The sequence below is a fragment of the Pithys albifrons genome, chromosome 4 (assembly GCF_047495875.1).
Source record: "Pithys albifrons albifrons isolate INPA30051 chromosome 4, PitAlb_v1, whole genome shotgun sequence".
Taxonomy (NCBI): Eukaryota; Metazoa; Chordata; class Aves; order Passeriformes; family Thamnophilidae; genus Pithys; species Pithys albifrons.
Genome location: NC_092461.1, coordinates 11444461 through 11588639, shown reverse-complemented (window position 1 = coordinate 11588639; position 144179 = coordinate 11444461). Strand labels below are relative to the sequence as shown.

Here is a 144179-nt window from a genome sequence, read left to right as displayed (position 1 = left end):
TCCCTTTCAGGCAGCCAAGAGCCAAGCACTTGCAATCCAAATGCTTGAAGTAAAGATATTTTAGACTTTAATGACCATAGTAAGTGACTCTGTGAAAGCCAGAAATTACTGATGTGTTTTACAATCAATGAGAGATGCTCTCTCTCTTTCCAATGTTTTTTCTGGATAATATCTCACTTCTTGTCATGATATGAAATATGTTGAATGGGCATGTGTTATGATGTACCTCCTTCACTCATTAAAAATTTTTCTTGCACTATGCAAATACGGGAATATATATGAAAATGCTTTTTAATAATAACAATAGCACTCCTGGAGCTGTGCACATCTCAAGTATTATTTTTTTAAAGGTCTTTTGATCTTATCTTTAGCATGATTGCAGAAGAAATATTACATTCAAGCTTTTGAGTTTAGGTAAGCTGAGTGTTGAGTGGATGTAATACAACAAAGCTAACACCAACTGCTTTTAATTTCATGTATATATTTGGGTTATATATGGAAAATTGGAAAAAAACTGTATTCTATGCTGTTTGTATGCATGATATTGAATCTAAAAATTTGTACATACAAGGCTTATTCTTTAAAATATTAAGCCAAATGAAATATCTATTGAATCTATTATGCAGATTTTTTTTAAAAGATCCACATTTGTCTCTTTTTCTTCAACTGAAGATTGCAGATCTAATAAAGAAAAAATACAATATTCTGTAAAATGTACACTGTGAAGATTTGTAAGAACTGCAAAACTGTCGAAATCGGTATCTTATGTATTCTGTACCTTGCTTGATCTTTTTTTTCTGCTAACATGGTGGACAAAATCCTGATCACAGTGAAGATGATTTAAAGGGAGGCAATATTTGCAGCAGATATCTAGAATGCTTTTTTTCAGTTCTATGTATTGCTAAACTATGAACTGTAAGAAGAAACTGGTCAAAAGAATTTGAAAACATCTAAGAGGGGGAGGAGGAAAAGATGTTGCATTAGGAGTCTCTGATAGGGACAATGGGTCAGGTTATGCTTTGGTCTTCACATTTAGTCTGGCTCATTTTTCTTGTGAACAACCAGATCATGTTTCTTTTTCTCTGTTCAACCTCTGTCTAAGGACAGCAGCAGTAATAAAAATCTGTAGGTTGATCATTATTTAAAGGATTGATATTTGAAAAATGAAATAATGAGTTGTGTAGATCAGTAAGACTGTGAGAAGCGATTGATACTGACATAAAATATCAGTAGGAGGGAGAGAGAGGAGAAAAAAAATAAGTATTTTGGTAAAATAGCAGTGGGCAATTGCCCCCTTCTGCCATGCTGTGCAAAGGCCGAGCCAGAACTATTTTATTGGAATTTGCATTCTGACATTTGGAAGTAAAATGATAATTCCTCAAATATGTTTGAGGTTTTGTGGATTTATATATTTGCTTGGACATGTTTGAACCTCTGCTTTTTGGGTAGCGTGCCTTTTGCTGCATTTTGTGGTTTTTAGCCATCTTAGTGGGCACCACAGATTGTAGAGAAAGCTGGTTCCATTTCTAGGTGTCTTGTTTGTCAGTTGAGTTAATCCGTGAAAATGGCTCTGAAGTTTAATATCCTCACCCTTAACTGGGTACATGTAGCATTGCGTAGACTCTGGACAACAAACACTGCATTCTGCTTATCAGCACAAACAGCTTCTACCTTTTGGAAGTAGTGGCAGATCTTCCAATTAATACTTTTTGATACCATTATACACTAAATGAAGTACTAACAAAGGCTCTTTTGCTTTGAGAACAATCCGTCTGCATCTTGTAATAATTTTGAAGGTTTGAGGTTGTTCTTTTCCATTTGGTTGACCTTTTTCTGCTGCCTCAGAGCCAGAGTTCTGAGGGTTTTGTTCTCTTATCTCCTGGTCATTAAACTACGCTGTGAAACCTTTTGAACTCATACATTACAGGTTAAACTGCTTCTGACATGAGACACACAGAAAACTCATAAGGCCATTCCTGATGAATGAAATTACTGAATAATTTTTGGAGGATTAACATTTCACTGCTTCTTAAAATCCACTGGGTCACAACAATTAATGGATTAAGAGTTTAAGTTGTGTGTGCAGGCTTTCTCAACAACATGTACCTTCTGTTTCAAATCATTTGCACCTTTAGGTCATCTGTTTTAAGGTGCTTCCTTTGTCTTAGGGCTTGGTCAATGTTAATAAAATATAAATATTTATACTGGCCTTTGAATTGTTAACTGACTCAAGCAATAGCTTAGCAACTGAGGTAACACAGGAGGTTATCTCTAGCATTCTGTTCTTACATGTTACTTTGCTGCCAGAAATGCTATGAAAGGCTTCAGAAAAAATCATCTCCTGCCCCATTTTGGTGCACAGGGATTATAATATTGTAGGTAAGGTAGAATTTTGATTAATACAACTCTTGGAGAAAAGTTTCTTTCTTTATTCCTCTCAAGCAATGGGTTGGTACTTCTGTAGTCAGGGTGTAGCACTGATTAAATTGACTGCTCTACCCATTTATAAAGTGGAAGCAAGAATGGGAATAGTAGCAACCCAAGGCTCCTAGTGTTGGACCTTTTTACACGTGGTACCATTTAATTATTGTTGGGTTACTTCAGGTATTTCTAGACACTCAACTACTTTGGACTTTTGCAAATTGCCAAGCAGCCTCATGTTACTATCCTTGGCTGGTACTGCTGGTATTCTGAATATTTGAAAGTCAAACAGGCTAGTGCAGGGTCTGAACTAGATTTCAATTTGTGCTCTGCAACTCCAATTTAGAAACTCTATCAGTGTTCTGGTAAGTATAACAATTATTTTTCTCTTCTTGGCATATCTAAAGTTTTCTGACTCCTACAAGTTTTATCAGTTAGTGTCTCTTGAGAGTATAACCACTGCAGTGCAAATCATGGTGGCTGCAGTAAAGCAAACAAATGTTCAGTCTTCCACCTGCAGAACAGAGCCCCTAAATTATCATTAGAGAATCAAGAAAGGTTGTTGTATCTTTCAAAGGCTTTTACTCACTCGTGGGTTGCTAGATGTCATAAATCGATTGCCTGTGCAAATAGTGTGTTTATTACTGTATTGGGACCATTCCTCACTCAAAAAATACCATAGTGGTATCTATGTAAAAATATTTTCCACCTAGAAATGCAGTCTTGTAGTCTGAAGGAGAAAGCTGTCATTAGTCTGCCATTAGTAGTGTTTTATGGACCGACTGAAATGTGCTGTTTCTTGAAAATTTCTAACACACTGTTTTAATGCTTCCAGGGTTCAAGAATCAAGGCAGTTCCAAATAAAAGATCAAGTGTCAGCTGTACAAAAACATCAGAAATGTCACTGGTTTCATTACCAGTTTCTCTCCAAGTGCTCAGGTAATGCACTCAAGTAAATTTGTATGCAAAATCACTGCATTTTATTAAAAATTAGTTTTGAGATGATACAATTCTTTAGCACTAAGCTTTATTAAGCTAAGAACAAGCCTGCCCAATACTAATTTTTTTGGCTTTCAATCAATATTGTTAATTTTGTGCAGTAATTCAGGATACCTCTACTCACCTTCACTTTAAAATAATATTTGTCTGAACTCAAGTTATCTAATCATGATTAAATGCTAGAATCATAATATTTGCTTTATTTTTCTCTCTCATAGTTTATTTTAATGATTACTGTTGTCACATACAACACAACAATGATAATAAAAAGAGAAAAACAAGTGATACACAATGCAGTTGCTCACCACTCACTGACCAATGCCAGATCCCCCTTCCCAAACACCTGTTGGTCCCCACTTCCAGGTAACTCCTACCAATTTATGTACTGAGCATGACGTTCTATCATGTAGACTATCCCTTTGGTCAGTTCAGGTTGCCTGTCCCAGCTATGGTCTCTTCCAGTTGCTTTGGTGTGTCTCCTCACGGGCAGAGCATGAAACAAGAAAAAAGAGTCCTTAATTTAGGATAAACAAGACTTAGCAAAACCCCAAAATATCCGTGTGTTATCAACACCATTCTGATTCTGAATCCAAAATATAGCACTGCAACAGCCACTGAGAAGAAATTACCTCTACCCTACCTGAAGCTAGAACACTGTGTTGACGTGATTCCTTTATGTGTATAATGTTATTTTCTTTGTAATTTAACTTTCAGTGCAATACTGTCTCAAGAAAAGAAGCTTTCAGAGTTACATTTTTGGACTAGGCAACATGAGGTGGAGTAACAAATACTACAGGAGAGATGCACTGTCGTATACTGTATCCTTGTGTATAATATTTTTTGCTAAGGTTTATCTACAGGAGCTAAACAGCAAAAGAATATAATCCATTTTTATGTTCAAAGGGTATCAGCATTTATTGTGATTACAAGGATTAGTTTTGGATCTGAAAATGAAAATATTGCAAATTATCAGAAAGATGCTACAAGGTTGTTTTCATCACTTATGGTGAGTTAGAAGAACAATGCAACAGAACACAGGCAAATCTGGGAGATTTCTGGCATGCATCGACAACAACCTGACATAAGTGATCAAGAGAAGGACAAGGAAAGGTGCTCTATGGACCTGGTACCTCCCTGTTCCCCACTAGTTCTCCCTTATTTGCAAGGTGGGGCAAGCTTTGGCTGCAGTGAATATCACGTGGATCCTAAGAGGTGGTAGCAGGGCAAAAAGTGGGACCAACAGATATGGATTTCAGGAGAAAGGCCTCTTCAAAGATCGTATTGGAAGAATCCCATGGTATGTGGCCCTAGAGAAAAGGGGATCCCAGAGAGCTGGTTCATGTTCAAGACTCACCTCTTCCACGCTCAAGAATGGCCCGTCTTGACAAGTGACAAGTCAAGTAGTGGGAGCAGAGGGTTCAGAAGGAGGACAGAGATGCTGACAGATTATGTAGGGATGGAGTTAGGAAAGCCAGAGCTCACTTGAGGAATATGAAGAACAAGAAGAAAGGGCTCTACAAGCATATGAAGAGCAACACAAGGCTATAGAAAATGTGGTCCCATTACTGAGAGCAGCAGGGGCCCTGGTGACAAATGACACAGAAAAGGCTGAAGTACTCAGTGCCTTCTTTGCCTCAGCTTGTAGCACCAGTCTTCAGGAATCCCAGGCCCAGGAGGCCAGAAAGAGGTGGCTGGTATCACTGAATGGACACTCAATAATCTGTGAATAATTATGGTTCCTGAAGACTGTAAGACAAATGCTTCAAGAAAGGTAAGAAGAAAGATCCAAGGCAATACAGGCTGGTCAGCATTTCCTCAATCCCTGGAAAGTGTTGAAGAAAATCCTTCTGGAAACCATTTTCAAACTATTTCAGGACAAGAAGATGATCAAAGGCAGTCAACATGGATTTACAAAGGGGAAATCACACTTAACCAACCTGATAGCCTTTTACCATGAAGTGACCAGCTTGGTGGATGTGGGGAGAACATTGGATGTTGTTTACCTTAACTTTAGGAAGTCTTTTGATACTGTCTCCCATAACAACCTTGTAGACAAGCTGACAGGGTCTGGACAAAATAAGTGGACAGCAAGGTGGATTGAAAACTGGCTGAAGCACAGAGGGTTTTGGTCAGTGGCACTAAGTCCAGCTGGAGTCATGTTGGTAGTGGTGTACCCCAGGGATCAGTACTGGGTCCAGTCCTGTTTGACATCTCCATCAAAGATCTGGATGATGGGGCAGTGACAAACTCAGCAGTATTACAGATGAAACAGAACTGAGGAGTGGGTTATGTACCAGATGGATGTGCTGCAATTCAGAGGGACCTCAGTAGGCAGGAGCACTGGGCAGAGAGGAACTTCATGAAGTTCAACAAGGGGAAATGCAAAGTTCTGCAACCTGGGGAGGAATGCACCCATGCACGAGTACAGGCTGGGAGCCCGCTGGCTGGAAAGCAGCCCTGCAGAAAAGGACAGTGACATCCTTGGTGGGCTACAAGTTGTTCACAAACCAGCAATGCACCCTCAGGTCTAAGGCAGCCCCATCTGGACTGCATACAACAGCTTTGTCAGGTGCTCCTCAGTACTGGTGCAACACATCTGGAGTGCTGTGTCCAGTTCCATTCTCCCCAGTGAGATAAGGACTCCCTGGAGCAATTGTAACACAGACTGACAAGGATGATGAGGAAATTGTACCACCTCTCACATAGTGAGAGGTTGAGAGAGCTGGGACACTGACCTGGAGAAGTCTCATCAGTGCATGCAAATATCTGACCAGGAGGGAGTTAAGAAGAGGGAGACAGAGTCTTCTCAGCAATGCCTACTGACAGGGAAAGAGAAAATGGTCACAAACTAAACCAAGTGTTATCAGTTGCTCAGTTTTTATATGCTCTGTTGGGCTGAACCACAAACCCACTTCCCCCATGCTGGTCTGGCTGCCACAGGAAGCTTCTTAGTTACCTCAAGATATACAACCCAGAGACTCACTGGTGCACTCATGTATCTAAACAAAGAATATCCTCCAGACCACTTTGGGTTAAGTTCAGCTTTTTTCTACAATAATTGGTGATCATTATTTATATACTCCTTGGGATAATTCTTCTTTTGTTCATCTTCTGTAGGCCGCCTTCTGTTGTTGGAGGGTTTGTATCACTTAGAATCATAGAATCATAGAATTGATTGGGTTGGAAAAGACCTCTGAGATCATCGAGTCCAACCCTTGGTCCAACTCTAGTCCATTTACTAGATCATGGCACTCAGCGCCACGTCCAATCTGCATTTAAAAATCTCCAGGGATGGTGAATCCACCACCTCTCTGGGCAGCCCATTCCAATGCCTGATTACTCTCTCTGTAAAGAATTTTTTTCTGATTTCCAACTTAAATTTCCCCTGACAGAGCTTGAGCCCGTGCCCCCTTGTCCTATTGCTGAGTGCCTGGGAGAAGAGACCAACCCCCACCTGGCTAGAACTTCCCTTCAGGTAGTTGTAGACAGTGATGAGGTCACCTCTGAGCCTCCTCTTCTCCAGGCTAAACACCCCCATCTCTCTCAGCCTCTCCCCATAGAACTTGTGCTCTAGTCCCTTCACCAGCCTCGTTGCTCTTCTCTGGACCTTGTCCAGCCCCTCAATATCGTTCCTGAACTGAGGGACCCAGAACTGAACACAACACTCAAGGTGTGGCCTCGCCAACACAGAGTACAGGGGAAGGATCACTGCCCTGGTCCTGCTGGCCATGCTATTTTTGATCCAGGCCAGGATCCCATTGGCCTTCTTGGCCACCTGGGCACACTGTTGGCTCATGTTGAGCTTCCTGTCAATTATTCCCCCCAGGTCCCTTTCTGCCTGGCTGCTCTCCAGCCACTCTGTGCCCAGCCTGGAGCACTGCAGGGGGTTGTTGTGGCCAAAGTGCAGGACTTAGAGTGGTTGAAGATCAGAGGAATCAAACAGTAAGGAAGAATAGTCACTCACTGAGTAAAATGTCAGGGCTCGAAGACAAATTAGTTAATTTTCAAGATTCAAGTGAACTAAAATGCTTCAACCTAGAGATACATATCTTGAAAATTGCAGGTGAAGACTATCATGTATTGATCTCCTTTCCTGTGTCATTTTCCTGCTCTACTGCCAGATCTCTTTTGCTATATTCTGAGCAGTTTACTGTTTAAAGTAGTTTATTTTAAATTTTTGTCTTATTTGTATTTACTTTTAAAAATTCTTAATGAACTCCGAATTCCTATGATCTTCTATATTCCAAATTAGAAAAAATATTCTATTTGAAAATATGCAACAAAAATATTTGGGACGTGATATAGGGATGTTTGAAACTGGCTAAGCTTTGCTAGTATTTCCCCCAAATGAAGAGTTTCACTGGCTAGATAATGATAGATGTTGATATAAACTTTTATTTTATAGCAAACAGAATCAAATTAATTGCACTTGCTCAATTCCTGATCTATGAATATGAAGAAAAAACTTCAGTTTATATTATTTTCATTTTTTTAAAGAAGTAGGGTGGTGGTGAAGTATAGGATGTGGAGAGAGAATGAAGAGGAAGATATAAGATAAGTTATTCAACATGAGATTTATGTCCCACACACTTGCATGAAAACTCAGCAGAAAGCAAGATTTTTTTTTTTACATTTCTAAACCAAATCAGAATTAATAAGAACATTTTGAAGTAAAATATTCAGTTGAGGGCATGAAGAAAAGAAACCGTGAACCTGTAAAACCATGATTTTTTTAACTGTAAGAATTTCTTTTCCAAATTTACTTATTAATATAAAAATTATCCTTTTTAACATGCTTGTTATGATCTTCTCTGTGTTGTAAGGATTTCATGTCTGCAGTTCTAGACCTTTTTTTGTCATTAAATAATAGCTTTAAAAATCTAGAAATCAGAGTTTTAGAGCTCTTGAATGCTGATAGAACTGATGGAGATCAGCACATTTTAGTTTTGTTGCTTATGAGGTACGGGAGAGTTGGAGGCTCTTGGAGGTTTCCTTGCTGAACTGCTGGTTATATATATCTGGGACTGGTAAAGACAAATTCTCAGGAAAATACATCTGCAGTATGGCAAAACACTAAAACTCAAACCTGTAAAAAAAGTGAAAATGTAAGCTAAGAATTTCATATAAATATGTGACTAAAATAGCATACAAATGCATATTTTAAAATAGAAATTTTTAATAGAAAGACATATAGCTGGTAATAACGCGGGATTGTTTTTAACTTATTAGTGTTTCACTAATCCATTTAAGGAGAGATTTTGGAATTTGAAACCGAAAGGGAAACTTTTAAAACCTATTAAAACCTTGGGGTTAAGGGAGTTTTTATTTTAATTTTTATTTTAATATGTTAATTTTTATTTTGTATGGAAATTGGAAAAATCAAGATCTTAGATTAAGTGTAAATCAACCTTGCTAGACTACTTGACTTGAACCAAAAATATTTAGTTTTGATTTAGATAACATTAAGGTTTGATGTTGGTATTTAAATAGAAAATTAAATTTAAAGCAAAATTCAGATTCTACAAATTATTCTGGTACTCTCTTTTCCATTAAACAGAGTGACTGACATTGCATTCTTTACAGCAAATATACTCCCTTTCATCCCTTTCAAAGGCTTTACTTTGAGCCAACCTAAAGCCAGAGATGGGGAAAATATTGCAGGAATGGTAGAGTTTTTTTGTAACTTGTGATTTTTATAATTTCTAGAGTCTAGCACTCTTTTTTTGTTTTACAGTAGGTTTGAGGAAGAAAGTAATTATTTTCAACACTTGACAAAAGTTATGAAGCTTAGCTTTTTATTTCTTTCTTGCTTTAAACTATATGATACATGAAAAATTTGCATAGCAGAGACAAACAAGCAGCCTGTATTTCCTTTCCTTAAACTGATGCAGCATTTTGAAATTGCCCTAGTAGGAAACATGTGCATGATCTTATTGTAGCTTTGTGATCATTACACAAAACAATAAAGCAATGAATATTTTTAATAAGACTAGAAACCTTAATTGCTCTAGTATTTTTTTTTCTGTTGCTATAGTGATTCTGAAAAAACTCTAATGCAACAACTGAAGCAACTTCCTGCCATGGAAGCAATCCAAAAATCAGAACAAAAGCCTCCTACAGACTGGACGTGACGTCCTGGATTGTTATCATTCAGCATACATGTCTCAGTAAATTAGCAACCTTTCCTTGTTCTAGTGCCTAGAATGCTTCAGCTTCTTGTCTGAGGGGAAGAGACTGGGCAAGTGTATTTGAGGGGAAAATGTTTCAAATCTTTCACTGAAACTTCCTGTTTTACAACAGAATTAGTGGGCACCTCTTTTTGACTTATATTATAAAGGCATGAGACAATTGCATTCTTCATCAACAGGTTAATTTTAGAGAAAAGTGCAGTGTGCCTCTGAATATCTTCTCCTGATGAAAATTACTGGTCTTATTTTCATTCCTTCTCTCTTCTGGTCTTTGGGGTTATGTCCTTTATTTATTTTTTTACTTTTTATACCTAACTGGGAGTTTACCTGCTTCTGAAACAATGGCTGAGATCAAGGGCGTTAGAATACAACACGGCAGGGACAGGGTGGGGAAAAGCAAGTTGTTGCCACCTCACCTAATTTGCTTGTCTCCTCAACAGCAGTCAGAAAATTAAGCCAAGACTTCCAGGTCTTTGCCACATGTTTGCCTCACATTAGACCATCTCCTTTTGCTGTTGCAGAAGCAATTTAGACCCATTGCACTCATCCTTAGAACAGCTGCCTTCAGTCTTGCCTGTGCCACTGAGAACTCTCCAGGCATCTTGGAGGCAGTTTAATGAGGACACAGTAATAGGAGTTATTGCCTAAAATGGGAGAACTTTCCAGACAATATTAATATAGATAGAGGGCAGGCCTTTAATGAAAACGCTTTCAGGTGCAACAAAATACATGGGTGCACACCCAATATAGGGTTCTTACAAATTTATAGCACCAATTAATTATCATATCTAATGGATACAACCAACCCGAGAATCCACCACCCCCAGGACCCCCCTGGGTGTGCCCCTTTGAACTTCTCCAAGGGTTTTGGACTTTCTATCTTGCTTTGACTGCAACATATCTTCCAAGTGTACATGTCCCAGACAAGATGTCCTTGCTAAAATCTTTTTTCCTGGAAAAGAAGGTTAAAGAGAATTTCAAGAATGTGCCACAAACTGTGAGAAAGGGGTTTAGAGACTGCCAATTGCTACCTTAAGTGTGAGAAACTATACAGCTATATTAAAATCTGCACATATATAAAAGTCTTAAGGCATCAGACTGACATCATGGATGGACAGTTTTTTATGTTACTGGTTCGGTAATAAAGAGGATTATTTTATTTTTATGAGAGACATACCTGTATTTTGGTGAAAAGAACAGATTTGCTTTTCAAAGGGTTAGGTATTGTCTGAGGAATAATTCTAGAAGTCTACAGCTACAAAGGAAACCTGCAGACATAATGTCCAGTCATTTTCTGTGTTAAAAATCAGGCTTGAAACTGTCAAACTATTTACTCATACCTTTAGTTAAATACCCTGTGTAAAGGGTAAGAGAAACATGGAAAATCATCTGGATATTGGCAGAAATGCTAGAAAGGTCTAAATCAGAGAACTTGAAGCTAAACGTATCAGTCACAAAATTGAGTGACACTACTCTGCCTGTTCTTTTGCCCCTGTACCTGCAGTACCAGCATGGTCTGACTCAGGTAGAAATATTCTTGGCTGCCTTGACACAGAAAACTGGACTTGTGGGCAGCAAGACTTAGAAAGGTGCTTGTCTCAGTAACTGCAGGGCAGCAGGAAGAGGACAAAATGTAAAAGCTATACAGAGACATTCTTGCACCCAGGAAAAAGTGAGTGGGAACAAAACTCCTAAACTGTGGTCAAAATTTAGATTGTTTCATGGTAGTAGAAAAAACAGTAGCTGCACTGCAGGCAAGAAACATGGTATATTTTGTGCTTTTGCAGGAAAGATTTAGACAGTCCTTGAGTTCAACAAAGCCTGGGAACGCTTTTTTAGCCTATGGAAGGGATTTCAGTGGGCCTTTCAGCTTAAAGAAATCACTTTGTACCAAAGGAAATTAAAGAGGTGGTGTTGATAAGTTATGGCATGCAATTGAATTAAAGAATTCCAGGACACTGTGCTTAGAACCTGTAGTGACTGTTTCATGACAATGGTATTCAAACAAAACAAAATCTTTCTAATCTCAGAAGCCCCATTTTTTTTGTTAGTTTTTTTATTCTGCTCCTAAGTATTGGCAACTTTCTGAAATTTCCTTTGTTTAATGGAGAGAATGTTTCAGAAATTATCTTTTTTTCAGAAAGAGAAATTGTGTATTTTGCATCAATTTTTTCCTACCTTGACCAGTTCAAGACATACAGAACTGAACTTTTGTTTTAAAATGAGAAGTAAACAACCACAAAAATGTTTCCATACAAACTGTGTCAAAACACTGGAATATGAAATGCTGAGCTATGCACTTTCATGTAAGCATTTAACAATACATTAAATCTGTGGAACTATAACAGGTTCTGTATGTTCTTCCCACAACTGAATGTGAAGCAATAGGTGAACTTTCTTCTCTCCAGATCTTTGATTCAAGATTAAAATCTCAGTGTGGAAAAAATTCTTCATTTTGGAAACGCCAAACATAAGGATTTGTAAATGCCCTTTCACCCAGAACATGTTATTTTAACTTTGAAGCCACAATGAGTGCTTGTATAGGTATTTTCTGTAGTGAAAACAAAATTCTGAGAAAAAAACTTCCTCTTGTAGCCTGCATTCTGTTTCAGCATTGTTTTGTTCACCTATAGATTTCACATGGCTTGTGGGGAGTGAGCATTGTTCCCCCAGGAGATTACAAATATCTATGTAAAGAAGTGACCAAACTTGTTTCTTGCAACCTGGGTTGCTGTAAAAGATAAGAACTGTCTTGGCGCCTTCTCCATTTTTGGCTGGAGGGTGTTGAGGTACACTGTGGGTGTGTATTTTAGCCCATACTGAAATGAAATCATTGATATACCTAATAAGTAAGAGCTTTGAGCAGGTAAAACTGTGCTTTTAAATTAATGCATTTAATCAATTAACAATTGGAATAGTAGGAAGGCCTGGCTGGCAAGGGAGCAACTCGCCCACTTCCCTGAGCCGTTATTCTGGCTGCGGCTTTGTGTTCTGCTGATGAACAAGAACCATATGATTTGTGGAGATTTAGATCACAGTCTTGAGCATAAATTAAGAGTTTAATCAGAGTAAGTGTAAACTGGTTTAGAAGTGTGTTTGTTCAAGTACTGAAAACTTGCAATTATAAAATTCCTGTGGAGGCATCAGGCACCTTTGAGAACATCAATCTGCCTTTCTCCTGCTGCTTTTTATACCCCACATATGTATGATGATGGAACTAAGGAGATCAATTTTCTGTGTAATGAGGATACATACTGGCTTTCTCTGCTTGACTTTAGGTACCAGAAGAGTCGTTCCAGTGTCTCATGAGCTTCATTAAAGCCTCATGTAAAACAGAGAGTGATCATGTAGCCAGCCACGTAAGCTTTGTTGCCTTAATAAGAATAAGCAGCGAGACGTTCTTTCAATGCGGATGAAAACTTGGTGAGAATTAGAAGCAGATATTTTTGTTTGATTGTTTTTTAATAGGGACCATTCCAATGTCTTTGACTTTGGAAGTAACTGCTCTGGGAATGAAGGAACGGATTTGCATCTTTCTCCCATATGGAAGGCTGTTGTCTGCAGCCAGACCATCACCAAATGAATAGCTAAGTTTGCTGTGTGAAATGTCTCTAAAATATCAGGAGTGGTTATTGATCACTGTGTGTTGAGCAGTACATTCAGTGCAGGTGGCTCAGTGAGCAGCTGCGGTTTGAGCTGCAGGATGGGCTCTGGGTGGGGGGAGCCCAAGCCCTGCCCAAGGCGCTGTGACCTGCTGACCCTTTGCATAACCAAAACCCATGGACCTGTAGCCCAGCCAGGGGACTGGACACTCAGGGACACAGCAGGAGCCAATGACCCCGGCCTGTCCCACACTTAGACTGTGAGGGTATAAAAGCCCAGGGGTTCCTTTGTTTGGGGTCCCTTCTTGGAGGCACCAGCTCAAGCTGTTATTTTGTTATTGCACCAAGATTAAATTATTTAAGGATCAAGTTGTCTGAGACTGCTATGGGAAACCTTGGGTTGAGCCAGTAAGGAAACCTGGTCTGACTGAGTGTGGGGTGTGCAGCTGTGAAGGGGCCTCAATCCCAGCTCACCTGGTATGAGAGTGACTGCCAGAGGGCTCCTGGGTGGTGGGACGGGGAAGTTTCCTTAATAACTGTCCTCCCTTGACTGTTGATGCCTTGAGAGACCACAAAAAAGCAGGACTCCAAGCCAAGTTAGTGTGGGATAAGATAAATAGGTAGATTCTTTAATGTCTAGGCTTAGGGCTTTCAGGAATACATGATAATGCACCCCCTTTGAACACTGATTTCCATGGTTTTTATAATATTGTCCACCCAATTCCGAGTTCGCACATCTTTTGGTCCAGCCTCATCCTGCCCCTGGGCACACTCTGTCAGGATTTGAGTCTGGGGGACAGTGGGACTCTTTCTTCATTATTTTGTCTTCAGCACACATAAGGCCCTTGGAGCTTTTCCAGTGTTCTTTAGACCCCAAGGTTGTTGGCTTATGTTTATGTCTCATGCTGCAGGCCTTCTGATATTCTTCAGCCTTCTACTTGGAAAAGAGTCTAACTGGTGGAATTTTAGACATTGATAAGGAATGGAGGTTACAATACATAAACGTTGAACTTAAGCTGCCAGAAATATTAACACACTAAATCTGCATTTTACTACAGTCACAAGTACTTCTAAAATCTATAAAAATGAAAAAAAATCAAAAACACCTGAGGCATCACTGTCCAGCTGTTTGCATGAAATTGTACTGCAGCACTAAAATTTTTAATGGGTTCTGCAACATTTTACCTATCATTAGTCACTTCTGCACATACATGGACAAAAACTGCTGGCTGAGTGGAATGAGGTGGAGCAAGTGGTTATTTCAGTGAGAAAGATCTGGAGATACCAAGCTAATAATAAGGTAGTGACAGGTTTGTTTGCAGGGTCTTTACATTTCATTCCTTGATGTTTAGCCTTTCTAAAGCTGGTAAGATCTGCAAGGGGCTGCAAGTCCCAATTAACCCCAGTTAAATCCTGTTTTGAGGAGCAAATGGTGCAAAAGCCACTTGCACACTTTGTGCACTAGTGAAGTGCACAGAATTTGTCAGCAGCTTATGGACAGTAAAGGACTGCTTTGAATAGTCTCAGTTTGAGCTGCTTTGATTGGATTAGAGTCAGGAGCTTGATTTTGTCACTGTTTAGATGTCTATTTAGATATTTACACCATTACTACAGGACTAATGTCATATAGCAGCCCTAAGTGTGTAAGCATGAAATGTACTTTCTCTGTTGCCCTGCTTTTTGTAGCCTTTATATCCGTTTTGACAGGGCTTTCTGCCAAGGCCTAAGTGGCTGGAGTATTCACTGAACTGAAAAGTGCTCTCAGTGTTTGTTTAAATATGCAAGTATTTGTTGTAAACACCTGTGATAATTGGCTAAGTGTAGTGCTTCATGTAGTGTCTGCTGAGATTAAGGACACGTTTACACAGGAAAGACCTTTTTAAAAAAAAAGCCCCAACAACAGAAGAATAAATCAGTGCAACTTCCTGTGTTTTCTAATGTTTTTCCTCTTTGATTACTTTTATAGAAATTTCCAATGTCTTTGTTTTCAATATTGTATCTAGGATGATATTTTGTTTGGTAATTTTTTTTTCATTTCTTTTTTTTTGTTTGTTTGATTTTTTCCTCCCAAGTATTGTATGAGTCAGTCTGTTAATGCAAGGTGTGGAATTCTGAAAATATCTCAAGTAAACACATCATGGAGTCATCTGTTTGTTGTTCAACTGATAGCACCCATGTTTTCCACAAACCAAGAAGAAAATAAGCACCTTTTAAAGAATTTTGGTGAAAAATCCTGACATGGAATAGATATTGGTTTTAAAGGCTGATTTTTGGTTTTAACTGTTTCTCAGAATTCTTGCCATAGCATACTTACTTATACTTAGAAATATTGCCTGAAAACTGGGTAAAAGGAGAATGGTTTGTCAAAAAATGTGGAGGCACTGAAATGTAGATTTATCATTCCGGAAGGAGTTAGGGGAGAAGTTTAAACTACAGCCACCCATCAAACAGCTGAATTAAGGTGTGTTCAGCACTTTGAGGGTATGTATCACATGGGTGTCAAAACATCTTTAAGTGGCAACTTTTAGAGGATATTTTATTTTTCACAGGGAAAGGCATCTGGAAGGTGCAGTGCTATACAGTATAAGTGACAAAGCCCTTAAAGAAGGCAAATCTGAAAATGAAGATGTGTTATTTTGAGTTGTGACATTTATTGATACTTGTTTAAGTAGAGACTTCTCCAGTTGTTTGTTATGAATAGTTCTCATAACCTTCAGATGCAGTCTGTAATGCAGAACAGTAATGATGAGCATTTACTTTGACATTTTTCTTAGCATTGTTCCTAAAATTAGCCTTTGCCCTGTGCCCTCTGGGACTATAGGCACTTGAAAGGTGCATGGAAGGAAGAATTATTTATCAAGAGCATGAAGTAAAATTAGTGAGCCAGCAATTTTTTTCATGAATTGTTCGAGGAAGATCAGAGTACAAATAGCTGCTTGCTGTTTTGGTGGATTTTTTTTAATTAACTGTTTATTGGTGTGTTGTGTTATGACCTAGTGAGATCATGATGTGTTTCTACATAGCTACCCTTCTCTACTGGTTCAGTAGAAATGGTAATTTTCTTTTGTGTACACACTTACTGTCACAAAATGCTACTGGGAATATTGATTCCAAGAGACCAGTCTGACCATCTTTCCTGCTGAGTGGTTGGAGTTTTCTACTGAGCAGTGTCTGGATGTGGATTGCTGGGGAACAGGTGTAAAAATAATGATGAGTTATCTATAATGATTAATGAATAGACCTGCTAACTGTCTGTTCCCAATGCAAAGAAATGATGAATTTTTAAAGGCCTTGTAAAAGCACTAGCCTCTCCTCTACACCAGCCCCTGTGGCTTGCCCTTCATTTACTCAATTGTTTGGCTTGTGTTTACTAGTCATTATTGACTTCTTTGTTAACATAGCTACTGTTTACATCATTCCTTATCCAACAGAGATAAGGCCTTGTGTTCTGTTGCATCGTTACGAGGCAGCTTTCCAAGTCCAAATTGTTCGTCTATATTTGTAATATTTGTCTTTAGAGCTTTGTAATGAGACTTGTTTACATGGGGGAGGGGAGGAGAAAAATCCCTCTAAATGGATGCAGTAATCTCAGTAAACCACCAATAATTCAGTGAAAAAAATAAGGAGAATGTGTTTTCCAGCTGCTGTTTGTAGATCCCTGTTGCTAGGGTGCTTGATAACCACAGAGTATAACCCTGTCCCTTGGTTACGGTTTGCCTGTCTTTGCTTTTCTTGACAACGGGGTTAAAGACCATACCCTCATCACTTATCTGATTAGAACCAGCTCAGAAAATTAGTGCTAAGAGAAAAAAAATCTTATGCAGCCCATGTAATCATCAGGATGTTGGATTTCATTAATGAACTCTTAAACCTGTGAATGACTCATCAGAGGGGTGGACATGAAAACCTGCCTTGCTTGCACTCATTTTATTGACTTTAATTAGGGGAAACATGTCCTTCAGTGTGATAACTTGCTGCTGTAAGAACAATGTCTTTGCAGAAAAGGGAAGTTTTTGCTCTTTAGAACAAGGCTGGCTGCTTCTTGCATTAAAAGAATCAGCCATTTAACCATGTACTCACTGGACAATAAGATCATACATCTTATTCCCCTCATCTGTGCTAGTGGGTGTAGAAGACTGCTTCTTCTCAGTGCATTCAAATGTCTCTTTGGTACTAATTATCCAGTGTCAAAATGTCCTAGGAGCTGCAGAAAGCAAGCAAGCAAGAGTTTTTTTATTGAAAAATCCCTCTGCTCTGTGCTTGAAACAAATAAAACATCAACAGAAATGAAGAAGGCAACACACTAACACCTGTATCTGGAGGAAAAGAAAGCAGAGGTTGGAGAAAATGTCACAAGTTTATCTACAAGTCACCAAAAGGCTCCTGTGGCTTCTGTTTTTCTCTGCTTGGTAATTATGCTCCATGTTTTCAGTGATAAACCTTGTTTGCTCATGAGCTGAATCAATCCTTCCCTGACCTCACTAGTCCAGCTGCTGGCTGTATTCTAAGCTATGTGGCTGCTTAGTTGCATTTGACATGTTGTTCTCCCTTTTTTCTACCAGCAGTCAGGACCAGAACAGCTCACAGGGCTTTAAACTCCCAAAGAAATGCAACTCTCTTAGTCTGGGCTGTAAATCCCCTGGCTTGTAATAACTTAGTGTAGTGACATGCACAGTGCTTGAAACCTTGAAGTGCCAAGCCTGTGGCTTTTACAAAGCTGAGGAATACACATGCAATCAGCCTTTTAAAGACAGGATATTTTGATTAAAAATGCTTTAGTGAGTTTCTCAATTTTTCATTGCATTGATGCATTCCATTAAGATACAGAATTTTCATCAATAAATTAGTTTTCTTTGAAAGATACTATCTTAAGAGGAGACTCTGAACATCTTTCAGTTCCCATGCCATGGTTCCTCTGCTCTTGGAGATATATTGGTCACAAATTCATGGTTTGGGATTAGGCAGTCTCAGGGTTATTCTTGTTTTTTACAGGAGTAGTAAGTGCTCTAGAAATGGCTGTTAAGAATGATTTGGTTGTTATGCCTCTTTAGCAGGGCTTTCTTTTTTTTACCTTCTTATGTCCAAGCATGGGGGCAGGATTGAAAACCTAAGATGCAGCTGGTCACCTGCTGGTCACCTTTCAAGGACTGACTTTCTTCACTTGCATTAAGGTAGTTAATCTGCTCCAAATGATTGGTATAAAGGGCAGCTGGTACAAAACTGTTAATCAAGTTTGTAGTTGTGAATCTGTCATAATGAGCACATTTTGGGTAGAGAGCACAATTGATCCTTTTGATTCCATTTACTTGGGCAGCTAAGCAATTTGAAGGGATGAATTACAGGCTACAGTCATAATGTGACCTACATGTGAATGACCAAACAATATGGTCTCCATTTCAGTGGGGAATTGAAAGAAAAACGCTTTAATGGACAAGTACAGGGTCCAACTTCCACTACTATCAGTAATTCATCAGTCACCTGTTTTAGATAAAATTGAAATGCCTGTAAATGGGCTTCAAACATTCATTTAGTTGTGTGCGAATTACAACCATGTTGCAATATGAAGGTAAATGTAAAATTTAAATGACAGTGCTGGGAAGGCAGAATATAAGCCCAGGAGGATCATTCTCTGGTTTGACAGGAATAAATTTAATAGTATCAAGGAAGACCAAACTGAAACATGCTCTAACCACTCCTAATGTTCCAGTACTCATGCCTCTTTTAAAAATACTCTTCTGAAAAAGCAGATATTGAAAAACTTGATTGTAATAATGCCAAGGTCATGGGTTCAATCCCCTATGTGGGCCGTTAACTTAAGAGTTGGACTCGATGATCCTTGTGGGTCCCTTCCAACTCAGTCTGTGATTCTGTGATAAAATTAAAAAGTTCTACAAGAAGGCTACTGAAGTTTTAAGTTCCTATAATTTCCTTACTATCCTTAGCCTTGAATCCCTTATAATCAGTCCTGTGTCAAATCATAGGGTAACAGCAGCATTAAGTTACCTGGTTCAATTCAAAAAGAGCTTTTGTCTGTACAGATGTAGCTAAAAATAGTCAACATTACCTGTTCTTAGTCTTATCAGGAATTTGTTTCTCAAACTAAACCCTAGATGCAAGAAAATCCATATCTGTTCCTGTAGGCTTGTGGTGCCAACATGACATTTCTGTGAAATTCCCTGGTTTGTCAGTTGGATTTTCTCTTCCCATGCTTGTACCATAATTTTCTTCCTTGTTTAATTGTTATTTGGAACACTTTTCTGTTTACAAAAGGTTGTAAATATACTAGATTTCTGGATGATCCAGTGTATTTACCACCTTGGTCAGCTGCAATGTTGCCAAGCTGAGTCTTGAAAACTTCCAGGGCCAGAGATATCAAACATCTCTGTCAGTCTGGCTCTACAACCTCTCCTAGGCCAAGCTTGTCCTGATGTTCTTCCTAACTTCTAGCATGAAAATTAAAGCAGGACTTCATCTTGGAACAAGTTTACGGCTCTAAACTAGAACAGAAAAAAGCAAGACATCTTTCTTCAAAGGAGGTCCAAGGCTTTACCTATCTGTATTTCAAAGGGGAAGCTGTGGGACTTACTTCACATCAACATTTATCCAGCTAAACAAGGTGAGGATTTCTACCAGATTGAAAAGTGAGCCCAGCACATTATTTTTGCTAATTTCCTGCAGTGAACATCCAGCTATCTTGAAAATGGAAATTTACTTTCTTTTCTCCTACCCCCACCCACCTGCTTCTTTTGTTTTTCTCTTTTTAAGATTTTCCAGACACATCGATGGCCATCCCTCTAGGACTGGTTGGAAAGAGCATGCAGACTTCCATAAGATCATTATTAATATCCACTGATAAAAGGATGGTCTATAAGGAACTGTATAATTGATGTACAAGAGTTTGAAACCCTTGAGTTTAACTAAAGCAATATTGTTGTGAAAAAGCACCCATGAGATACTTCTTCACTTGCACATCTTCCCTTGTTACTTAAAATCCTTGCTCGCACTCCTTTGAGAGGAGTACCGTGAATTTGTGCCATGCTGCACTTCTTTGTTCTCATAAATGACAAAAAAATTTTGTCGAGCTCTGTCAACCCCCTTCAAGTCACTATGGGAGAGAAAAATGTTGCCTTCTATTTGCAGTCAGTGGGTTTAGTGGGGTTTTTTAGTGAGTTCTGTGGGTATGTATTAAACATGGGTTTGTATGTTTATTTTATTACTGAACATTAGTATGCTGAGGGCATGATGAAGCAGATGATAACCTCTGCTTTGTTGCCTTTGGGGAGGACTCAGACTGTCACAGACTGGCAGCCAAACAGTTTGTTGGAACAGCAGCTTTAGAGTATGACATAATGTGCTTTCAAATCACTTCTGAGTTGAGTAAAAAGAAAAAACAAAAAACCCAGAGGATTCACCACAGCCCTGGAGAGGGGATTTGCCTGCCTGTCAGGCTGCTGAGGGGTCTGGCCTAGATATAAGTGGACTGTGGCTTTTCTTTCCAGTTGGTACAAAAACATTGAAAAAGAGGATTCCACGTCCAGTCTGAAGTGCGCTTTGGCCCTGCTTCAGGGACAGGCTCCATAACCCTGTCTGTTCTCACCTAAAACTTCATTTTGTAAGCTTAGTCTTGTGAATAATTTTTGTGTTCCTGAGCAACTGTGAAACTGTGCTAGAAATTACTTAATTCTTTTGCAAATAATGCAGCAACTACTCACACAATATCTGTAAGTGGATTCCTTGTGACTTTAGAAGTGAAAAAGTTGTGGAAATCAAGCTTCTATGAGAAATGTCCAGATGATGCTTTGCATTTTTTTGATTCTTCTGTAAAACAGCTTTCAACTTTATTGCTAAGCTTTGTATATTGTAACCTTTTGTTTGATTAGCTAAGTATAGCTTCCTAGGAGAAAGTAGCATAAATTTTTCTAATATTGCACTGAGAGGCAGTGCTTTGAAGAACAAAGCTTTTAGCCATTCTGTGTTCTCCCATGAAGCTAAAAAGCTCTTGCAGAAGTGTTAATGGGATGTCCATGGGATTTTTTTATTCTCATTTCAGGTCAGGATTTCTGGAGCTCCATGACCTTGCTGTGCTGATTGTAGCTTTGCTTTTCCTCTGAAGCTCAGCTCAAAGCTCTGACATGTTTTGTACTCTCCTGTATTCCCATTTGATCCAAAGGAGAGTACTGGAGGGAAGTGATGGGGCAGCTGACCAATATACTAGGAATGAAATTCAGTTGTAAATAAAACGAGAGGCTGGATATGGTCATACACACCAGGCAGGCTCTGGCCTCACATAAATGCAGGTCTTCCTTGGCTGTTATCAGGGGGGTTTATATGTATTTAAAAGAGAATTAAATCTGAAATGCCTCAGGTTATTTATATTCCTTGTTCAAGCAGACCTGTGAAAGCAGTGTAGGTGGTGCCATGCAAGAATTGCCTGGGATCTCCCATGTATTCCTGTTCACTGGAGTTGCCAGACATACTCCTGGCCAGCTGGGAAGGGTGTAGGCATCACTGCTGTGTTTCAGTCACTGTATAGGGTTCTCCATAAGTGAAATTTCATCCTGACCTTCCTTTTAAGTTTTTCCTTGTTTGACAAAATACTAGTTGTACTTACATTTAATGAAATAAAAAAATTACATTTATATAGTTAATCTTTCTTGTGGACTCCCAGTCTGGATACAAAGTTTTAAGAATGTTTTATCTTCCAGTGTTTGTGGTTAGGTTTGTATAAGTTCTGGAGATGTGCACTTCTGTGTTCCAGGTCCTGAATATAAAGCTGTATAGACAAAGTTCCAAACTGAATGGCTTCCCAGAAAAATTAGTTGGAGGGAGAGTAGCTAAGCCCTGCAACAGATTCCACAGTGAGGTCTGTCTTCAGCAGAGAAGTTGACAGAATAAAACACTGAGCACTGAGCTTGGCTCTGCTTTTGCCATGAATGTGGAGTGAGATGATCTCAGGAAGTCCCTTCCAGCCTAAGTTATTTTATGATTGATCTAAATTCACCCTACAATGTTTCTGAAGGGAAATTGTATTATTAGTAACATAACATTGTTTTGGGGTTTTTAGCAGATCTCAAATTCTCAACCTTCTGAGAAGTTACTGTTTAAAAATGCAAAGAATTTAAATGAATGGTGCAAAGTGAAACTGAATTTCTTTTACCACTGTTCAGAAGTCTTTTTGCATTTTAAAAATATTTGTTAGTATGTAGAGATAGAGGATCTTATAAAATTTATTTTAAATCTTTTTGATTTTCCAGTTCTAATGACCTTGAGTATATGAAATGTAATACTGGAATTTTATATTCCTAAGAAATCCATTTAGCAGTTATTAGCAATTCTTGTCACTCTTGTACCAGTTGATTTATCTGCTCCATTTGATCTTGTGCAATATTTCAATGTCTTATTTTTTATATTTTTAAAATTCTGATTCTGGTGTATGTTTTACAAAGCCTTCATCCAAAGAGGAGTACTTAAAGGGGGCTTAAATGGAGTCTGGAGAGGGACTTTTCACAAGGGCATTTAGTGATAAGACAACAGGGAATAACCTTAGGCTCAAGGAAGATATGTTTAGATTAGATTTTAGGAAGAAATCCTTACTGAGAGGGTGGTAAGATACTGGAACAGGTTGCACAGAAAGGTTTTGGACTCCTCATCCCTAGAGGTGTTCAAGATAAGGCTAGATGGGGCTCTGAGCCATCTGGTCTAGTAAAACAATGGTACTGTGCATCACGTGTCGCTCTTGTATTTTATTGCTGTCTTATTTCCCTTTTTGTTGTTATTATTATTATTGTTGTTGTTGTTATTGTTATTATTAAATTTATTTTAATTATTAAACTGTTCTCACCTCAGCCCATGGGCTTTACCTTTTTCTGGTTCCCCTGCTCATCCTAGCAGGGTAGAGGTGGAAGGGGACTGAGTGGCTTCATGGTGCTCAGTTGCCAGCTGGGGTTAAGCCACAACATAGCAGAACGAGTAGCACTGATTAGTAAGTCCTCAGCACACCTCCTAGGTTATTCTTGATCAGTAATGTGGTTGTCTAGATATACCTCCTGTACTTTTCTAAGTTCACAGTGATTGTTATATTTTGGTTTTTCATCATGTCCTACCTCTGAGAGTTGTAAGACAACATCAGTATTTTATTAATTATCCTTTTTTTTCCCTTTCCTGCAAACAGTCTGTCCTTTGTTTGCCTAAGCTAGGTACCTCAGTAGGCTGCAGATTCCTGTGCTGAGACTGTGACGACCTGCTCTTCTGCACCAAGGTTTAGGGTGTGGGTGAGGGGAGACAGACGGTGCAGGGCTCTTTCTGCAGCACAATAAGAAAGACCTGACAACAAATGGCTTAATAAAATAGCTGTTCTAAGAAGACAGAATAAAAAAAGGAATATAAGTAGTAAGTAAACATTTTGTCCCTTCAGATGCTGAGAAACATACGTGCATGCACCATGGATGGATTTCATCACAATATGCACTGCAGAAACCATTTGTGGAGAGAGGTTCCTCCTCTTTGGTTCTTCAAAATACTAAACAATTTTTGTATAAGAAGCAGCTCTACTCCTGAGGGCTGTTGAGGTGAGAACTTCTGGATGCATGGGCAAAAATGTTCAGGTGGTTCACTGGCAGAGCTGCCTATGGACTCCTCTAGTGCAACCAGCTGCTGAGGTGGTCCTGTGGCCAAGGGACAGGACAGCACAGCACAGAACAGCCTGAAGGCCATGCTGGAGCTGGATGTGCATCATAGCACAGTGCAAGCTGAGATGTGGATCACCAGCATCTCTACCTACAGCAAGTGCTTTTTCAGTCAGGATCAGCACTCCCACTGATCTAGGTGTTACCAGCACTTATGGTGTGGTTTTGTCCCTCTGCTTTCACTCTCACATATTTCCACTGATTTTTGATTCATACCAGTTCCAGTGTTTCTGTTTCTCTGCAATACTATATTTGTATGCTGCTCCAGCAAGTACAGTGCAAAATTCTGGCTCTTTTCACTCAGTGTTTTCGTTCCCTTTGACTCAAAAAAGATATGAGATCATGAGTTTAGCCTTTGAAAGGTTTTACTTGAAAAAATACCTACTTGTGAGATTAGGTCTTTAAATTAAAACCCACTAAAATCCAAAATATGGAGCTGGATCAGTCAGCACAGCCATCTTTCCCTCTTGCCATCTGAGGAAGCATAGGACTGGTTTATCAGTCTGGTGGCCATGAAACACAGTGCTCCAAATTATTACACAAAATACTGTTCTGGACATGAACTGACAGAAGTGTTCAGAGACAGTCATTATGTAACTTGATTTTTTTTTTGTTTCTTCTGGGTGTAGTTCAATACATGAACTACCAGGGCAAAATTCAGTGGCTTTATATATGATACTTTTTTTTAAAAACCCATATATTTAATTTTTGGTTTTTTTTGCTTAGCACTTTTCTGCTTTACCCATTGGTAGACCAATAGTGCTTTTAAAATTATTTTCCATTTGTATTTTAAAAAAACCAAAAAAATAGTATTATTTTAAGCCCATTGCTTATAAATCATTGACTTACAGAGGAATGTAAGAATTCACAGAGCCAGAGCTTTTGAAACTGAGCTATAGAGCTTGGTTGAGATGGTAACTGCTAAATCACAGCTTTGAGTACATTGCAGTCAACTGCCTTAAGGACTTTGAAATCCTTGAAACCTGAAGAAGTTGCCTCTCTGATTCCAGTTATTTTCACATCTCTCTCCCATATGAGACAATTAATTTTTCTGGCTCACATTAGAGGTTCTTCTGCTGTAACAAAAGAGTGTAGGAGCATATTAAGCAAATTTCCAATGTTGAAACTTATTATGTATGATATTTTAGTACTACTGGCTGGATTTTTTGTTGATGTTTGTGGGGTTTCCCTTCTAGCACATTCGGTATTTTCCCTCTGCATCTCTGTGATGCAATCAGAGCACTAGTTGTATTTAGGTTATATATCCAACATAAAAGTACATAGCTGACAAAATATGTCATGTTTGCTCTGGGTAACTCTACTGACATGATTTTAGTGATCATTTAACCATGAGCATTTAAATGTGATCTGAGGCTATTCTAGGAGAAGCCTTATTCCATGCTGAGGTCTGGTAATGCAAACAGTGTAGCTTTGTTGTTTGTCAGACATGACTTGTATGGCCGCTCCATGAGCACACACACTAGAAAGGGGGAAAATAAAAAAAAAAAAGAAAGCAAGGGCATAGTAAACCTCAAGATTTGAGGCTTTGAATGTCCTCTAGCAATTCATGCCTGATTAATCCCATTTTAATGCCCGAGTTCTTTTTCTCCTTGTTTGCTCTTGTTCACTGCAGAAACACTTCTACACTCCTAGAGTAGAAGTAGCAGGGCATGCTTCCCTATCCCAGGTATTCCCATTCGTAGTCTGACACAAAATAACCTACCTGTAGGAGTACTTTGACACAGGAGAGTATGAAATTCCCTGTTTGAGATGTGGACAAATACTCCATTCTGACATCCTGTTGCAATGGTGATAAAAGTGAAAGAAGTCTAATCTAAACAATTGAATACAAGGATATCTTGATTAACATCAGCAAAATTTGACAGAGAATATTCCTGTGCCTTTTAGTGTGGAAAGAACAGTCTCCACATCTGTTGAGTAATAGGAAGAATTCTTGCATTAACTCTAATTATTGACCAGAAAATACTCTGGTTTTACTCTACATGACTGATTTGTGTTTTGTAGTTGCTTGGCTCTTGTTTGCAATACATAAAGACCTAAATTAAGAGTGGGACTCGGCTATTCAAGTACTTCTAAGCACTAACATGGCCAAATATGGCATTAGACCTTAATCAAATATGAGAACCTTTATTACATTTGACTCTTTGCTTCATGTTGGATCACATGCTTCCTAAGCAGTACAGAACAGTATATTTTCATGTGGTTTGGTTCAGTTTGGTTTGGTTTTAATCTGACTTTTCTATGGTTTTATTTAATAGCAGTAAATGTGAAAGTAAGGAATTGCAAATGCAGTGCTAACTCCTTTTATGACAATGGTAAAGCTCTTAAATTTAGTGGGGTTAGAACTTCACATGTTAATTTTTGGCTGAATTACAGTAAATCCATGTGTGGTGCCAGCACATATCCTGATGGGATGAACTCTAGGAAAGATCCATTTGTCTTAACACCATTAGAAAAAAGAAAGTATCACAATTAAATCTGTTGAATATGCTCATTTTATTGTCTGTAGTCAAGAAAAAAGATAGCTCCTTGAGTGACACTTAGTTCTAACACAAATCTACATTTCTTATCACACCATTTCCTAAACAATGAACACTTGTTAATAGTATTGTGTTACAAAATGTTACAGTAAAGGAATTCTTATTTTTACACAAAGAAAACTGGAATGTAGTGCTGGGGCAGCCAACAATATTTGAGATGAACAAACAGGTGACTTTAGGAAATGCATTTCATACTTGCTGACACAAAGTAATTTAAGCTAAACTGAGTGTAAGAGTACTCAGATTCTTAGATTCCAGCAGCTAATTGCTGTGAGTACCTATTCAGGTAGCTTCTTCTATTCTGTGACCAGTCTTGGTGAAGTTTTCATCTTTCATTTTGACTTTCCCTCCTCTCCCTGAAGCATTTGAGAAAGTAGGTCACCAAAGGGAAAGCAGTGGTGAAAAAGCCTTGCACTAAGGAAACAGCATGCCATGGCCATTTCCATATAAATGCCATCAAGTTTTGTTTACTGTCTTAACTGCAGTGCTGAATCTTAGGTATTGGACTTCACTGGTGCCTCCCCTCTCTGCAGTTTCAAGGTTCACTTCCTGGCCATTTACCTTCCTGTCAACAAGAGAAGTGTGATTTATATCTCCTCCTGAGAGGATTCTAAGGCTCCAAATAAATGCTGAGATAACAAATATAGAGTAAAATTGGGACTATAGTTAAAAAATTGAATAAACTACCAAGAAAGAGGGATAACAAAATGTTTTTCCATGGTTTAATTGAGGGAGAAAGAAATAAGGCTGCAGCAACTACTTTATTCTTTGTCCATTGTATGGAATTATGTCAAACATAGATATTTAGAAATGGCTAAGTGCTACAGGCTTTTGCTTGTCCCCTTTTTAACTAAAAAGTCAGTGGCTTCAACTACAAAGTCACTTCACATACAGCTAAGATATTCAGTGAATGAAGGATGTGCCTCTTGTCAAAACCTTCACATCATTGAATGCTTCCCTAATAAAGACTTTTTCCCTTTTAACTAATGACTGTGTGCTACAACATTTCTGTTGCTTGGATTTCTTAGTGCAAAATGGATTATCCCCAGTTTATGTCTGCAGAACATACGCAGAGGGGAACTGAGCATGTTGATAGCTTCTCCATGGAAAACCTGTACAAAATCCATCACTGGAATCCATATCTCTGAAATCCTGGTCCAAAGTATTTTATATACTACAAAGTTTGTCCTTTTCTAGAGCTGTTCTGCATTGTCCTAATTTTTGTTCATTTTAACTTTTTTGTAGGGCGTTGAGGAAGAGAATATAATAGAGGTTAGAACAGAGTTTCATCTGAAAGAAAGAGCATGTGATGAGTTATTCCCAAAAAGGATTTGTGTGGAACAGAGAAGAGTGAGTGAGAAAGGGTGTTTTTAACTTTATAGCCTCTGAAGTTCTATGTGCTGTGATTGAAGCTTAACTTTTCATTATAATTTTTGATGGAAGGTTTAACAAATAAAAATACCATCATGGGCAGTCATTTGCAGGACTATGCTCTGTACTGAGTGATCAAGGGTATTACAGTAATACATGTGCATATCTCCTGAGGTCTAGCTTCTATATCTGTGTGATTTTAGTATTAGTTTATGTTTTAGTAAAATTGATGAGCAGTCCTGATTCCATAAACATACTTGGATTATTTTCTATATGAAGTTGCATAACTGCATATTGCAAAATACAGAATATCCTCAGTCAAACTTTCTATGCATGGAAATGGCCCTTTATGCTTGGCTACCTACTTGAAATTCTGCCATATTGTTTATGCAATTAAATATTCCTTGCAATTTCATATGTTAAAAAATGTGTTTGTACTGTGAGTGGGTATCTGACAGGTACCTGGTTTTGCCTTCCTGTGAGAGACTAAGGCTACACGTGTAGCTGTACATAAGTTGATAACAAACATAATGACATTGACAATATGTATATTGCACATAAATATATGTACAAATTACAATGTTTATGACTATTGGTATAACTTGAAAAATTGTACTTAATTTTCAAAAGATAGAAGACTGAGGTAGGCTTGATTGATTTTTAATTTCTGTAACTATTCCAAGAAGTGGTTAAAACAAGGGGAAAACCGAACAACCCTTGTTTTTCTAAATGAAGTGACTACCCGGTCTGACATTTAAAAATTATTCCACAATTTTGATGGTAGTTTCAACCAAATTCTTTGATTCACACAAATTTTCTGATTAAAACTTACCATGTTTCAAAATTACAAATGAACTAAATCAACCTTTTATAATAATAATGTGATCTTGGTGATACATTTCCCTACACAGGCCTGATGGCTTGAGAAATCCTTTTATTTACAGTTTAATAGTTCTGGCTCAAGACAGGATGTATCTGCTGATTCACTGAGCACCCAGTGTTTATGTATTTGTCAGTGTTGCATCTCATCTCTCTCAGTATGGGAAATAATGTTGGCCATGAAGTTTTCCAGCTCTGGTGGAACTGGCTTAATGTATTAGCAAAGGAGCTGCCTAAACTGGAAAGAATTTTCTGTCATGTAGAGAACCAGGGAAGGAGGGAAGAAAAAGCAAAAAAAGATTTTAAATAACAAAATTTTGAACAGAATTCATATGAAGATAAACATTGTAGAAATAACAGGGATGGGCTGTAAGTACAGAAGATTGAAAAGAAGCTATGTCCTCTGCAGGGCACAGACCTGCCTCTCTCACAGAAGACTTTGGCTTGAAGCGAAAGAAGAACTGGCATGTTAGGTGATAGAGACAATGAAATGGGGAAATATGTACAGTTTTATTTTGAATAGATCTGTGTTCTTCTCATAGGGTTGATTAATATCAGTAATATCCTGGAATTCAGCATGAAATCTGGTTGTGCTTTTATTATGTAGCTCTATAAAGGCAAACTCTAGAGCCAGTTTTTTGCTCTGGGTGGCCATTAGCCCAGAGGCAAGAAAGCTTATCCTTAACCTGCAGCTTGTAGGAATTTTGCATTCTGAGAGTCCCACTGGGACCCAGGGTATGGGCAGTGCCTGCCTCCACTCTGCTCCCTCCCTGGGTTCTCAGGGTAAGTACTCCAGCTGCAGTGGCTTGGGAGTGTTTAACAAGGGTGTGTCAGAAATAATTACATTTGATCAACCATATTTTCAAATGTCTATTTAGAAGAGCAAAAGAGAATTTCAAATGCTAGGTCACACTTACAAATCATCAGGTCAGGTCTCGTGGGAACTCACACAATGGCCTGTGCCAAGAAGAAAAGATGGTATCCTTCAGCCACAGGGACAGCCTACAAACACAGCTGTACTAACCTCCTGGGGGAATGCAGCTGATCTTAGGATAAGACAGGGAGATCTTGAGGTCATGGTCAAGGATGTCCTTTTCTTGAGAGAGAATAGACTTCCAGAGAAGACCAAGATAATCAGAGGTTGGACTACTCTCTGGGTTTTCTGTGAGGCCCTGTTCTGTAGCAGAGTGCTACTGTCTCATCAGTATAAAACTGAATAGATTCTTTTCTAGACTGAGAAAAATCATTCTTTGTGTAGGGACGAGAGAGAGCTTCTGGAAACTCTAGGGAATTAATTGTAACAGTGTACTTGTATTGTGTAAAATAAATGTACTGAGTGCTGCAGAAAACCACAACATAGATGCATGTTGGCATTCACATTACTTTGTTTTTTGAAAAAATGTCCAAGGCACACATAGAACCAAGTGATTGCATTCTTGAGCTAAAAACTAAAATAAATGCAAAGAAGAGCTGCCAAATTTGCTATACAATATAGATGAAGATAATTTTCACACAGCATTAAGATGAATCCAAAGTTTATTAAGGTAGTGTGATAATATGGTGTGTTCACGTTGGCTAGTCTTCCATGTGCCCACCAAACCACACTATAACCTCCCAATAGGAGATGTGACAAAAGGCTCATGGGTCAAGACAAGGACAGGGATATGATTCAGTAATAACCAACACAGGCAAAACAGACTCTATGTGGGGAAATTAATTTAATTTATTGCCAATCAAAAGGACGGAGTAGGATAGCAAGACATAAAACCAAATCTTAAAACACATTCCCCTCAGTGGTCCTTTCTTCCCAGGCTCAGCTTCACTCTTGACTTCTTTATCTCCTCCTCCTGAGCTGTGCAGAGGGTTGGGGAAGAGGGGTTTAGGTCAGTTCATAATGTTTTGTCCGCCATTCCTTACTCCTTATGCCCTTCTGCTAGCACAGGATCCCTCTCATGGGAGACAGTCTTTCACAAACTTACATGACACAGGTCCTTCCCATGGGCTGCAGTTCTTCTTGAACTGTTCCAGTGTGGGTCTTTACCACAGGGTGCAGTCCTTCAGGAACAGACTGCTCCAGTGTGGATCCACAGATGGGATCACAAGTCCTGCCAGAAAACCTACTTATCATGGGCTCCTCTCCATAGGGTCACAGGTCCTGTCACGAGCTGGCTCCAGCATAGGCTTTTTCTTTGTAGGTTCACAATTTCCTTCAGGGAACATCCATCTGCACCTCCACAAGCTACAGGGTGGTTATCTGCTCCATGGGCTGCAGGAGAACAGCCTCTCTCACCACAGCCTTCACCTCTGGCAGCAGAGGAATCTCTGTTCTGGTGCCTGGAGCACCTCCTCCCCACTCCTTCTTCAATGACCTTGGGATCTGAATAGTTTTGTGTACTGTCCTCTCTCCCATTTGCTGCTGCTGTGCAGCATTTCCCCCCTTCTTAAATACAGTATCACAGTGTGTTATCACCAGGCTCAGCTTTGGCCAGCTCAGCTTTGGTCTGTCTTGGAGCCAACTGGAGCTGGCTCTTTCTGACCCAGGGGCAGCTTCTGGCATCTTCTCACAGAAGCCACCCCTCTATCCTCCTGCGACCAAAACCTTGCCATGTAAACCAAACACCAATAATCCTAAAATGGGCTTTTGTGGTTTTATACTAGACTTCTAAAAAAATTAGTTTTGGGGGGGGCTTAAGCATCTTGAACAACAAACCCCAGCTGAAGAATGAAATTAAGGAACTAACCTTTTATCTCCTCCCTATCACAGCCTCTGGAGAGTGAGGTACCTGACAGAGTGAACTGAAGGATGGAAAGGAGGCCAGTGAGGAATAGGTTGGCAGCACATACTTGCCCTAAGGTATCAGTGACTTATTTTTGTGACTCATTTGTCTTTACCAAAACTTCACGATGGCACATTTTGAATAGTATGAATTCAGAAGTAGGAATTAAATTAATAAATTGTTAGATTAAATCGCAAAATGAAACCTCTGAAGCCTCTCTGTCTGAGAACAGGGGTTCTTCAAAGTGTGATCAGAAATTAAGAGTTATTAGTCTATTTGATAAAAATCTCATCTTCACACTCCAAATGTAGCACAGAGCAACAATATGAAGCAAGGGAACCTCCAGCTTTATGGGGAACTCAGAAAAGAAGATTCTTGGTGTCTCTCAGGACTGGGAGAAAGGAGAACTGACACTCATCATCCAGGTCTGAAACACACCAGATGAGTCTGGAAAGGCTCTCCAGGACAAACTTACGAGCTGAAGTGGGGGCTATTGCCTAGAGAGTATATGACACACTATGGGATGTGGGGGATAAATTTTGGGCAGGGGAGGGAAGGGGGAGGGGAGGGGAAGGGGGGGGAGAGAAAGGAGGAGGGAAAGGGGGAGGGAAGGGGAAAAGGGAAAGGGAAGGGGAAAGGAGAAAGGAAAGGAGAAAGGAAAGGGAAGGGGAAAGGAAAGGAAAGGAAAGGAAAGGAAAGGAAAGGAAAGGAAAGGAAAGGAAAGGGGAAAGGAAAAAGGAAAGGAAAAAGGATAGGCAAGAGCTACAATGTTCATCAAGCCCAACTGTCTGATCACTACAGGGCTGATCATGTTATTAAGGGCATTGTTCGAATGCCTCACACACTGAAAGGCACAAGGCATCAACAAATTCTACAGGAGGCCTCTTCCAGGGTTGACCATCCTCTTGGTAAATAAATGTTTTCAGATATCAAGTGTGAACCTCCCCTGACATTCAGGAAATCTTGAGATTGCATAAGACTTCTTATGGCATGTTTAGGGGACAAACAAAAGGCAGAGAATGGGAGGACTTGGCTTGGAGAGGAACAAGTGTGAGTCATAGGGGGCTAAGAGGCTAGTTTTTACTTGCTCCAGTCTCTCTAGTTAGACACTGCTGATATACAGGCCCTATAATCCCTGGTTATCACCTGCTGTGCTGCCTTCTTCTTAAATTACATTTCTAACTAGTCTCTTAATTGAGGGGATTCTGTTCTGTGTGGATGTGATTGTATGGATGTCTAAGTGTCAACAACTAAAGTCAGATCAGGGATTATAGGGCCTGTATATCAGCAGTGTCTGGAGCAAGTGTCTGGAGAGACTGGAGCAAGTAAAAACTAGTGCCATCAACTCCACTTCAGATCAGGGGGTCATGTGTGTTTATGGTGTGAGTAATTGGATCAAGTTAGAGTGCAAAATATCAAGTCAGACTAAGTGGAAAGGAGATTGAGAGGTTTGGGAAGGAACTATATCTCTGGTAATAAGGCATTTGGAGAAGTTGGCTTTCAAAGGGACCAGTCTATGCCAAGTGATGGAGAAGATGTAAGGTCAACTGAGAGACTGCATGTGTGTGTGTATCTGTGTGGGAGGCAGCTGGGAAGAACAATGATCCTGGCTGGAGGGATGGCCTGTCTCAGATATTGGGTGGTGTGTGCCCAGGAGAGATCCACAGTGTGCATGTTTATGTGCTGCTGTGTACAAGGAAATCTGAACCAGCAGCTGGAGTGGGACTGTGGGGTTTGAAGAGTACTGTCCAGATGTCAGCAACTGGGGAGACCTGGGATCCATGGCCATTACTGGATGGACGGTGTGTCTAAGCTAAACTACTGAGAGGACTGTAGTGGATGTGAGAAGGAGGTCTGTACCAGGCACTGGAGTGGGGTTTTTATGTCTAGGGTACAGCTGCAGAGAAGGTCACGAATCCAGGTACAATGTGTGTCTGTGAGTGAGGTCTGTAAGAACCACAGTGGGATTGCAAGTCTTGGCAGCTTTATGTCCAGGGTACAGCAGTGGGGGACACGGTGGATCCAGGGATAGACTGAGTATCTAAGTTCAGCTACTGGAGAAATCCACATTATATGTATAAATACATTTATTACTAATAGACTTACATCCTGATTAGCCAAAGGGCAACAAGATGAGGCCATTGGTGCTGTTCGTGTTTGTGAGTGCTGAGTGTTTCTGTCTGTACTGATCTGTGTAGCTGTCCATGTGAGTAATGCATGTGTATGTTCCAGAAATGTGTTTGAATGTGTGTGCCTGCCAAGAATACATGTTTAGTCTCACTGCTGAGTACCAATACAGGCCAGAGCACGAAGGCATTGAGAGCAAACCTGCAGAGGAGGACTTGGGGGTGTATGTAGATGATTTTATTTTGTGTTCTTACAAGAGATCACAAGTGCATTTGCCCATCTCTACCACAACACCTCCATTGGTAGTACAGCCAAACTCAACGTGAAGGTGCCTTTAAGGCCCCTTTATGACATTCTATGTCATCTCAATAATTGCCTTAAGTTACTGAAATCCGACTTCATAAGCTAGTTTTACTATAGTTTGCAAACTGTTGTTGTGCATCTTAAGGCAAGCACAGGTATATGAACAATTAAAAAAGTTAGCTATATATCTCTCCTGCATTTGAAAAATCGAGACTCCATTGCACATCAACATTTTGGCTTTCCTCCCCTCCCTCATCTCTGCAGATAGATTAACTTCATTCCAGCACAGCATCCATCAAGTTACAGTCCACCAGGTTCAGTGGGGTCGTTGGACTTTGGTTATAAATTTACAAATGAGGATGCACAAGCGTTCACTGGATTTCTGCTGACTCCCAAACTGTCTCTGTGCTCTCGGATTTTGGAATGGATTGCTCCAGACCAGGTTGGTGGCTGCGCCTCTCTGCTGTGCCAGCCCAGGCAAGCTGAGGGAAGGCGAGGCTTTTATGGAATGCCCGCAGCACCACACAGCCCACCCTCCTATGCGGTTTGTAGCTACGGCGACAACCCCAGTCTGGAGCACGGCCGAGCGGCAGGACAAGGAGGGCACTGCCATCCCTTGGGTGTCGCGGGAAGGGGGCAGGGGATTCTCGGGGCGGCCGCGGCTCCACCTGCCGCTGCGCACCTGCCTCCCCGCGCTGGGTCCAGCGGCGGGAGCAGGAGCGGTTACGGCAGGAGCGGACAGCGCGGGAGCGGCGGCGGGCGCGGGAGCGGCGGCGGGTACAAGAGCAGCGGCGGGTGCGGGAGCAGCGGCGGGCGCGGCGCGTCGGGAGCGGTGGGAGCGGTGGGTGCGAGCGCGGCGGGAGCGGTGGGTGCGGGCGCGGACGCGGACAGAGCGGAATCAGCGGGCGCGGGTGCTGACAGCGCGCGGGAGAGGCCGGTGGGGGCGCGGCGGGATCAGCGGGCGCGGACAGCGCGGGACCAGCGGGTGCGGTGCGGACAGCGCGGGATCAGCGGGCGCGGCCCATGTAAGGCAGGAGCGCGGAGCGGCGCGGGGCGGGCGCGGCCCCTCCCGGCGCTCTCGCGGCCTATGGGCGCTCGCGGCCTGTGGGCGCCGCCAATGCCCGCGCGGGGGGGGAGGTGTTGCCGCAACCGCCGCTGCGGCCCCAAGAGCAGCGGCCGCTGCCGACAGCGCCGGACGCAGCCGGGGAGCGCCCCGAGACCTGCCGCCCCTCCGCAGCTGGCGGTGAGTGCGGGACGGCTCTGCCCGGGGCGAGGCGAGCCCTGCGTCGCTGGGGCTGAGTGGGGTGCGTGGGGTGCTTGTCGTGTGCGATGCCCGCATTGCCCACTCCCTCCTTTGCATCGCGCCGCTGATGGGTCGCCGCTCGGCTGTCGAGGGCGCGAGGGGAGAGGGCGCTGCCGGGGGGCTGCAGGCGCCGGTACCCCCAACCCGTTGCCGTCCTCACCGCAGGGGCACCCAGTCCAGCCCGGCCCGGCGGCACCGCCGTTATGCAACGCGGGGGGCTGCGGGCGCGGCGCCGCTCCCTCCCTGCCACTCCCCCCGGTCTGCGCCGTGTTCGCCGATCCGCTCCGGGGCCCGCGGGAAGGGCCGGGCGGGAGAGGGGCTGGGCGTGGAGGGGCGCGCCTTCGCCTGCCATCGGCGTGGGCTCCTGCGGCCGCAGCCCCCGGTCGCCATCGCGGAGGGACCGCAGCAGCCCCGGGCGGCTCCGAAGATGGACGATGCTGGAGCTGCCGAGCCCGGCGCTGCCGCCGCGGTCGTCTCCCGAAGGAGCCGGGGAAGGAGCCGGGAAGGAGCCACCTTGCGCGCTCACACCGAACGCTGCGCTGCGCTCCGGAGCCGACAACAAAGCCCCGGCCGCTGCAGCTGCTGCGTGCGCTTGTGTAGAGGCAGCGGTCCCCTTTTATGGAGACCGATGGGTAGACGCGACTTGCCTTCTTTTTTTTTTTTTTTCGCTTTTACTGCTAAAGGGGCTCCATCTCCGAGAGACGCTCCTGTATTGCGTCCTCCGCAAAAACCAGCATCGGGTGTGGAAGGCTTTTTACGGGCTGCAGGTATACAGCCGAGTGCAGTGCTCCAGGGTGGAAGACAAGGACGAGGCAAAATCCTGTGAATTAATCTATGACCCCGGATAGCTCCTTAGAAAATAAATACATCCCTTGCTCGCCCGTCCCTCCACCCCCTCCTTCGCCAGCCATTGCAAATAGTTCTGCAATCCAGGGTAAAAGCTCTTGTTCCTTGGTGAAATTATTCCAAGGGGAGGCTAGATGTGTGCTACAAGGTGGTGAACACGCATGTGAAAAGCATCTTAAACGCTGACGGCTTCGAATCTTGCAGGAGGTGCTGCTGACAACCAGTTTCCCTATTCGCGTTTTCCAGGCTCTACATGGGCAGTTTTGGGAGGGGGCATTTTCTTCGGGTTTTACAGAGGATTGCATAACTGCTCATGTTTATTTGAAAAGAAAAGGAGGAGCAAACCCAACCCAGAGCCTGAAATGAAACACATGATGTATGTCTTTTACTGAGCCTTAACACTGTCTTCTTAACTACCGTCATTAAATATCATGCTTTAGCCGGTTAGAAGGGGTTAGCATGATAATGAACCATTAAGGTTTGGGTTTTTTTCCCTCTGGTTCTGTGAAAACTTTGGGGAAAACCACAGAGACACCTATACGCTTTCATAGTCTCAGGCTTAAAATAGCATGGCTGTTTTTATCAAATGTATACAACTTATTTTTAAAATGGCAATGGCTATTTTTTAAGCCTTTAGGGATGAGCAACTTCTTTATGTTTTTACAGGCCCTACCGCAATTCAACCATGCTTCTTGCCAACCCAAAATAAAATGCTGTTTTGAAGCTTTTGTACATCTCTGGGTCACAGTCATATGCATTTAAATAGTCCATAATTTGTAACTGCTGAAGTGTATGCCTAGTATTAAATTATAGTACAGTGTAATGCTTAGACAGCATGCTATGCAAGGATCAAATTGCAGATAAAGTTCACAGAGGAATCTCCTACAGTGCTTGCATTTGACCCTTGTAAATCTAAGAAAAGATATTTATAAATGGAAATAGACATCCAGCAAGTAGTTGTTTCTTTGTCCAGTTTAATCTCTGGATTGACTGTGGTCAAATATGTCTTTTTATTTAATTTTTAGTGGATTCCAGTTACTTTCTGTAGTCATCTGTATAATAGAAGTTATTTTTGCTCCTTGTATCTTGAGCTTAATTTGAAAAAGAAAAAAGGTTCTTTTAATGAGGGAAAGAGGCAGTTATGTCAAATTTTGTTAACATTACTGCATTCTCATAGGTAGAAGCAATTAATTGTACTTAGTATATCTTGTAGTGCTTCAGAGAATAAGCCATACAATGTTTAAACTTGATAACTTTCAGATATAAAATTACAAACCAGAATAATATATAAAATAATATCAGATATTTTTCTTGCTTTTAACACTTTGATTAGGTAAGTCTCCAGTGTGAGGATGTTACTGTATTCACAAGACTCTATCTCTGTATATACTTATATATCTTATTGTATATATTCCATATATTATAACAAGAACAGTCATTCTGTGGTGTAGTCAGTCACTCAATGATGTGAAGTCCTTTCTGTTTGTCCATGCCTACTGCTTGCAGGCCTTGCATAAATGAAATGGACTCTTCACCAAGCAACAAAGTTTAGTTTTTTCTCCCCCAGAAACCCATTTTTATGCTGTGCAGAACTGAAGTTAAATGCAGGTATATAATTTTCACCTCTACTGTTTCTCTGCCATACTGTCATGACTAGTATGGGCATAAGTGCTTTTAGGTGCCTCTGCCAGTTAGAAAGAAATATTTTGCGTACTGTTTGTATTGGGTAGTGTCTGGGAGCTGTGCTCAGGCACCTTAACTAGTGTGTTATGTCCTGTGTAACCATGGAGTAAAAACTGGGGCCCAGCCCCCAAAATAATATGATCCAAAATACAGAACAAGACACTTTGATGCAAAAAAAGGAACCAAGTTAAGAAGGATGCAGTGGTACATGTGTGCATTGTCCATTGTGTACTTTCTCATTCTCATATGTTAGAGCAAAGGGAATTGTAGAACTAAATGTAAGGATTGCACCGTTCTCTATGGGGGATTCTTGGAATATGTGAATGTATTTAACTTGACTAAATGCTGAAAGTTAAAAGCCTACATCAACCCAATATGAAAAATTTTCGCTTCAGACTATTTAACAGTTTTTTAAATTTAAGGTAATATTTTAAAATTTTGAAATGGAGTTTTCATTTCAAATTCAAAGTGTTGTATGGGAAAAATCACATTATTTTGCCTTTCCCCCAGTGTTTTCAATCTTCTAGCTCTTTCTTCTTCTCATCGCTGTCATGTGCCAAAACCCCCACAAAATACATAATAACAAATATACCCTCACCACCTGTAAGAAATTTGTGATTGAATGCATTACTCTGCCCATCCCAAATTGCCTATACCTAGAAGTACTGCAAGAATTTCCCATTTCAATGGTTATTGGAATGCAATAGTAGTGACGTTAACTGTACATTTAGAGGATATTACTGGTAAAATACAATACAAATATGGTTTTAAAGTACCCAGGACCTGTGCATGTGTTACAGGGCAAGTATGTGTATCCTGCTCGGGTTTCAGGACACTCTCTGAGTGGGTGTTTATCTCAAGTGCTGACAGCAGAACAGACTGATTTTGTGCTACTCATTTTTTTTGGCTCACAGTGGTATGTCCATCGAAACAGATGGGAAGTTTTTCTTTATTGTTAGTTGTTACATGTAGTGTGTGGGCAATTCACTGGGCTGCTGCTGAGAGGGGTTCTTAGTTGTGTCAGGGCTCTGAGGCAGCTGTGAAGCTCTTAATCTTGCTAGTTGTCTTCAGATTCCCTCCTCTTTTTCTTTTCCTGATCTTTCTCCTGCCTCGTAGTGTCCTGAGTGTGTGATATGAGTTTACCTTGTCCTTGGATGGAAACTCAAGAGCTACCAACAAGGAGTGTGCAGACCAAAGTCTCAATGCATTATGTTGCAGATGAAAAAACCAAAAAATCAGTCTGCAGTATAACTGTTTTAAATAATCTTATGAAGTCAATTCTTGCCCATCTTGGCTAATCTCAAGAACATGCTTATGTGTCAGTGTTCATATATCAGAGCATTTGGCAAAATGAGCACAGAGAAACTTGGGAAAAAAAAATTATGTAACAGTTTTTGCTTGAATCTCTGAGGGTTGCAGTCCTAGCTCAAGTTCCAAAATGTTGTTTTATTGGATCAGTGCTAAGGAAATTCTTGCAATGGAACTGAAAATACTGAGATCTTGCTCACAATATTGTTCTTTAGTTGTTGTTGACTCTGTTTATTTTTAATTTAAAACCAAATCTGTTCTGCCTATCTCTTCTTATTTCGCTGTTGGAAGAACTAATACCCAAACATTTCATCTTAGAGGAGCTTATAGATGTGAAAGAACTTATTGATGATTTAGCAAAGAAAGTATTTCCCTTCTTGTTTTGTACCAAACTGTTGGTAGTTTAGAAAATTCTGTACTTAAAGGTTGGTTTATTTTCTTGGATTCAGACAAAACTAAAGTAGCTGACTTTAGGAACATGAGGGATCTTTGGGCAATCTAATCTGATTCAGCCATTGGTTATTTTCAGTTAGTGATCTGAGAGCAATAACCTACATTGATAAAAGTCAGAGATGCTTGACTAAGTGTATCTTCTGTATTAAACAAAGTCTAATGTGGAGACATGAGGATGTGAAGTATTTGCAGCTATTCTTGGAAGTTACCTTTAGTATCTGGCATGGTTGATTGTCTCTTCCTAAGGAAGTCATACTTCTAATTTGCACTGACATAGCCTGAATTTTCAGCTGTTGAGTTTTTTTGATATCTTGGCAGTAAAGAGCCATTCAGTGTGTGATTCAGTTTCTCTACAAAGGTATTTGAATCTCTCATTCATGTGACTTCAGTCACTTAAAGAATCCCAGTGATGTAATTTTTAAAGTGTCTTATGGTGAAACATCTTGTCTCGTGGTTTTTAAACTCTTTACAGCATCTCCAGTTCTTTGATCAGAGGTGATACTTTGTGACTACTAAATCTTACAGCGCTTTCAAGGCCTGTAAGTCTGTTAGCTCATTTTTTTTAGATCTAACTCTGTCCCTGTCAATAGCACCAGTTTGGCTCTCTAGATACTTTTTACCTATAGAGTACTCAAGTCCCCCATCTTGCTGGAGTTTGAAGTGACCTTGCTGTACCATCTCTGATCTCCTTTCATGGCGTGGATCTTCATTACTCATGGCTTTTCCAGAAGTATTTTGAAAGGGTTCTGTGGAAGTTCAGGTTAGTAGTCTGGTGTGGGTGGGGGTGGTATGAGGGTACAATGTGCAGTGTATGAAGAAATGAGGCTAAGCAAGCTCTGCAATTGTAGTGGAACCTGTACTCAACTAATCCTGAAGTGATGACAGGCCCAGCATGTTATTTGGAGCTGTAAATTAATTGTATGACTAACTACTGTGAGGAGCAGCTGTTGTCTTCCACTCCTTTTGGATCTGTGATTCCCAAGTCCTTTTTTTTTGATGCACCATGAAAAAATATCTACACAGTTGAGTCTCCTCTTTTACTGTGTTTTAATTGGTGTCGTATTCACTTTCTTCTGTGGAGGCATTTCTAGATTCTGCCTTGCTTCCTTGCCTGTGTGTGAAACTGAAGAATGTTTGTGTCCAGATTTTTCAGCTACTAATGACAGCAGAGTTTAGGAAGAATACTTAGTAAGTGGAACCCTCCAGTGGAATAGTGGCATAGTAGAAAAAAGGAAAAAGCATCATAGGAGTTCACTAGTATAGATATATGTTGTGTATACTTGTATTAATGCTTTTACCTTCCTAGTTGAAACCTGGTGTAATTGATATGGTGGCATTAACAGTATATTGTAGAGCTAGTAAAGAGTTAGTTAGATAAAGAATTTTGGGGTAGCTTTAAGTGTTGTCATGTGAAAACATGTCTTTTAAAAGAAAAAAGTTGTAATAGAACTATTACTGATAAAGGTTTGTGCTTCATTTATATAAAGAAGTGATATTATGAAGTGGTTCTTTGAAATGGAAGAATGTAATTTACTGAACTAAACCTAGCTATGTATGTAAGTGATGACATAGAAGTAACTAGGTGAATAGCAATACTTAGAACAGTAACTAACAATAGTTTGTCAGCAGTCAGAATAATCTCAGTGCTTGTAAGTTTAATGGCATATGTTCACTGTCTGAAATACTGTTTTGCTAAGGAGAAACATTGGACAGCTTGTGTAGCCACCTTTTTTGTTACTCTGTGTCCTCTGAAGGTCTTAATGTAGCTGCATGAACTGGTCAGCCTTGCCCTTGTCCATAGTGCTGGATTCACAGTGGTTATGAGAGCTTGAGGTTCAGCCTTGCAGTTCCTCAATAAGCCTGGGAAAGGATTTAATTTTGTTTAAGTAAAGGTGGGTTTAAATGCAGGTAGAGTTGTGTTAGCCTTGCTTGTTCTGCAGTGTTCTCTGCTCATTTGCCTTCTGTGTTATATGCTAGAGAAAATGGAGGGCTCTCCTTCACTTCAGCATCACATGTGGGGAAATATACCCAGAGCAGGTTTCTGGAGAACTGCCTTAACTCTGGTTCCTACAGATATATGTGGAGAAAGCTTTAAGAGCATTGTCCAGAGCATTGCATTTTATTGGGAGAACGTTGCATTTCTCCATCTGTTTATCCCTTCCCTCAGCTTGAATGTTTATGCAAAAATGTGGGAAAAAATATTCCAACTGTTGTACTTTGTCTCTGCTGTTTGTGTTTGCCATAAATAATTACAGACAGAAAATAAATGAGAAGTCCCTTTCACTGCAATTTTGTAACATTTTTAAAACAAGGAGAAGTAGATCAGGTACTAAAATAAACCAGATGCAGTCAGACAAATTCAAATGCCTTGCACTGTTTCATGATGTTATGAATCCAGTTCACTCATAAAAATAGCACCATCGCAAAGTAGCTCATTGCAAAGTTGCTCATTGCAGAGTTGCTTTCTTTGTTTGTTTGGGTTGACTGCAAGGTCTTCAGAGATTTTGGATGGCAACTATTTGTAGTGCAGTGGATAGATGTTACCAATAGTGCAGAAACGGATTCTGATAAAAATTACATCCTATGCACTTACATGTTTGCCAACACCTGATGTGCAGGAAAGATTAGCAGATGAATGGAAGGTAAAACCAGGTAACATTTGACATAAAACTGCTGGGTTGTGTGCTTGTGGGCAGAATGCTTTTTGTGCGCCAATTTCTGAAAGCCGATGACTTTTCAGGTTTAAGACTATCTAAGAACTAACTTTAGGAAGGCTGGTAGTTTGGCTAGGCTAAGGATCTGAAAATGTAAGAGTGATGTGTCTCGTGCATTTATAAGGGAATGGCACAGAAATAGGACGTTTGTGGAAGCTTATTGTGGTTAAAACGGAAATAAAATTGTTAATGTTCAAAAACATATGGTTTTTCAGGTTTTTACATAATACCAGACTTGCTGGCTGTGTTAAATGCCTTGCAAGGGGTTCATTCAATCTCTCTTTTCTCCCTAGTCTTTTTCTAATTCTCAATTAAAATCTGTAGATTCCTGCCTGTTATTTTCTTGAGCATTCATTCAAATGTAATTACATACATGAGGGATTCTATCTGACTAAATATAGGATCCCATTTTTCTTGGCCAACGACATAGATGCATAGATGCTATTGCTGATTAATAGGTGGTATTCCCTCTCTTTTGGAAGGTGAGGATGCAGGGAAGACGAGTTGGATGAGATTTTTTGTTCCAAATAGCAGTTACAAAGAACAAGAGTGTTGTAAAGCCTCCATGCTCATACTCGACCTGAAGATCAGCAAAAATGGAACAAGAGTGCTTGAAACACACCTTTTTTAACCTGGTGGTGACATTCTGCAGATGGTAGAGCAGTAGCTTTGCTGTTAAGTCTAGTCTTTGTGCTGTGACTTACCTGCTTGCCCTTCTCACTTAGCAGATCATGGAGACAAAATACACAACAGTATTGCTGAGTGGCAAGAATGTTGCAGAAAGGACTGGGGGACCTCTGTTTCGGATTGTATCTTGGTGGATATTTAGGGTACAGCTACTGTAGCATCTCAATTATCTTGTGGCCAAAGTTCTGTAGTCTGACGTAACAAAGTGGAACCTTGGACTTGGTGTAAAAACAACAGCAAAAGAAACTGAAGAACAGAAGGAAGTCAGGGACACAATTTGTAAGTTTTTACTTTTCAGTTTTCTGAGGCACATGGTAGAAGGGATTAAGAAATCAGGGAGGGATCAGGGCTATGATTGAGAACCTGAGCAGATAAGTGCATTTTAAAATGGGTGTAGAAGCCTGAGGAGTTTACACTGCAGACTTTGGATGTTCACTGGAGGGTGACCCTGGGGACCTTGAAGCTCAGTGTAAATGTAACTGGGGTCTTGTGTAGTCGCACTGCAAGTTGCAGTGGAGCTGGGGGTTAGGCCTGAGAACTAAGGCTGGCATATGCAAAGGTGAGCATGACAGGAAAGAGCAGATGATGGTAGTGCCATTATTGCATTGCAGCTGTGCCATCATGCTGTCTAATCTTTTCTGCCAATTCATCAATCTCAGCAGTCTTCCGAACAGAGGTCTGCTTGATGCTTGAATGACTCTCCTGTTAATAAATTTGAACTGGAAGTTTCCCTTAGTTCACAGTACTTTTCACCTTGTTTTAACCAATTCTTGGTTCATAAATATTCTGAAGAACAAACAAGTTTTAAAATAAGCTGCCTTTTTCATTAACGTGAATGTATCTGAGACTCTAATAAGTATCTGCTCTAGAGTTCTAGTCTGTTGTGCTGCCTTAGACAATTATTAATTTCTGAGGCAGTAATGATGACTTCCATTAAAAGCTGCATTTTAATACTTTTAATACTTGCTGCAAATGAAAGCTATTCAACTTATATTGGGACAATATATTCTTAGTGTGGTAGAGGCAAACTAGATAAAACATATGAGAAAGCACATGGTATAGCCCAAAAAGGTGGGCAATCAGATTATTCTATCCTGTTGATTTTTTCTTATTAAAAAAAAAAAAAAAGTCTTTTGGTGCAGAGATCCTGAGCTGGTTTAATGGATTTGCAGCTAGAGATTGTATTTACATTTCCTTTATAGAGTCAGGGAATATTGGTTCTTCAGAGCACCCCTTACGCTCCTGTACATGCTTTATGTGGCTTAAATAATTAAAGCAGTGCAGAGTATGGGTCCCAGGGTCCTCATTGTGTTCTGAATTCTGGCAACAGAACAGTCATGTTTCTTCATCCCTCTGTTTCGGTTTCTCTGTCTTGTTGTATGGCAACGATGCCAACTTCTGTGACAAGTACTAAGCTGTCTGCAGCTGAGCAGATATGCCATGAAGTAGTTCTCAGGGCCAGGGTGGGAAAGGTGCTGTGGGGAATTCTGACCAGGTAGGATGTGTGCATATTCATAGAGTTGCATAAACTTCTGAAATTGTTGGAAAAAATACTCTGGGTTCTAGTAAGTTGTCAGATCATCCTTGTTGGTGCTGAGAGATGGATTCTTCTAAGAGCAATTCCCACAAATCTAAACCAAAACTATACCCAAATTCCTGAAATAAGTTGACACCTGGAGAGAATATCGATAAGAAAAGAATGTAAATTAATCTTTCAGTAGAGTTGACAGTTAAGCCAATTGGGCCTATTTATATGTACCTGGTATTCACACAGCTATAGAAAACTGACAACTGAAATTCGCAGAAACAATAACTTCTTGTCCTCTCCTTTTAAGAAGAATTCAGGTTAATACATGACTTTATCTAGTGGAGGTCTCACAGCCATCTCTCTGCAGATGAGTATATATTGTAATCCCTGGCTGAAAGGAAGTTTGATATTAGAAAACTTTTTCTGATGGGTTAGGCATGTGCTGAGATCCACACTTCCAGTCTATTTTAGCATGAGTGAGTCAGGATGTCAGTGATTAACATCAGTTAACATCAGTTAGTTTGATCTCAAGCTTAATCTCTGTCTGTATAATGTGCTGTGTTATTTACCTACTGCAGAGTTTGGGAAGGGACAAGAACTCTTTTTTCATGTTACTAGAGGAGTACAGCATGACACAGATTGTAGCAATTAATAATATACATCACCTAATTGTCTTAAGTTTTCTGTGGGTTTCTGAAACTCCTGGATTTTTTGGGACAGTTGTTCTTTCACAAACCTGAACTCTTAGAAGCATTTACTTATACCTCTTTCTTACATGAGTGCTTCTGGTGATGTGGACCTGCTAGGCTGGAGCCAGCAGTATTTGGAAGGCATGGGATAGGTGGCTAAGTCCCACTTTCCTTCCTTCTGCTGACTCTGGAAGTGAGTATTAGCTTGTACATACTAGACTTTTTGGGTGGTGATAAAAGGCATTTCTTTGGTTATCTGTAACTGTTGTAGTCAGCACGTACACAGCTCATGCTTTTGAACAGCGACTTAGTTTTGTTTTACTGAATTTTAGAATTGATATTTTAGAGTAGTCATTTCCACCTGTCATCTTGCTGACCCTGCACCAAATTACTGCTAATCTTGACTTGTATTTTTGTAAAACAGGTTATTCTGTATTTCTGTTGGAGACATCATTTCTTCAACATGGCATGATCTCCTTCCTCATCTCTAATCACTTAATAAAGGAGCTGACTCCATTAAAAGTCTGGTTTCTTATCCTGTATTGTGCAATTTTTTACCTTCTAATTATAGTACATTAATGAATATATTTCTCTTCACAGTGTGTTCTTTGTAGTGTTAAGAAAGAAGAGTTTAAGTTGTGACCAAGACAGTATTTTCATAAATCCAGGTAGCTTCATTTTAGCAAACTTCATGCTATTACATGGGATTTTAAGAAGTAAACTTGTCATTATGATTCAACAAGAAAAGGTGTACCCATGGTAATTTTTCACAACCTCAGCAGAGCCCTAGTTTTATTCTATCCTTGACCTTCTGTTTGAGATGGGGAGGATTTCTTTGACATGAGTCTGCTTTGCATAGCAGATTTCAACATTCAAAACTGAAGCCTTGTCTGTAGAGTGTGTCTGTTCCCTCTGATCCTGAACTACTCAAAACACCCCAATACAAAGTTCATTTATGGATGCCTGAAAGATCTAAGTCTGGAAGTGAACTATCTCTCTGAGGGCCAATTACATTCCTTTAAGCATTTTCTTATAACAAATTTATAAACTTTTAACTAGCTACTGAAAGCAAGTAAAAAATATTTTCAATTGACACAGCTATCATATTGAAAACTATGTAAGACAGTAGTATGGACACAAAAGTAGTGTAATTTTAAGTCGCACAATTCAAAGACCAGAATTTTTACACTTGTGATTTGAAATCACCACTTGCTTTTTAAAACATGATTCTGCTGTGGTGCACAAAGTTGAGTTATGGTTATAGAGAACACAGCATTAAGTAAGGCACTGATGCTGGCTAAAGAAAGAATTTGTTCAGGAGATACTTAAAAAGTAGGCACGTAGTTATTTTTTCTAAGATGAGACAGAGTGGCACATACATTTTCTTTTTTATGGCCTGTAAACTGTACAGTTGTTGCACCTTTCAAAGATACTCACACTGAGTGTAACTTCTTGAGAGAGCTGCGAAGAGCGAAGGTGAAAATCTCTTTGAAGGTTTATTTGGCACAAGATAAAATTACCAAATGATACGAGCTGTACATACCTTACCATGGCAATCTCCACCTTCTTCTGTCCTCTTACTTGCATATTGTTTTTAATATCTTACACAGACTTTACTTTCTGCTGGTGTGTACTATTTCTTTCTCTAGCCAGTTAGTGTTAGCTTGGAAAATTTCTGGCTCTATTTTCCAGCTCCAGTTGATTTGAAATGGTACAAACTTGGTAGAGACTTCTGCTTTTGGAAGTCAAGCTTCCTTGAAGACAGAGGTACATCATAGATCTTCATGATCTGGTTTTTAATGAAATACTCTTTTGTCAGCAGTAGTTTTGATTTCTTCTTTTATTCTCTCATTACTATTTTTGTAGCAAAAGAATGTGAGTAGCCTGATCAAACAGGTCAATCTAGATCCTACTTTGGTAAAAATGTGTCCATCTGTAACATTTGTAGTAGCTTACAATTACTTTGCATGCTTGTAGTTTTGGAGTTTCTCTGTTGGGATGCTTTCAGGTAAGTTTTCTGAGGTAAAATTGATGTTCTTTGGAGGGCAGGCAGGGTGCAAAGGAAATAGAAATGGAAATTGGTCACTTTTTAAAACTTTTTAATGAACTTGACATTTTCAAACTCTTTCCATCTGTGCTTTTTTATTTCATAGGTGCACATATAATTCTCAGGCTATAGTTAGTAAATTTCTGTAACAATAGTTTTAATTTAGCATTTTGATTTGTTGGCCAAAATTTGTTCTGACAGTGTAAAAAAACCAGAAGAATCACCAGACTTAAGATAAAACAAGATTTTTGAGCATTTACTTGGATGTTTTCCAAATAGGCAATAGTGCTTTGGCCATGTTCCATTTACTCAAGTGTAAAGGACAAAGGTCTGTTAGTGTATGTTTTATTAAGAGGTTCTTTCTAATCACAAAGCTTAACAATAACTGCTGCATAGCAAGTAGCTGTGGTTAGTTCTGTTGCAGAGTGCAGGAAAGGGTATGCTGTGGTTGTTCAAGTGACAGAGGTTAAACAATATTGGAAGAGGTAGAATTTTAAAACTTTCCCTTGATGAGGTGTTTGTGTCAATGTGCAGTTTGTAAACCAAAGAAATTTTCTATCAGATGTAGAAATGAAACATCAACTAGAAATACATGCCAATCTTAAATCACACCCCATGTACAGCTGGGACTTCAGAAGGAAGGCTGAGGGAAGGCAGTATGGTGGACTTTCCATCCCTTATTCAGTATTTGCTGAATTTCTGACACCTGAATCACCTCTTTATGGATTAAAATTTGTAGCAGCACCACAGATGTGAGTCTGGCCATGGCCTGCCTGCAGCTGCTGGGACAGGCAGGCAGTGTCCCTCTGCCTGACTTCGCAGTGCCTCTTACTTCTTCTGCCAAGCAATGCATGGGCAGAAGGCAGAGGTTTCTCTGAGAAGCTTCTGGCATGTTAGGGATTGGTTTTGTGTGTTTATGAAGACACCTGAAAATAACTTTGGTGTTCTGTTGCTCAGTTTAAGGTTTCATTTAAAAGACAAACCTGTCCTACATGTTACAGAGTAGTGTGAAATGACATCCCTTCTCAGAGCTCCTGCATCATGGATGTATTCATTCCAAATGAATTCCACAGCTGTGGTTCTTTGTGCCTAAACTTGAGAAATGAATGCTTTTGTTAACAAGAGAGCCTTATCTAAGCATCTCTGAGGCCTCCTTACTTGTTAGCCCTTATATAATACAACACTAATATTTTTGCTACACTTTCAAATAATATTTAATTTTTCAGTTAAAAAAAAACAACAAAAACCCCCACAGTTCAGAAAATAAAGGGATATTTATTTTTCCTTCAGAAATAATAGTAGATAGTAATGTCCACAATGTGAAGGGCATATTGTTATTCAAATCAGCAGAGTGACCGTGGTGATTGCCATAAAAAAAAAAAAAGAAAAGAAGCAGACATTAAGTATTCTCTTGTTGGCTGATGTAATGGTGGTGAAACTAGGTTTGTGTCTGATTTCAGAATGTTCTTTCCCTATCATGTTTTTTAAATATGCTAGAATTTTTTCTGCATGGGCAGAGAGTTACATAGTTTTATGTTTAAACCAGTGTTTGATCATGGAGAGCAGTGAGTTCTTGCTACCTTTAGAGACCATTTATTTTGCATATATTGTGACATGGACTGTAGCATGCAGAGTGACAGAAAGTAAACCAGTGCAAATTAATGTAATGAGTTTACCCTCTTCTTTGCAGCACAATGGCTGACAAATCAACCAAGCCAGCAAAACGATTATCCACCGATTCAACCAACTCCCATGAGGGAGCTACGGCAGGAGAAATAAGTGCTCTGGAAGAGGCCTTCAGGAAATTTGCCGTTCATGGTGACACAAGAGCCACAGGAAAAGAAATGCACGGGAAGAACTGGTCAAAGCTGTGTAAGGACTGTCATGTGATAGATGGGAAGAACGTAACCACCACAGATGTTGACATTGTCTTCAGTAAAATCAAGTAAGTTCTTTTACGCCATAATTTCTTTGTCTCCCCCACAATGTTTTGTGGATATCTTTTAAATTTACCTTCTGTTGCTGTTTGTTGTTGTCAAAATTGACCTCTTTCTTGTTCCTTTACAAGATTTTGTTGCTTTATCTAAAAATAGGCTTTCAGCTTCTGATCTGTTACCTTAAATTGACTTCAGTTTTAGAGATAATATACGGTACAAAGAGGCATAATGTGATCTGGGCAAATGCAGGCTATTCCAAGAAACTGCAGTAAGTGCTGTTGGTGTTTCCTGAAGGATATCTGAATGAAGTCAGAATGTTAGGATGATCTTGCAAAGCTTTGCCTCAGAGGACTCAGGCTAAGGTGGGATATGTCCTAAAAGTCAATACTCTACCAACAGTCCTGATGTCCAGCACAACACCAGCTCAAGTTTGAAGTGTAGGGTCATGCCAAGATGATGGTGAGTTTGTGATGGAGACCCATGGCTGCGATGAATTGGTTAGGATTGTCTTGGTGTTCTGCACTTTTCCTTCTGTCCAGACTGGAGCTTTAATGAAACTTCCTCTGCATACTGAAGACCTGGGCAAGTTTGGTCAGAAAATCATCAAATCTAGGAGAAGATATTATCTTTTCTGACATATTCTGTATGAAACCCAAACAATTTTTTTTGTTTTACTTTTTATGTAGAATTGGTTTATGTTCACCTTCCCCTGGTATCTGTTATGGTAATCTTGTCTTTCCGGCTTTTTATTGCCACAGTAACTGTTTAAATTGTCTCACACCTCATTGTGTTGAGGGACATGCTTTTTAAGGGAGTCCCTTAATTGTACTTAGAGCTTGTAGGAACACTTACATGGCTTGTGCTCTCAACTGCTGCAGTGTTATACGGGGGAGGACAAGCAATATGAGCTGCTTAAAGGGTAGTTGGAAAATCTTCCTACAAGCAGTGACCCTTTTGAGTGTATCAAAGCACAGAAAGACAGACAAGGAAAAGACAGACCTTTACTGTTAAAAGTTGTCCAGTGTAACATACACAGTTAGAATGACTTTATTTGTTTGATGGATTTCTTTCTTTGTTTCTTTTCTCCTTGGGGATTTTATGTAGGCAATTGAAGACACTGTGTATGCACACTCCCACCCTCTTGTTCTTGTATCAGTCCGCTTTCTCTGTGAGTCCCTGCTCACACTTTCTTGGAAGTTATGTTGCTGGAATTAGATACACTATCAGTGAATTGGCTTATTTGAAATGGATGTTTGGGTTTTAGGGCTTTGTTTCTTTCTTGATCTGTGGTAGGCAATGCTGGCATTTATTTTCAAATTTTCCTTGACTTTCCTCAGCTTAAAGATTTGTCTTTTTGATTCCTTTAATGATAGATACAAACTTAGTGGTACTTTCTCATATTAATTTATGGACAACCCAGTGATAGGACAACCCTATGATATGGCATAAACAAATGTGCAGCATTAGCAGATGTAAAGAAGTGTCAGTTTTGGTGACTGTTGGGGTAGGAGGAGTTTCACAGCCCTGTTTCACAGGAGTGAGTTGTGAGGTGGTGGCTGCCTCAGGCTCCAGGGCAGTGTCAGCATATGCCTTTGCTGCTATTCAGCAGTCTCAGCTCGGTGGGGTCTTGTCTCTGTCTCTAGGGGGAGGAGTGGTACTTCAGCAGTTCCTCAGACCTTTCTCCTGTGACCACTGTTAAGTGTTGTTATTTCTCTTGGAAAAAGCATTTAACCTTTTCTTCTACCTAGCACTGAATAGTTTAAAAGATAACTGCATCAAATGCAAAAATATTTTGGTCCCAATTGTTTATCAGTCATTTTCTCATTCCTCAGCCTGTACATGGACATATAACATGTATTTTATATATTCTTCTCTTTTTCAGTTATTTTTAGATTACATTGCTTATGTGACAAATGGGAAAATCTACAACAGCTGAGATTTGCTGTCATAATTAGGATGGTCTGTTTTTTCAAGTGTATGTTTTCAATAGGTCTACTTCCACATTTTCTTAAATGTTGGTGTTTTCTGAGTTTTTTATGTTTTTATTCCTGCATGCATGTGTCAGCAATTCTTTTTAGTCTAGATCACATTTATTCCACATACAGTATTTTAGGTTTTACAAGAAAAGATTTAATGGCTGTAGTAACTACAGTGTTAGCAATATGCTTTAACTTAGGAGGGTTAGGCATAGGCTGAGTATACAGGATTTCCCAAGCATGTTTAGACAGGTCCTTCTCCTTTCTCTCTCTTTGGCTTCACATTTAACCCTAAGCTCCAGGATAGTGATGGATTTGGTAATGCATCAAAGCAGTCATGCTCATAAAATAAACCTACACTCTTTTCTACTTTGCAAGCAGCTTTTCCAAGCACAGCACTGAGGTTTTTTGATAACCCGTTTTTCCCCACCCATGTTAAATGTAAAACCTTAAACACTATAAAGAATCTCCATCTCCCCCAAAAGTGAAAAGTGTTGCTTCCATGCCTCAATAAGAATTCTGCTTATGGGTATCAGAAGGATCTGTGCTTCACTTGTTGGGTTTTGTGTTCTTGAGCTAAACTGTGTCTCATAAGATGAACTTCAGCCTGGAATTCTTATGGTGAGCCAAAAGTGGGGGTTCAGCAAGATGGGGCTGGTGGATTTTGGCAGCTGTAGTCTGGCCAGGGAACATAACAAAGATAAGAAGATGTGTTTGTCATCCCCGACTGCAATTGCCATCTGGCATTGTGTTAGAACTTCCAAACATGCTTGCTGTTGGTTCTTACTGGGAAGCCACCATATTTATTTAAAAGGGTCTCTTTTCTGGCCAGGTGTACTTCAAGTTTATAACAATGGCACACATTGTTCAGACACTAGAAAATAATTAATCTAGTAGAAATGTTCTTTGGGTTTATTAGTTACTGTGTATAAAGCCCATGTTTGTCATCTTGCTAACTTTTCCAGGCTTCATTTGTTATTCTGCTACAGATACTGGCAAAATAGGTAGTTACTGATAGTCAGGCTAAAGAGAATTACTAAGAGTTATGTTTACTTAGGAGCTACTGAAAGATCATGTTTTATTCTCCAATTGGTAACTTTCTCTGCTCCAGGAGAGGTTTTATCTCTGAAGTAATGAACATTTTTGTAGGCTTAACACTCTGTTCTCCACCTCTGCCAAACTGGGTGAACAAAACTTCTGAAAGTTTGGAGTAGTCTTTGATACTTGTTCAAGGCTGGGACTATGTCTGTCTTTCAGAGATTAGTTCATTTAAAGTTAAGTTTAATGTTGTCATAAAGAGTGAAGAAATTCCAGTGAGCCTTTGGTACAAATAAGAAAATAAGTGTAAAATGCTGTTTTCTTTCCCTGTGAGGATGTCAGATCAGACTGAAATATAATTTATCTATTTATCTTGCATAAAAGGTCCACCAAAGACCATGTGTGCACAACACTTACATGTGCTTTAGGATAAGAAGTAGGAATGGTCTAATGCAAAGAATCCACAGTAGCAGATTGAAAGAATTATGGCTAGAATTGCATTATTTGGTAAGAAAATATGCAAACTGAGTGATCTCTTCCCTCCCTGTAAGTATTTTTAACAGTAATTTGTATGTTCTTAAGGGTCTCATAAATCCTTCCAGTTTGGTGGATTGTAATAAAAGTTGGTGGTTTGTTAAAAACTGATTTAATAGGTTCTTTTTCTGCCTTTTTTTTTTGCTTTTCTATTTTAGAAACTTTCTATTGTCAATGCAGAAAATACAAGTAATGAAGCAACAATGAATTTTGCAATAGAATTACTTAAAATGAAAAGCTGCTTGTGAGAGTAGCCATGTGTATGAATATTTATAACTTGCATCCCTAGAGAGCAGAGAAAAAACACCTACATTTATGCCAAATATTTGGATTGCATTAATACTGTTGGGATAGACTGCAGTTTCTATAGTAAGTAGAAGAGTAAAGCGTTTTTTTAGGTTATAAAGCCTACAATAAAGCAATCTCTCACAATATTGTTAACTTTTCATACATGTTGCAGCTGGTAAAACAAAAGAAAAAGTGAAGAGTGAATTACAAAGTTCTGCCATATTTTACAGGATGAATTCTGCTAAAAATGCAGCAGAAATAACAATAGTGTACATAACTGTAAATAGTACAACCATACAATAACTGCAGTAAACTTTTTTTGTAGTTTCATAGTTGTCACTTGAGATGTACTCCTTTCTCTGTATGTGCACTGGACTGCATACAACAGTTGCAGATTAGATTTTAATTTCAAAGCTTAAAGTTATGTAAAACTCTCTTTTGCTGATTGGTACCAGGATAACTTTTTTCTTTAAATGGCAAAAATGAAGCAACCTCTTCTCTGGAAAACCTGCTCATAAGTTTGTTAAAATAAAGCCTGAATAGACTTTGTAGGAATTTTTTAACTGATTCATATATTCACTGCCACACTTGAAGACAGGGATAAGTCACAGTCATATTCTGTGAGAATGGAAGTTTTCATAAATTACTGTATCTGAAGGTTTTGTGACAGGACCAAAACTAATACTCACACTTTCTTTTTGGTAATGATAATATCTTCAGTTTCCCCATAGCTCATGTTTCTGCTAAAACATAGGGGTTTAGTATAAATATCTTAGTAATATTAGATAATTCTAAATATTAATTTTTCACATGCAATCTGAACCTTATATAGACATCTTTCTTTTATATTTTGCAAATGAAGTGTGATAATGCAGTCTGGGCCTACTGAATTTAGAGGCATACAATTTGCAGACATGCAATGGCATTTGAGGACAGATGGTTGTCACAAAAATGGGAATTCCATGGGTATGTTTTTAGTAGCTGAAACAATTGCCTGCCTTCTTGGACAATTTCTTCATTAACTGACTGGTTTTTTTCTGGTATTCTTCCAGAGTTGCAAAAGTTTGTAGGCTGTGTGTCTTATGTTATGCTGTCAGAGTGCAGATATGCATTCAGTGAATCTTGTTGCCTTGGAGAAAGCAGGTTCTTTGGTGACACAAGAGAAGGGCACTGAAGGATTCTGTATTTGGTATGAAAAGCAACATGTGGCTGCATTCTTCTTATTCCAGCAAGACAGTGAGACACAACAGTCTAAGAACTTTGGGATTTTTGTATTAAGGAAAGCAGAATACCAAAGAATAAAAGATGCTACTGATCTCTGACCAGCATTCCAGCATGTTGCCTTAGGAACTTAAATTTATTTATTTATTGGGGTCAACAACTGCTCTGGGAAATTTGATATGTTAGCTATGCCACACACATACTCCACTTGTTGTATGTAGTTAACATGGTAATAGTAATAGCCCTGATATAAATACCTCTGCTCTTATTTTAGAAGTGTTACCACTCAGCACTGCAAGAATATGTTTTAAGCACTGCCATAAAACTGCTAATTCTATGATATTATTAGATAGAAAAATAAAAATATTTCTGTTTACACTGGCATGTTACTATGGTTGCAGGCAGGACTGGGTGATGTCAGGCCTTGGATCCATTGTGAGCATTTATTTAGGTAGTTGTCTCCATGGAAACATTTGTTTGTTTTGATGTTACTATGTGTTAAATTTTAAACAAATTTTTGTGGTTCTATACTGGATTGTTATTGAAGACTAGTTAAGCTAGAGAAGCTTTGTAATATACCTTACTCCAGCACTCTAAAATATTCTTGGTAAAAGAGCAAGTGAAACTGTAATTGTCCTCTGAAATTCCATTAATAGTTCCTGATGTTGCTTTGACATGTTTTCTTGTTGCTGAGGAAGCCATATATTCTAAAGGCCAGAAAACTGTCCTCCATTTTTTTGAGAAAGGAAGAGTTTGTTCCCATGGAAAATCCTCACACAACACACTTCCTTGTGCCCTGACTTTTGAGCAGTCCCACCCGTCTCTTCTGGCTGTGTCTTGCACCCTGAGGTGTTTAGCCTGGTTCCCACAGCCTGGATCACTGAGGTCTCTACAGGAGAGCTTCACCTGAGACCAGCTGGGCCTTAATTCAGCAGCAGTTCTCCGTTGCTGCAAGGCTGTGGAAGAATTGAAATGGATGCTCTGGGAAGCTGTCAAGAAAGCTCTTGGCAGGAATGAGTACATACTTTCCCTGTTTGTCAGCTGTAATGTAATTGTTGTCTTTTCTTTGTATCAAACAATTATGATACTTCCTGCTTTCTTATTGTATTTAAAAAGACTGGTACTTTGACACCTGGGCTCATTCAAAAGAAATATCTATCCGTGAGGTTTCTCTGAAGTAAATTGTTTTAGCAGAGATTTTACTGTAGCCTCTCTTAATTTTTTTAAATATGTAAATAGGTATGAAGAGGTCTTTATATATAAATGAAGCACATAGTAGTTGCAAGATGTGTTTTTTGTCCCTACAGGAGAGATTATTTTGATAGTGACATAGAAAAGGATTTGTGTAATTTAACTTTCTGCATGAAGCAGGCATAACAGTTAACTTGTGTACTTTAGTATGTCTGCATCAGGAAATAAGCTTTAAAAGGACGTAGACCAATATGCAGAACATAATCTGTGCTAATAAAGCTCAGACAAATTGTGAAGTTGGGCATTTATAGGTAGAAATGTAGGCAAGTTACAACACAGAGTGTGCTTTACCACATCTTCTATATTTTAATTGAAATTAGGATCCAAATTGCCTTTCTTGTCCAAAAAGCCAAATGTAATATTGCCATTTGCATTTTATCCTTCAAAAGCTTTTCATTTAAAAAAAGCAAGCAGCTCTTCTCCACCTTCTGCCAAGAGGCATAAATTCCAAACAAAAGCAGTAATTGCATATGAGAAGAAAGATTGTTTTAAATTCACTTGCCATTGCACAGGCTTCTTTTGTGCATGTGTAATGGGTAAATTCTGTACCCCTAATGATGTATGTTGATTAGGATTTAAAAAACATCATTTTATGTGAGCAGACATCACATGAAATCCTATAGATGCAGTGGTGGGTGATTCATTTCCCAGCTGATATGGAATGCTGCATGATGTCATACACAGTGCTATATATAGCACCTTGCTTGGTATTTGCCACACTTTGTGGCATATTCCACTTGTGTGCTACAAGAACTTGTAGAGGCTTAGAGTAGGAGTAGGTATTTTTGAGTTTTTTTGCAGGTCAGTCTATTTTCATCATATTGCACCATGAAAGATGCTGGTTTTCATTTATAGAAGCAGCTACGTGAAATCTGTGTTAGTTTTAGTGATTAGCAAGCAAGTATTTTCTTGACTGTTAAAAATCAACATAGACTTTGATCTCATGGATTGAAGTAGAAGATGATAAGGATGTAGAGGATGAGGCAGCCTCACCTGCAGCAACCAGGTGACTGTAGAGTTTAAGGTCCTGAGAGGAGTGATCAAGACAAACAGCAGAATTACCAGCCTAAAGTTCAGAAAGGAAAATCTTGGCCTGTTCAGTTTCTCGTTGGAAACTGCCCTAGAGAGCAGAGGCACCCAGGAGAGCTGGTTGAGGTTCAAGGCATCTTCATTGGAGCACAAGAACAGTCCATTCCCGTGTGCAGGAAGTCGTGTAAGCGTGGCAGCAGACTAGCAAAGACATACATGGAGCATACATGAGCTCAGTCACAAGGAGGAGGGAGGTACACATGAAGTGGAAGCAGGGAGATCTTATGTGAGAGGAATACAGTCCATGCATAAGGAAACAGACTGAGGAAAGCCAAGGTTCAGGCCAATTGGCAACTTTAGTCCCTGTGGGGTTTGTGAAGCAAATACTTCTGAAAGTCCTTTCTCAACACACAAAAGACAAGAAGGTGATTTGGAGCGGTCAGTGTGGTAAGTCATGCCTGATTGATGTAATTATTTTCTCTGGAGAAATGACTGGCACTGTGGGTAAAGAGGTGTTGATTATGGCAAGGACTTGACTCCAGTCACATCGTCACCATTTGGTGAGCTTTGGGCTGGAGAGCAGGCCAATAGTCTGGGAGGCAGCTCTGGAGGTGGTTATGGTGTCAGTGTCATGGTTTAACCCCAGCTGGAAAATGAACACCCTGCAGCTCCTCTCTTACTCTTCTCCAGTGGGATGGGAAAGAGAATCAGAAGCGTAAAAGTAAGAAAACTCATGAGTTGAGATAAAGACAGTTCAATAGGAGAAGCAAAAATGGCTCACATAAGCAAAGCAAAACAAGGAATTCATTCACCACTTCCCATCTGCAGGCAGGTATTCAACTATCCCCAGGACAGCAGGGCTCTATCACATGCAGTGGTGACTTGGGAAGACAAACACTATCACTCTGAATGTCCCCCCCTTCCTTCTTATCCAGGCTTATATGCTGAGCTTGACATCATATGATATGGAACACACCGTGGATCAGTTGGGGTCAGTTCTCCTGGCAGTCTCCCTTCCCAACTCCTTGCGCACCCCCAGCCTCCTTGCTGGAGGAGCATTAGGAGAGGCAGAAAAGGCCTTGGCTCTGTATAAGGGCTGCTCAGCAATAACAAAAACATCTCTCTGTTATCAACACTGTTTTCAGTACAAATCCAGAACACCTCTTCCTACTAGTAACTGTGGAGAAAACTAACTCTGCTCCAGCCAAAACCAGAATAGATGAACAAACATTTGAATGTGAGGTGACAGCAGTCCTTGAATTGAATGAGTTGTGGCAGCAAGGAAGGAGAGCTACATCCTGGGCTGCACAAAACAATCCTTGCCTTCATCTTGGGCTTGTGAGACTGTGTCTGGAGTGCTGTGCCCAGTTTGGGGCTGCCAAGTGAAACAAAGAGACTGATACACTGGAACAATCCCAGTGTGGGGCCACCAAGATGGTCGGGGCCTGGTTGTGTGTGGTATATGGTGACCTATGAAAGAAAAACAATGAACTTTCCTCATGTTTCTGTATAGGCAATAGAAATTAACTTCTTGTTCTGAAGTTACAGAATTTTGTAGGAAAAAAGTGTGTGTGTATGTATGTATGTTGTTTGACTCCTAAATTACAGACATGAGCTAGAAATCCTCCATCTGGAAAAGTGGATGAATATGCTACAACTGGTGTAATTAACATTTATTTAATCTGCCCATCTGTATCAAGCTACTAGAAGACTTATGATGTTGTCTGCTTAGGATGTGATGCTGGTGAATGGAAACATGCTTCATCTCATGCAGTTTTTATATTCAAGTTTCTTGTTTGTTTATTTGTTTTTCATTAAAAAACAATAATGAGTTGACTTGAGAGAGACTAATTAACGTGTTCTTTCGTTATCTAAAAGTTCAGTAAGTCTGTATTATGACTGAATTGGAACAAGTCTCATTATAAACCAGTTGTAACATTAAGTTTAAGAAGGATTCAACAGTATCCCTGCTTAAAAAAGAGAATGTGAATTTGTGCTATTTTCTTCTGTTTGTTTTGTCTTCACCACCGATAAAAATGTCACACTCGTCCTCAGAGAAGTTTTAACACCTTGTATTCAACTTTGTGTAAGGCTGTGGTAGTCAGGCTGTTAGAACTGGGGGCTAATCTTAGAGAGGAGGAAAGAGGCCCTTGCAAATTCCAAGTGGGCAACACCTTATCTGCCCTTAAGCCCAGGCACTACATGGTCTAACTGTGATGGAGTAAGATCTGGGCCAGACAGGTTTGATGGATTAATTTGAATCTGTTGCTGGGAGTGACGTCACATTCAAGGCACCTTCTTAATATGTTTGCTCTGGCTCTGGCTGGACTCATGACTGGTGAGAAGGTTGAGGTGCTTTCTATAGAGTTTGGACTTGCTGTGTTAAATGACCTGAGTGGAGCCCCTCCTTGGAAAGTCATCACAAGGATTAATTAAAGTGATGTTATTGCTTTTCTGGCTTTATTGAAGTGGAGTTGCTTATGACTTTTTTCTGTGTCTGTGCATGTGCTGAGGTGAAGGAACATGAATGAAGGAACATGAATGAAATGGCAGTTTTCCTTTGAAGCTTGATCTCTGTTTCTGGCTCTCTGCAGTTTTTTAATGCATGTGCATGTATTCCCATGAATTTAAGACCAAAATAAATACAAGTTTTGTATGGAGTTCTGGTATAATCCCCCCTGCAAAGGAAAAGCTTTCCCTTTGAGATTTTTGTTCCCTTTTTATAATGAGCTTTAGGTTCTCATTTTTCCAAAGGTTGTGCATGTTAGCAGCAGTAATTTTCAAGAGTTTGCTAAGATTGTGAATGTTGGTGCTGATTCTGAAGGATCCCAGAACATTTTAATTACTGCAGATTTTATGGTTGGAGGAGCAAATACAGAAAACCATTCAGCTTCAGTGAGGAAGGATGACTACAGCTGTTGAGTGTAGCCAGGAATACCTTGGCTAAGATGTGTTGCTTTCTGATGAGGGGTAACAATAAGCACCTCACCTCCTGCCTCTCACCAGCATTTTCAGCAGTGCAGGCACTTCCAGCACTGGTTACTAAAGAGACACAGGACCTGAGGCAGAAAGTGAAGGTTTCTGTACTGCCTGAACATTTGTAATTCAGGCACAAACCCCTCAGAAGGCCTTACTGTGTGGGGGTTTGCATCAAGCCAGTGAGCTTCTGCCCAAGCTGTGAACAGCTTTAAATCAAACCTGATTCTTTGTCAGTGGTAGCAAGCAGTGGAAAATCTCCTCAGGCAAAATTGTTTGAGTGAAGCCAAGAGAAAAGCACTAGTGCAAACCAATGCAGTCCATGTCTGTTTGGAATGTGGGGTATTCCTGAAGTTCAGTAGCTTTTCTTGCTGCTTTTCCTTCCCATTACCTGGTTCCAGAGATCCTTTTGGGAATGGTGGCATGTTGTGCTCAGAGCCACATGGCCCACAGCTCTGGAGAGCTTGGCAGAGGCTGTGCTGGCTGCAGAAAAGAGATCTGTGCAGCTGCAGGTTTGTGGTGCTGCAGTGACCTGCTTGTGCAGCCTTTGCATTGTGCCAGGTGGATGCTCCAACTGCCTTGACATTCACTTGCTGCTTTAAGCTGTGTGCTGTGTAAAAGGGATGGTAATGCACGCTGACAGAAGTTGGAGAACACTGCCTTAGCAACACTGAATCATCTTCCTTATCTTTGCCTCAGCTTTTTTCTGGAATGGAAAGTCTTGGAAGTGTGGGAAATCTTGTAGTCTTATACTGTTAGCTTATTTTCATGGCTGTGGTGCTCACCTCTTAGGATGCTCGGAAAAGCAAAAAGCTTTCTAGAGTTCTGCAGGCTGAAATGTAGAAGAATGTAAAGAAAAGGGTAAGTCACCACCATCATCTGTTGAGGAGGAGTTGGTCCTGCAAACCTGTTATCTTTGTCTCTGCTGATAACAGCAGGGCATTGTACCACTTAGTGCCATTTGTGATCATGGGCACCAGCAGCTGCAGAACTGTGGTAATCTTTGGCACCAGGCTGTGACTCTCATGACACATGACAGCACTTGCTTCATTGCCCAGATGTCTTGGGTCTTTATTCTATGCCCTCCAGTTGCAAATATTGTTTAAAATGAAAGTAAGCTAACAAGTAGTTATTGTGCTGTCAATGGCTCTAGGTTTTTTTTATTTTTTATGCTCTGTAAAAGATGCAGCTGATAGCTTTTATATCATTATAATATTGTGTACAAGAGAAGTTGTTTTTCTTTCAGTTGGCAACAGATAATACTGCGATACTGTAACATGATAGTAAGTTCATTACATCACAATTGAAAAATCAGTATGTGAAAACAAGATGGGTCTTGTGCTTACTGTTTGGAATCAAACTCAGTTATACAAGATCTCCAGATATACTCATTGCAATTTCCAGTGCAGTACCAATTAACCCTGAATTTATGTGCTTTATGATATTTGAGGTGTTTGTTTCGCAGTGTGGGTTAGTGTTTGTTAAGCTTCTGAATGGAGCCAACAATGGAGGATTTAACTGATCCAAACCAGTGTGACAGTAGTACAAGAGGAACACAGAGGAGAGTGTGGGCAGCTCTTACTCATTATATGTGCAGTCCGTATTTCACAAAAAGGTGGTGTGTGTTTGCTTCTGCAAGAAGAAGCCTCTGTGGCATGGGCTAGCTTGGAAGTGATGGGATGAGTGCAGTGTTTACCATTCCTCTCCAATCACTTCCCTGTGCACAGCAGCTAATCCTGCTGCACCCTCAGCTAGTTGTGTCACTAGGAGAACCTGAGGAACCCTATTTTAAAACTCCTTGTGCACAGTTTTCCTGTAACTTAATTTGAAACAGGTAGTAACCTTTCTTCCAAATTTAAGCTGTTTACATTTTCTCCCTGTGATGGAAATAGATGCCTGGGGCATTTGTAACCCAGTGGAGATCAGCATGTGTCATGCTCTTCTCATTTGGCATGGTGCCACTGAAAGGTTTGGTAGGTTTGTAAGCATTGATCAATGTTTACAGCTCTACAAGAGGGTGTCTAGGAGAGGACATTTTATGTGATTTCTTTTTTTTTGGGTGCCTTTCTTTTTTATCAGAAGAAATTAATAGGTGAGCTGTTATTCTTAAAAGAGCTGACAGATAGGAAAAGTGAGGAAAAGAGAGTAATTTGATATTTATGAGTTCTGACTTTTTTTTAGTCTAAAGTGCTTTATAAGTTGAGAAATAGGTTTCAAGCCTAAGAGTACAGTAGGAGAAAGGTAGCTGTGGTGAAAGAAAATATATACCCCATATAGCAGCTGATAGCCACTCTATTAGGTGGGAATTTTTTGTATCTCCGGAAATACAGAATTTTGATTCTAGGTCAGATGACAATGGTAGTGAACTGTCTGGGATTTGAGCTTAGGACATTTTTAATGCTAATAATTAAAGATTATGAGTGCTGTGAATGCAAATCTGAGATTAATGACTATAATCTGATTAGTTTTTTGCTTCCTGTGGTACTAGTTTAAAAACAACAATGAAGAGTATTCAGTTTAGTAATCCTTTGAAAGGACCAGTGCATTCGCCACTTGTTTCAGCAGTTTATCCTTTATTAATAAATGACATCATGTAACATAATGTGTTATATATGTTAATATTAAATATGTTATATATGTTAGTATAAAACATGTTATATATGTTAATATAAACCATAAATAATGGGTTTTGTTTTCTTAGATTTTATACTAAAAACAAATAGAAATTATTTCCTTACTTTTACAGAAAAGCTAGAACTGTGCTTTACACTTTCAGACAGGTTTTCTTCCATCACTTCACCTCAGCGGAGAGTACTGGGAGGCTTTACATTATGCTGAAGTAGAAAACTATTGAACTAAAAAGCACAGGACTAGCTTGATCTTTTTTTTTCCAAGACATTAGAATGTGACCTGTTGGGTCTCCTCTAACCAGATGAAGTAAGGTACAGAAAGGATAATGGGCAGTTAAATAAACTGCTTTGTTTTCCTCCTCACCTGTTGATAAGATGAATTCTATGCTGATGTTGCATCTGATTTTGAGTTTGATCTGCAAATCAACTGACTGCAACTTCACTCAACATTGGCCATTTTGAGCAGTTTGTCTGGTTTTGTTGATTCCATTTCTGATGTAGTTCTGTGTTCTGGGCTCAACAATACAGTATCTCATGCATGCTTGGGAGAGTGTTCCTTTTATTCCTGTTTTAGATGCTACATTGTGTCACCCAGTCTTTGGCTTTTCTGTGTGATAGTTCTACATCTTTTAAGTACTAAGCTGTGAAAGGCACAGTGCAGAGGGACAGTGAAGTGACAGTCACCTGAGGTAGAGATTTCTTTAATGTTAGGGACACTGACTTGATGTTATCTAACATGACATTTGCACTCTTTGAAGTTTTTCAACTCCATTTGTCAAAGCCTTGAGATAAAAGAAGATGACAGAATGTACTTTCTAGAGACAGTTATCCTAATAGCTTAAGCCAAGTGTTTATTAGATTCCTATTTGTGCTTGCTCCAAGTGTAATCTCTTAATCTTGAAAGAAGTCATTTGCTTAACAGCACAGCTGCTGCAATGTATGTGGTGATTTTAGAGGAGTTACTGTATTGAACAACCTCTCAACACTATTGTTTGTTGTCATAAGCTGTTTTAGAAAAGGAAGCATATAGAGTGTGCCTGATTTGCATGTCAGAAGAATTGTAGCCAGCATTTCTGCTTGCCATCTTTCTGAGCTCTATTTGAAAATCTGGGTGGCTTTTTGGAGCTTTGAAGAGTGAGAGGATTTGAGTTCTGATGCCTCTAAAAGTATGGACACCATACCTGTGCTGCAGGTTAGAAAGGCACAAGGACATACTCGTTTTTATAGCTGTGGTCTCACAGAGCTTTGTAGATCTGCATAGGTGTAGGGAACTCTGTAGGTAAGGATAAGATGTTCAGGAGTGCATAAAGCTTGCTTTGATTGTGTTCTGCCCTATCAAGCTCTGTTTAATAATTGAAGTAGAGCATTAGCCTGAAACATTTGCTGTTGAATTCCTCCTGGATTTGCCATCCTTACTGTGAGACATTAACTATAAATACATGCATGAAGTACCTAAGCTAGTTTTAAATTAACTACTTGTATAAGCATTCCTAATATAGGGGCTTTGTGATAAAAATGCCTGGCACGTAACCCTGCAAAAGTGTTTGTCGGATGCTTGTTTTGGGAGATTTGAGAACAGACTTGCACAGGCTGATATGTGCAGCACAGCACATAGAGCTAAACAGTGTCTGTGCACATGGCATTGTCTCAATCTTTTGGTTTTATATCGTCCTGTTTTCCTGCAAGAGTGAGTTTGCAGTTGTGGTTTATAGGTTATGAGAAGAATATGCTTGTCGTGCTTATGAACAGCGATCTACCCTCTCGGCAGCTCTAGTAGAGTGTGAGAGACCATATGTTGGAATGAGATCCCATGGGAATATCAGTGGTCCTCATTCAGAAGATAACACAAATGAATTAGTATATACCTGGAAGGTAAGATAGTTTTCTGACATAGGCACTAGAATAAGAACACAGAAGTCTAAGATTAATTGCACCATTAACTGTCCACTATTTAGAAAACTTACCCTCCTATACCAAACATTGTGGGAATGGATACACTGAATATTCTTGCACCAAAATACTGTTGTCAGCAAATGACATGATGCCGTGAGAGACCTCAAAAACAGGACTCTGAGCCAAGTTAATGTGGGATAAGATAAAAAAGTAGATTCTTTAATGTCCAGGCTTAGGGCTTTTAGAAATACATGATAACATCTCTGTGTGCCCCCCTCCCCCTCCCGAACACTGATTTCTGTGGGTTTTATAATATAGTCCACCCAATCATTACTTTACACATCTCTAGGTCCAGCCCTGGTTCCACCCCTGTTTCAACCCCTCAGGATTTGGGTCTGGGGCCGTTGAGACCCCCTCTTCATCATTCCTCCTCTTTGGGCTTTTGGAGTTCTTCCAGTGTTCTTAGACTCAGGGTTATTGGTTTATGTTTATGTTTCATTCTGTAGGCCTTCTGATAGTTTTCAGTAGTGTACCTTGAAAATAAGACTAAATAACTAAAAGAATTTGAGCTACTGATCTATGGTAGGGGTTAGGATATATAAACAATAAACTTGAGCTACCAGAAATATTAACTGAATTTGCTTTTTTACTACAGTTACAAGTACTTCTAAAATCTATAAAAATAAAAAAATCAAAAACCCCTTGGTATCAGCGTTTTGGAGCAATACTTGACTTATTGCTTCGCCTGGTAAAATCAGAGGCTTTGAAAAAAAACATTATCTTCTCAATTGAGGTAGTAATTCAGAGGAAAAAGGATGTGAAGTCTTATTTTTTGAACATAAGTAGCTAAATGCTTCTAGAGATGGCTGATTAAGAAAGCACTAATTCCTGTTTGGAAATGAAACAAAGCAGAAATCAAGAGGGCAGCATATCTTACCCACTACTGGCTTGATGCTTTCTTTCACAGTGTTGACCTAAATAAGTTTTAGATTTCCAACAGAATGTGCACTTGTTCTTTCGTAGTCTCCTTGCTGCTTTCACAAGTCATATCAGCATCTTGGAGTCCTCCCAGTTCTTCCGTGGCATTTTGTTTTGTGATGTTGATGTCTGCAACATGGAGAGCTATGTGGGAACCTCCATTTATAGTAAACTTTTGCATCTTTTGAATAGAGAAGTGTGATGTAAATGAAAGGATATCTGTATTGGTGTTAACTGTCATAATTTTCTGCCTTTCTTTGGATTGGTTTCAGATGCACATGAGTCAGCAGTGTAAAGACTGATACACGGATCTTTAATCCAGGGAAGGTGATAGATTCCCATTGAGAGTTTGGTCACTGTCTGTTTATAGCTTTCACAAAGTGCCAAGACATTGTTGGCATGGACTGTTCTGCAGATTCTGTGGTACAACTGAGAATTCTTTTAGGAAAATATGTTCCCCTCTTTGGACACAGAGGGAGGATCGATCTATCACCGAAAGAGGACTTCATCAGAATTAAAATGGCTTCTTTCTGAGGCTGGATGTAGCTTTGCTGTAATGACTTGTTTGGCAGACTTTCTCTAGAGTTAGGATTTAACTTCAGCTTCTTATCAGGAAATGGATAAAAGTCTGTGTTTTGCAAACCATCTGTTTTTTCTCTTCAATCTTTGCGTTGCCTGTGTTGACTTCTTTAGGTCTCAGAGCTCAAGGGCATGCCCTTATTACATGAGAGGTATACTGAGCTTCCTGCAGATCTCCTTGGTTATGATTAGTAGGGGAATTTTCATTCAGATTGTTGATTGCCTTGTCAGTTGCTGCAACATTGTGTTGAGATGGAATGTCCATGGAGCTGGCTTTGAGATATACAAAATAAATAAGTAGGCAGATACATTAACTATTTTTTCCCTAAGCTGTGCAAAGGAAGATATATATTTTCACAAGATATGTCTTGTGAAATGATAGAGGCATGATAGAGAAATGATATAGACATAGTTGGGGAACTTACTAAAGAATCTTCTCTGCATTGGCCACAACATACATATGGAATTTTCTTCAGACTTGTGATCTGTAGAAGAAACAAAGCGCCACCTTTTTCATATGCAAATGTTACATGGCTTTTGCTGCTGTATAATTTAACCTGAACATTTTCCATCTGCATTTTTAAAATGGTTTGGTTCTCTTCAGGTAAATACACTCTCCCACTCTCACTGTAAATTGTTTGAGAGACTGTTTTGTCCACAGTCAACCAATTTTTCTGTCTTGCTTTTTGTTTTGTAAAATGGAAATAGCAGTGCAGACAATTGCATCTCTAAGTGCTTTTTCAGAAGAAATGAAGGTAAGAGGGATGTGGGGAGCAGAACATTGTTGTGAATGTTGGAGCTTTAACATAGATTGAAATCTGTACAAGGAACACACATAGAATGGAAGACTGTCCAAGGCTGGAGACTATTTGCGTATTTAGAACTTTACTGTGGCCATCCAATTCTCCCTTTCATATGGAAAGGAAGTCTCCCAGCAGGGGAGGAAAATGCAGTTTCCTCATTCTTTGGTTGTACTTCTTGTTTAATTTGAAAGAGAAAATGTACTATTTCTGCTATGTGCAGTCTGGATTCCTCTTTCTTGAAGGTTTAGATTTGGTCCTTGGCTTTTCATTATGACAAACAGATGTTTTTGTGGCTTTCTCTGCATGTGACCTCTGGATGTGTACTGACATTGTAGTTGATTTTTCTCCTTTCACTTGGTGTGTCATTTCTGATTTCACACCTTTCTGTCTTCAGCCATGGTCAGTGATTCCCATAGAGTGAGGTTGTGCTGGCATCAGTTAACACCAGCTGTCTATTTTTAATGCTGCCACTTCTCATATTGCCAGCAAAAAATGTTAGCAGATATACATATATCTGTGGTTTTTCCCTGTCATCAGTCTCACTGAAACAACCTTTCCCACTTACACACAATTTTTTACTAACCTTAATATATCTGACCATGCAGAAGAGTACACTATTATTGAGCTGTCACTGGGTTCAGAAATTGCTTTCATGGTATGACATGGAAAAAAAAATCCAACTTTGTGAAATCCTTTCAAAAAATGGAATTGGCTGTTGTAAAGCCATCTGACAATGTTATCTTCATATTGAGACAATCTGAAAACTCTGTTGGCTTTAAATTCTGTGTCATTAATCTCTAAAGGAAAGTTTCACCTTGGTTTAGGTGAGACTGATGCTCTGGCTTCCACAGTAACAGTTTTGCAAGGAAGGAGTTGCTTACTGCTGAGATGCAGTCCCCAAATACATCCAGGAGTGTTGATTAATGTTTAAATTATGTTTCAGAAATAGCTATGCAAAGCTATTTTGAAACATATGTGTAGTATTTCTTATGTATAGTATTAAATGCTGTTACACTTCTCTTTCAAAAAAAACCCCAAACCAGCCTGTAACTGGAAATACTTGGAGGGTAGGGAGGAATGTCCTGGAACTGGGTGCCTTAGCTATCAGCCAGTGCTTTCTACATTTCTTGGCCAAGAAGTATGAGTAAACTTCTTGTGTCTTGCAGTATAGTCATTAGCAAACAGCTGCTGTGCCTGAATAGAATGAATATGTTCTATGTGAATTCAATGTTGCTTTATTAATTCCTTTCCCTTAATTTTTCTCATGTTTAGCCAGGGACTTTTTTCTTTATATTGACCAGTGTAATTGCTGAATGAGATGGGAGCTTTGTCAGAGGCCTCACTGAAACAGTGTTGCAGACATCTTTCCCAGAGGAACAAGTTTCAAATTGCATTTGAGGTTTTACTTGAGCATCATCATGATTAAAAACTATATCCTGGATTAGGAGCTGGCTGGAGGGTCGGACCCAGAGAGTGCTGGTGAATGGAGCTGCATCCAGCTGGCGGCCGGTCACTAGTGGTGTTCCCCAGGCTCTGTGTTGGGTCCAGTCCTGTTTAACATCTTTATTGATGATTTAGATGAGGGGATTGAGTCCATCATCAGCAAATTTGCTGATGACACCAAGTTGGGAGGGAATGTCGACCTGCTGGAAGGCAGGATGGCTCTGCAGAGGGATCTGGGTAGACTTGAGAGATGGGCTGATTCCAATGGGATGAAGTTCAACAAGGCCAAGTGCTGGGTCCTGCACTTTGGCCACAACAACTCCAGGCAGCACTACAGGCTGGGCACAGAGTGGCTGGAGAGCAGCCAGGCAGAAAGGGACGTGGGGGGTACTAATTGACAGGAAGCTCAACATGAGCCAACAGTGTGCCCAGGTGCCCAGAAGGCCAATGGGATCCTGTCCTGTATCAAAAATAGCATGGCCAGCAGGACCAGGGCAGTGACCCTTCCCCTGTACTCTGTGTTGGTGAGGCCACACCTTGAGTACTGTGTTCAGTTCTGGGCCCCTCAGTTCAGAAAGGATATTGAGGTGCTGGAGCGAGTCCAGAGAAGAGCTGGTGAAGGGACTGGAGCACAAATCCTATGGGGAGAGGCTGAGGGAGCTGGGGTTGTTTAGCCTGGAGAAGAGGAGGCTCAGAGGTGACCTCATCACTGTCTAGAACTACCTGAAGGGAAGTTCTAGCCATGTGGGGGCTGGTCTCTTCTCCCAGGCACTCAGCAATAGGACAAGGGGGCACGGGCTTAAGCTCTGCCAGGGGAAATTTAAGTTGGATATCAGAAAAAAATTCTTTACAGAGAGAGTAGTCAGGCATTGGAATGGGCTGTCCAGAGAGGTGGTGGATTCACCATCCCTGGAGATTTTTAAACGCAAATTGGACGTGGCACTGAGTGCCATGATCTTGTAAATGGACTAGAGTTGGACCAAGGGTTGGACTTGATGATCTTGGAGGTCTTTTTCAACCCAATCGATTCTATGATTCTCTGTTTCTATGATATCCCCACAATACTCACCCTTTGCCTTGCCAGTATTTGGCAGTGTTCTTTTAATGCTGCTCTGATGTGGATTGACCCACTGCAAGCAAAATGGCCATTTTGGTAGCTATAAGAGTCCTGCCTGGGAATTAAAAATCCCTCATAATATTAGACATTGTATGGATACAGAGCTGGTGTTTTGTGCTGAACTATCACAAAATCTCAGGAGTAAAACAAGAAAGAAATGATAGGAAAGTTAGCAGCACATAAAAATAGATTTTTTAAATGTAATTTTAAAGAAAAACAGAGAGGAGAAAAACTTTGGGATGATGCTTTGCAAGAAAAAAGCTTGGATCCTCACTGTTGTTCCATAATAAAGAGTTGGATTCAGTTATTCAGTTCCTTGTGCAGTGATTTACTTTCAAGGTCCAATTCAGTTGTTAATGAAAGTATAATTGAAGCTCTATATATCTTGAGACTTATTGAGTTAAGGTCTTACTATGTCTAGTCCTATTTGATAATGCCATTGTTCTTTGACCCCTTGTGTTTGCATTTTCTCTAAATCAAATAGAGTGTCATACCATATAATCATTCAGTGTCCAGTTCTTAGTGAGATACTGAGGTTTTCTGTTCTGAGTCTCATTAATAAAATCAGCACTGTCTTATGTAACTCTTTGTTTTGTGCTGGGAAGATTTCATTTTTCTTTCCTCTGTCAAATGCCATTTCCTGTTCTTGGTTAACTGGTCTCATCAAAAGAGGTGACGTCTTCCCTGAATGTCAACACAGTCAAAACATTAATACTGTACGTAGAGAGAAAGCAATAAGGCATAAGCCTTAGGGGGACTGGGTGGTAACGTGAAAGTTCGTTAGGTTATGTCTCTTTCCCTATTTCTAAGTGTCATGTATTTATATAAATTCAGGTTAATAATGTAAGAGAAGTCCTGAAAAATAGCTAGTAATCTGAAAGCTGTCCCTGAGAATCTTGTTCTAGTCATACTTATGAGCAGTTTTATGTAGTTCTTGTGAATTGACTGTTTGGGATCAAATGCATTCACTTTTGCTTAAAGGATGTTGGGCCATGCAGCACTGGCCTTGCCCACAGTCACAGCTTGTTGACTGTGTTCTAGTTCTTCAACAGTGTTTGTGTTGGATGTTGTTTAATTATGTGTTGATTGGTCTCATTTTTAACCGAATGTTTTCAAACTAAGTATGAAATCAAGAGAGTGAATCAAAATCAATCTAGCTGCTGAGGGTTCTTTTAGTTCTGGGACATGAATAAAACATGTCAGCTCACATGGGATTCCTGGTGAGCTCTAGAAGGATGCCTTATCTATGTATCCTACTTTTCTTTCCCTGAGTTATGAGACAGTGAATTCATGTGCACTGCTTTAAATGGCAGAGAAAGTCCAGGTGATGTTGCTTCTTTTCCCTGTCCTCTCATCTGTAATGCCTTTGCCATAAACCCCTGCTCAACAGCAGAAAGAGCTTTTGAAACTGTAATGGCTGTATCAGCTCCTTCAGCTCTCTGAAGATAAATTAGTGAGTATTATTATATGAAAACAGGTTCTTACCACTAACTTGTGTAGTAAGATCAGCCTGGGGAAGACTGACAGAAAAATGATTAGCTATTGAGAACTCTTAGTAAATCTTCAGCTGTCCTTTGCTGCTTTCATATATTTGTATGAAACTGAGTTAATGAGCACTGTGACATCATCATCTTGGGTTTTTGTATTTTGGGTGTGCTCAGCACTGTCTCTGACAGCTGTACAAGATCTGTGTTGGGTTGTTACACTGTGGTTGATTTCTTCTCCCTTCCTCTATAGTCTGTACATGTGCCTTAGCCCAGTGCGTATCCTTAAGGTGACAAGAACCAAAGAGGACAGCAAATAAACGGAGCCCTCTGAAGAATAAACGAGCATAGAACCCTGATTCTGAGTCATTGTCTGTCTGCTTCAGCACTGGTTTGTCCCCTGGCATTTGGGTCTAAGAACTGTCTGCAGCCTCTTTTTTTAATTGCTCTGAATTTCCTACATCTTTCTGTACTTTGGCTCACATTCCTACTTCTATCACTTACCACTGCCATGTCCTTTAATGACTTCTATCCTAGTTGTGCTGACAAATAGTGCCAGTCCATGCACCTAAAGGATGGATTTCTGTTACTGAACAACATTATCTGTAAAGCTGCATGTCACTTAATGGATGCTTTCCCAGGAGTACCCAGCATTCTAAGGAGTGATAAAATTACTGGCTTTTATTGGTTGTGTGTGTACAGTTTTAACATTCCTTTTGTTAAATCCTATCTCTCTTCAAGCTCAGGTATGATGTCTATCATGTGAAATACACTTGCAGACTTCTTCAATGTAAGTTGGGGAATGTGCTTTTTTCAGGCTTCACAGTTTCCTTAATACTTCTTTCACAGCTTTTTATCAATAGTTAACCATCACATGGATCTTCATTATTAAATTCTTCATTATTAAATATTTAAATGTAACAGTATTTTTGGTCTCTTAACTGAAAAAAAACCCAAACAAATTGAATAAGTGGATTCTGCTAGTCTTTTAGGCCAATTTTATCTCTCCTCTAAGCCATATGTAGCCATAATCAGTCCTGCTTTCTGCTTGGACTTTTCTATTTTCTCATCCTCTCTAAGTCCCATTAATCTTTTTACCCCTTTAACTCATTCTGGGATTTGCTTTTCTTTGAAAGCATTTACTTACTAATGTCTTTCCCAAGTCATTCTCTTATTCCAGTCCTCCCTTCATTTCCTTCCCAGTACTATTTTATTTTATCTGATAGGCTTATAGCTGTTGGATTTGCCTTTTTTTGAACTTAAATTTTACTGTAATGGAAATGAATTTTCACTGTAGGTGAAACACATGAAGGAGAAGCAAATGCTACAAAAATAAAGTCGAAAGGAGAGAAGGGTCAACTTCAGGTATTGAAGAAGAGAGTTTTCATTAGAGAAGCCTAAAATATTTAAGTTGCAATAATGCCTGACAAAGGTACTGACTGTGGTTTAGTGAGCTGCTTAAGTCTTGCTTCAGATTTTCACAGCATGGCACTTGTCCCAGTTTCAGACACTTAGAACAAACTGGACACACTCTGCTTTACCCTTGCTCAGCAATGGGACAAAAAGAACCTTGAGGGAAACTGTCCCTTCCAGGTTCAGTACCTGAGTGAATGATGTGAGGTGTTCTTTGCTTGCTACCCACTCCCAGAGAGGCTTCTGCAAGTCAGGACTATTGCTGTGATACAGTGAGAGAATTTTGTGCTGCATTTCATATTGTGCTTGTCTTGTTTTCCTTTCCTGGACACCTGATAATGGCATTGCCATGGGATCATGGGGTATATGAAGCCATCTAGTCCAGCTCCTAAAGTCTGGTTTGGCCAAGCTCCTAGAGTTACAGAGTTAATAATGAAGGTCATCTGGGTGTCTTTGTTGTCAGTCCTACTGGTTCCCTCCAGAGAATCCACTTATGGTAAATAGCCATGCACTCTCAGGTGCCTACATCCCACAAACGACCACTACTTTAGCTGAAGATCTCTGTTGTAGCCCTTTCTAGGATAATTTTGCTGAAGATATCTTCTGGAAGGATATCTTCTTTCCTAACAACCTGCTTGCATCAACATACAAGTGTCTAATTTCAATGTCCCAGTTTTTACCTGTTGATTGCACAGAAGTCTCTGACACACAGTGGTATCTCAAGTTTTGTTATCTTAATTGTGTTTTTTAAAACCACCTCTCTTTGGAGCTGTTAGTGCAGTGCAAAGAACCTGATAGCATTACAGTCGCTTTCTTCCCTTGCCCTTCTGTCTTCAGCTGTATTTATCAAATTTATACACAGGCCTGTGCTTTGGGTTAATCATACATTGTTCAGGTTTATCCAAGAAACTGTGTTCTCTCTTGCATTTTTAAGGGGTTTTTTTTGCATTGTACATTTAATTTTTTTAATTTCATTCTTCACTGGTACATAGCAAAAACCAGACCTTCACAGGATATGTTAAATACTCCATTAGATTGCAAGGTTCTACCAGCCTGGTTAGCTGCCTACGGACCTAGCTTTAGTTTGGGATTTTTGGCTTTGAATTATTGGGCTGATGGCCCCATCAGTAGAAATGCTGAGCTGTGTAGCCCAAAGAGAGCAGAAAGTGAAAATTGTAAACCACAAAAGGAAAAACATAAACCACCAACCCTGTGGCACAATCTGTTTCCTGGTTAAACGGCTTTGGACTTTGTGGTGGTAGTTACAGCAGCCATTCTTGGGGAAAAAAGAATACAGAGACCTGTGCAAACCTCTTTTGCTTCAAGGAATTTGTCTGTGGTACCTTGTAACTGCCAATGTGTACAGCACAAATACCTCTAAAATTGTTATTGATAAACATCATGTTCATAAACAAATCAGGAAGACTTGGTGTGTTATTGCAAGAAGGAAGAAAGAGTGTCTGTGTACTAAACAAACAGGAGTGGATGCTTTGAGAAATACCACAGTAATAAACATAAAGTTGCTTCTGCAAAGTGGTAAATAAGAAGAATTTATGTGAAAATCAGGAAGTTTCAGCTGTAGTGAGTTTTTAGGATGGCTTGTTAAGATAAAAGAGAAACAGCTAAATTTTGAAGTCTGGCTAATTGTCAGGAAATATGCTTTTGGTTAGCCCTTAGGGTAAAAGATCTGACTAATGATCTTGTTCTGTGTTATGACACCTTTATATGATTAATTAGACTAATTTCAGTGATTAATTATTATAATTTAGGAATGTTTCTTAGTCTTTGTAATTAGTTTCCTACCTGGATGTGGGAGCAGTAGTGGCAAATCAGGAATGGCCTGATAAAGCTTATTGTGCCAGTAAGAACTAACAAATAGGCTAATTCTGCATTCTCATGCAAGTGCAATCTTTGTGGTGTCATCTGAATGAATGAGCCTACCTTGGGAAGGGAATAGGTATAGAGAGTACCTGAATTCCTGTTTGTTCTAGTCTACAAGAAAAGCCACTGTTGAGTTTTACTTAACTGCACACTTACCTGAGGACTTCACTGTCACTGTCCAAGCTTGCTCGGCCATGGCAGATGAACCTCAGGACTTAAACGGTGGGGCCAGTTCTGTGCACACTGTGCCTCACCTAAAAACATCCACTGTGCAGGTTGGAAGGGCACACCCACGTGGGGAGAGCCCTTCCCAAATTTTCGTTCGCAAAGCCGAGACACACACACACACACACACACACACACACACACACACACACACACACTTGCCTGAGGCACCCAAATCCCTGGTCAATTTAGGAAAAATAAACCTCACATACAAAACTCTTTATGTAAGTGTTGATGCAAAAACAATTATTGCGCTCCCATCTGTATTTATGCTGTTTTCAGACCCTCATCAAACTTTCTGCAGTCCCTAAATGGAGTGGGGGTAGATGGCTATTTCCACAGCAAAACAGTCCTGGTTAGTGCATTCTGCTGTAATCCTCTCTGTCTGGCTTACAAAAACAGAAGCTTCTCCAAGTGTTTCTACATCTTCTTTTCCCTCTTCAATCGAAGAAAACTGAAAAGTGTCCTTTTGGGATGGGAGTATGAGATGATTTTTGGGGGGGTAGCTCAGAGGTTATGACTAGAACTATCAGGTTGGAGACTTTGTTGTATTAACAATGAACTGTTTTAGTGGTGTGGAGATAAAGATCTCTAATACTGGTCAAGGATTTTGTGTGTTGTGTATGTGGAGTGTATTTGTGTAGCTTTTCTTTTCAGCTGAAATGGTAGATCAGTTAATCCAAATATTATTCAAGTCCAAATAACACAGAAGTTTTCATTTGCAACAATTTGCTTTCACACTTACGGACTCAGGACACTGTTGGTAGTAATATTTGCAAATGAAAACTGCACAATTTGCTACGCCAATCTACTTTGGACCAATATTTAATAATTTGCACTTTGTTCACTGTACTGATGTCCAGATTCAGAACTAATGCTTTTATATATGTGAACTTGGGCTCCCAAGAACAAACTGAGGATTTCAAAGTTTAGAACCTCCCCATTTGTAGTGGTCACTTGTGGAGAGACACATCAAGGAAGGGGAAGTAATGGAAAGCTTCCTAAAATTCTCCTATGTTCATTCTGTTCCCAAAAGTAGGCATAGATACAGGAGGTTGTCATTAGTGTGCCTCAAACACTGTTTCCGCCATGAACGATGATGCATTAGAGTAATTCTGGTTTTTGTAAGAAGCAGAGCTTAAAATAGAATGGCATGTAAGAATGTATCCTTTCTAAACATAAAGGTTTCTTTGTGTCATGATAAAGTACAGGGCTTTTAAAAGTTTTTATTATTAATATCTCTCATATATATTTTGTTCTTTTCATTGAGGTGGCCAAATTCATTGTGCCTGGTTTTGTAAAAGACTTTTTTTTTCTCCCCCACCTTCCCTCTTCTTTTATACTGTTTTGGTTTTTTTTAATTTGTCTCATTTTTTGGTCAGTTTTAATTTTCATTTCCAGTGTCTGGGGGTTTTTTTCTATTTTTTAATGTACAGTGTTTTATCTTCTTTCTAGGTCTATATTAAACCTAAGGGAGGAGTGTTAAGAGTTGAGCGATCACCTTTGACACACTTAATTGCAGACAAGTTGTTTGAACTGGTAACACTTGGAAAATGAAAGTGATATATTTGTTTTGTTATTCCCATGGAAACAAGATATTTATAATGAGCTTCTAAAACCAAGTTACAAATATACACAAAGGAGCTGATTCTTTGAAGCAATTGCTCAATAGAAATTTGCTGGTTGGGGGGGTTGATGTTTTTGGTTTGGTTTGGTTTTTTGTTTGGTTGGTTTTTAAGTTTAACTTAATGACCTCTGAAAAACTGGTAATAGGAAGGGGTTTTCTGAATGCAATTAAAAATGGGGCATTAAAAATGGTGGAAATAAACTGAGGGTGTGACTGGCTTGTGTATTACGCAGTGTTCATGGTATTATAATTTTTCATACAGTAGTTTATTTTGGAAAATAACCTTTTACAGGTCATGTATGTGAACATCACCACCCCTGCCACCTCCCTCCCCAGTGAGCAGGGACATATTTCATGAGACCAGGTTGCTCAGAGCACCATCCAACCTGACCTTGAATGTTCCCAGGGATGGGCCATCTACCACCTCTCTGGACAAGCTGTTCCAGTGTTTCACCACCTTTCTAAAAAAAATTCTTCCTTGTATCCAGTTTGAATCTACCCTGGTTTTGTTTACAACATTACCTTGTCCTATCACTACAGTCCCTGCTAAAAAGCCTGTCCCTATCTTATAAGACTTCTTTAGGAACTGAGAAGCTGCAGTGAAGTCTCCTGGAGCTTTGTCTTTTCCAGGCTGAACAACCCCAGCTCTCTCAGCTTTTCCTCAATGCAGAGGTGTTGCTTCCCACTGAATCATGTCCACAGCCCTCCTCTGGACTCGTTCCACCAGATCCCTGTGGTTCTTGTGCTGGGGACCCCAGGGCTGGATGCAGCATTCCGGGTGGGGTCTCACAAGGGCAGAGCAGACGGGCAGAATCCCCTCCCTTGACCTTCTGGCCATGCTGGTTTTGGGGCAGCCCAGGATGCCTTGTGGGCTGTGAGTGCTCATTGCTGGCTCATGTCCCATTTTCCATCCAATAGTTCTCCCAAGTCATTATCCATAGGGAGGGTATTTTTATGAACCTGAAAGAGGCTGATCCTGTGGCTTAAGAGTGTGTAAATCAAGGTTTGTTAGAGACTTTTTCTCTGTTATTTCTACTCATTGTGTTTTCTCCTATGCATTCAATCCATGACTGTACAGATAGGAGAGGATAGGAGCATGCTGTCCTAATTAGTAATCATGATGACAGCAACTGCTCAGAGGTCTCTGAGACCTGTCTCTGGAGACAGGAGGGATGTGGGATTGCTGCTTGGTAATTCAGATTGTGGCACATGGCATACATGTTGCATACCTGACATAAAAAAAATGCCAGAACATGTGAGTTAATCAAGAGTTGTGTTCCTAGGGTTTTCCACAGGACTCAAAGTATGTCACAGCTGTAGAGTTTTTTAGTTAATTGTGATTTATGTGTGGTTTGATAATATTGTAACAGATGGAGGGGAGAGTGGGGATGTTTTTGGAGAGTAAAAAAAGATAATGCATTTCAAAACTTGGAAACTTGCATATAGCTGCAAAAATTCCTTTACTCACAGTTTAATTTCTATTGTCACTCCAGTTAATGTTGTTGTCTGGTAAAGAATACCAGCCACATTGCACATTTCTTTTTATTTTGGGGTCCAGCTGCAATACCACGTTGGTCCCATATATGTCCAATTTGTGCTTGTACTGTAACTTGGAGGGAAAAAGCCCCTCATTTCCTTGTCCCATGTAAGTGACATGGAAAAGACCAAATGTGAGTGGTAGATATACCTGTATCTTAGACCAAGATGCTCTTTGTTGTTCTCGGCAGCCTTATTTATGTATTTTTCCTTTTAATTAAAAAAAAATCATGCTTATCTCCTAATAAGTGTGCAACCAAAAATTCTTCATGTGTTAATAAAATCCTGAAATTGGTTCAGTTGGTTAGAGCATGCTGATAATAATGCCAAGGTTGTGAGGTTGTGGGCCACTCACTTAAGAGCTGGACTTGATGAACCTTGTGGGTCCCTTCCAACTCAGAATATTCTGTGAAAAATAAAGAAGTCAACATGAATTTCATCAGGTTTTACTGAAAGTGATCATTCTTTTTCCCGTTGTGATGATCCTGACTGATGATCCAAACTAAACCTACAGAAAATTACCTTTGAAAGGTCTGTATGGAAGACTTGGCCATAAATCTGTAGTGAACAAGGGCCTTAGGGTGTTGTTTTGCTGAAGCTTCACAGTGATTGCCAGTGCTGTCTTTCTCCTAATAAGAGGCAAACCAAAATGAAGTTTTGACCTCTTGAGCTAGTTAAAAGTTCTTGGACATGTTTCATCAGGAGAGGGTTGTTAATCCTATTAATGAGAATCCTGGAGAAATTCCAAGTAGTTAATTGCAGTTTATTCCATGTGTCTTTCTGATTAATGAAATACTGGATTATATTTTTCATTTTTGCTGTCATGATGTCCTTTTACTAGCTAATTCCATGAGATACTCAAGCACATGCTTCACTTAAAGCAGACAAGTAGTTGCAAACAGCAATATTTTGTCAAAAACAGATAAAATTGATTTCGTGAGGCATTGTTGGGGTTCACCACAAAACTTGGGCTGCACTGGAAGTAAAGAATGCCAGTAATTAATGGTTATATAAAGCATTCTGTTAGTGTTGAATTTTATTGGGAATAACCAATTTCTCCTTGTTTAAAAGCCTGGGATAAAATTTCATTTCATGTTCAACTAATTGAAGTAGAAGTCACTTCCTAACTGTTGGTTTCTAAACCAGAAATCTCACTCTCCCTTTCATTAGTGGGGGCACCCTTCAGCTGGGAGAGATTTGACCACTGAAGGTGTCCAAGAGAAGATCAAAGATAAACTGATGACACATAGTTGAATTGCTCTTCACAGTGGTCTTTTGGACACTTGAATTAAAATTATATTTCTATGCATAGTTTTTATAGCCTGTGATTTCTGTTGCCAGTACACTCTTTCCCTATCCTAGCATCTATTGTTTATTCCTATATAAACAGCTGTCGCTGTTGAAAGAATGGTCTGGGTTGTGTGGTGGTGACTGGTTGTTTTTTTTTCTCCTGATTTGCTTGAAATGCTCTCTAAATTGTCATAAAAAGACATTCTCAAGCAGCAAACAAAACTTGTGTAGTAGAATGTTTCCCAGCAACATGGACTCTCAAATATTACTTTGACTTTGAGGGTTTTGTAATATTGTAAACATCTTCTGCTTTTAAAGATGGTCCTGTGTAAGATTATTATCAGTGTAAGTATCAAAACATCTTTTTGAAGATGTTTCGAGTTGATCTGTTAAATTCTAGCTTAGCACATATGACTAAATTTTGGGGTGTAAATTCCTATCCAAAAAATCAAGGAATCTGTAATTTACTTCAGGAAAAGGTGTAGTTTGTGTCTGCTGTAATTCACAGAAGAGAAAAAAAATAGCGGTTTTAATGGTGAGTAAACTCACTAATGCTGTGAACTCATGCTTGAATTTTAATAAAATAATGAATACTAAAAATAGCTTCGTATTAGGGAATAGAATATGTGTGCTGCTCAACATTATCTCCTGCCCAAAGTGAATATTTTTAAATGGTAGAAAACAGACATGCATTAACCTCCTTTTGGTTAAATGCATCTCCGTAGTGAATGCTGAATTTCTTTGAAGAGTTCTATCAATTGAACCCTTTGATGTGATGGGCCAAAAAAGATCTGCAGGAATGACAGTATAAATTGGTGTTTGTAGTGTGAATTTACTACTGTTCAGATTTAGCACCACACAACTGCTATAGCAAAATCCTCTCCACTAAAAGTAAATGTAAGCAAGTAATTTACTAATGTGGAAATACAGCAAGTATTCAGTTCTGAATTTCTGGGAGGGTTCATGAGTTTATCAGACTACTGTTTTTTCCATGCACTTGTGAATGTTTTTTGAAGGTGATAGGATGGTGAGGATTAAAAGTTTGTCAGTCTTAAATAGAGGAGGAATTTCAAGTTTTTAAATGCTTTCCAATAGTTTGCTTTACACAATAGCATTATTCTTAACTTACTTGTGAATACATGAATAGTGACCTATGAATAATATGATACAGTTATTCAAAGAGGAATGAAAAAATAGTAAATAACAAGACTCACCTAAGATGGGGGCTTTACAAATGATCAACCAAATGAGGTTATATTTGATTTGATGAGCTAGAGGCATTTTGACAGCAGGTACAATCCCTTTATTTCCTTTTTATTTCTTAACATTCATCAAGGGAAGTTTCTAAAGTGCTATCCTACTGAGGTACATAAAAACCCGAAAATTATGTTCCTGGGATGTGTCTTATTTGACACCATAAATGGACTGCATGAGTCTTGCTGTTCTGTTGCAGTTTTCTGCTGTTCACTGCAGTAAACCAAAACCATTTGCTATTCTTGGAATGCTTTTTGAGCTCTCTTGTAATTTCTTTCAATGGCTATGTGTTTCAACAGGGGAAAGTCCTGCAGAACTATTACTTTTGACCAGTTTAAGGAAGCTCTTCAAGAACTCGCCAAGAAGCGATTTAAAGGCAAGAGTGAGGAGGAAGCGCTTCAAGAAATGTATAAACTAATTGAAGGAAAAGGCCCAGTTATATCTGGAGTAACGGTATGTTACTGATCTCATGGACAGATTGTTTCTACCTCTGCTTTGTTCCACTGCATAGTTGTGTGCACCTGCTTCCCTTTACAATCCACAAATCCAGTTCCTCTGTGAGCCAAAGCAACAATTGCTGAGCAGAAGGGGGTCAAAGATGAAGCAACAGCTGAGTATCACCCTACTGTGTGTTCTTGTGTGGCAGTGTCATTGCTGCTGGAATTGTAGTACCACCAAGCAGCACCATCAGGAAAATCCTGAGCTCTTCTGTGTGTGGTTAGAACAAAGAAACATTCATGAAAGGTGGTGTATCCGAATCAAAAAGAGTAGAAGGGAATTCAGTGTAGAACCTCATTAAACAGTTCTAATAGGTTGTGTGAAATGCCAAAAAGACTAAAGAAAAGGCATCATAAAATACATTTAATGACACCATGTGAATCCCAGAACACTGGAAATCTGGCAATAATTACCATATTTTATATATATATATATATATATATATATATATATATATATGGTCTTTGTTTCTTGTTTGTTCCATGTCTGTCTGAACTATAATATTCTTTCTTTTTCATTTTATGTTATTGAGCTTTGTGTATAAAAAGGAAGTTTTAAAGCCTACTGTACATAAGTTTGCTTGTCCTTTTAAATGTCCAGGTTAGGCAAGCTGTAGCTTAGGAGTGTTTACCATCAGCTCGAATAGTTCTGTCAATTTAGTTCATCTGCTTAAAATTTGTGATCCTTCTGAATTTTGTCTGTAGAACTGTGAATGAAATATAATCTTTCCAAAAATTCTTTTTGTACAAATGATCAGTGTAAATGTTGAGTGGAAAGATCTCTTTTGAGTTGTAATTTGTCAGATTTTTTCCAGATTTTATTTTATTACTCTTTTACTCATTTAAAACAAGTAGTAGTTTTGATATAGACTTAAAATAATTAAACCTTCCTTTTTGATCTTCACTTATCTTAGTAAATTTGAATAGCTTATTCATCTGTTCAGGGATTTTCCCTTTCAATTGTGTTCATTCTTCTGGTCTTCACTCCTGATTCCATTTTTGGTATTTCAGCAACCAGACATTGAAATGATCAGTGTCTGTTACTAAGGGAACAGTGGCTTTCTGTGTTGAGAACAGGGTGATGAGAGAGCTTTGCAGATGCAGGGTGGTGTCATGTGGGTTCTGCAGGGGTACAGGAGTGTGCCAGCAGCAGTGGGAGAACAAAGGAGGGGCAATATGAGCCAGGAGTGTGAGGCTTGTCTCTACTTCTGGATGTCTCTCCTTCTGGGGAGGAGTTGGAGAAGTGCATAAAGGGTGATCAGAATATTCTCTCCTGCTTCCTGGAAAAGTAAGGGTCAGGAGGCAGAGCTAAAAGGGAGGGAGATTGCAGGCTGGGAGTGTTTGTGTGTGCCTGTATAAAACCAAATTTCATGCTTGTTTTGTCATGCTAATTTAATTCCTGGATAGTAATAATGACCCATGAACTTGGCTACCTAAAGGCATTAAAATAAATAAATTAATACATGGCCACTCTTCTCCTGCACCTCGGGGATTCAGATATGAAATCTCTATATCCTGGGAATTTTAAGGTGGACTGCTTTCTATATTTCAGTACATGAAGCTTTTCTGTTCTAGGATAACTCAGTCATGCCACAGAGTGTGTGCCCTGCTGTGTATAGCTCTGTGGTAGGGCATGTAGATTTGGTTGGGTTTCAGACAGAAAACTTGTGTGACTACTGACACATTAAGGAGCTGAAAGCATGATTAAGTGAAGCTTGTGGATGAGATACTTCAGCAGCACCTGGGGATTTTTCTATCTTAGCTTCTTATGTTTTGTACTGGGTATTTTGGGGAAGCAGGCAGGGAAGGGGATATATTTGTACTGAATGGCAGCCTGGGGAAACCACTGGTTCAACAGGACAGTCGGAAAGTTTACCTTCATATCAGACAAGGAGGATTTTTTGTGATAGAATGTGTTTTTTTCTTTTTCTGTTTATTATTTTTTCTTTTCCTCTGGAATGTTTTGGAATTACAAAAATCCCTGCCGATGGTTGATGTTGTTGAGAAGACTCAGCAGCCAGACATTGAAATCGAGTGAATTTTGGGCTGCTTTCTAATGTGCAACAAAAGTGTATGGTTGGCCTGGTCACACAGGAAGAAAAACAAGAGGAAAGCGATAGGGGTTAATTAAGCCAGTAGCTTTATTAGCTCATTTGGTAGTGATCAGTCAGTAAAATGCACAATGCAGGTCGTGTAATTTTGACAGCTCATAGTCAGACATGTAACTGAAGTCCTTTTAGTTAGAATTGAAGGGCCTTTTAGTTATCCTCACTCCTACACAAAGGTTACAAGGGCAAGACTGAGGTCATTCTTTCTTTTCCTGTACCAAAAGCTGTGTGTGCTAACACTGTTGAATGCATTTCCATACCTCCTGTGGAACAAATACTTGCTTTGGTCATTGCTCACTCATAAAATGAAACCAGTCTCTCCTGAGCCTCCCTCTTCTCCAGACTGAACATCCCCAGCTCCCTCAGCCTTTCCTCATAGGACTTGTGATCCAGTCACTTCACCAGCCTTGTTTCTCTTCTCTGGACCTGCTCCAGCCCCTCAATATCTTTCCTAATCTGAGGGGCCCAGAACTGGACACAGCAGTTGCAGTGTGGCCTCACCAATGCTGAGTGCAGGGGAAGAATCACTGTCCTGGTCCTGCTGGCCACACTATTCCTGATGCAGCCCAGGATCCCATTGGCCTTCTTGGCACCTGGGCATACGTTGGCTCATGTTCAGCCTCCTGTCAATCAGCACCCCCAGGTCCCTTTCTGCCCTGGCTGTGGTAATCAGACTGTTAGAGTTGGGGGCTAATCTTAGAGAGGAGGAAATTGCCCTTGTAAATGGGCAATACATGATTTGCCCTTAAGGCTGGTCATTACATACTCTAACTGTGATGGAGTAAGATCTGGGCCAGGCAGGTTTGATGGATTAATTTGAATCTGTTGCTGGGAGTGACGTCACATTCAAGGCACCTTCCTAATATGTTTGCTCTGGCTCTGGCTGGACTCATGACTGGTGAGAAGGTTGAGGTGCTTTCTATAGAGTTTGGACTTGCTGTGTTAAATGACCTGAGTGGAGCCCCTCCTTGGAAAGTCATCACAAGGATTAATTAAAGTGATGTTATTGCTTTTCTGGCTTTATTGAAGTGGAGTTGCTTATGACTTTTTTCTGTGTCTGTGCATGTGCTGAGGTGAAGGAACATGAATGAAGGAACATGAATGAAATGGCAGTTTTCCTTTGAAGCTTGATCTCTGTTTCTGGCTCTCTGCAGTTTTTTAATGCATGTGCATGTATTCCCATGAATTTAAGACCAAAATAAATACAAGTTTTGTATGGAGTTCTGGTATAATCCCCCCTGCAAAGGAAAAGCTTTCCCTTTGAGATTTTTGTTCCCTTTTTATAATAAGCTTTAGGTTCTCATTTTTCCAAAGGTTGTGCATGTTAGCAGCAGTAATTTTCAAGAGTTTGCTAAGATTGTGAATGTTGGTGCTGATAATAAAATCTTCATGGCAACTTTTTCTCAGAAAATACACTGTTAGATATTGAAATTCTACGACTGAAAGAGAAAATGCAGGAAGCCATTCAGCTTCAGTGAAGAACTGAGGTAGGGTACCCATACAGTTGTTGAGTGTAGCCAGAAATACCTTGACTAAGATGTGTAGCCTTCTGGTGAGGGGTAACAATAAGCACCTCACCTCCTGCTTGTCACCAGCATTTTCAACAGTGCAGGCACTCCCAACACGGGTTACTAAAGACACACAATACCCCAGACAGAAAGGGAAGGTTTCTGTACTGCCTGGACATTTGTAATTCAGGCACAAACCCCTCAGCCTTATTTTGTGGGGTTTTGCATCAAGCCAGTGAGCTTCTGCCCAAGCTGTGAACAGCTTTAAATCAAACCTGATTCTTTGTCAGTGGTAGCAAGCAGTGGAAAATCTCCTCAGGCAAAATTGTTTGAGTGGAGCCAAGAGAAAAGCACTAGTGCAAACCAATGCAGTCCATGTCTGTTTGGAATGTGGGGTATTCCTGAAGTCCAGTAGCTTTTCTTGCTGCTTTTACTTCCCAGTAGCGGGTTCTGGAGTTCCCTTTGGAAATGGTGCCATGTTGTGCTCAAAGCCACGTGGCCCACAGCTCTGGAGAGCTTGGCAGAGGCTGTGCTGGCTGCAGAAATGAGATTTGTGGTGCTGCAGTGACCTGCTTGTGCAGCCTTTGCATTGTGCCAGGTGGATGCTCCAACTTCCTTGGCATTCATTGATGCTTTAAGTTGTGTGCTTTGTAAAAGGGATGGTAATGCACGCTGACAGAAGTTGGAGAACACTGCCTTAGCAACACTGAATTGTTTCTTTTCATCTTTGCCACAACTTTATTCTGGAAGAAAAAATCCTGAAAGTGTGGGAAATCCTGAAGTGTTGCACTGTTAGCTTATTTTCATGGCTGTGGCGCTGACCTCCTAGGATGCTTCCAGCCTTTTAACACAAAAGTTGAATTAGAGATTCTGTTGAATCCTTTCAGTTTCCTAAGGATTGGTAGTACATTTCTGAAACTAATTCACTTTCTCAAAACTGATGAATTGGACATTGTGGCTTGCTCTCTAAACTGCTTCTTGATTCATCAGTTATGTTGAGGTAGAAGGCAAAATCTGCCCAAGTTTTCAGAGTTGTCTTTCACAAGAGAGGACAGAGGAGGACTGTGACTCTGTTACTAAGGTTTTCAGGTTTAAGGACTCTGCAGCTTTGACTTCCTGTCTTTGGTCTGAGGACAGGTAATACACAATTTGCATGAGATGTTGCATTTTTTTGCTTTATTTGTTTACATGCAATGTGGTCGAACACTGAAAAGAATTGCTGAGAGAGGCTGGGGAACCTCTGTCCTTGCAGGTGTTCAGGTCTTGACTGGAGAAGTGTAAGCTTATTTGAGTTAATCTTTGCAATAAGCAGTGCTTTATGCTAGCTAAAGACTCATATTCAACGGTTCTTTTCAACCTAATTTGACTTTGTGAATTTATGGTTTTGAGTTTTGATCCTTAGGGACAGTGTTTCCCACTCTTTCTGTTCTTGACTAATCACTGTAGTGAAGAATTTTTTCTCATGTGTTGTGTGAAATCTGTGATGCCAGTTGGAACTTTGCACCTTCCAAATCATGCCTGTTGTTGTTTACTTCTGAACTATCTCTGTATGGAATCTAACCACTCTGCTGAGGAGAGGAATGAGATTTGCCTCCTTTTTTTTTATTTTGAGTCTGAGTAAACACCCTTGTGTCATCTTTTCCATGTATGCCACATGCTTCAAGCCCCTTGCTGTCTTAGCAGTACTTCTCTGTAGACAATAAGACAAGGCAAGGAAAAATACTGACTTGCTAACAAAAAATGGATGATTGCTTTAAATTGGCAAATCTACTGTTTCAAGTGAAATGTCTTATTTTCCCCATAGCTGCTTCTGAGACTGTGGCCTATTATGATCTTCTCAATGAGGTTTTGGTTTGAGAGGAGTTTAAGTGAAATGAGCCTGGAGACATACATGCCTTTCCTGACTCAACTGAGATGTCTTCATGAACTTGGAGGTCATGTGACCACATCTTTGGTTGGAAACTTGACCTTGAAGGAACAAAAGCCATTTTGAAAATGTTTTCTTAAGATTAGGGGGAGCACAATGGCCCAGGAAAATACTAGTTAAAAACAAGTTTGGTGAATGAACAGGTCTTTTGTCAGTGATCTCTTCTTTTGATAGAGTCAAATACACTGAAACTGCTGGCTTGTGTTAATGAAAATAACTGAGTGAAGAGAAGAATGGTCAGCCTTGGAGAGCATCAGTCTTGATATTTTTGGAAAATACCTTTGGTTGATTCACAGTTTTGGAACATCAAATTATTAAATTTCATTCTGTTTTGCTAAGTAAAACTTTTCTCTTAAGCGAAAATTTTAAAAAAAATAATAAAAACTTAAAGTTCATGTGCATCTTCTGTGATACAAAAACTTTGTGGTTAACTGTGTGTGTAGATAAGAGAATGGAAATGGTGGCTTCTGTGGTCTCACAGAAGGGAGGGGAGGAGGTTGGCTGGAAGGAATATATTGCCTTTAGAATAATATAACTAGAGAGATCATGTAACTTACTCTAGATAATAAAGAGTTCAGACAGTGCATGTGACAAGACAGACTCGTTTGTGTATGATCCAGTGTGAAAAAGAAGGGAGAGTAATGACTTGCTAACATGGAAACTCTTCATCCAGCCCTTTGTGCTCCTCACTATATTTCTTCCTACATTTTTCCTCAGTTATGAGGAATGGTCTGCTTTCCTACTCTCCTTTTTTATTTGTCTCCCAATACCCTTCTACAGTTAATAATGAGCAGGTGGATTGCACAGAAGGATTAGTTACATATCTACTCCTTGAATTTTTTTGCCTTTTGCTCAACTTCCAGTTTATTCTCGATAGTTGGTTTTGTTGTTCAGAAACAGAAACGGGGTTTTGATAAAAACAGTTGTTGCACATTCAGTTCATAAAGGCAGTTCACTAAAAATAAGTCATCAACTCATAGAGGAATCTTTATGAATAAACTTGCCTCCTTAGGACACTGAAAGTAATGGAACAGCTAATCCTAGAAATCATTTCCAGGCACAAGAAGGATGAGAAAGTCATCACGAGTAATCAGCGTGGCTTCATCAAGGGAAAGTCATGCTTGACCAATCTGTTAAACTTCTACAATTAAATGACTGGCCCAGTGGATAAGGGAAGAGAAGTGGATAGTGTGTCTACCTGGACTTCAGTCAGGCCTTTGACATGGTCTCTCATGAGTCTCACAGCTCCTCAAGCTGGTGCTGTAGGGGTTGGATGGGCAGACAGTGAGGTGGATTGAAAACTGAATGGCTGGATCCTGAGGGTGGTGATGAACTGTACAAAGTCTAGTTGGAGGCTGGAAATTAGTGATGTACCCCAGGGAACCATGAGTCCAGTCTTATTTAACATCTCATTAATAATCTGCATGTTAGGGCAGAGAGTACTCTCAGCAAGTTTGCTGATGACACAAAGCTGGGAGGAGTGGCTGAAAGACCATCCAGATGTTGCCATACAGAGGGACCCAACAGGCTGCAGAAATGGGCTGGCAGGAGCCTCAGCAAGCTCAGCCAGGAGAAGTGCAAAGTCCTGCACCTGGTAAGGAACAGCCCCCCCCACCAGTACATACTGGGGGCCACCCAGCTGGAAAGCAGATTGCTATAGAAGGACCTGGGGGTCCTGGTGAACACCAAGTTGAACATGAACCAGAGAAGTGTTCCTGCTACATGGAAGGCTACTGTTATCCCAGGCTGCACTGAAAGTATTGCCAAGTGAGCAGAGTGAGGTGTTCCTTCCCCTCTGCACAGCACTGATGAGGTCTCATCTGGAGTGCTGCGTTCAGCCCTGGGCTCCCCAGGAGAAGACTGATGTGGAGCTACTGGGGAGAGTCCAGCAAGAGACCATAAAGGTGATGAAGTGACTGGAGCATCTCTCCTATGAGGAAAGGCTGAGAGAGCTGGGACTGTTTAACCTGGAGAAAAGAAGGCTCAAGGGTGACTCTCAGCCATAGCTGAAGGGAGAGTGCAAAAGGGTCTTTTCAGTAGTGCCCAGTGTGGGAACCTTCTGGGTAGAAACAGCAATAGATGAGTTATTAATTAAATAAGTGAGCAGTTGGCAAGGACACAGTTGCTCACATGAGACTATAACTGTAACTTAGTATGTGACTAAAACAATGGCCTGTGTTTAAGAGAACAATGATCAATGCTTAGGTACGTGACTAAATTATAGAGAAACAATGTAGTTAAATGAAGACATAAAGATATATACGCAAATGTAATGCAAATAGTGAAAACCAATACGAATATGGATTGAGACTGGTGAGAATCGTATGTACAATATGTATAGGCAATCATTAAGTTGTTAGGTGCATGTTCAGCAGAAAAAATAGCATAAAAGCAAAGCTTGTACACATAATAAACTAGACTTCTAGATCATCATATTGATGTGTGAAGTGCCCATTATTCTTGCAACCAGAGGAAAACTCTAACAGCCCAGTCACAGGACAAGAGGTCATGGGCACAAACTGAAGCACGGATGGTTCTGTTGAAACATCCAGAAACACTTTTTCACTGTGAAGGTGAATCAAGCACTGTTACAGGTTACCCAGGGAACTTCTTGTGTCTCCATCCTTGGATATACGCAAAAGCTGTCTGGACGTGATCTGGACAGCTGTCTCTAGGGGTGAGGAGTTGGGGGCCAGATGGCTTCTGGAGATCTCTTCCAGCTTAAATGTTTGTATGATTCTGTGATATGTAGTATCAGTAGTGCTTCTGGTTGAGATGGATATAAAGTTGTATATTCTACTCTGTATTTACAAAGGCTTTTTTGAATGCAAACATCTTAGCAGAAATGCTTAATTTGCTTGGCCCTTCTGTGTAAAGTTCACATAACCTTAAAAGAGAAAATAGTATTTTCTTTTTAATGGATACACATTCATCATAAGAATGATGAAAACAAAGAAGAAGAAGGAGAAGTGGGGTATTCTGAATAGCCTTGTAGTGGCATCTGATGATCTCTGATCTTTTATAGATGATAGAAATATTTCATGGAGTGAGAGCATAATGTACAAGGAATTAAACTTGCTTGAATTTTGTATTGTTGGAAACAAAGTGAGCCTCCCATTTCACAGAAATTTTATCAACAGCAAACCAACAGGGATTGCCATCTTCCAACTGTAATATTCTGACACGTGTGGGAAGGGGCACAGCAGTAACTTTACATGCAACTTAGGAAAGGGCTGCAGTTCTTAATCAGTAAAAAATAATTTGGAGATAGAATATTTGTCTTGCAGCTACTGCCTTAATGTTCATTTCATATACTGTGACTCCTGTGATGCAGGAAGCTGTCTGATCCATCCTGTGCTGGAAGACTTCAGGATGTGGGATGACTTTTTGCACTTTTTGCTCTGGATTTGTATTGTTCCTTGTGCTGGGGTTTTAGGTTTTGTATAACTGTTTTTTGGGACAAAAAGATAATACTTTTTAGTCTGCCAAACTGTTGGCCACCCTCAGTTTTCTTTGTTGATTTGAAATGTGTTGCTGTTTTCCCAGGAAAGTAAAGGCATGTGTGGCACACTGTAAGCTTGTTGCTGGTAACTTGTTGATAGGATGCAGCTTGATTTTCTAATAAGGCATTTGTGTTGTGGTCTTATCAGAATGCCGGTGTATTGATATAAACAGCATATTTCTCAAGTTTACCACTGGGAATGATATCCAAGGAATAGTTTCCTGGGAATGTCCTTCCTTATTGACACAGGCCATTCTAGTAATCTTTGTTTTACTGTTTCTTCTTGCATGTTAATATGTGTGCATTTTCTTTCATATTGCACTCAAGTTTCAGTATGTATGTTACCAAATATGTTATGGTGTAAAAATTCTATGAATTATAATCTGTGTATTGAGGGCAATTGACTACATTTCATGCCACACATTTGAAACAGAAGAGCAGAAGGTGTAGTCTTTCTTTTTCAAATAGTAATTAAACTTAACGTATATTTACTTTCCTTGTATTTAAATACTACTACTGTACAGAAAATCCATTTTATGTAGATGTAAACATGCTGTATTGTCACATTCAGAGAGAAGTCTCAGAAACTCCAGTTGACTGCCTTTTCCTTTACCAGGACAGGCAGTTCTGAGAATTTATAATGGTGAGTTTAATTACTCTTTGAAAACTTGCCTGCAAGTGTAGGAGACCTTTTTTGGAAGAATTATTTGAGGAAAGGGGAATTTATGTTGCTCACAGAAGCTTTGCTGTCTGGGAAAGAACATCCTCCCATGGATACTTTGGTATTTTTTCTTCTCTTGCCCTACAGAGGAGTTAACTCCTTGAAAAGATAAGCTTCTTACAGACAACCTTGGAGGCCCTGCAAGGAGGGGTCAGGCAAGCCTTTAAAAAGTCCTGGAGAGAAAAAATTGGTGTGTCTTTTCATGCCTGATGTAGGTGGTTCCATCATGTCAGTGCTCTCAGCTTTCAGAAATAAATTTTCCTAACTCCTTCTGCACCTGTGTCTGGGGTACCTGCGTGCTATTTTCTCTCATGTTGCCCTTGGATATAATTTGAATATTTGAATATTGTCCTTTTCTTGCATTTAGAGCTTTCCTGGTTATAATGTGCTACCAGGTCAACGTGAACAAGAAAACTGTACATATTAAGAGCAATACTTCTTCCTAAGCATTGTCTTGATTTCTATTTATCAATATAGAGAAATAACCACTTCTGCAAATAGTACTCTGAGGCTGCAAGGCAGAAGTCCCTAAAGGCCATTCAGCAGTGCTATTTTGAGAAATGAATGCTCCAGTCGTCATTTTCTTTCAGACAGTGACAGAAGTCACCTCCAGAACACCTTTCCCTTTGGTGCTGTATGTGAAAGTAACGCTGCAGAGCAGCACAGTATTGTACATGTCCCTGTTGGGTGTGTTTGGAGGGAGAAAAGCAGAAGTTTACAACCTGAGATGCTCAGTAAGTAGTTATGTATGAGGACAAATTCCCTCAAAACAGATATTTTTTTCAGTGGTGTGGGGAATATGTGGCTTCCATGATGTACAAGTTACAACATCCATTTCCAGTCTAACTGGATCCAGGTATCCTGTTCCTCTTGGTTTGGATTCAGGCATCTTTCCCAAGTTTCTGATAATAAGCATTAATTTGCGCTGAAGATGGGTAGGAGAGGGAATGAGGCTTTTGATGAAAGGTAAGTTTCCCAGAGCATTTGCTTCACTGCAAGGAAGACACATTACTGCTGTCTCTAAAATGCATCCTAACAGGGTGGTTCACATAAAGAAGATGCCCAGGTTTTAACAGTCTTTGTTAATTTTAGCTCCATTTCTGCTACCTTGCAAAAGTCTCATGTATTTTCCTTCTCATTTAGTGACCTTTCTCTTCTGATTTTAAAATACAAACTTAAGGATCAAAGAAGCTGCACCCAGTCCAATCACGCGGGTTAACATGCTCCTATATTGTTATGTGAGATACATTTTTTGTCTGTTTGTGTAGTCAAATTTTCTTAGTCTTGATGGTGATGAAACTGATTTTTAAGGAGCCTGTTAGCAGTCAGTGAAAGGAAAGTCTGTTCAATGCCATTTCATAGAATGCTGATTTGCTAACATAGCACAGAACTTTCAGTCCTTCTCACATGAATCCTAGAGTTTAGAATGAATTTGTCTTTTGAATCAATTAATTCTGGCTATATTGATTTGCTTTTTCCACACTGGTGGAGCCAGGCTTTTATGCTTCAATGTTGGCATAATAGATTTTGAACATGGCTGTTCCCTATGGCTTCTTCATATCTTCGATGCTTAGAGCTTTATTATTAATCAAAAGTATCTCATACTGCAAGTCTCTTCCAAAAGGCTTTGACATAATTTGCGTTGTTTTCTTCTTTGTTATATTATTGTCATTTTATGCAACGGCAAGAAACAAACATTTTTTTGAATCCTGATGCTGAAAATGAGTAAGTATTTAAGTAGTGTGAGTCATTAGTAAAGATTTAAGTGTTAGTTACACATACAAATACCTGTATTAAGAATAATTTATTTCTGATGCATATCTTTGTTTTGTTTCTCTTCTTTCTTCCAACAGAAAACTGTTTCATCTCCAACTGTATCACGCCTTACAGATACTTCAAAATTCACGGGTTCTCACAAAGAGAGGTTTGATGCCAGCGGGAAAGGAAAAGGCAGAGCTGGCCGAGAAGATCTGGTGGATAACTCAGGATATGTATCTGGTTATAAGCATGCAGGCACATACGATCATAAAGTACAAGGAAACAAGTAAGACTGAGGGTTTACAGCACAGAGGGGGATAGAGTATATATTCGTAAGAATGATGTTATGAATCCCACATATTTTGGTTATTGTGAATGTTAAGACTATGTTGTCAAGAAGTTGTCTTCAGGAACTGGAACTGATTTCAACATCTGCTGAGCTATTAGCAGCACAATGCCACTTCATTACATTCCTCATGCATATATTGGCAAAAGTTTAATAAATATATAGGTACAAAAATACATACTTTTTTGAGATTTAGAAGAAAAACCCCAACAAACAACAAAGCCAAAGTCAAAAGCAGTTATAACACACTTTGTCAGTTCAAGCAAAATATCTCAAACATTCCTAGATGTCCAGTTGCCCTGAGGATGTCAAAGAGAACCTCTTGAAAAGAGGGTCTTTCATAGCAGTCTTTCTGAAGAATATCCTATTCATTATACAGTTTAATTTGACTACTGTTTTGGGGTGTTTTTTTTAAATGTCTTATATGGGATATGGCACTTTCCTTAAAACATTCAACAATACACTATTGGGGAGTAAGTGGTTGTAATATAGTAGGTGCTAGCCTGTAATTGTCATACACCACTTATGGAAAAACTGAAAAAAGTTCTTTCTAGGACAGTATGGTTCTAAAGTATTTTATGTCAACAGAAAGAGGTGGAAAATACCAGCCCTTACTTTCCTCCTGTCTATACTTTGTCCTTGTTACTGTGTGTACTGTTGTAGCATGGTTCTGACTGGCTGGATTTGAATGGAGCTAATGGTACTAACCTGAGAGGTGAGGAACAAGACATTACTAAGAAAGTCTGTTAAAACTTTTTGCAGCCTGTTTTCAAGTTTGTACTGCCTCACATTGGAAATGAAAGGGGCATTAAGCTAATAATGCTTTAAAATACTGGTTTTGACTAAACACTGCCCTTCAGATTGCTAATAAATTAATGTTATTATGCACATACATTGGCACATAGTCCTTTTAAGCTCTAATATATGTAGGAAAAGCTTATGGCCCCTTGGAATAAGAACATTTACAACTAATATATATGTAATTAGGTGCAATTCGCCCAACAAAATATGCCATTATAACTGGGCTACTTTTTGTTAGATTTGTTTGAAGCCAAGGGCTCTTATTCCCTTTTCACTTTGCTGTCAAACTTGAGAGTAATAGTATTACTGGGCATAGCTTTCCACTGTTACCAGGAGAGCCAGTGCCACAGGCTTAAGGTCCAGTCAACTGAGTGTGACCTGCCTGAGGCCCAGAATACCAAAAGAAATTAATTGGAATAAAAATAAACTTCTTTTTTATTGGCTGAAAAGTAGAGAAAAGGCCACTCCAGTTTTCTTCTGCAAGAGCTAAACAAGTACCCTGATGTATTACTGTGATTCTCTAAAGTTAGGAATGATAAGATACTCAGTATTCAAAACCAGCTGCTTGCAGTTCTGCTTTGCTTTCTTTCAAAAAGAGCTCAGGCACTGGTTTTCATGTTCAACTCTGAATAAAGGTTAGTAGATGTATTGCTCTCCCTCCCCCCACTTGTATCAGCATCCCACTCAGAGTACATACATTTAGGTGTGCAGTGTGTGCTGTGATGTGCAGTGCAGGCCAACAGTTTGTATTTGGCCAGTGTATGGAGAGGGAGCACCAGTTTTAGCCCTCACTCTGTTCATACTTTGTTCTGCTGACATTGCGTGGTGGCCTTTCTTGTAACTTTGCCTTCAGTAACCCTTTGAGCCCATAGGTCAGCCTGAAACCAAAACAACAATAGCAAACAAAAGGCAGGGGCTTCCTTGGGGACTTTGAGATCTTTTTGTTTGTTTCTAATTTATTTTGGCATTTGTTTTTAAGAGGGAGGGAAGTTTGCCAAAACTCAGGATAAGTTCTTATAAAGATTTAAATGGCTTTCCCCATGGACAGCTCTGGTTACCTGGGAAGATTTTTGATGTATGTAAGGATGCTCAGGAGGAGAAGCATCCAGCTTTGTGAATCCTTTCCAAAAGATACCCAATGTTCTTGAAGAAAAATTTCCAGGCTTTTCCACTCCTGTCTTGCACTGGTGACCTGTCACAGCCCAAAGCAGAAACAGCATACTTGATACCAACAATAGCAAAATGCTTCCAGCATGGTAGTGAACTCTCTAAATGTAGAGAACCTTCTTCTATGCCAGTGGTGCCTGTGCACCTGAAGAAGGCTCTGGGATAGTCCTGTTTATTTATGAATAAAAAGGCTGAGCCTCTAACCCTTGATAAACCCTTCAGATAAGTTACAGGCAAAACCAGTGTTCCTGTTTTTCCCATTGACTTTAGGACCTCACTCATAACAGTGGTAACTGAAAAGATCTGGACCCAGCCTGAATAAAGGGTGAAGTCCAGCCTTCTGCAGAGCCCTGTCAGCACACTTGATTCTGGCTGTTTGTTGCTAGCTAGCTGCCTTTTCTAGCACATCAGGTGACACTGAACCTGAGGTGCACAAGGGACAGGCTTTCTCAGGTACCCAAATATAGAGTGTCAGTAATGCCAGAATATTGCCACGTAGGAGGAGTGATTGGTTAGGAAGGTTTTAAGGTATAATTAGGTTTTAAGTTGTTAGTTCAAAGTGTGAGAGACCAGGACATTCATAAGATAGAAGGCATGCAAAGGAATTGAGAGTGCAGACAGATCCAAACTGACACTGCCTAGAAATTGAGCTGCTCTATTCGCTTTAAAAAAGGATGGAACGTGCTAGGGTTCTGCCAGAGTTTACTTAGCATTGCTTGTACATTATAAAATCCCTGCCATGAACCAAAGCACTTTGTATGGACCTGATGCAAACTTCGAAATTCTTTCAATGGCATAGTAAGTTTGGGATCAGGACCTGAGAAGATGGTTCAGATAGCAGTATTTTATTTTGAAGAACACAGTTCTTTGTTTCTTCTTCGTTTCTACAGTCTGTTATTTTTAAACCTCAAGCTGGTGCATGAAAAGAAGACATTCTGATGTGATAGTTACAAAGAAACGTTGTGGCTGGAAAGGTAGTACTTTGTAAAGGTGTTTCTCTTTTACTGTGCTTGGTGTGAAAGTTAATGGCTATGAATAAAAGCACCATATGCAGCTGCATGTTAGGGGTTCAGCCAACTACTTAAGCTCTTACTTTTCCACTAAGATCAGCAGGAAATTAAATGCCTAAATACTAGGTTGATTATTAGCTCTTAAGTTCCAGGTCTGCTTGGGAATGAGGCAAAATACATTTTCTTACTTGTCTGCTGTTCCCTCAACTCTCAGAACAGTAAGTACAGCTGGTACCTCAAAGATGATGAGGAGGAACACTTGAGGAGGTGCAGGAGGTGCCTCATTTTCAGCCTTTGAAATGTTCTGGAGCATATTCTCTTCCTGTGCACCATGCTGCAGATTGTAACTAATATCTGAGGGAAGGTCATGGGTATCTAATAAGGTTTACTGTCATCTCTTTTTTGAGGCATCTCAACTCATTCCATCTAAATTTCCAGCTTGATTTTTAGCATATATGCAGCACAGTCCTGTGTGACATCTTCTGTAAAGCCCTGTTGTTCCTAATTGTCTTTGCTTTTGTTAGTACAGAACATTCTACCAAAAGAAATGTGACCCAATAGTTCAGGTAGCTTTTAGAAATTACCTTACAGAACAAACTCAAACACTATTTAAATATTGTGGCAGCACACAATCTTACCTGTATGTCCACTGAGGCTTAATCTGACCACCAAAACCTTTGCAAGATTGAGGGCAAGAAATAAAAACCCTTACTGAGGCAAATGAATAGTCCTTACATGTAATTTTCTAAAAATAACCAAGTTTTAAAATTAAATATGTAGAAGTCAGAAGGGATTTTCTTGTTAGTGCTTGCTTACTAATTCCCTCCAGGAGCTGGAGTTACTTGTTGAGAGTTTTGCCACCATCAATGGGGAAATAACAAAAGTAAAAATTATTGTCTTGATCTTTGTGATTTTCAAAGCTATCACAACAGTGTTACAGAGAAGCAGACTTTAAAAACATAAATCATTTCAATAGTCATATGTAAACATTGTCATTAATTGTAATCAAATATTTGGAATCCCAAGAGAAATGTTGAATATTGGACAGAGGCAAAAATCTAGCCCCCTTTTTTATCTTAAACCTACTGTATCTCTGCATCCTTTTCATTTAAGGAAGGGAAAGGGAGATTTCAAAACAACTCACATGTCACAGCTTGTGTTTTTCGTCAGCATAGAGATTGTCCTTCAAAGATACTTTGGCTTGAAGTGTGCATTTTACTGTCCTTACCTACATTAAAAATTCTTCTGACAATTTTTGGCATTGTACAAAGCCTTGTTCACAAATTAGCATTTCAGTCATCCATAGTTTCCCTCTATTGGCTCAATTAATATTTTTTATGGTAGCTGGAACTAGGCAGAAACAGAAAGGGAAATGACTACTGTGGATTTGATTTACAAGTGGTAGGTAAGTATCCCAGCCATCTGTAACCATCTGTAGAGAAAATCCTCATGTTTCTTCCCCCAAAACCAAAACATTAAAGTTGTAATTGATAGGGTTTTTCCTTAAGGCTTTTCATACTTATAAAATTAATTTTAATTCTTTGTGCCTGCCTGCATGTATGATACTCAAAACATAACATAACCCTGCCTTCAGTGATGCATGTATTCTGGGGGCACATGCCTGTCATCCATGAATAAGAATTCTCTGTTTGCACTGGCCAAAAGCAAACCTTTAACCTTCATGATAGAGCAAATGTGATGTGTTGCACTAGTGTGTGTCCTCTTAACCGACTGTTAGCCTTGCGTGTGTGCCAAAATGACTACACCTTTGTGTACCTTGTTTGTAGTGTGAATAATATGTTCTTGGCTCGTCAGTTAATTGGTAATAAGTAATGTAATGCACAAGACTTGTGTAGGTTTATGTGTGTGTGTGTGTACACATACTCTTTGGATCCAGCTAAGTAGTTAAACCTTTTAAATATTGATGCAAACCTTAAATCTTATTAGGTCCAAGCTCTAGTCCTGCAGCCAGAGCTGTTGGGCTTGGCCAGTTGGGGACATTGCCATTCTCCCTTCATAACATGAAGGTAAAGGTCTAAGGTGGCTTTTATGGGTTTACCTGTCTACGCTGTTCTTATTCTGAGGGTGATCACTCTTCAACAATTCTAACATAGACTTTGTGTGACCAGAGGACTTTCTCCATACTGAGGAAGTAGGAGAGAAAAAGTTAGGGTGAAAGCAAACTTTCCTCTGAGTGCTCTCAAGAAACCATTTAAAATTATGCTTGGCATGGAGCCTATATTTTAATTTGCCCAAACTTTGTGAAGCAAGTTGACACTACATATACACATAGTTATTCATCATCCATTAGTAAGTATAAAGTCATGGTATAATGAGAAGGGAACAGGAAACAATAGTGTCATACAATGCCAGTGAACTCAAGTCTTGCTTGGACCTTTATAAAATTAAATACCTGAAGCATAATGACAGCTCTCACACTTGTGTGAAGTTCTTGGTCTGGGTACCTGAGCTTGCTACATGTGTACCTCCTGTATTTGGAGTGTTTGCCGTAAAATGGCATTTAGACATTCAGTCGCTCATTTTGTGTACCCCCAAGTGCCCATTTGGCTTACCAAATATAAGGTAGAAACGGTGATGAGGATTGTTCTTTTTAAATCTCCAGGATCCCAAAACTAGTGAGAGACCTGTAGTTGCATTCATGCTTGGTCATTAAAGTCCAAACCGGTGCTTTGAGTGATGTCCCAGCTAAGAACGGTGCTTGTGGAAGCAAAAGATCTATGCGGGTAGAACCTCCATGTCTTAATTGTCCAAGCAATTTGTTTTTGCAGGGAGACAAAAACTGTAATAAATTTGATTTTTTTTCATGTTTTTCAGTATATTAACCTTGGCTATATTGTTTCAAATTCCCTATGGAAAAGGTGGCTTTCAAAACAAGTTTAAGATACAACTCTTTGCTTTATTGTCAGAAAACATCTGAATTGGCTTATTTCGTTCTAGCTAATCAAGTCCACTCAAGGTGGCCTTTGGCAAGAGAAGCCTGATAAAAAATAGAAGGGCAAAAATCCAGCCTCTTTTCTGGGTGTTCTTGACAGACATTTGCAATGTTTGTAGTGTGAAATGATTTTTTAAGAAATAAGCTGTGTTTCATATTCGGGCACATGCACATGTGTGTACACACTGACACTACTTTGGGGCATGTCTATACATGAGGGCAAAAGTACAGAAGAGGCTTTTTATTTTAAATACCTTCCATTTGGAAATTGAGATTGAAATGCTCAACTGACTAACCCGATCTGGAAAAATGTGAAGCTACTACCGTATTCCATTGCAGCTAAACAGCCAATGAATTGATTTTCAAATGTAGTTATACTGCATCTCTTTTGTGAGTTACAGTAAAGTTTATGGCACTGTACAAAGTGAATTTTTATGTAAACATTGGTAAAGGTCTTAAAGATGGCTTTTATAACTTGCCCTTCTGTTATCTTTATGCGAGATTCTTCTATTTGCACATTCTTCAGAAAAGATTAGAAACATGAATAAAGTTACATTCAAATCAACTAAAAATTTAGCCCTAAGAATACATTCAGTTAGTCCATCTTTGCATTTTGATCAAGAGATATATTATGGATGAACAACAAAATTAGAAAAAAAGATGGCAGTCCATAGCCCCACAGTGGTGAATTATTTGAAGTTCCAGTTTACATCAGATGCATTTCTGTATGCTTGCATTTGCTTAAATGCTATTTTTAAAAAAGTAATTAAATAATGTGAAATAATTCAGCCTGGGCTCTGTTAAATAGGGTTATATTAATGCAACTGAAATGCTGTTTATGTCTGTAATATTCATGCTAAATATGTACAAGCTTTTTACAGAGGCTTTGTGTAAAGTCAGTTAACCTACAAACTGATGTCCTGTATAGAATCTTGTTGGCAAACTACTTTTGTTAGCACTGTAGTGTATGAAAAGGCAAGATCATAGCCAAAAATAAGTTCTGGAGTGCAAAAAACATGTTTGTTTTTATCTGTGTGCAGAATATATCAACTCTGGCAAACTATTGCAGCAGGGAAAATTTTTTGTATAATGCTTATAATACAAAGTAATTTGTCTTTACATTCTGTAAAGAAGAGAAATGGTCAATGTTGGATAAGTATATTGAAGTTTCTTCGTAACAAGGTTTTATGTTTCACAGATCTAAATATTAGAGGAGAAATATATATTTATACAGAAGTATAATTTTTGAATGTTTGAGGTTGGTTTTCTTCAGTCATGAAGCATTTATTTATCCACACTATGCTTTATTTCTTTGCTGGCTTTTTTATCTGTCCATGCTGTTCCAACATCCATTTCTAATCCGGTTTAGCTGTTTTGATTCTCGATTTGCACAAATCTCATGTGCATGCTGTCAGGACCTGATCGTGAAATGTAGAGGCAAAACTGCTTTGTCTTTGATTACCTAAGGCCACTAATTAAAATCTAGTCATTAAGCAGTAGGGGTATGGAGGCAGGTCTTGACATAGTCTTCCTTGAAGCACTGTACAGTATGATACAAACCTTCAGTGATGCTTACTAGTTTTTGTTCTTATTTTCATTTGTCTTTCATCAACCAGGAAGCTGCTGTATGCTAATAATTGCCTGCAATTTCTGTAGTTGCAGGATTGCAAACATTAACATTCAGATGTACTTGCCTACTGTGTTCACTGTGAAATTTTCAACACGGTAAAAATTTTACATGGTCATTTAACCTTACAAGTTTACTTTTTTTCTCACTAATTTAACACTGAACCTTCTTTTCATTATTTCAAGTGAACAACTTGAGCATAGCATTTCTTAATCTTAACTATAGTAGATAAGCATGTCCTAAGCAAAGATTTTTAACCACTTGATGAAGGGGGCCAGGCACCATCCAGTGCAAAGTGCACTGGGCAAAATCTTATCCCCACTGCAGTCAGTGCCAAATTTCTAACTGGTGTTAGTGAAAATGGAACCACCATTACCAAGGGGTTAATATGCTTAGTAACCATGACAAGAGGTTATGGGGGAGCACAGCAGTGATTCCCTATTCCCAGGTCATTGTTTCTGTTAATTTAAAACTACTACTCTTCAATCTTTAAAATAAGTAAAAGAAACTTGAAGGGGGGGGATCATATGATACTAGTTTGTACTAGGTTTTTTCAGGAAAAGGAAACAAATTTATATATATATATATATGCAATATATTTTTACACTGTTTATTAATGCTAGAAAGTATTAAATGTATCACTTTATCTGTGTGAATGTTAAAGTAATGACAATGTTATGGATGTTTTAAACCTTTTGAAGTTGTGTTGGTAAATTTAAACCCACATTAATAATGGAAAAGCTACTTTGTCTGCAACATTATTGTTGATGTTTTAGGGAAAATGTTCAAGTACAGCAGTTGTTTTGATTAGCACTGTAAAAGCTTGGCTTGAAAAGTTGTGAAATCCTTATTTGAAATACCATTTTTTAAAGTGTAGCTTCTCATAAAGTAAGTTACTGCTGTTGACTGACTGTATCAAATTGTATCTTTAGTTGGTAAAGTGATCAATAAATGTGTTACTATGTCAGTTCTGAGATTTATTGAAGTAAATGGTATTTGCTGATAAACTTGGTTCTTATTTTACGGTTCAGATGTTAATTTAATTGCTACTGAATTGCTACCACCATTGCTACCAGATGTCTGATTCTGAGCAGAATCTCCTCTTTACTATTTATTTTCCTGGTTTTAATAATGACTAAAGGTGAGCATTGATATTTTGAGAACTCTAACGCGATGCTTGAATAGCCATGATGATGGTGATCCGCCAAGTGAGGTCTGTCAGGGATGGAACAATTTGTACCCAACTAGCTACTTAGATAGGTCGGTCCTCTGTCCAACAGCCTGAGCTACTTCTCTCACCTTCTCTAAATGGTGTTGAAAATATTTTACTTGTAAGGAAACTAATTTGCTGCACAGAATGTTGTTTTAATGAGTTTACATCCAAGTGTAAATATGGACCTTTTATTCATAAATAACAATATTATTCAGCTTTCCATTAGCAAGAATACCATGATTTTTTCAAGAAACAGAAGACTGAAGTATTTAACTCAGAATACCCTAATAAAGTAATTAATAATGTGATAATAGAAAAAAACAGGCACAGTGCTGCTCTAGAAATAGAGCAGTCAATTGTTAATTGACAAAGTGAGCTGTCAATTGCTAATCCAGTGATTAGCAACTACAAGTAAACACTTCTAAATAGCTTACAGCTACACTTTCCCAGTTTTTCTCGAACTGGAAATGGTGTTCTCTGTGCTCACACACTAGACAACCTTCTTTAGAAATGCATTTTAAGTGAAATCTAATACTGTGTCCCGAGATAGCTTTTCTTCCTGCACAGAGACCATGTACTGTCCTCTCCTGTACTCCTTTTAACTCGGAGCATGTATGGTCACACAAACTAAAAAACAGAGTGAAGGAGAACCTTTAGGGGTTATTAAAGGAAAAATCAATATTTTTCTTACAATTCAAAAAGCCTTTAAAAAGGGGGGAGATTGTACTCGTCTGTCCTATGAAAATATGAGACACCAAGATCTATATTTTCAAAAGAGTTAAGAAATGCCCACTCACTCCTACACACCACTTAGGCATTGCAACTTTAAAATGAAAAATATACATGTGCTAGGATGTGCACATGTGTTCATGTGGAGGTTTAATTGCCTCCAACTGGAGTCAGACCCTGGGTCACAATAAGCCAACGTTACCTGAGGTGCCAGCAACAAAGACCTTACGTGCCAGCAACTGGAGCAGAGACTGTGGGTGATAGGAACCCACGTGCCTGTGGTGCCAGCTGCTGGCACAAGTGAGGGGCTGGATTACCACCACTTAAATACCAGCAAATATCAAGCAGAACCTGGACAGAAAGCAGCTGAAGGAGCTTTAGCATCAGTTCCCAAACCAGTCATAAGACCAGGCCAGATATGTGTGTGTCTCTGGACAATTAGAAGAACATACTGAAGGGACCAGGCAGTCCAGAACAACTGCTGGGGAGGCCACAAGGTCTGAAGGTGTGTGTGTCTCTGCAGGGTGCAGTTGGAGATGATGGAATGCATGGGCTGGTTACTCAGCTGGCTGCACACCTCATCCCAGTTATTCAAGGGATGAAGTGTGTGCTGGTCTGCGTAAGGTGGGAGGGCAACGGTGACATGGGACTCTACCAGCCCATGACATAGAGTTGTGATCCTCATAGACTTGCATGTCCAGGTGCCGGAGCAGGGGAAAATAGGGATACAGGCACTAGCTGTTGGATAGACTTGTCTGGAGGGAATCACATTGAATATATGCACGTTTCCTACTAGTAGCGCTTTGTCCTGGTCAGCCACAGACAGGCTGTTGGAATCAATTTTGGTTTTGTTAGTGGTATTGGCTTTGCATTTTAACCATGGAGGGTTTCTGGCTGTCCTTCAACAGTACCATCATGAAACAACTTTGCCTTCTTTGCAACATTACTAGTATCTGTGGTTGCTTGTATTGTTATGAAAAACTTGATTTGTTGTGTTTCTCAACTGATAATTACTCCAGTTAAATTGCTCAAATTGAGTCTTGAGAAATGTGCATATGTGCTAATTCTTGCTAGGAATTAAAGTTCTGTGCATTAAAACAATTCAGGCAACCAAATTTGTTCATTTCCTCAGCTAAACTAAATGATTTTTAAACATTTCAGTAGTATTTCGGTTGGTTTAGTCTACTTTAGTACTACTAATTTGAACTTTGCTGCAAAGCAGACTCTTTAAATCACCATCTGTTATAAACTTATTAGTGGAAAAATTCTTGTAGTCACACACTGACATTTATTCAATAAGAGTAGGTTTCATATGTTGAAGTCACTGGACCAGATGGACTATAAAATGTGAAAAATATAAAAAAAATTTATATAATATTTAAATTTCTTAGTATGTATCACATATCCATAGTTATGTATATACATATTAAAATTGATACGAAATGTTTTCCATTATTCGAAGATCTGTCTCTGTTCTTAGGCACTGTCACCAGTGACATGTTAATTTTGGGATCCTCTTTTAGGTAATTGCCATGAAAGACAATCCTAAAGGATGTAATCCTCTCTTACTAAAGTAAATCTTGTCTGCCTTAAAGCATTAACTAACCACTTTGTCCTATGTGAAATCTCATTACTGCCTTCTCATTCTCATCATCCTCATGAACAATGACTTTCATGCTGAGCTGTGTCTCATTCTGCTCTTCTTGGTTTCTTCTCTATCTCCTCTGTGTCATCTCACCCTTAAAGGGGATAAAAGCACCCAAGATTTTTAAATGCTCACAGTTGAAAGACAAAAGTCAGAGAGTCCACAAAAAAAATCAAAGTTTTACTAATAAGTTACACACTTGGCATAGAAAATTGTGTGTTAGTCCCTGACCTACTACATAAACACACAGCAGTGTGTTTTAAATAAAGGATTAGGGTGAAAAGGAAGAAAGAAGAGATGAATTAAAGAGAGGGAGAGAAAGAGAAAGGAAGAAGGAGGAAAAGACATCATCGGTCCAGGTGATGGGATGTCCAGCATCCTGGGGATGCACACCCAGGCTTGGTGGGAGTACATTTTTATATGGAAGATTTCCCCGCCCTAGAGACAGGTTTCTCACTTTCTATGCAAATTAGTTACATGCTGTCTGCTCTTTCAGACCTTTCTGGAAATGGGTCTTGAGGGGCTTTCGGGATATTTGGTGGTCTTGTGTCCCCCCCCAGTTGGATTGGCCTTTGGTTGACAGTTCATGCTTCCTTCTGTGCTGATGCTGCCTTTTGTTTGTTGTTTCTCCAGGGACTAGAGCAAGCATGTTTGTCCCTGCCCTACCTCTGCATAGTCCTCTTCTCCAGTCACATCTTGTTCCTTCAGCAATCCTGGGTTGGCTCCATGTCTGTCTGGTCATTGGTGTTTGAGATAGACACATTAGCACCTTTTCTTCTGGTTCCCTACATGCTCTTGGTCTCATTTAAACATCCACTAGAAGACAGACCTTATTACACAACTCTTATTTTAATTAGTGAATAAGCAGCTGTTTTCCTCAGATATTTTACACAAACCAGAATGTCATAAATTATGATTATTGATGTCATATGTTAAAGTAAGAACACTTTATGATGTTACTGAACACAAGTGGAATATGAACAGAAAGGCATCAATTACCCATATTTGTGATCAATTAAGACATACTTTGTCACCAGACAAAGTTTGGTTTTTAGAAACAAGCAAATCCTGCATTTCATGAACCTGTGAAAGGATAAGTCTTTGGCAGGATATTAAAAAGAATCCAGTAGGTGGTGCACAAGGCACAGGGAAGAGCTAAATCCCACCTAGAAACTGCTTTCAATTAAAAAAAGAAGTTATCACAAAGAATTAAAAGTAATCCCAAAATCTAAGTTTGAAATTATTGATGCTAAATCTCAGTCAAAAGTCAAGGGTACTAGCAGATTTCACCTCACTTTGCCAGTGCAAGTCTTCTTGCACTTCTGTGCATATTCAATTGCTACATCTGGAAGAAACCCAAATCTTTCTGCTAAAGAGACAAAGATTTTTCCCCCTGAATACTACACTGTGTGATCTTGCTAGAGGAGGACAGGGCAAGTGTGAACTCCCCGAGACCTGATGCGTGACACTGAACTGAACCCCAAAGGCCACATCCATTTCTCCTGTCACGCAGGAGGAAGGAAGCACAGGGGCTGGTGCAGCAGTTCCATGTCATTTCCACCAGGGGATGTGTGTTATTCAGCAATCTCAACAGAACTGTGAGTCAGTGTCTAGCAGTATGGATGGCACCTTATCCTTATGGGTCTGTCATCTGTTCCTTTTATTTATGCATCCAACACCCAGTATTAGCTCAAGATACTCTTTTGTGCAGCCCACGTACATCTCTTCCTCTGCAATGCTACCTCCAGTTATTAGCCAAATTCCCTTCTTTTTACCTAAGCCATTATTTCCCTGTGCCCCTGCAGTGCTTTCACACACACTACTTGCTAAGCAAAAGGCAAATTTTGGCCATCCTGCACAAAACTCAGAGCCAGCCACCACAGGCATACGTAAGGACTAAAGACTGAAGTGTTTTCTTTAGTAAAGACACAAAATAGAAAGCTCAAAAATTCCTTCTACTTGAAACCTGAATTTGATTTTCATTTCATTACAGAGATTGAGGATCTCTCAGAGATGCTGATGGACACAAAATAATAAACAGTAGAAAACAAACGCATACTTCTTACATAGAAGATAAAGTAATAATTTGCACCATGGTAAACCAGAAGCTTGAACATAGCAGGGAAAATAATTGAAGTACTAAAATCAATACATGGATGGGTTGTAAAGTTAGCCTAGACAGTAATTTTGTTACATGCTTCACCTTTATCTTGAAGTTTTAGATTTGGGTCTTTTTTAGACAAATCCTTAGTCTTACTTTCTGAAACTTGGCTACTTCTTTTTCAAGTCCTTGTTTACTATTCAGATGTTTAGCTAGTGAAACAGATAAATATTTATACTGTAGCAAAGGAAAGAAATCAGGTTTGCCATCAAATAACTACAGATAATTTAACATACGGATATACACTAGAATATGCAAGAGAAAAGGGTGCTAATGGATCACCTAGGCAATCTTAATTTTTCATGTCAGACAAAATAAAATGTGATATTTTTTGAACAGAACTGAAATGCAGCTTTTTTTAATTGAGCCACTGACCAGGTACTCCTCACTTACTGATTGTTTAGGATTGTAAGAAAACTAGGTGAGGACAGACTGATAATTTTCTAATTGTATGGTATGGTGTATTTTTGCTTTTTTCCATAGACTGCTGACAAAGTATGCTGCATTATTTTCTTACACCATGTGGTGTTAACACTGCCATGGTTAAAATTGCTTTTGTTGATTCAGAGCATAAGTACACTGAACTCGTGGTTGCATGCAAAACACTAGTATGATCTTCAGCACTTTCCACTACACTGAAATTTCAGACTCTAAGCATAGAGACTTAGTGTGAAATTCCAAACAACTCCCAAGTATAGGTGATTTAATACAATGTAAATGTCTCATGTCATATGGTTGATTTTTTGTTTTTGTAAAGCACCAAGAACTGTTCCATAGACCACAGAAGAATCCTGCTGTAATCAAAGGGTAGGGCGAAGGAAGGGTGGAAAGGCAGTTGTAGAAGGAATGAGAAAGAGATGGTTTCCTTGGAACCTGAAATGCCACCAAATTCCTGTATTTCCTAGTACTTCTTCCCATTTGGATCAAAAGAAAAATTGAAAGAGAAATCAGTAAGAGCTGTTTCCTGTCTGATATGTAAGGCTAGGCCTAAGGTTGCATTATGACAAACAATCCTTCGTATTCTAATAAAAATTTAGAGTAAGATATTAAGATACCAGTCCTTTTCTGCAGATGCTTTCTGGTTTTGATTAATTCATGGGATTTTTCAAAGCTTCTGAAAAAGGACATGCTACATGTTCACAGGATTGTAGTAGGATATTCTTGCAGTTATGGCAGAAACAGTTCAGTTTTAATTAGAGGTCTGCCAGAAATTTCTATGAGTGTTCTTGTTCTGTTTATCTCCTTTCTGTTCCAACATGTGTTTTGTAAAATTATTTTTTCCAACTTACCGTGTGTCATTTTAACTGTAGTTCTGCATATGAGTCCACTAATCTAAATTACAGCTTCAGAATAGGGTTTAAATAAAAGACAGTAATATACCAGAAGATTTTCCAACACCATCTTGAGAGTAAAAATCAAATTTAACATACAGAGTTGTATGTAACTAGCTTGTATCTTAGTTAGAATCATAAAATAACTTAGGCTTGTAAGGGACCTCTGTGTGTTCTCATTTGTCCAACCTTCTGCTCAAATGACCTCTAACTTCAGTGTCAGACAAAGCTGCTACCAAGTGATCTGTTCAGTCGTATGTCAAGAGTTGTCCCTAGGTGCTTGACCAGTGGAAAAAATTCTTCTCTTGCATCCAGCTGGAATTGTCTTTGTTGCCATGGAAACACTAGCTGCCTCTTGTCATTTTACTGTGCATATTTGTAAAAATCTGGTTTTACCTCCATGTGCCCCCATGTGGAAGACAGCAAGTAGACTCTCCTCCTGCTCCCTTTCACCCAACTCGCCTCCAGGGTACACAAAACCACATCTCTTGGCCTATTCCTTGTATGTTATATGTTCCAGCTCATACCATCTTAGAGGATCTTCTCTGGACTCTTCAGTTTTGTGGCCTCTCTTTTACTGGGGAATGCAAAGTGGAACACAGTGCTGCTTCTTAGGTGCTGAGTAGAGGGATATAATTTCTTCTCTCAATCTGCTCTTGTTAATGAAGCCTAACATGCATTGCAGTGATGTTCAGATCATTATCCAGGAAAAGCCCAAATTTTCTGCAGAGCTGGTACCTAACCAGTCAGGTCCTGTATCTGCTGTAGGGGTTTATTGTACCCAAGGTACTGGACTTTGCATTTGTCTTTGCTGAAGGCAGTGATATCTGCCAACTCCTCAGGTTTGGAAAGGTTTCTGTTCTAGCATGAAACCAAGTGCAGATTGTTCTTTGCTACACCTTTGTAAATACCAGACTCCTTGTAATCTAAAAATTATCTTATTGCTTTGGGATGGGAATAGGAAGAGTAATGTAAGTTTACCCAGAACATGTTTATTCAGAATAACTTGCCCCATTGACTCACCTCTTTGAAGATATCTGTAGAATCACATGAAAAAACAGTTACAAGTGAAGGTGAAAACCCTGAACATAAGTTGATGAATCTGCTTTAGATGCCTAAGTTTGAAAATGCTGAGGAATTTATGTAAGTTCAGTAAATGACAGTGGTTTTTCCCTGTTCAACAATTTTCTGGTTGCGTGTCCAGAAAAGCAAGTTCTTTAGAGAAGCAAGAATAGAGATATTACAGTCCATGGATTCTGCTCATGAGCAAGTTCTACATAGAGCACATGCTGAGAAGTCATTTCAGCTGAACAGAAACAAGACAACACAACTTCTTGTTGGAAGGCTTACACTGCTCTATTTTCTATCTGCTCCCCCAGCCTTACAGAATGGAGACTGGGAAAAGCATTTCAAGCAGTGACAGGTCTGGTAGAAAGATGCAGATCTTTTATTTACCAGTAAATTATTGTGAGAGAGCTTTTAAAATAGGAGACTTAAAGCCAGATAAGTTACCCATCTCCATAATTAAAATCAGATGGGTAAAATAAGTCTACTAATTTAGGCCAATAAATGGCAGGACAGTCCTCCTGAGAACATCTCAGAAAGCAGCAATAATCTGCTAGGGAAGAAGGAAGCAACAAAGGACTGCTAAACTGGAAAACACCAAGAAAGCTAACAAATATGTCTGTGTTTATGTGAGCCATACATGAACAGAAAGATACAGTTATTAAAAAAAATTCACAGTAATATGTAAAAAACCAAAGTATTAAAATTACTGTAATTGTTATTACTATATACTAATCCTGTATGTTGACATAACTAAATGATAGTACCAAAACTAACATTCAAAACAGAATACAGTTTTTTTACTGCCAGAGGGGTGCTTAAGGGCACAGTATGCAGCTGCATAAACACAAAGAACCAACACAATGAAAATTTAGATGCAACCAAACACCACTCAAACCAGGTATTTCAAACCAGCAAACCCATTCTGAATGCATCAGAAATCCTTTTGCCCCGTCCTAACTAGCGATACTCAGTTACTAAAATGTTTGCAAACCCATTCCAGGTTTAGCAACAAACTAACAGGAACACAGGATAAGTGTTGAAAACTAATGAGTCCACAAATGATACATAAACGTCAAGACACTAACTGGTGACATGTGATGCCATCTGAAAAGGCAACACCAAGAGGAAATTAATGCACAAGAAGTGACAAGACTTATTAGATGTCTCTGACATCTCTGTGCTGCTGAGCGTGCTGCAAGACAGCTATTTTTAAATGAGACATGTGATGTACCAGAAACATTCCAGGCACTGAAGCATGAGGCTGCATGTAACCAGGCCAGCACACTGTGAGGCTGCTGTGCTATAGTTACATGGATCTTTCTAAAATATTTGAGAAAAATTGAAATATAGTGCATGAAGTCTTGTAGATTTTTCTAAGTGTTTGACTACAGTTTTTTCCTGAACTCACCTAACTATACTATTAGCTTTTCCAGGAGGCTCAAAGTTCTGTGACGGTGCTGTAATATCACTGTTTCAGTTAATGCATTTGTACCTTCTAATTTCATCTGTTCAGTTCTGTTGCTGAGAAAGACTTAATGCATGATCTGTACTAAAATGCACTAAAGATGCATTTCATTTACTATCACTCACTGGACAATCATCTTCAAAAGGAATTGATTAATTTAAGATTTTGACAAGTCTTTAAGTCAGGAAGTTAGAGCAACACCAAAAAATCTAAAGCTGTCTTTTAATTCAATAATGTCATGAATCAATACTGAGGTAGGTAATAAATGTTAACAAAAGAAATAATTGCACTCAGTATAGCATTGTAGGGCATGAAATCAATGATAACAGCAACTGTACACAAAACCTCGACAACCTTGTAAATCTAAACACTCTGCAGAGGAAAGGAGATTTTAATTTTTTTAAACTTGTATGTCTGGAAAATGTTACTTCTTGATGGTCATTTTGAAAAAATCTATTACATCAATTGCTGAAATTTGCGTCTCATTGACAACAGGTTAGAGCTATAAAGGAAACAATAGGAACAAACTTGCTGACTTAATTGTACTTTTTTAGATTATCTAGGAATATAAGAGAGGTATGACAAACATAGAACAGCAACATGTAACAGCAAGGCATGTAGGAAATTTAGGTTGGTATTGTACAATGAGCACTGTTGGTGAGAGAATCTGTGGTCAAAATTGACTAATTTCAGTAGCACTGGACTTCATATGCAGTTAGGAAAGCTTCCGAATACTTTGCTTGAACATGATGACTATTCTTTAACTTAAACTTACACCTGAAACAATGTGATATCATTTATAAAAAGGCTAGCGAGCAAACTGCTTTGAAATTTGGTAGCAGGGAAAGATGGAACAAATAACTTCTACTTGCAAAAAAATAGTACAGAAATAACTATTAAAGTCACAAGAAACAAGAAGGTCTCGCAGTGAACATCCACTCAAAATATACATCTTGCTGTAGTGTTCAGTCAGTGGTATTAGTTATACTAGTAACTATTACTAGAAGTAGCTGTCCTCACTGTGGCCTTTGCTATCAGTGATAAAGCAATGAACTGCAATATGGGTGACAGATTGAAGTTTACAAAGCAATAATACAGCAATTTGTTTTGCAGCTCCAGAGGCGATTAAAAACAGCACAGCATCCCAGGAGACGCAATCTAGTTTTCTTCCCTGATGCTGCTGTGAGCACAAGATAAGCCTATTACCAAGACATTTCAAAGGAACACATGCAAACAAAAAGGAAATAAAGCTACCTTCTCAAAACATTTGTGTATGCAGTCAGTTTGTAAATGGGGTGTGTGCATACCTGTGAATTTAATCAAGTCATATCCTCATAGGACAGTAATATAAAAGCTTAAGTGCAGAATATAGTACTGCTTTGTATTCTCTGAGTTTTACTTTGACCCCTTTACTTTGACCCCTACTTCAAAACAACATTAGTCTGAACTAATTTTGTATTTCCAAAATGCAGTCCAGACTGATAGAATTAATGGAGTCTGATGTTTTACAGAAGCCAGAGTAGTCCAAAACAAGAGCATTTTACTTTAGATGAGCATAAAGTTAGAAGAGAAACAAGACTGTTTTCCTTTAATATTGACATTCATCAACCTGAGACCATGGCATGTCAAGATGACCTGATCTAAAAGCTCACAGACCCTGAAAGAGAGGGAGACAACAATCCTTTCCCCCTATATTTAAATTCCATGCTTCCAGTCAGAAGTTGTCTATGCATGTACTTTTTTACCTTGCACAGACTTGTGTGTTCTCTGGATTCCTCTGTGAGATCAAGCACTGTGTCAACTCGCCAGAAAACAAGTCTATCAGGAAAAAGAAGACTCTTCAGGAAAAAGAAGATTCTCTTCTCTGCTAGATTAATGAACTGAACCGACTCAGAATTGTCTGATGAGTGCCAGAGAGATGGCAAAGGAATGTGCAGGACTGTGTGGCAAGGAACCACGGATGAGGGAGTGAGGGAGGACCTGTGCTATGAGAAGGGAACAAAGAAGGAAGTTGCAGGAACAAAAGCTATTACTTGCTGCAGCAGCAAACCATTCATTTCACTCCATTTTTTCTTGAAAATAATCTGATTGTTGCAAACCTGGAAAAAAAATTAGCAATTTTATTTTTTTATTGCCATTGCAAAAGGCAGAATTAAAATTAGCAAATTTCATTTTAATTACAAAAAAAATCTCAAGGTAAGGCATGACAATCAGCTTTTGAAGAGCATGTGAAGCCTAAGTGGTTGCTATTTCTCCCTTGCCACTGCCAGTCACTTGTTCTCACACCACTTTCTACGTTATATTTCTATGTCAGGTGTTACACTGCTAAAGTAAACCAAACTGGAAAGCTGATCCAGTTGAGAGATACCCACCTGGGGCATTCTTTGGTATTATATTTATAGATACACACACATATATTTTATTTAGATTTCTTTCAGCACTCAGCCATACAATGTCTGACCTGGTGTTTTTGATAGGAAAGCAGCAGATACATTTATTTCGGCAACACTACCACTCAACTTCAATTCACATATAGACAATTGCTACCTCACCTGAGTCAGAAAAACTTCAAAAGTAAAAATACACTGATTCCATTTTTCAATAAAAAGACTTAAATCTCAGATAACTGAAATAGGAACAACTACTCAGGATCCCCATGTGAAGCACTTGGGGTCTCCAGAATGGTGCTGAGAGTTGTCTGATTTGCTGTGTTTGAGTTTTTGTGAAATCATAGTTGCTGTTAAAGAGAAGTTCCTCCAAGTGTTGTCAGTTCAACATGCAGAAGCAGTATGTCCTTCTCCATAGTCAACTACTGGTACAACAGAATCTTTGTGAAAGACAAGAAGATTGAAAGACTTATCAGAGTTCTACATCCATTTCACTGAGACTACTGCCAAAGGTTTATTTGTTATCGGTACTCATTTTGAAATAAACTGAATCCATACATGCTTTCTAAAGCATACTCTGAATATCTACAGGTAAATATGTTTTAGATGCTGATGATCAAGTGCAAAAGTAAAGTTACCACCTCAGCATGAGACCTACCATTTCTTACCCATCTCTCAGGATACGTGTCTCAGGAATCAGCACCTTATTTAGAATTTCAGTGATATGTTGGAATTGGAATTAGGCCCTGAAACTCCTTCATTTCACAAAGGTAATTATTGTAGTGTTGCTCTGGACAGCTGACACTTTCTTGACCTTGTCTCCCATATGTTTTCAAGACTCAGTGTTAGTTATATCTTTCTTACCCTAGTTGTTAAACCCAACCAACCAAACATACAAAGGACTTACCTCCAAACTTAACCAATGCATTATGAGAGAGGTTGAGGGATTTCAGATAACTACTTTTTTTCAGAGAATTTCATAAATGGGTAGTTTTCTTCTGCCAGAAAGGAGCAAGGCAGGGTGGGGGCATGACGGGGAACACGTATAATAACCTCAGCATATTTATAAGAAAGGCGGGTAGTATCTTCTACACATTTTAGTTCTTAATACAAAATGCATGAGGAAGCAGTATGTCAAGAATTCAGACAACATTTTTAGTACTGAACAAAATTAGGAAACATCAATTTCTTCTTGCTGCTAGAGAAGCTTTTAAGGTATTTTCTAATGATAGATATAGTAATATTAACTATGTGGTAACCATTGCAAAAAGATGCTAGAAAGAAGTATTACAAATTTCAAATGCCACTTAATATCAAGCCAACACTTGCTGAAAACCCTGCATATCCATTCTCCAGGATAAAATAACCTCTATGCTTCCAACTTTTCCTTGAAAACAAGGATCTATAGCAGATGCATTAAGCATATTAAATCACTATGATCTTCCCATCAGCTACACAGACCTGGGTTTCACCTTACTTAGGAAAAAACCTAGGGTACAATAAATTCTCAGTTTCTGAATATATGAGGGTTTTGACCACAAAGAACATTTTAGATGTATCGTATGAGCCATCAATAATCGATTTTTTTTGTTGTTTTTTTAAAGGTAAGTGTAAAGGTAATTTATGAGAGAGAAAATGGATTGTATTTTGCCTGGGTTCTCCAGTAGTGTTGGGCCTCTCTCTGCTGAATTCTAGGAAGAGGTATAAAGAAAAGGTACTTAATACAGTGCAGGAGGAATTCAGGGTAAAATCTAGCCAGGGTACGTACAAGAAACAAAGTACGTATTTCCAAATTGAGGCCTGCCCTCTCTGTGTATCCAACACTGATTACACCCTTCTCATGATTTAACTCAACATGTAACATTTTCTTTTATGAAGAATTTATAAACCTTAATGAGCTTATTCTTCATATCTAGGAATGTTATTCCCAAGCACAATTGGTGTTGGATTATTACATCCTTTTTTAAAACTCCAGGTTTTCAAACACTGAATTGTAAAAACCACTTTGTATTAAATCAAACATATTTAAACACTGAACTATGTCAATGGCACATCTAAATTAAGTCCGCTCTTAAAGCCAACTCTGTCCTGGGTTGCATCAGAAGCACTATGGTCAGCAGGTTGAGAGAGGTGATTCTCCCCCTCTTCTCTGGCAAGACCCCACCTGCAGTGCTGCATCCAGTCCTGGGGTCCTCAGCAAAGGAAAGAGCAAGTCCAGAGGAGGGCCACAAAAATTATTAGAAGAGTGGAACTCCTCTGAAGAAAGGCTGAGAGAGTTGCAATTATGCATCTGTAGAAGAGAAGGCTCCAGGGAGACCTCATTGTGGCCTTTCTGTACTTAAAGAGGCCTTATAATTAAAATGGAGACAGGCTTTTTTATCAGGGCCTGTTGTGATAGGAAAGGAGGAACAGTTTTAAACTAAATCAGGGTAAATTCAGACCACATATAATCAAGAAATTTACTATGATGAGGGTGCTGAAACACTGGAACAGGTTTGCCCACAGAGATGGTAGATGCCCTATCCGTGAAAGAATTCAAGGCCAGGTTGAATATGAGGAACCTGGTCTAGTTGAAGATGTTCTTGCTAATTGCAAGAGGATTGGACTAGATGACCTTTAAAGGTCATCCTTTAATGGTCCAGCCCATGATTTTATGATCTACAATTTACTAATAGAGGTAAACGGTTACTAATGTCAGCTCAGCCAAAACAAATAATAACAGCAGCTGGCGCTTTATTATTGCATGGAAACAGATGGAAAAGGGATGGGAAATAATGGAAATTCCTATGCAGGAATTCCGAGCCTTCTGGCTTCTTTAAAGGGGAAAGACAAGACAGCCTGTGGGCTTTTTTACACAGCCTATAGTTAAGTGCTGCTCCTCCCATATAGGCCTTCCTTCCAGATACGTCCTCCTGTTGCTTTATTCTGCATTGACTCTGGTAGTAATTTAATCAAATTTCATGGAATAAGAGACAGCAAAACCAGAATTATGCAACAGCCTTTCACTGGGTTACCAAGTCGGATTGGTATACTGTGTAAGTTGATAAATACCGGGGATGGTGCAAAGCAGGAAGATCCAGCACTGGAAAAGGGGAAAAAAGGAAGAAGAGCAGAGAGGAAAGACAAAAATGAAGACAACACACCCCCATACATCAACTATCTAATTAACCATATTAAGAATCACCTATTTTAGGGGCTGTCTCTCTCTTGCAGTACCTTTATGTAATATACATCTGAACAAGTTACACATTTTGATTTTTGTAGAGATTTACATCCCTTGAGCACACAAACAAGCTATTACCTAAAATACAAGACGACAAGAGACTTAACCAAGCTGCTATGGCTGTTCTGGTGTAGAGTGTACACAGCAGTTAAAAATTGGTGTGCTCTTGTGGTATGGATGTCTTTTTTTTCTTGGTGACTAACAAAACAGTATCTGCATTTTCTTCTGCTTGAGAGCAGGATTTACTGGCTGCATTTATAGGCAAAACACAAAACAGTGCTTATGATGAAGTATTCATAAAGAACAGTTACCTGGTGCAAAACCCCCAAAGCTGGATTAAATGATCTGCTGACATGAACCATTGTCATTTTATTAAGGCATGAATTGCTGATGGGGTAAAGAACACCAATTACACTTTTACTGTGTTAAAGTAATGGTTCTCTCAGGTTTGCAGCCAGCAAGAGTAAATAGAGCTGCTAAATATTGTATATTGAAAAAGCAGTTAAATTGTGTACATTCCCAATTAAGCCTGGATTTATTAGTATGGATAAGATTTATTTCTTTGTTTTCATTTTTAAGTTTTTAATAAGCTAACACTTATATAGAAAAGAGTTAATAAAGAACTACTGTAGAATTATTTTAGGCCAAAGTCATGTATACTTCTAATGTCATAAGAACCTTGCATTTTTGCCTAACTTGCTGAGAATTTTCTAACTTTTAGATAAGGGATATAGTGTTTGCAAATAAAGACAGACTGGGAAGAGAACATAACTTTTGCAAGTAGATAGGATATGTCTCTTCAAACTGACAACCAATCAGCATTTGACATTCCAGGCTGGGAAGCAGTTCATCCAAGACAAAAAGGATACAACATAAAAAATATTTTTATGGACTAGAAAGAAAGGACTTACATAGCAAGGAGATATGGAAAGGTGGAATTTTACATGAATATGTAATGACCTTTGAAAATAGAACGTTTTTGCTTTTGTAATTCCATTGGAAGTACTTATTGAGGATTATCCTCAATACTTCTCCAGTGCTGTATAAAAAGGAATGTGACTTAACATTGGTCACCTTCAATGTTGAGCGAATTTCTTTGAATCACCTCCCTGCGTCACATGTGCATGGAGCATTGTTAACAAATTCCTTTACCACCCTTTGTAAACTATTAACTTGAACTATTTTATTTATTGGTGATGAGAAAGTAATTACATTGTGGTGTTAAATTGCATTCTGTTGGAAAATAAAATACATTTTAACTTGATGAACTTCCTGAATTTCTGTAACTGCTGTGAGAAGATTTTGAGATATGCTTATGGGCTGTGAATGCAGCCGATCAGTTTTGACCAAGTTTCAGTTTAAAACAGCAAGTTTATACTCAGGTTTAGTAAACTAACCTTAAAGTCCTCTAAATTATAACCATGTTGCTGTACTAAAGAAACAGAATGCATTACTATCTTTAGCCATGAAAGTGTCTTGACTTTGCTTGCCTGTACTGCCAGCCTTTTAAAAAAGATAAACTTTCTTGAGCACTGATTGTCTAGCTGGCTTTATTTCTGTTGGTCTTCACAAAATATTTACATTATATTAACTCTGAATCTGATATATTTCCTTTCAGGATCAATAGGGAGTCTTTCTTTTGTTTTAATGGGAACTGGATTAATGATAAAGAACATATAAAGCCTGATTCTGAGTAGTGGTGAATTTCTTAAACACACACACACACACAAAAAAAAAAAAAAAACAAAACAAAAAAACCCCAAAAAACAAGAAAACCAAACCCTCCTAGAACTTCTCACGTTAAGGTAATGTGCTTCCAGAAGTAAACTCCTTACAAATCTATACCGTCAGAGTTAGGTAAAATGAACACAACCTGGTATTTGCACTGCCTTGAGAATTGGTAAGTGTAGAATCTTGGCAGGTGCAGGGACAGATGGTCTGGATGTATGTAGTTATGTTAATGTGCCATGAGTTATGACTATTCCTATGTAACCTGAAATACAGGTTATGTTTGTATATAGTGTATCTTTGGCTGTTTATGTATTAAGGGATGTTAGGAAGAAGAAAGAAAAGATAATCAAAGAGCAAAATAGTTCCAACAGTAATACCTATCATTGTGTTTAACTTGTGTGCCTTTTTCTCTTCATTCCATTAAATAGCACCTTTATTTAGATTATACTCTTGCCACTTGAAATACCTGTTCAAAACCACAGAATTATAGGATATCCTGAGTTGGAAGGAACCCAAGAGGATCAACAAGTCCAGTTCCTAACTCCACGCAGAGCAGCCTAAAAGTTAAACATGTCAAAGAGCACTGTCCAAACAGTTCTTGAACATTGACGGCCCTGGGGGCACTTCCCTGGGGAGCTGTGCCACTGCTTGACCACTCCTGCAGTGACCATCTCTTATGTAATACTCAGACTGAACTCACACTGCTTTATGACACTTCCTTGCATCCTACCTCAGTTTCCTTGTATTATTTCTGCTTATTAGGAGATATTTTTCAAAGATTTTTTTCCTTCTTTTCATTGTTGGTAGTAAACATAATTGTTCCTTATAATATAAGACTTTGCATGTCTCAAGCACCTTACTTTGTTTGATTCACTTTAGATTATCTGCCATTCTTTATGTTATAGGGCCTAATTTTGTCACCATTATGATCGACCAAGTAAGCTTTTTTCAATTTTTGTTCAGTTTTTGGAAATGGAATAATATTTTATTGCTAATAGAATATACTCATTAATCTATTAAAGCCATTATCATTTACTTTGAGACTAAAATGCAGTGTTTTCATTTACATTTTTTAGGGTACAAATAAAAGCTCAAAATTCAAATTTTAAAAGCAGTAGAGCCAAATGAATGTAATTGCCTTTAAAATAACTTAGAAAATCAGAGTCGGGATTTTCTTCATCTTCAGAGCAACCAATCTGACACTTTTTTGCTAGAAGGTCAAAGGAGGATTTCTTCTCTTTTCTTATGGTCAAGGAAAGCTTTAAGAGATGGGCCTACACTTATAGACCATTGTCTATCTGAAATAAGCCAGGCCTTTGGTACAGGTTTGTCAAAGTTTTGTCCAGATTTTAGTCTATTGCTAATCTCAAATCAAATTCTGTAAGTATTAATTTAAAGTGCATGAAATGGAGATGGTGTATTCACTATGAACATTACCCATTCCCTTTAAATTGAGTTGTATTTTGTTCCCATTTTGTTCTAACTATATGAATTTTGTCAGGAATAGGAGGAAAATGTTCTATAAAGTAATGGCTATAAGTGAATATGCCAATTATGTTGGATATGGGAGTCGGCAGCAAACACTTTTCTCTGCAGATCTCCTGATTTTAGCAATACTTGTAATGTAGCCCATCTAGACTATTTTTAAGCAGTGGAAAGGCTAATTAGATAATATGTTTAATGTTAGTCCATAGTAATGGATATGAAGATTAAGAATTTTCCAAATCATTAGTATTTTAAAAATCAGTATTATGTAGACACAGTAGTAACTTATCTCTACCATTACAGAAATTTGCAACACAAGTTTGATAAAATGAAAGCTATTCTCACAAGATTAAAATAATCTAATTCTCAAAGTACCTTCAACTGGACATTAACCAGGGGAAAATGAAATGTTACTTTTGACATCCAAATCCTTTATGTTCCTATTAAACCCCCACTCCATATAAAACTGCTAAGAAGTCCCTGCAATAAAACACAGTCATAATCATAGTTGTACAAATAATGCAGACTTTTAAAGAAATTAATTCTTGTTATTCTGTGAAGAAAGCACAGGAGAAAGTATTTTGATGTTCTGCCAGTGTTCAAAAATAGTTTTAAGATATAGTTTTAAGATGATAATGTCAGGGACTGTTTATATTACCTTTAGTAGGATTTTTCCAGCAAATACTTATCAGCCGAGAAGAATTCCTTATGTTAAAACAGACATTGTAATACATCTGAGTGCATCACTGAAATTTTTTTCATCATGGAGATGTGTTTTTGCAGCTACACACTGTTCTGAATAATGTGCTAAATGCTACATTTTTTAGAGCAGTATAGACTGTTTCTGTCAGAAATTTTAAGCCAACTTTAGACAAATTAAGGCTAAAAGGAACAAATTCATTATGTTGCCAATGTAGAGACCTAAATACAGTACTTGGTACCAGAATTTTTACCATTCTACTGTCAGTTACCTCAGCACAAAAATAAGTGGCTGTTAATTGTGCTCATCTGCCCTTCTGCTCAAGACAACTGCTGTTCATGAAGTGCTGACTTCCCCTCTATGTATTTTTGGCTCAGCTATCAATAATGATGCGTAGCCATTAGAAAGTAATCTCTCTGTTTTTCTAATATTCATTTACAGCTCTCATGCAAGTGTATTCAAGGCAATTTCCAAAGCCATTGCTGGAAATTGAGACCAAATGGACAATAATTTTTTTGGATGATTGATTCCTTACCTGCTGGTTTTGCCTGTGAAAAATGTACCCCAAAGAATTTCTGTGGAAGGCATGAAAAGGGAGAATTAGAAGATATTAGGCAATCTTTAAAACGTCTACAAAATGTTTTCTAAAAACTCTGTGGAATTAAGATACTGGCATTAAACCAGCTACAAATATTTTACCTCAGTTTCAGACTCCTTAAAATATTTTTTGATCAGTCAGCTCATGTTCCAGAAAACAACTACCAGTATGTGTTGGAAAAAGAAAGATAGGAGGATTAAGAATACCTAAAAATATCTGACACTACATAATGATAAAATCATCCTACAAAGTGTAGCAACTTTCAGGGTTGTGTAAGTGAATGGAATTCATTCTTGCCTCTGTTCCTGAAGTTCACCATACCAGACTAGGAGCCCAGTTCATGCTCTGTGTGAGGCTATTTCTTTGATGTCATGGAAGGGATGTCTTGAGATCATCTGCCCAATCCCCATCCCCCCCTGGTTAAATGCATAGTTACCTAAAGCAGGTTGCTTAATGTATTGTCTGGCCATTTCAGAGTATCTCCAAGGATGGGAACTCCTACACCTCTCTTTGCAATCTGATCCAGTGTTTGACCTCACCATAAAAATGTGTGTGTGTGTGTGTGTGTGTGTAGGTTTATTGTTTCAGTCGTATTTCTTGCATTTCAGTTTATGACTATTGTCTGTTGTCCATCCACTGGATACCTCTGAGGGAAGTCTGGCTCCATCTTTGTGTGCAGTGGGATTGAGTGCACCCTCACCAAGTTTGCAGATGACACCAAGCTGGGTAGTGCAGCTGATGCAAGAGGGAAGGGATGCCATCCTGAGGGACCTTGACAGGCTTGAGCAGTGGCCCTCTGTGTACCTCATGAAGTTCAACAAGGCTAAGTCCTGCAGCTTGGAGTGGTCAGTCCCCAATATCAGTACAGAGTGGGGAATGAAAGGATTGGGCTGCTCTGTGGAAGAAGACTTGAGGATAAATATTGGGAGGTGAAAAGTTAGACATGACCCTTCAATGAGCACTTACAACCCAGAAAGCCAACTATACCCTGGTTTGCATCAAAAGCAGCATGGCCAACAGGTTGGGGGAGCTGATTCTCCCCCTCTAGTCTTTGATTCTGTTGCTCTATACATCAGATACACATAAACACAAGATCTCCCTTGAGCTTTCTCTTCTAAACTAAACCCAAGCTTCTCGGTCTTTCCTCATTTCAGTAGCAACCTTTATTTCAACAAAAAAGATGCTTTTTTAGGTCAATGATACCATGTCAGAAATAATTTAGAGACTTGGAAAGTCATTTCAGAATTCTAAAATCTTCCAGTTGCAAAATCAAGTGTACAGCTTACTGTGTTGTGTTGTGTATCTTGAGAGAAAATAAATCTGGAATGCTGGGGACTAATTCTCATTTCAGATCTGTGTTCTCCATTGCAGTGAAGAATTAGTCAAAAATCAAGAGGGGAGCATTTCCCTGTTCTTTTTTTTTTCTCTGTTCATTTTGGAGATGACAGAAAAATTGGAAGTTGCTACAGGCTTGAAGTTCTGGTTGAGCCCTTATGTAATAGTGGTCTGGAGTGAGTGATGGTTGGACTACTCTAGCAGGTTTAGGTCACTGAAAAGCCTCACATACAGGGATAAGTTGCCAGTGATTGTACACATTAGTTACTCAGCTCTTTTCTTCCACTAGCTGAAGAGATACTGTATAGATTTTGAAAATTCAATGTAGTCCTTAGAAGAAGACTGTCCTGAAAAAGTGATCTTGCCAAAGCTATTTCTACACAATTTGCTGGTGGCATTTACCAGCAGTGAATCAGTGTGTCTGAGGGTCTGGAGCAGAAGGCAGAAAGGTTTCAAAACTTCAAGTCTTCACTGTCATATTTTGGTATGCACTTGTACTGATCTGGGGACAGGATTCTCAGTCTAGGGAATATAAGTGCTAGTTGTTGTTGGTTTTTTTTTAAATAAGTTCCATGTCCCTAATTTCTCTAAAAATCTCTTAAAAATCTGAATTTCATGACTGAAATCATATGGTAAATTAGAATTCACCAATTTCCATTAACTTTTTACTTCTAGTTTGTATATATATATAGGTATACTTTATACAGATATGTATGTGTAGATATATATAAATATAAGTCAATAAAGCCATTATCTTTTCTCATTGTTATTTTCTCTCTTGAGTTCTTTGGCAATTTCAATAATACTTTGCTTTGATAACCACTAATTCTTTATTGAATATGAAGTCAGAATTGATTAAATTGATTAAAGGACTGAATACATTTTGAAGAGTGAAGTGTAAATAACCAGAAAACAGTGATATAACTGTAATATTTTAACACAGTATTTTCTAAATATAAAAGCCCAAAGGAATTGGTCATCCAAATCAGTAGCATGCCACAGGTTTTGCTCCCTTTTTCAAGTGACTTGACAGAAGCTGTAGGCAGATCAAGGCTGTTTATAACAAATTAAAGCAGGTAATAAGGCATTTTGTAGCATATTGTTTCAAGATAGAATGCGAAGGAAAATTATTTCTTACTGAAATTATGAAACAGCTTGTTAGAAACAAGTGCCACCTTAGAACCACTTACCATAAAAAATGCTTGTATTATGTGGTACTTTTGGCAAGGATTTTCTGTTACAAAGGAGTCTTGATTGATGACCAATCTGTTTTAATTTTTTTTTTTAAATGTGAAATTTCAAAAGAACAGTCTAGTCTATTATTTTATTTTTTAATTCTCAGTACTAAGTCTTTACAGGTATCCTGCCATGTGCAGCAATTGGGGAAGCCTGTGTAAATACAAAAGTAATTTAAAATACCATAATATCATAGATGTCTGCCAAGACACTTCAAAATTTCTGCAGGGAGCTCAGGTAAAATGTTTCATGTAGAGAAACTTCCTTGTTTTCTCTTTCTTATTGCAAGTTTCACCATCCTCCTCTGTGGAACCTGCTGCACTTTCTAAGCAGCAAACACGGATCTAGTCATTTGTGACTAGTAACTGTCTCATCTTCTATATGAGGAAAATGTTTCTCTAAAGTCTATTCCAGTCTCATGCTCACACTCCAAGCCAACCAGACATCATATTTAGTTCAGCGTTAACATCATTACTAAGAGTGTTAAAACACTTTGCCTGTCATCACTGCTTTAACTGAAGCTGTGCAGTATTAAATCTGTAATCTGAACACTTAGAGGCATCCTGGGTTCAGTGTCTTGTTTTGCAGATGAAATGATTTCATAACATTGCATTTAAACTTATGCTAGTTTTGGTGTTTATTGGGATAATGAATAAAGATCAGGCAGGATTGGACCTTTGTGAGGAAACCTCAAAATATCCTCAAATGTTATAGCAAGCAGTGGTGGTTGCTTATCAGATGGTGCTCTTTTGTTTCATTTAGTGAACAGTCAGTGCGATATCAAGAAACTTGGGATTTTTTTTTCTCAAGCAAAACCAAGGTCTTGGTACAAACTGATGAAAAAATGGAAAGTGTTTTTTGAAAAATAATAAAAGAAAGAATAAAAAAATCAGGTTCTTATGTGTAAGATTGACAACTAGAAACTTTCCACCATAAAAGAAACCTCCTTATGAGTGTCATGCAACTAGTAAATGAAGAACTAGTTTCCTTGGGAATACTGCGTAACTGAGATACTGCAACACTTCAGTGTATAAATTTAGATTCTGAGTGTCAGAGGTTGAGTGAAAACGCAGAGATGACAGGCAGCACAGCACCAGGCAGTGCAGCTGTGTAATGCAGAGTATGGCCGTGAAATCTTACAATGACTTGTTAGTTTAGAAGCAAGTTTTAACAACAGTGCTGAAATGGAGATGAACAAAATTTCTTTTGTTTATAATTCTATACCTGTAATGTGTCTGTGTCTAAGCTAACAGTCCAGGTAATATTCTTGTAACAGATTTTGTATGTGATAACATGTTAAGAATTTCTTTCCATAGAGGATGTTTTACTACAGATCCCTTGCTGGCAGTATAATGTAATTTCTGTATTTTAACAATTTTTCCAGTAGATGGCAGTAGCTGCTTATTGGCTGATCAATTAACACCATCATAATGCAATATATAAACATAAAGCAGTAAAACTCAAATATGTTCCTGTGTAGGTACTTAACAAGTAACTCGTATGTAATAGCACCTGCTACAAGTGTGTCACCTCTTTTCCATATCTGAACATGAAGCCTTTTCTGAATATTTTCCTTTTGAGTCTATTGGTTTGCTTAGGATGATGTGATAGTGTAAAACTAATGAAGCTATTATAGGGCTACCAAGGGTTAAGGACAAATATATCTCAAAGTGTGCTTGGTTCTGAGATCGTTAGGGTTTGCCTGCATTTGAAAACTGTTGTGGGTTACTTTGAGTTGATTCATTTTATAATGTCTTATATTCAGATTAGAGTGCTTTATTGTAAATTATCTGGCATTAAATTGTGCTTTTATGATTGCCATTTTACCCACATTACAGGTTTTCTTGCCCCAGAACCAGTATGGATGATTCTGCATTGCAAAACATGTCATGTTGCAAGACTGTCAAAACCTACCACTATTTTTCTATCATGTTTTGACTTTCTGTCCCTCCATGTTGCCTTTTCTGTCCTGGAGGCAGGGTACAGAAATTGTTATTGTACTCTTTGAACACTGACCTAAAGACCTTTACATGGTTGTGCCTATTTCATAAGGACTTCACAAACCAGACTTCTTGGTGCTTCATCTGCTGTGTATGATGTTGGATGGAGTCATATGTTGAGAGCTTGGAGAGGAGACTTTTCACCAGAATGATCTGCATTACCCAAAGTGATCCGCAGTTACACAGAGTCACCATTATACAGGAGAAGGAATACATGGGATTCAATCTGGTTTTACCAAGTATCCCATAAGCAGATGTTGGATAAGAATTACTATGATCTGGTATTTTTATGAAAAGTTTGATGGTAATTTGCTAACTTGGCTTTGGCAGTCTATGGATCTTGGAAACCCTGACAGAGACACACAGAACTAGAAGACCCTGGAAAACAGTGAAGAATTAACCTGAACCACAGGCAGAGGACAAAAATCAGTGCATGGGGCCAAATCCAGTAACTAGAAATTCATATAGTGGACTGTAACTTTAGCATAGGAGAGTAGGGAGGTTTAAATACCTTAATGGCACTAAGACATTTTTCCAGCTTGTTTTTGTTTCATGGATTAAGTGCTTTTCCTACCACCTCACCTGAATTCTGGCTTCTGTTTATCTGTCCTGCACACCACCTGTTACCACTTCCCTATTTCTGTAAGTACACGCTAACAGAAACAGTGTCCCACTCTGTGTCTATCATGGTGCTTCCTCTCTTCTGCCTAGCTGACTTTTAATTCTCTGAAAAGGGCGATATCCAAGGGACTGTTTTAAAGGCAGACATACAGAGAAGAGAGACTCAGTAATATCTGTGAAAGGATCAAAGAACACTCTCAGGTTTTCACTAATATACTGCAATAAGTGTCCTTACAATATTCACAGGAACCACCAGACTGTCAGTGGTCATTCATTGCTCTATGCTGGCAGAGCAACCAGATCTTACTGTGCTGCCTCATAGCTGACCTGGGGAGTAGCTTTGTGTGTGAGGAAGGTAACTATTTCTGCTTTTGCCCTATAGCTCTAATGCTGTGAAAAAGAAATGGTGGGGAGAGGGAAAGGATACTAAATGATGTTGCAAAGGCAAACAACTTTTTGACATACATAGCAAGGTAGTCACTTAAATGTACATAATGCTATGAAAGACTAGGCCAAGATTTTTATAAGATTAGTTTTCATTTTTTGGTTTTGCTATCTGTTGAATAAAAGAGTTGACTTTTTACTGTTTTGGGTCATTGATCCTCCTTTTATTTCATCATCATCATAACACATGCAGTCTCTGAAATAATGTGGAAACTTCAACGTTCTTACAAGAACTGTGTTACAAACTATGCATGAATGTGCAGCAAAAATAACAGTAAATGTGATAACACTTATCAAATGTGATTAAGCTATGATAAACAGTATGCTGAGCCAAGAAGACATGTAGCATTCCTAAGACATGTCCTCTATGAAAAAAATGTATACTGATGAAAAGCTGGAATTAGTATCAGTGTATGAGTACAATACATCCCTCATTTTTGGAATTTCTGTCATTTCACTGAGTTCACCTTTCTGACTTAACAGACTTGCTTTTCTCCTATTCCCTTGTGGAAGGTTCTCTCTTACTTGCTCTCCTGAGCTTCTGAAAAAGATATCATGCAGCAATCAAAGGGAATATGTTTTTTTTTCTTCTTCTGGAACCTCTGTCTTTCAGTCTTTTAGATGTGCCACTGTATTAAGTCACGGTCTTTCCCATATATCTCATTACTGTAGGTAATACACAGACCAAACACTGGCATACTGCAGGGGAACATTTTTCTCTCTTTATAAACCTGGGCATAGAGAGTAAAACAAACCCACATTTTTACAATTAATAGACTGCTTTGATTAGAGAATGCCAGCTACATGAAACTATTTGGTTTTGACCGAGCCCAAAGCCACTGTTTTCCTTTGCAGGTGATCCTGATTCACAAGTTATTTTCTGCTTTGTGTATGTTGGCAGCAACTACCTGTGTTCAGCACAATTTGCTCCTGATTGTCTGACTTCACTTTGAAAAAGAAATAGAGTTATAAAACCAAGATGGTAATAAGACCAATAGAAGAGAAACTATGTCAATGACAGAGGAGCTTAAAGATTGAATGAATTTGTAATGTACAGCTGGTCAGACCTGCTGGTCAGTGGGCAAGCACACAGCAAGCTCTGTACACACCATGTCAGACAACAAAAACTGAATGGAGTCCAGCACCAGTGGTCACAGACACATCACACAGTGTCGTGCTCCATCAGCTGTGATAAGCATGAGAGAGGCAACATGGTGAGCCACATCCTGCAATAGGTCATTTCCATGTGGACACTGCAGTTTTAAAGACTGTAAAACTAATGAAGTCTGTTTTGGGATGAGTTAGATACCTTTGACTCCTGGACAGTGATCAGCTGCCCCATTCTCATAGGTATCTTCCACATCCCCAGCAAACGTGGACCACTCCTGGTATTTCAGGCATGATGCTGAAGATTTGCTTCACTGAGTAGAGAGAGAGAGGAGGTAGAAAAGCTATGTTGGCCTTGCCTCAAGCTGAGTACCTGCTCAAAACTGGGCTATGGAAAGCAAAAGTGCTCTAGGCAAGATATGGCAAGCTGCCCAAAATGTCAAGGTGATTTGCTGTGACCCTGCTCCGTGATAATTCAATCAGTTCTAGGTGCTGTGCAACTTGCCAGTCTGGATGAATATTGCACAGTCAATGACATATTTCCAGTGAACAGTGTATCTTTCAAGTTGTTGTTGGACTTAAATATGACAGGCCTTTGGCTTCTGGACTAATCCCTTCACACAAACTCTATACAATTGTCTATGTCTGGCCTTTGGGACTCTGATAGTGTCAAGCTTCTGGAACACAAGGAGAACTTAAACTTTTGCAGACACCAAGAAGTTATCCACCACCACAACAGATTGACCTTTCCTGCTCTATGTAAGCATTTATCTCATGTGTACACACATCTTGATTTCCTGGAAGGAGTATTTAGCATATATGTAAACTTTGTTGGAATGCATTGCTTGTTCTGGGGATGATAGTGTTTCTCTAGGTGTATAAATCCATGCTTTTTGTGTAAATCATTTAACTGCTCAGATAAGCAAGTAGCTTACTATACCCAAGCAGGAGTAGTTGGCTCCTATGAGTCAGCTAGCTCCTGTTGCTAGTTACAGTCTCTAAAATCTGTTTACTGAGCTGTTTGTATGAACACTCTCTAGTCTTTTTATTCATTTTTATCTTGATCCCATCTGAGATTGTTTTACTGTGAGCTTTACACTCAATATGGAGTATGTGAACAAACATATTGCTCTGGGGAAGACAGAGTTGCTTATATCCCAAAGATTGACTGTGTGATAAACATTACTTAGTTTGAATCAGAATTAAAACTCCTGCCTTAGTGCAGGAGTTCTACAAATGCAAAAATACCATAAAAATATTTTCTTATACAGTAATTTGAAGAATTCATTCTCTCTATTTTTCTTTGCCAAAAAAATCCTTTTATGACAGCTCTGTGTAGTTTGATGCTATAAAAAGTTGAGTTATTCCTAAATGTCACAAGTCAAGCAGGTGAGGCAGAAGGCTGGCTTGGCTGAGCAGGGATCTTCTCTTGAAAATAAGACAGAACAGAAAGATGTATTCCCAGCGGAAGCAAGGTTAAGTGATGTGGAAAGAATACAGAGATGTTGCTGTAGGGAGAAAATCTGTTTGTCAAAAGCTCAATTGCAGATGAAGCTGGCCAGAAAGGTGGAAACAATAAAAATATTTTTTTTCAAATATAATAATGGCAAAAGGCAGTTACAGCCCATTCCAGGATGAGGACGGTCACCTCACAAACAGGGACAGAGACAAGGCAGAGGTGTTTAACACTTTCTTTGCCTCTGTCTTCAACATGGATGATGGATCAAAGGGGGTCTCAGTGCCCTGAACTGGAGGACCATCACTATGAGAATGATCAAATCACAGCTGACCCTGAATGTGCTGCTCCAGCTGGATCCCTACAAACCTATGGCGCCTGATGGGATTCATCCCAGAATACTCAAGCAGCTAATTAATGTCATTGCAAAACATTGCTTGATGATTTTTGAGGAGTCTTGGTAAACCAGAGGTTTCAACTGACTGGAAGCTGACAGGTGTCCTATTTTTCAAGAAGAGCAGGAAGGAGGACCCTGGAAACTACAGGCCTGTCAGTCTCACTTCAGCATCCTCATCAATGACTTGAACATAGGACTCAAAGGAATACTACAAGTTTGCCAATGACACTAAATTAGGAGAAGCTGTCAACTCTGAGAGGCCGTGCAGAGAGACCTTGACAAATCAGAGGGCTGGGCAATCACCAACCATACTAAGTTCAACAACGGGATGGGGCAACCATGGATGTTTATACAGACTTGGAAATGGGATGCTGGAGAACAGCACTTGGAAAGGACCCTGGGATTTGAACACAAGTTGGCACTGCCCTGGCAGCCAGGAGGACCAAACCTGTCCTGGGGGGCATCAGGGAAAGCATCACCAGCCAGGCAAGGGAAAGGATTGTCCTGCTCTGCTCTGCACTGGGGCAGCCTCACCTTGAGTATTGTGTGCGGTTTAGGACACAACAATTAAAAAAGACACTAAGCTATTAGAGAGTGTCCAAAGGAGGGCAACGAAGATGGAGAAGGGCCTTGAGAGGAAACCATGTGAGGAGCAGCTGAGGGCACGTGGTCTGTTCAGCTGGAGAAGAGGAGACTGAGGGGAGACCTCATTGCAGTTACAACTTCTCTGTGAGGGCAAGAGGAGGGGCAGGCACTGATCTCTTCTCTGTGGGGACCAGTGACAGGACTCCAGAAAATGGCATGAAGCTGAACTGGAGGAGGTTTAGGTTGGATATCAAGAAAAAGTTTTTCTGCCAGAGGGTGGCTGGGCACTGAACAGGCTCCACAGGCAAATGGTCACAGCACCAAAACTGACAGAACTGAAGAAGCGTTTGGACAACACTCTCAGGCACATGGTGTGACTCTTGAGTGACCGGTGCAGGGCCAGGAGTTGGACTCAGTGATCCTGATGGGTCCCTTCCAAATCAGCATATTTTATGATCCTACTTTATTTATATCATTCTGTGTATCCAGCAAGCTCTGAGGTGTGAAAATGTAGTGAACAGTCTCTAGCAGCAAAAATCTTTACACTGTTTCTGTTTTGCTGTAATATTTTTTAAGATGAGGAAGACATGCACATACCAGAGTTCTGTGGGGTGTAACTAACAAATAGTTATGTTCCATCAGTGACAGGGAGGCAGACAAGGATGCCATGTTGAATTTAGATTCTCAGTATTGTCTCCTACTTCCTACTATAGCAATATTCAGCAGATGGAAGCAATCACTATTGAACAGAATATATGTATAAATTGTGTTACTGTCACACAGTTCTTTAAAAAACCAGTCATGCACATTGGGACCAGTGTGAAAAATAATTAAGATGGTATTTTTCTTTCTTCATTGTCATGAAATCTGGAGGTGTCTGTGGTCTGGCCAGAGAAGCTGTTTTGTTCCTGTAGTCTTTGCAAATGGAACTGGAGCCTATCTAATCCAAATTTTTTCTTGACCACAGAGAACTGACTTGGTATTGTCCAAAGATTGGCATCTTCCAGGACTGTGCCATTCAGTTTGAATGCACTATTAGCAGGTGTTACATGAAAACAGCTCAGCTGAAAATAGTTGCAGACTTAATGAAATCACAGGTGGGAAGAAGGATCATTTGCCTCAGCAAAAAAGTAAATTTCATTAATCAGTTAATATAACTGTGAGGGCATGATCTTTTGTCAGCAAAGAACCAACTTAGACGGGTTTCAGGCAAATGCTGACTCCTGGGGGAAAAAAGAAAAAAAGATGTGACAGGTATGTAGACAAGTCACTAACTTGTAGCCTTTCAGGAGTAAGGAAAATTCCTGCTTTTGTTTTTTCACCAATACAACAAAAGGTTATTTTATTTAAAAGAAAAAAAATATTGAACTAGTGTTCAACTCAACTAGTTGAGTAATTCACTTTGTGAAATCAAAAAGTAGCCAAGGACTTCTGCTTGATCAATAAACTAGTGCTTTTCTTCTGTTGTAAGCCTGACATGTTCCCAATGGTGCGACACAGATTAGAACCACTTTAAAGGTTTAGCCTCTCTATATCTCTATGTGGATGTGAAATGTTAAGAGCTTTTCATAATTCCAGAAACACTGAATGAGCCTGGTATCAGGGTTTTCCTGAGAACTTGAGATTTTGATCTTTATTTCTCCATCCTTCAACAAGAGGCAAAGCCTTATGAGTATTTCTCTGCATCAACTGTCTACGTTTGAATCAGAACTTCTTGATTTGGTACACTAAGCGGAAGAGTCCAGCAGTCCAGACGTCTCTCTTATTAGAAACTAGGGATCCTAATGGAAACATTTCACCCACAATGGGACTTGATGAATCACAGCACTGGAAATTTGTTGGTCAGCTGCAGCTGGAAGGCATGAGATTTGGGGAGTGGGGAACTGATAAGCCATCTTTGCTAAATATGGTTTTTCCCTACTATGCTGTCTTCTCATAAAATTATGTATTTCAGGAAGTTCTCATTCCTGCAGACTAAAAGGCCTCCTAAATTATACAGTTCAGTTCCATTTTAACATATGTTTAGCTAGCTTAAAAAAATAATACATATTTAAACTTTCACATGATCTGCATTTAGTCATTGCCAAGTCTGCACAGACTGGCTTCTGCTTCTGTCTTTTCTGAGGGTTACATTGCACGCTGCATGAAGTGTTACAGGGCCTTGTCTTGACACTACAGTATATGTTGATTAAAATATGAAAATGAGTTTGTTCTTACATTCTAGTATCAGGAATATAATATACTGGTGTCCAGTAAGACAACTGATAACACATTCAGTGATTCAGATAAAACCAAGACTGTCCCTGCTGCAGAGCTTAATACCTTCAAAAAGATAACACATAAATATTAGAACAGGAAACTGCTGTTGTGCACTCTTCTATCCTTTGCAACAGTTAAGAGGTAGGAAGCACTTACAGTTTTACTCACATGTGCACATACAGACAGAGGCACACCCCCCTGTTCAAAAGTTTTAAAGTCCTTAGAATTCTTTAATTTTTGGCTTAATTTGTTTCAGATACAAGCTTTGAATACCCCACCTACCTTGCGGGAAATCCTTTCTCTGTGTTTACAGATGGGGTTTTTTGTGTTTACTTCAGGCAAACGGAGAACAATGGTGGCGCTTTTTTTTTAATACTTTTTATCCTTTGGAATCGTTAGAGGTCCCACAGCTCTGCTGTCACTAGGTCACTTAGATAGTTTAGCTTTTTCCCGTTGTGTATATTGTAACAGAGCACCTCTGCTTCAATACTTAAAAGTCAGACTTCAAAGGCTTCATCCAGTTTTTAAGCTGGCTGAAGCATTGTATTTTTATAGAAAAAGTAAAAAACAATTTCCTTTTCTAGGCACAGCTTTTCAGCTGAAATAACTTTCCCTATGGTGCACAATAATGGCAGAGGGATGTAGTTTCACTTCTTCCATCTGGTGACATGGCATCCTGTCATGTGTCCTGCATGAAGTTAAATGACAGGGACATGCTTCTGCCCTGGCAGCACATAACTCAAGACCATAGGCACACATTGATTACAGCCATCCCTCCTTAGGATCTGTAGTTTCATAAGCAATGTCCAGGACAGGGAGCAGCACTGGTCTGCTCTCAGCTCAGTTTTTGAGGTAGTCCGTGAGTTTAGCAATCCACTGTATCCTATTGCTTAATTTGCAGATGATAATGATTTTGACTTCTTTCCACTGCATATTGAAAAATTCTGCATAACATCTAAGTAGGAATATTGTTGCTTCTCATTTTGTAAAAACTCAGGGTCTAAGTATCCTCATCTGATCTGGCAATCACAGCTTCTCCGTATCCCAGGGACTTTTATGTTAAATGAAATATAGGCATAGGTAGGGACTGAAATATATCACTGAGACATCTATATTCTTTATAGATCAAATTTTTTTTTAATTTTGGGTTTTAATTGGATTATAATGTGAATTTCGCTAAAATATGAGATGATGTGATGTACAGATGATGAATGGGAAAATGTTTCTATTCAGAAGAGCTTAACATTGTTACAAGAGCATTTACAAGTCCTGATATGCATATAACCTTCCAGGAAAAAATTTGTTCAATTTTTTTAAAAATATTTATTGCTAGTAGCCATATGTATAGTGTTAGAACATAGCTTATGAAACAGAACTTCAGATTCTTTCTCATTCTTGTGTTGATGAGCAGTATTGTGCATTTCATCTAGGAAAATGGAAAGGGATCTTAAAGACTTTCTAAACTATTAGTTCTTTACTAGAGGTTAACTCATGCACTTTCTAGAAAAATTCAAAGAAATAACTGGGCAGCAAATGTGTAAGGATGACCCATGTCTTTTGCTTGTAGTTCAGTTAAGCTATGAGAGAAAAACAGCCTTTTGAGATATGGTATTTAAAATATATTGAACATAATATAATTTTTTTTTTCTTTTACTGTATAAAACAATAACTTAGTCAATGCTGCTAGTGAATTTCTTACAACTGAAGTACCTGGCTTATGTCTTAGCTTCTGTGTTAATGCCTGCAGAACATTTTTCCTTTGTTGATGCATTTCTATTTAGACAAGATATTATGGGGGATTGAGTATGTCTTAGCTGATTTTCATCTTTTATTTCTGCCAGGTTATTTTTCCTTGCTTGCAGCACTTTCTGAGTGTGCTTGATAGACCCAACATCTAGGTCTGGTGTGGGTCTGCTGGCATTTCTGTTGTCTTTTCAATTCTTCATTACAAAGTCTGTACTAATGCCAAACAGTAGTGAAGAGATGTGACATGACCAGGTTGATACAGGGTTACAAGGAAATACTCTGTTATCAGATGGTTAAAACCCTACAGTTCCCTTTACACATCTGAATATGATGATACTGATGGACAAACTGGAATTCCACAGAGCTGGAAGTCCACACTGAAGGTGTTTACAGGATAATGCCTTCTGAAAAGAAATAAAACAGGTGTGTGGGTTAGCTGTCTGTTCTGTGCATACAACTTTGAATGGTTTTAGTGTGAATGCCTGCTAATATACAGAATGTTTAATATGCAGTAAAACCAATAACAGTATCTCTGTTTTCCACTAGCTATGAGTTTTGCATCCTGCACATTATTCTTTTGTGCAACAGTGATTATCAAGATTTCCCTCCAGTTGCACTCAGTGAAATATTCTTTGCTAGATAGTCTGTAAAAGCTTCCAAGATTTTTTTTTTCAGTGAGCAGTGGCCCCCTTTACCAGATTTTACTCAACAGTTCTGCCAGCTTTAATGGTAGGGTAGCTGCTTTAAAATCACTGTTCTGACTTGAATTTCTCCTTTAGCTTCTCTGTTTATCAGTTTCTTGATTATAGTCTGTATCTCTCATATTTCCATTGGACATCAGATGGTTCATGTATTTTACCAAACCCAAGTAATGTGCTAAGTTAGTGGACAGGGAGAATTCTTTTGAAATGCTGTGCCCATCCACTTATCTGCTTTATCTCAATTATGAGTAATTTGATGCTGACTGAATAATTGGATATTACCCATACATACATGCAACCTGCCCTCTCTCACGTCTAGTAAGTCCCTGATTTCTTTAAGCCTGTTTTAAGTGGTTGAGTTATACTTCTTAAACAGCAGAGATAAACTTGCAATGTTGCTTTCCATGGTGTGTTTAATAAGTGGCTCATTACATGAGCAGTAGACTCCTCCAGATAATGCTGCAATACAATGGAATGTTACATTAACTGTAAACCATATCTTTCTGTCCAAAGCCTAAAACTTTGGATATGTCTCTATCACGGAGTGCAGCTTTACACAGCAAAGCTGGAACTAGTTATGATTAAGCTGGTATGTCTACAGAGGGCAGCTCAGTGCCATACAAAAATACTGACATCAGCTCAGAGTCCACTCTCAATAGCATATACTACTTCCCAATTACAATAATTGCACAGCAACAGAGCTCTAAACTGAGCTAGCCACAATGCAGAAGCCTTGGCTAATTAGTTTTAAAGGAGCATAAATACCTTGATAAGTCTCTACCTAGTGCTGCATAGAGGTATTCTGTACTGCAATCAATCCTTATATGTTGTATCTTCTTAGGATTTTGAACATATGTATCAGAGCAATATGGGATAAAAGGGTAGAACTCCTCTAAATAATCCAGGTCTGCTTGTAATGTCAGACTTCAATTCAAATATTTCCTGGAATGCAACTGGTAAGTAGCATGCTGCTTCATTTCATTGCTGAAAAATAAGTAATTATTCTTCTTCTCCAGCAAAAACATTGAGTCAGCTATCACAATCCTGGAAAGGGCAGAGCCTACCTTAATTTTATTAATATTGCAACCTGCTATCTCCTCAGTGCTCGGCACAGGTCTGTTCTCTGCTCTTTGCCCTGAAAATACTGTAGTTGTGCTATACTGAGACTATAAATAGCACTTCAAAGATATCAAGGGTTGACCTTGACCTCAAGCCCTTAAAGAGAATTAAGCTTTAAGGAGTCATTTAAGGGAAGATAAAAAAAGCCTCTTAGCCCATTTGCTTATTTTTGAAAATATTATTATCGATGTTTGGGGAGACCCACTTACCAAATACCTCAATATATTATGCATATTTGTTTAAAAAGCCAAGGAAGCCAATGGGTACTCTGATGGCTTTGTGTAACTCTCTTTCTCTATATTGAATTTTTATTTTGACAGTGTCCCCTGTTAACAATAAAACCTCTTTCCCTCTGCTTTTCCCCACCTAAGCTGTTTATAATGCGCACAAATGTTTGAAAGAGTTTTCCCATTTTTTAGGAAAGATTTACCAATACAATACTGGATTGCATAAAATGTATGATAAACTGCCAGGGATAGACTTGCATGCTGTGAGCACTTGTTATAAAAGAAAACTAAAAATATTTTATCCAAATCTAGATAAGATTTTTTTATGCAAAAAGTACGTAGCCATGATGCGTGATAGTAAAGCCAATAGCAACATAGTGCCTTACTCCAGTAATGACTTTGTCTACAATAAGTTCAGTAATTAGAAGTTTTCATGGAGAGTATGTGTGTGTGCATATGTATGTTTGTGTGTAAATGGGTGTCACCTTGCAGCCAAGATCTCTGTGTCTGTGTTCTCAATTTTGTAGCTGCCTCTTTCCAGCTTATGTCACTACTCCTCTGATGATATTGTAAGATGACTCGATTCACTAACCAAGGAAAAATATGTGTGTGTTTAGCTTGAATAAGCTCACAGTGCAATCACACAAGTACCAGAGTTAGCAGAAGATGAACACAGTGTTTCCTTTGAAAAGGAAGATGGAGGAAAGAGAAAGTGGAATCTCTCCTTTTGCATGGTGAAAAATGATTAATTTGGCTCACTGTAATATGAAACCATATTTAGTTGTGTAAGTAGACTGCAAGTACAGTGACTGCAGAGACAAGGATTATAGCAATAGCATGTTCTAAAGAAAATTTCTCATTTCTTTAAATTGTGTGTGTGCTTAAGAATTTATAAAATACAGTCATTTGCAGAATGGCACGCAGTCATTAAGAATAGGCACAGTTTGAATGAAGCTCTTTTTCTGTAGGAAAGTTACACATAACTTCAGTTATAATAGTTAGAGTCCTGTATTTTGATCTACATCCAATATATATGGCAATGCAGGTTTGCACTCACCAACACGAATTGGTAATGAAAATAGGCATGAATTAAATGACTCATTAGGCTGCATATTGCTAAACTCTGCTTCTAAAGAGTAAATAGTTTGTCAGAAAAAAGAAAGAATACCTCCTGAAGTTCCATTTCTAAAAATGATCTCCTGAACTTCTTTTTTAAAATTGTCTTGTTATTCACAAATCATGTGATGGCCTGAGGTAGAGCAACACATAGACCTTTCTTTGAGTAACCCTGCCTTTGACAGTAGAATAATTATCAGAAAATTCTGCCTAAGATGAGTGTGCCTGTGCACTCAAATCTTGCTGAAATTTGGCATACCTCTGCTAAGGCCTAATTCATGCTGAGAGCAGTGCCATGAGCTCAGAGCAAGGTGGCAACACGTAGGCAGGACATGATGGCCAGAAATGTCTTAAGGTCATTGTGAAGCCACTGTCACCTATAGCTTGAGATCCCCTGCATAATCCTTGCATTAGCAATTGTGTGGAAGTTGCTTCAGACTCCACTGAAAATGGATGGAAATAGGCCAGACTTACAAACTGGAAGGTATAAATGCATCAGCTTATCCCAAAAATTTTTGGGGTGAATCCAAAAGCAACAGTACTCCCAAAGCTTTGTGCTTCCCAGTGGAATACAGGAGATGTGTGCATCATGAGGGAGGAGAAAGGATGAGCATTCTCACCATCAGCATGAGTTGCAAGTTCTGATTTAGTGAACTTGTGAGTTCAAAACCTCATGAATTAAGTGACGAATTAGTGAATTCCTGTGTTACATTATTCTATACAAAGGGGATTGAGCTCTTGTTTGTCATGTTTTTTAGTTTCCTTTTATGGTGAATTCATAAAATAAATAAAGTTTAATTCATAGAGCACATTGTCCTGTATCTGTGAGAGATCCACACAGACGGTGACAGATGAGCTAGGAAGAGCTCTGGAACATTAGGCCTTACTTTGGAAAAATCACTAACAAGTGGGAAAGGAGAGGCAGATGTTACAGAGGGATGTAAATTTGTGTTGACATGTGCTGGACAGATCTGTTGGAGACTGACCAAGTCCCACTGTGTACTGGTGTGATATTTGTGCCTCGTATGACAGACAGCTAGGTAAGACTAAATAGAACACTGCTGTTTCCACCAGTGGAATTGCAGGTCAAATTCCCAAACTCTTCTAGGTTAATCTCTTTAGGGACAGCATGTCTGGAAATTCAGAAATATAAATTTAGCAAAGAATTTTTTTAAGTCATCTTACCTTTAAAACACTTGGGGTTTAGAGATGCATCTCATCCATAGTCTGATTTCACTCTCTGTGTGATCCCAGATGCTCAGTATCTTAGATCAGATGGTCTCTTGCCTGCAAGACTTTACTTCCCTTAATATTGCTTTAATTTGCCATCCATTGCTTCTCAAGTATAGTCCTTCCTAGAGGCATTGATCTTCCCTGCAGTGTGACCAACATCAATAATACAGCATGATAATTGTTGCAGAGAACCTGACATATACATTCAGCATAAAAAGCAAACTGATATTTATAATTTTATTGAGTCTTTTTCTCCCTCTGTCATAACCTATTCTAGACAAAACCGTCTTTTATAGTATATCTATATGTGCTTTCCCAAACCACTATGTTCTATCAATTCAGAACACTCAGTGTTGAGATTAACTTTATTATTATTATTATTGTTGTTATTATTATTATTATCCCAAATTATATGCTTCAGTTTTCTAAACTTAAAAACAAACAAACAAGCAAACAAAAAACCAAAACCAAATCCAACAAGTAGAGTGATTACAATACACTTTCCCTGTACACCTCTGTAAGGGAGAAGCTTTAAAGCAATACAATAAAGGTTGGATTTTGACATCTGCACATCTCAAGATGATAAATAAATACAGGAAATGCTGTTTTATTGGAGTTCGAACAAGGATATGATGATTTACTGAATGGAAGAATCTTGGTTTCAAGGTTACTAATCCATTGTGTGCTATCAGATCAGGCAAAGCTTAATCTACTGCTTCCTGTTATGCACCAGGTCTGGTATGGTGAAAGGGCTTAGGTATTTGTAGAAAATAAAAGAACTTCCCACTCATCCAACTGTGCATTTGGTAGCCACATTTATACCTGAAGTGAATTAACCACCAAAATAAAGACTATTTTTCCCTTTTTTTCTGGTCACTGATATGAGCATAATGAAAATAGAGTGAGTCCAGAGGAGAACCCTGAAGATGATCAGCGGCCTGGACCACCTCTCCTACAGAGACAGGCTCAGAGAAATGGGGTTGTTCAGCCTGGATAAGAGAAGGCTCCAGAGAAACCTTAGAGCAGGTTTCCAGGACCTAAAGGGGGCCTACAAGAGACCTGGAGAGGTACTTTTCCCTCATATTAGGAAGAAATCATTTCCTATGACAATGATGAGGCACTGGAGCAAGTTGGCCAGAGAGGTTTTCAATGCCCCATCTCTGGAAGCATTCAAGGCCAGGCTGGATGGTGCTTTGAGCAATCTGGTCTAGTGCAAACTGTCCCTGTCCATGCCAGAGGGATTGGAACTAGATGATCCTTAAGATCCCTTACAACTAAAGCCATTTTATGATTCTATATTGCACGTGAATCACAATAGCAATGTATTATATACATTTTGAATTCAGAAAAGTGTCATGTTCCTGTGCTTTACTTTAGAAATTCAAAAGTTTCAGAACTGATCAGTTGAAGGCAGACTTTTGAAGAATGGACCTACTCCAGCAATGTCTAGCCTTGTAAGTTCTCCAACTTCAGTTGAGTTGGTAAACTCTTGAAAATAAATAACAAAAGGCATCCTTCCTCAATTTTTGTTGATGGAGATCAGCAGTCTATAGAAAAATGAAATAATAATAAAAAGGTTTTGAATTACCTAAATATAAAGCTTATCCTCACCAATTGGCTCCTATTCACTTTATTAACCATTGCAATACCTTAATTATACTATTTATCCAGTTGCCATGAAGTCTGTTTAATAGATAAGACAGCAGTTTCAATCAGTCTAAAATACATATTGTATTGGTTCAAATATGTTCATATGTATATAACAAAACTATGCCAGATTTATTCACACCAATTAGTTCCCTTCCACCTTTACGGATTTAGAAGGAGATTAAGTTATAATATCAGACTATATATTTTTCCATGTATTGCTAGTTGAATATTTTAACAAAACCTGCCACACTGTACTTTAGATTTCATGGCTCCTCCTCATTATTTAGCTCATCAACTGTTTTCAAGCTACAAAGGATAAGAACAAGACAAGGAAAAGAACAGAGAGTATCAATAAAAAGAACAAGGAAGGCCTAAAGCCTTATATATAACTGTAACAGTGAGTCAACATGGTGCATCTTGAAGGGAGCTATGCCTAGATGGGACAAGATGAGTATTCCAAAATTTCACAAACTACTTGGGTTTTAAATAGAATCACAGAGTCACAGAATGGTTTGGGTTGAAAGAGGCCTTAAGGATCATCTTGTTCCAACCCCTCTGCCATAGGCAGGTACGACTCCTGCTAGACCAGGTCGCTGAAAGCCCATCCAAACTGTCCTTGAGCACTTCGAGGGATGGGGCAACCACAGCTCTGGGCAACCTGTGCCAGGCCCTCACCACCCTTGCAGCAAAGAATTTCATCCTTATGCTTAATCCAAATCTACTTTCCCTCAGCTCAAAGGTATCATTCCTTGTCCTATCAATAAATTCCCTTGTAAAAATTCCCTCTCCAGATCTCTTGTAGGCCCCCTTTAGGTACTGGAAAGTTATCACAAGGTCTGCCCAAAGCCACCTCTTTTCCCGGCTGAACAGCCCAAATTTTCTCAATCTTTCTTCACTGGAGAGGTGCTCTGACCCTCTAATCATCTTGGTGACCTCCTCTGGACCTGCTCTAACACATCCATATCTTTCCTGTGCTGAGGACCCCAAAGGTGAAGACAGTACTCCATGTGGGCTACCACAGAAGCCCCAAAGCAATTATAGTTTTGAATCCCATTGTATTTGGGCCAAATTTTGTCTAGAAACACATTCTGCAAGTTTGTAAAGGAGTTGCAGCTCAGAAGAATGAGAAAATCTAAAACTCATGGCAGATGTTCAGTTCTAACAAAACTTGCTGTAATAAGAACAAGTGAAATAATCTAGTTCTTTAGCTTAGTTTGACCTTGTCATTAAGCAAGAACATGAGAGTCTAAATTCAGCTTTATCTTAAAGAAAACGGGAAATTGTTTAACTGTAAGATTTATTGCCCTAAAACTTTATCACATAGTTTTACTTTCCCTTCTTCAAATTAGTTTGATCCTTCACTTTGAAGATAACAATGCATGTAGACTATTGCAAATTAAAATCAAAAGAAACAAAAAAAAGACCAAGTAATTAATGTTTAATAGAAAAAGAATGTGAAGCCCCTACAATGTGCTTTTGGTAAAACTGAAGCAGATTTTTCTTCATAATATTCTTTGAGACTTTTTATGGGTTGATTAGTTTCAAAGTGAAAACCAAGCAAGAAACCAACCAACCAACCAAAACCTAAAGCAAATTTTCTAGATGCTAAAGTGTCTGGCTAAGATTGGAAAAATTCTTACCTAAATCAAGTCTTCTAGGATTCAAACTATTTCATGTGTTCTAGTGGAGTTTGCCACTTTTTATAAGCTTTCTCTTATTTTTTCATTAATTACCTCTTCATTAGACTTTGCAAACTATTTTGCAAACCATGTAATAAAGTCCAGGATGTGAAGCCTTACTTTTGGGGTTTGTATGAAATAAAACAAGCAGAACAAGTACACTTTTCTTCCCTTTGGGCCTTATTTGATCACCCTTGTCATCAGTACATTCTGCCTTCTATTCCTTGGCCTACAATGAAGTAAAATAAGGAGTTAGAAAGAAGCAGTAAATCTAAATCATTTAAGAAAGATGAACTAAGCACCATGAGGTATGTGCCAGGTCTTGTGGAGGCCAGAGTGCCTACATAAATTGCATTGGAGATTCAGTTCTCTGGTGACTTATCTGGACTTGGCACTTACAAAAGTAACTGGGGAAGAGAATGTGTGTCTCATACACACTTTCATTCCTTTCTCTGTGCAAGATACCTACCATGACAATGCTCACAACCCTCCCAGAGAATGACAGAAAACATAGAAAAGAAACAGCCTAAGCCTTAGCAGCAGACAGATGATGGGCAATGCCACTGATTGAGTAGTAAATTATTACCACCTTGAAGCAATGAGGAAATGATGTATCTAAATTTGGCCCCTGAGGTGTGGCCCTGGGACACATTGCCTCCTGTGACTCCCACTTGCATAATGAAGATTAAACACCAACCTTTGCTTAGGGCTGTGCCCAAAGGTATAGGCTATCTTTTGGAAGGAAAGTCAGGTTTTTATTTCTGGCCTTAGCTGTATGCAGTCAACCAAGATACTGAGTGGTGGTCCTGCTCTCCACTGTGGGGGTGCAAGGCAAAGGCTGACCAGTACTCAGATATTCCTGAATCATTTTTGCATCATTGTACTTGGTTGTGAGTGAAATGTTGTGCCTTCTGGGTCTTGTTTCATAAAGATGCAGACAACATTTAGTTTCACTGCATATTTTTAGGCTGTTTTGGCTTTCCCGGGTTGGGCTGAGCTTTGAAGGTCAGTGAGGCAGATAAACCAACGCAAAATGACAGTGGTTGCCTGGGCTGAAGAAAATTTTCAGTTTATAAGACTTATTTTCTAAAAGATTGGATATTCATTAAAGCATTCATGATCTGGACAATGAACTTCCAATCCTGCTCTGCTTTCTGTATATATGTGGTTGTGGAGGTTATATGTAATTTAGTACCTCAACATTGCCAATGTACTCTCAGATTTTAGTTTGGCTGCTGATGTGGATGTAACGGTACATCTTAGCACTGTTATGCAGTGCTGTTACTCAGTACATCACATATGGTGGATATGCTTCTAGGAATTTTGCATATGTGGCCAAATAAAGCTCAAAGATGAGGTGAATATGTTCTACCTATGCTGTTAGTTACTTTGAGTATTCAGTAAGAATTACTTATTTGCCATCATTTTCTACAAAGATTCAGTGGTGCATTTCTACTTTATAGGAGTTTTAATATGTAAACTACATCTACCTGAAACTAGGAAGCACATATAAGCTTCTGACTTGCTTCAGCATTCATTTCGTCCTGTTTATTTTATATTTCAAAGCTACTATATGGCTTGGGGCAGCCATTAGGAGGAAGTCCTACTTTGTATTATCTGCAGTATCACTAGCAATTTGCTGGATGTCCCAAGCTGATGGTCATTGGAGGCAGTACTGTGAATATTCTATATTTTTAATTTTGCATATCTCTATCAGGCTAAGTTGTTAAGGTTTGGGGAACATTGTAAGTATTCTTCTTGAGAAATAGGGCAGGGAGGATTTCACATGATGTCACATCTTCTGGTGTTAGCAATTAAGGAACTTCCAGGATACAAATAGATGTAATCAATATGAAAGTCGTTATTAAGCCTCCATATATATTACTTCAGTCAGTTTATTCAGAGAGATTCCAGGTAAGAGCTAAAGGTCATAAAATGGCCCTTTGATCTCCTTTGATTTACAGCCAGTAGAAATCCTTGATTCATCAACAATATCAATATTCCAGTGTCCTGAAATACAAAATGTAATGGAGTGTTAAACAACTATGCACAGTGCCAGGTGATAATGCAAGAAGAGAAACATGTTCCTGATGGGAATATCCATGCACTAGTGTATTACAGCAGCTGGAGAGCAATTTCCTATTCTTTTGTCTTGGCTATGGTTGGTAGAATCCTCCCCCCCACTACCCCACCCTTTTTTTTCATCCTGATATGTCTCACTCTGATGTCAAAATAATTATTAAACAACTGAGTACCCCTATTTGGCAAAGTGTGTTTACAGGAAGTCTGCCCACATATATAAAAGGGTGAGAGTGAATGACAAATAAGTATACTTTGTACCAGTTTGTACAGATTTGCTAAAATACCAGTGGAAGCCCCTGCTAAAACAAACTGTAAATTGTCTTTTAAGAATCCTATCACAAGGAAGAATGTGCATGTGTCTACGAAATTGAGTAATTTTTTTACAAGTGACCCACTCCACAAGAGCCTTCACAACAGTTCAATGTGGTTTAACAACAAAGACACTATGGTTTGATGTCTTCCTTTGGTAAATTACCAACTACTAATGCATATTGAAAGAACACATTGCATCTGACAGTCTTTATGCAAGGCTCTGGCTACTAGCTTTAAGAAGTTATGGGTTTTGTCTGGTTTATGTGTAATTTTGTCCCTGCAGAAATAATGCACAGAAGTATTTTTCCTCCTGGCCATAGTATAAAGACAACCATATCTGTTCTGTATGTATATGTTCCCACTTGTTTGTTAATGAGTTGTTCACAGGATTAAGACACATGGGCACTAGAGATGAAATATAGCACAAGATCCAAATAAATAGACTCTCTGCTTGTGCCAGAGTGCAGTTCTGCTGTCTGCACCAAACATTGCTGGAGGCATATGCACAGTGCAGGGATCCAGGGAGAGTTCTGAACAGCACAAGCTCATCCTGTTTGTTTGGCGTTAGAAGCCAGAGAGTGACAGCAGCAGCCCCAGAGCAGCGCGAGGTGAAGGCTCAAAGTAGGAAACTGAACCCAGTGAGATGCAGAACATTGGCAGAGGTTTTCGTGTGCCACAAGCAGATTCAGAAACCACAACCCAAAACTGTGCTGGCTGTTATGTGGTGTTTTAAAGCAAGCAGTTGTGTGTCTTGTTCGTCTGACAGTAACTAATTATTTCCTTTTTCTTTTTGCAAAGGTAAAAACATTCAGTGGTATTTCTGTGTATTGGTTCCATAGCTTGAGAAAATGCTTCCTCTTAGGTGCAGATTCCCCTGTTGTAAGGATTGAGTGTACATAAATACAAAGATTAACATGTTCTAAGTCATCTAAGCTTATTGGAGCAAAAAGACTTCATTTAAAGGTATCTCAGTCAAAGTCACAGTCCAATTAGAATATTTCCATAATATCCATCTAAAGTTATATTAAAATATATATTGACTGAGATTGTGGTCATTTGAGCTCTTAATCTGTTAAAGCAACAGGGGAGAAATATTACCACTGCAAAAGGTTTAAGTGAAAGGTTCTTGGTGCTATTTCATTTCTGTTGTAGCAGATCATGTATGCACCTCTCTTCAGTGAGAGTAATTTCTTTATCTTCTGTTATGGTTCAAAATTCCACTTGACTAAGATGAACAGGAGAGCATCAGAGTTTCAAGAGCAACAAAGTTTGCTTCTGGAAAAGCAAGAACATACTACAGGCTCTGCCAAAGGACATTTAAGCTAGTTTTAAAATGAAAAGCCATCAGATTGAAAGGAATGGGTGAATGGTGACTAGCATGTAACTGAAATTAGTATTGTTTATGCTACAAGACCCCTTTTGAAAAGGAAAAGTAATATTAATTTTATAATATTATTGCTCTCATTGCAATTTTCAGTTTTAAATTTTTTAATAATCATATAAAATTCATCCTTTTGTTGCCTTGATCCCTTTATTATTGATGCTGTCCTATTGTTGAAGAAAACAGGAACTTTCTTGCTCAGAAATATATTTTTTTTCTGTTCAAAATCACCTACCTGACAAGATCAGATTGTTGGAT

At 39.0% G+C, this 144179-nt stretch overlaps 1 protein-coding gene across 3 annotated transcripts; it reads left to right on the top strand.

Annotated features, from left to right (window-relative positions):
- The first annotated feature begins 34272 nt into the window (after positions 1-34272).
- TPPP (tubulin polymerization promoting protein) lies at positions 34273-110390 on the top strand. 3 transcript variants are annotated; one of them, XM_071553436.1, is made up of 5 exons: positions 34273-34355; positions 48862-49116; positions 79874-80027; positions 91691-91881; positions 110225-110390. In XM_071553436.1, the coding sequence occupies exons 2-5, from the start codon at positions 48866-48868 to the stop codon at positions 110238-110240; spliced, it is 612 nt and encodes a 203-aa protein (XP_071409537.1). In that variant the 5' UTR covers positions 34273-34355; positions 48862-48865; the 3' UTR covers positions 110241-110390. The 3 variants fall into 3 exon arrangements, with proteins under 3 accessions (XP_071409537.1, XP_071409538.1, XP_071409536.1); XM_071553437.1 differs by lacking the exon at positions 34273-34355 and adding an exon at positions 34715-34745; XM_071553435.1 differs by lacking the exon at positions 34273-34355 and adding an exon at positions 35038-35156.
- The last annotated feature ends 33789 nt before the right edge of the window (positions 110391-144179 follow it).

Bases quoted from the DNA above. Each gene is read 5' to 3' on its own strand.
- TPPP (XM_071553436.1), top strand. From the start codon at position 48,866: ATGGCTGACAAATCAACCAAGCCAGCAAAACGATTATCCACCGATTCA. The intron at 49,117-79,873 runs GTAAGTTCTTTT...GTGTTTCAACAG, and splicing joins ATTGTCTTCAGTAAAATCAA to GGGAAAGTCCTGCAGAACTA. The intron at 80,028-91,690 runs GTATGTTACTGA...TTCTTCCAACAG, and splicing joins CAGTTATATCTGGAGTAACG to AAAACTGTTTCATCTCCAAC.